Source organism: Typha angustifolia, chromosome 12, assembly GCF_048772165.1.
Source record: "Typha angustifolia cultivar Huaian chromosome 12, ASM4877216v1, whole genome shotgun sequence".
NCBI lineage: Eukaryota > Viridiplantae > Streptophyta > Magnoliopsida > Poales > Typhaceae > Typha > Typha angustifolia.
Genome location: NC_133250.1, coordinates 10,385,205 through 10,519,604, shown reverse-complemented (window position 1 = coordinate 10,519,604; position 134,400 = coordinate 10,385,205). Strand labels below are relative to the sequence as shown.

The 134,400-nt window shown below is 37.0% G+C and overlaps 25 protein-coding genes across 35 annotated transcripts in view; 10 read left to right on the top strand and 15 right to left on the bottom strand.

The window, feature by feature from the left end:
* The first annotated feature begins 165 nt into the window (after positions 1–165).
* Positions 166–1,241, top strand: LOC140772050 (uncharacterized). The gene has a single exon (XM_073113936.1). It carries the CDS (start codon positions 373–375, stop codon positions 1,075–1,077), a length of 705 nt encoding a protein of 234 aa, XP_072970037.1. The 5' UTR covers positions 166–372; the 3' UTR covers positions 1,078–1,241.
* A 1,728-nt stretch (positions 1,242–2,969) lies between these two features.
* Positions 2,970–5,568, top strand: LOC140772448 (uncharacterized). The gene is made up of 2 exons (XM_073114522.1): positions 2,970–4,081; positions 5,131–5,568. The coding sequence occupies exons 1-2, from the start codon at positions 3,056–3,058 to the stop codon at positions 5,290–5,292; spliced, it is 1,188 nt and encodes a 395-aa protein (XP_072970623.1). The 5' UTR covers positions 2,970–3,055; the 3' UTR covers positions 5,293–5,568.
* A 338-nt stretch (positions 5,569–5,906) lies between these two features.
* Positions 5,907–19,666, bottom strand: LOC140771720 (putative DNA ligase 4). Of its 2 annotated transcripts, none has more exons than XM_073113347.1 (27): positions 19,215–19,666; positions 18,509–18,600; positions 18,174–18,259; positions 17,932–18,068; positions 17,650–17,724; positions 16,904–16,995; positions 16,610–16,681; positions 16,085–16,164; positions 15,962–15,999; positions 15,860–15,866; positions 14,924–15,079; positions 13,930–14,005; positions 13,084–13,208; positions 12,951–12,985; positions 12,574–12,632; positions 12,088–12,171; positions 11,511–11,603; positions 11,381–11,429; positions 11,082–11,169; positions 9,979–10,182; positions 9,613–9,738; positions 9,447–9,546; positions 9,264–9,369; positions 8,575–8,705; positions 8,289–8,447; positions 7,793–7,948; positions 5,907–6,766 (listed from the first exon to the last, which is right to left on the bottom strand). In XM_073113347.1, exons 1-27 carry the CDS (start codon positions 19,548–19,550, stop codon positions 6,136–6,138), a joined length of 3,393 nt encoding a protein of 1,130 aa, XP_072969448.1. In that variant the 5' UTR covers positions 19,551–19,666; the 3' UTR covers positions 5,907–6,135. The 2 variants fall into 2 exon arrangements, with proteins under 2 accessions (XP_072969448.1, XP_072969449.1); XM_073113348.1 differs by having other exon boundaries at positions 8,575–8,660.
* Positions 19,667–19,908: 242 nt separating this feature from the next.
* On the top strand, positions 19,909–23,838 carry LOC140772713 (uncharacterized). The gene is made up of 9 exons (XM_073114913.1): positions 19,909–20,366; positions 20,736–20,939; positions 21,106–21,208; positions 21,299–21,378; positions 21,489–21,566; positions 21,787–21,878; positions 22,496–22,607; positions 22,743–22,868; positions 23,478–23,838. The coding sequence occupies exons 1-9, from the start codon at positions 20,082–20,084 to the stop codon at positions 23,598–23,600; spliced, it is 1,203 nt and encodes a 400-aa protein (XP_072971014.1). The 5' UTR covers positions 19,909–20,081; the 3' UTR covers positions 23,601–23,838.
* A 1,348-nt stretch (positions 23,839–25,186) lies between these two features.
* LOC140771943 (F-box/kelch-repeat protein At1g51550) lies at positions 25,187–28,667 on the top strand. Its single transcript, XM_073113792.1, has 2 exons — positions 25,187–25,846; positions 27,431–28,667. The coding sequence occupies exons 1-2, from the start codon at positions 25,417–25,419 to the stop codon at positions 28,387–28,389; spliced, it is 1,389 nt and encodes a 462-aa protein (XP_072969893.1). The 5' UTR covers positions 25,187–25,416; the 3' UTR covers positions 28,390–28,667.
* Positions 28,668–30,497: 1,830 nt separating this feature from the next.
* Positions 30,498–35,647, bottom strand: LOC140772188 (uncharacterized membrane protein At1g16860-like). Its single transcript, XM_073114120.1, has 5 exons — positions 35,393–35,647; positions 32,389–33,335; positions 31,676–31,831; positions 31,279–31,490; positions 30,498–31,006 (listed from the first exon to the last, which is right to left on the bottom strand). Exons 2-5 carry the CDS (start codon positions 33,277–33,279, stop codon positions 30,814–30,816), a joined length of 1,452 nt encoding a protein of 483 aa, XP_072970221.1. The 5' UTR covers positions 33,280–33,335; positions 35,393–35,647; the 3' UTR covers positions 30,498–30,813.
* A 5,267-nt stretch (positions 35,648–40,914) lies between these two features.
* On the bottom strand, positions 40,915–43,986 carry LOC140771640 (uncharacterized). Its single transcript, XM_073113209.1, has 3 exons — positions 43,559–43,986; positions 41,673–41,766; positions 40,915–41,203 (listed from the first exon to the last, which is right to left on the bottom strand). Exons 1-2 carry the CDS (start codon positions 43,962–43,964, stop codon positions 41,696–41,698), a joined length of 477 nt encoding a protein of 158 aa, XP_072969310.1. The 5' UTR covers positions 43,965–43,986; the 3' UTR covers positions 40,915–41,203; positions 41,673–41,695.
* A 776-nt stretch (positions 43,987–44,762) lies between these two features.
* LOC140772131 (diphthamide biosynthesis protein 3) lies at positions 44,763–46,597 on the top strand. Its single transcript, XM_073114042.1, has 2 exons — positions 44,763–45,088; positions 46,244–46,597. Exon 1 carries the CDS (start codon positions 44,834–44,836, stop codon positions 45,077–45,079), a length of 246 nt encoding a protein of 81 aa, XP_072970143.1. The 5' UTR covers positions 44,763–44,833; the 3' UTR covers positions 45,080–45,088; positions 46,244–46,597.
* A 1,946-nt stretch (positions 46,598–48,543) lies between these two features.
* LOC140772595 (uncharacterized) lies at positions 48,544–52,550 on the top strand. 2 transcript variants are annotated; one of them, XM_073114740.1, is made up of 5 exons: positions 48,544–48,691; positions 49,465–49,688; positions 51,285–51,515; positions 51,740–51,873; positions 52,191–52,550. In XM_073114740.1, exons 1-5 carry the CDS (start codon positions 48,608–48,610, stop codon positions 52,385–52,387), a joined length of 870 nt encoding a protein of 289 aa, XP_072970841.1. In that variant the 5' UTR covers positions 48,544–48,607; the 3' UTR covers positions 52,388–52,550. The 2 variants fall into 2 exon arrangements, with proteins under 2 accessions (XP_072970841.1, XP_072970842.1); XM_073114741.1 differs by having other exon boundaries at positions 49,474–49,688; positions 52,191–52,546.
* A 702-nt stretch (positions 52,551–53,252) lies between these two features.
* LOC140771817 (putative RNA methyltransferase At5g10620) lies at positions 53,253–56,138 on the bottom strand. Of its 3 annotated transcripts, none has more exons than XR_012106219.1 (8): positions 56,025–56,138; positions 55,903–55,934; positions 55,514–55,656; positions 54,832–54,898; positions 54,615–54,692; positions 54,244–54,389; positions 53,645–53,821; positions 53,253–53,446 (listed from the first exon to the last, which is right to left on the bottom strand). XR_012106219.1 is itself a non-coding variant. In XM_073113569.1 (7 exons), the coding sequence occupies exons 1-7, from the start codon at positions 56,095–56,097 to the stop codon at positions 53,782–53,784; spliced, it is 579 nt and encodes a 192-aa protein (XP_072969670.1). In that variant the 5' UTR covers positions 56,098–56,138; the 3' UTR covers positions 53,253–53,781. The 3 variants fall into 3 exon arrangements, 1 of the variants encoding a protein (XP_072969670.1); XR_012106220.1 differs by having other exon boundaries at positions 53,684–53,821; XM_073113569.1 differs by having other exon boundaries at positions 53,253–53,821.
* Positions 56,139–57,069: 931 nt separating this feature from the next.
* Positions 57,070–58,949, bottom strand: LOC140771816 (probable plastid-lipid-associated protein 8, chloroplastic). Its single transcript, XM_073113568.1, has 4 exons — positions 58,724–58,949; positions 58,278–58,401; positions 57,760–57,939; positions 57,070–57,448 (listed from the first exon to the last, which is right to left on the bottom strand). The coding sequence occupies exons 1-4, from the start codon at positions 58,919–58,921 to the stop codon at positions 57,258–57,260; spliced, it is 693 nt and encodes a 230-aa protein (XP_072969669.1). The 5' UTR covers positions 58,922–58,949; the 3' UTR covers positions 57,070–57,257.
* A 241-nt stretch (positions 58,950–59,190) lies between these two features.
* LOC140771815 (glycosyltransferase BC10-like) lies at positions 59,191–65,173 on the bottom strand. Its single transcript, XM_073113567.1, has 11 exons — positions 64,882–65,173; positions 63,653–64,166; positions 63,018–63,116; positions 62,308–62,408; positions 62,155–62,226; positions 61,772–61,862; positions 61,196–61,276; positions 60,335–60,394; positions 60,117–60,239; positions 59,976–60,014; positions 59,191–59,548 (listed from the first exon to the last, which is right to left on the bottom strand). The coding sequence occupies exons 2-11, from the start codon at positions 63,995–63,997 to the stop codon at positions 59,420–59,422; spliced, it is 1,140 nt and encodes a 379-aa protein (XP_072969668.1). The 5' UTR covers positions 63,998–64,166; positions 64,882–65,173; the 3' UTR covers positions 59,191–59,419.
* A 656-nt stretch (positions 65,174–65,829) lies between these two features.
* Positions 65,830–73,867, top strand: LOC140771798 (pumilio homolog 5-like). The gene is made up of 10 exons (XM_073113498.1): positions 65,830–65,993; positions 66,639–67,315; positions 67,756–69,179; positions 69,274–69,415; positions 69,524–69,631; positions 70,212–70,424; positions 70,524–70,634; positions 70,963–71,157; positions 71,753–71,924; positions 73,652–73,867. Exons 2-10 carry the CDS (start codon positions 66,668–66,670, stop codon positions 73,672–73,674), a joined length of 3,036 nt encoding a protein of 1,011 aa, XP_072969599.1. The 5' UTR covers positions 65,830–65,993; positions 66,639–66,667; the 3' UTR covers positions 73,675–73,867.
* Positions 73,868–75,903: 2,036 nt separating this feature from the next.
* On the top strand, positions 75,904–78,598 carry LOC140771958 (reticulon-like protein B23). The gene is made up of 4 exons (XM_073113811.1): positions 75,904–76,185; positions 77,031–77,172; positions 77,718–77,787; positions 78,130–78,598. Exons 1-4 carry the CDS (start codon positions 75,986–75,988, stop codon positions 78,243–78,245), a joined length of 528 nt encoding a protein of 175 aa, XP_072969912.1. The 5' UTR covers positions 75,904–75,985; the 3' UTR covers positions 78,246–78,598.
* A 914-nt stretch (positions 78,599–79,512) lies between these two features.
* Positions 79,513–81,758, bottom strand: LOC140772144 (cation transporter HKT1;1-like). Its single transcript, XM_073114062.1, has 3 exons — positions 80,251–81,758; positions 79,947–80,171; positions 79,513–79,845 (listed from the first exon to the last, which is right to left on the bottom strand). The coding sequence occupies exons 1-3, from the start codon at positions 81,546–81,548 to the stop codon at positions 79,647–79,649; spliced, it is 1,722 nt and encodes a 573-aa protein (XP_072970163.1). The 5' UTR covers positions 81,549–81,758; the 3' UTR covers positions 79,513–79,646.
* A 377-nt stretch (positions 81,759–82,135) lies between these two features.
* On the bottom strand, positions 82,136–86,039 carry LOC140772145 (probable cation transporter HKT1;4). The gene is made up of 3 exons (XM_073114063.1): positions 84,810–86,039; positions 83,540–83,767; positions 82,136–82,834 (listed from the first exon to the last, which is right to left on the bottom strand). Exons 1-3 carry the CDS (start codon positions 85,955–85,957, stop codon positions 82,636–82,638), a joined length of 1,575 nt encoding a protein of 524 aa, XP_072970164.1. The 5' UTR covers positions 85,958–86,039; the 3' UTR covers positions 82,136–82,635.
* A 2,917-nt stretch (positions 86,040–88,956) lies between these two features.
* LOC140772401 (cation transporter HKT1;5-like) lies at positions 88,957–91,198 on the bottom strand. The gene is made up of 3 exons (XM_073114457.1): positions 90,032–91,198; positions 89,430–89,645; positions 88,957–89,308 (listed from the first exon to the last, which is right to left on the bottom strand). The coding sequence occupies exons 1-3, from the start codon at positions 91,177–91,179 to the stop codon at positions 89,104–89,106; spliced, it is 1,569 nt and encodes a 522-aa protein (XP_072970558.1). The 5' UTR covers positions 91,180–91,198; the 3' UTR covers positions 88,957–89,103.
* A 4,825-nt stretch (positions 91,199–96,023) lies between these two features.
* LOC140771721 (galacturonokinase) lies at positions 96,024–103,555 on the bottom strand. Its single transcript, XM_073113349.1, has 15 exons — positions 103,421–103,555; positions 103,238–103,322; positions 103,001–103,114; positions 102,729–102,800; positions 102,277–102,320; positions 101,799–101,907; positions 100,776–100,841; positions 100,509–100,588; positions 99,659–99,758; positions 99,000–99,175; positions 98,492–98,532; positions 98,379–98,407; positions 97,101–97,170; positions 96,872–96,961; positions 96,024–96,489 (listed from the first exon to the last, which is right to left on the bottom strand). Exons 2-15 carry the CDS (start codon positions 103,286–103,288, stop codon positions 96,230–96,232), a joined length of 1,302 nt encoding a protein of 433 aa, XP_072969450.1. The 5' UTR covers positions 103,289–103,322; positions 103,421–103,555; the 3' UTR covers positions 96,024–96,229.
* Positions 103,556–103,994: 439 nt separating this feature from the next.
* LOC140771723 (protein SMALL AUXIN UP-REGULATED RNA 51-like) lies at positions 103,995–108,381 on the top strand. Of its 5 annotated transcripts, none has more exons than XM_073113355.1 (4): positions 103,995–107,441; positions 107,518–107,641; positions 107,764–107,970; positions 108,073–108,381. In XM_073113355.1, exon 1 carries the CDS (start codon positions 105,873–105,875, stop codon positions 106,344–106,346), a length of 474 nt encoding a protein of 157 aa, XP_072969456.1. In that variant the 5' UTR covers positions 103,995–105,872; the 3' UTR covers positions 106,347–107,441; positions 107,518–107,641; positions 107,764–107,970; positions 108,073–108,381. The 5 variants fall into 5 exon arrangements, with proteins under 5 accessions (XP_072969456.1, XP_072969457.1, XP_072969455.1 ...); XM_073113356.1 differs by having other exon boundaries at positions 107,518–107,680; XM_073113357.1 differs by having other exon boundaries at positions 107,026–107,441; positions 107,518–107,668.
* Positions 108,382–108,524: 143 nt separating this feature from the next.
* Positions 108,525–112,806, bottom strand: LOC140771722 (ethanolamine-phosphate cytidylyltransferase-like). Of its 2 annotated transcripts, none has more exons than XM_073113351.1 (10): positions 112,652–112,806; positions 111,863–112,263; positions 111,493–111,728; positions 111,040–111,218; positions 110,625–110,696; positions 110,037–110,104; positions 109,737–109,854; positions 109,323–109,382; positions 109,087–109,209; positions 108,525–108,928 (listed from the first exon to the last, which is right to left on the bottom strand). In XM_073113351.1, exons 2-10 carry the CDS (start codon positions 112,225–112,227, stop codon positions 108,857–108,859), a joined length of 1,293 nt encoding a protein of 430 aa, XP_072969452.1. In that variant the 5' UTR covers positions 112,228–112,263; positions 112,652–112,806; the 3' UTR covers positions 108,525–108,856. The 2 variants fall into 2 exon arrangements, with proteins under 2 accessions (XP_072969452.1, XP_072969453.1); XM_073113352.1 differs by having other exon boundaries at positions 111,863–112,308; positions 112,652–112,798.
* A 2,094-nt stretch (positions 112,807–114,900) lies between these two features.
* On the top strand, positions 114,901–121,334 carry LOC140771688 (nuclear pore complex protein NUP88). Its single transcript, XM_073113295.1, has 9 exons — positions 114,901–115,350; positions 116,321–116,472; positions 117,185–117,307; positions 117,530–117,674; positions 118,284–118,345; positions 118,641–118,857; positions 119,505–120,422; positions 120,567–120,816; positions 120,911–121,334. The coding sequence occupies exons 1-9, from the start codon at positions 114,937–114,939 to the stop codon at positions 121,147–121,149; spliced, it is 2,520 nt and encodes an 839-aa protein (XP_072969396.1). The 5' UTR covers positions 114,901–114,936; the 3' UTR covers positions 121,150–121,334.
* A 16-nt stretch (positions 121,335–121,350) lies between these two features.
* On the bottom strand, positions 121,351–123,323 carry LOC140771689 (cytochrome P450 CYP73A100-like). The gene is made up of 3 exons (XM_073113296.1): positions 122,452–123,323; positions 122,211–122,341; positions 121,351–122,114 (listed from the first exon to the last, which is right to left on the bottom strand). Exons 1-3 carry the CDS (start codon positions 123,279–123,281, stop codon positions 121,510–121,512), a joined length of 1,566 nt encoding a protein of 521 aa, XP_072969397.1. The 5' UTR covers positions 123,282–123,323; the 3' UTR covers positions 121,351–121,509.
* A 138-nt stretch (positions 123,324–123,461) lies between these two features.
* LOC140771690 (probable nucleoredoxin 3) lies at positions 123,462–126,876 on the bottom strand. Of its 2 annotated transcripts, none has more exons than XM_073113297.1 (4): positions 126,539–126,876; positions 125,826–125,931; positions 124,950–125,429; positions 123,462–124,556 (listed from the first exon to the last, which is right to left on the bottom strand). In XM_073113297.1, exons 2-4 carry the CDS (start codon positions 125,904–125,906, stop codon positions 123,972–123,974), a joined length of 1,146 nt encoding a protein of 381 aa, XP_072969398.1. In that variant the 5' UTR covers positions 125,907–125,931; positions 126,539–126,876; the 3' UTR covers positions 123,462–123,971. The 2 variants fall into 2 exon arrangements, with proteins under 2 accessions (XP_072969398.1, XP_072969399.1); XM_073113298.1 differs by lacking the exon at positions 126,539–126,876 and adding an exon at positions 126,083–126,101.
* Positions 126,877–127,290: 414 nt separating this feature from the next.
* Positions 127,291–129,995, bottom strand: LOC140772151 (iron-sulfur assembly protein IscA-like 2, mitochondrial). The gene is made up of 4 exons (XM_073114071.1): positions 129,788–129,995; positions 128,849–128,979; positions 128,653–128,761; positions 127,291–127,600 (listed from the first exon to the last, which is right to left on the bottom strand). Exons 1-4 carry the CDS (start codon positions 129,941–129,943, stop codon positions 127,538–127,540), a joined length of 459 nt encoding a protein of 152 aa, XP_072970172.1. The 5' UTR covers positions 129,944–129,995; the 3' UTR covers positions 127,291–127,537.
* Positions 129,996–130,900: 905 nt separating this feature from the next.
* Positions 130,901–134,400, bottom strand: part of LOC140772691 (probable serine/threonine-protein kinase PBL17) — a 4,106-nt gene continuing 606 nt past the window's right edge. The window contains exons 2-6 of the mRNA XM_073114880.1: positions 133,873–134,204; positions 132,607–132,742; positions 132,114–132,250; positions 131,860–131,983; positions 130,901–131,608 (exon numbers count right to left, since the gene is read on the bottom strand). Of these exons, the coding sequence (XP_072970981.1) occupies positions 131,004–131,608; positions 131,860–131,983; positions 132,114–132,250; positions 132,607–132,742; positions 133,873–134,204 (1,334 nt within the window). The 3' untranslated portion in view covers positions 130,901–131,003. The remainder of the gene's footprint in view (positions 131,609–131,859; positions 131,984–132,113; positions 132,251–132,606; positions 132,743–133,872; positions 134,205–134,400) is intronic.

Here is a 134,400-nt window from a genome sequence, read left to right as displayed (position 1 = left end):
GGAATGCTCTACGACCACATCCCCTCTTTGCCACCATTAATTTATTCACTAATGCCCTCTTATTAGCCGTAAATTATTAACCTCTTGTCCTGTTTTGCAAGTAAGCCCAAACCTTTAATATAATTTCTCGCAACTTTATATTATATATACCCACCGTGGAACTGGAACCTTGTCTCCCTTTCATCGCTTTGCTGCTCCCAGTTTCCATTGAAAGTCGCTCCCGGTTTGGTCGATACCGACGCCGTATTCAGCTCTGATCTCCGTTGTTCCTCTCCCTCTCTCTCTCTCTCTCTCTCTCTCTCTCTCTCTATATATATATATATATATATATATAAGGCGAGGAGGGAGGGACTTAGGGTTAGGGTTCCGGTGATGGGGTTGCGGAGGTGCGAGCTCTGCGAGGCGGAGGCGGCGGTGTACTGCGAGCCCGACGCCGCGTTTCTCTGCTGGGCCTGCGACGCCACCGTACACGGGGCCAACTTCCTCGTCGCGCGGCACGTGCGCCGCGTCGCATGCGGCGCGTGCCGATCCGTCGAATTTGGACGCCGGATCTCCGGGGCCGGGGCCTGCGCCGCTGATCCGGTCCGATCCGTCTGCCGCGCGTGCGATCCGGACGCGGAGGCTTCATCCTCGTCGAGCTCGTGCGTCTCCGCCGCCGAGTCCGCTGCCAAGGCCCCGGCGGAGGGGAGGAGGTCTGGTCGTCGGCGCAGCTCCGGATGGCGGCGGAGGGTGGCGGTGGACTCGAAGGCGGAGGCGATCCTCGAGATGTGGAGCCGGAGGATGGGGCTGCACGCCTCGCGCGCGTGCGCGGAGGCGGCGATGCACGTGCTCGGCGCGTGCGACGGGGAGCTCTCTTGCGTCCCCCTCCGGGTCGCCCTCGCCGGCGCGCTCTGGCTCGCCGTCAAGCTCCGCAACGGCGGCGGCGAACGCGCGCGGGATGCAGCTCTCCTCCGTCGTTTGGAAGCGTGCTCCGGCGTGCCGGGGAGGATCGTCATCGCCGCCGCGGGCCGGATCGCACGTGCGAGAACCGGTTCCGACGAGGCGGGGGAGGAGGAGGGCTGGGCCGAGTCTTCGTAGGCGAACCGGTTCGTCTCTCGCACGTGCGGTGGCTTTCGGCTGCGTCTTTGAGGAGAGAGAATATATCTTTTATTTTTATTTTTATTTATTTTCCCAGGTTTCATAACGCTAATATATGATGAATGATAATGATTCTCCATAAGAATGGGACATTAAGATATCAATTATACGCTCATGATTTTTATGTTTGGTTTGGTGTGTAATTAGTTAATTAGTAATTAGTGATGCATGAATTAGTTGTGGGACAGGTCAATTATTGCTCCCAAGAATCTAAATCTTGTGGTTATCTTTGCATTTAGCATGAACTAATAAGGTTGGTGTGCAGAGAATATATTTAGTCGGATAGAATATTGAAAATATCACATGAAGTGACTAAAAGTCTTGAGAGTTTTGGATTCTCATGTGAAGAACAAGGCACATTGTATTTGACCAATGAAGCTTGTACTGGTGGACATGGTCTTACATATATAAAGAATTTTATGTCTTACGGCCAAAATTTGAGATATTATTCTATATACTATTTTGTGGCTAAGATTTAGCATTTAACCAATGCTATTATCTAATAAATTGGCTTCAGCAATGAGATAAGCTTAAGTTGGTCGGAGCGACTTATATTGTATAAGGCTTTTCAAATTCAAATTTCAGCGGCATTAGTATTCAGCGGAACACTATTAAATTCTCATACTCTTTCAGTAAAAATGATACACATAGTTAAAATTTTATCTAATTAATTAAATTCAGTTTTGTACGGTTTAAAAAAAATATTTATAGAATATACGACACGTATCCAAATAATATCAAATCTCGACAATCTCTAGATCTACAACTTTTATATTCACGACTTCTTCAGATTCGGAATATATCAATGACAAAACAAAAGCTTAATCTAAAAGATATTCGGAGAAGATAAGAAATTCTAGTTTAGTTGGTTTGTTAGAGTTTCACATTGTTTTAGGACTTATTGGCTAACCTCTATAAATATGTAGATGGCACCCAACATTATATTGCTATTGGATTTTTGATTTTTTGCTTCTTATCTTCTCTTCACCATCCTTCCACCTCTATAGTTAGTAAGGTTCCTCCTCGCTTCTAATCTCCCTGTTGAGCCACCCATCTCGACCACTTCGTTCCTTCTGTCTACTTTCCTTAATCACTTCCACAATCCACCCTCATCTCTATACCCATTCATAACCCTAACATCCATTTTATCCATCATCACCCACGTTATTTTGTATTTTTATCTCTGCTACAATTCGAATCTGCAAAGGGCGTAAATATGAAAGTTGTAGATTAGGAAGATACAAATCCAACCCAATTGGTTTCGTAATTTTCTAATTACCGAAAAATATCTGACGATTGCACGGAATGCTTCCTACAATAAGGAATTGTTCCGTAGTCGATCTTTTAGTTCTAGATCCCATTAATTTGGTATCCTAACTTTAACAAATTAGTATTAGAGCCTATAAAAAATAATAAAAAAATAAATTAGGCTTTAAAATTGTATTTCTTGAATATCATATTAATTAGACTTATTGCCGCTGGCACTATGTTTGATCTGTTAGCTCCAATTATTTTAGGGTTGTTACTCATAATTTATAAAATAAAATTAAAAAAGAAGCCACTGAGATAATTGTCAAATAGTTAAAACGGCTTATGGTGCATCATAGCATGAGTGATCCCGGGTTCAAACCTCAGTGACACTGTTGAGTTCTTATTTATCTCTCCAAAAAAATGAAAAAGAAAAGAAGAATGCGTTATGGATTGCTAAATAGGTTTAGGATTGACACAATAGAATGAGGCCTAAGGCCCATATAGTATTAACTCAAACCCGGCATCTCAGGGAGGGCAATTCCTCATCGATTACTTCTCAAAAGGGCTAAATTGAGGTACTTCGTCGTCGACTTCTACACGAAATTCCCGACCCAAATACAAACCCGAGACCGACCTAATCCTCTCTCTTTCTCTCTCTCTCTCTCTCATGGATTCTTTGTTAGCCAACTACGCCTCCGACGACGACGAAGATGGAGGACCCAAGGCCGATAAGGATGACTCCATCCCTCCACCAAAACCCTCCTTCTCTCTTCCCCCTCCTAAGTCTTCCTCCTCTTCCTTCTTCTCCTCCCTCCCCAAACCTAAATCCCTCTCTTCTCCCGGTCCACCAAAGCCTCCTCCCTTCGAATCAGATCAAGCGATTTCGATCCAAGCAGGAAAACCCACCGAGGATGTCCCTTCTTCGAACCCACCCAAGCCCCAAGGTCCTGTCTTTTCCTCTCTTCCCCGGCCCAAAACCTCCTCCTCCTCCTCCTCTTCGTCTTCCTTCTTCTCTTCTCTGCCGCCTCCCAAATCGGAAGAGCCTGCGGTTTCTAAGAAGGTCGTGCGCTTTACGCCCCCTCTGCACCCGTCTCTGCTGAAAAGAAAGGATTTTGACGACGACGATGAAGAGGAGGAGGAGAAAGAGAGGAAACCCATCAAGGTTTCGTCCTCTTTTGCCCCCAAAAACCTGTCTTCGATGCTTCCCGCGCCGAAGAACTCGCTTTGCTTAGCGCCTTCAGTGACCTCTGCCGCCTCGCGGAGATCAACTGTGGATGCCGAATTGCCGGCGGTCAATGCAGAAGTGGTCAGACCTGAGCCAGAAGGAACCGGTTTCGAGAGCTACCAGAGTTACGACGGTAGCTGGGTCGGCGCATCGGTGGAAGCTGGAGTCGAGGGGATGGTAGATTCGAGCTTAGCAAGCAACAGTGATCCCTCTGGTTGGATCCCAAGTTATGGTACGGATGCTTCTGCATGGGCTCCAGATTATGGTAGTTATGAGGGCAATTGGTCTGATGGATCGGTTGCAATAGGAGCACCGGAAATTCCGGATGTGACAAGTATACTGGGAAAGAGAGGGAAAAACATCCCTGCTGCGCAGATTCTGGAGGTGAAGCAGGATGAATTGATGAAGAATAGACCAAGGGAGGGTCAGACTAAAATGACAGGAATAGCATTTGGACCATCTTATCAGGTTTATATTTCGTACTGTTATATCTTTTTCAGTGATCATCTTTGTCTATTATGTTGCTTATCATGCGAATTTAGATCGACCTTATTATTCGTATAACCTAATTAAATTTCAGTAAAAGAAACCTTTAGCTGAATGTTGTGGATACAGGAGAAAGAGAATTGAGCACATTTCCTGCTCTTGTAACCCTTGCTTGGTAGATGAGCTCCCTCCACTACTAAGAATTGGAATATCAATTGTACTTGTTTAAAGATGTGAGAACATGCTTCAAATGCAAATTTAAAGTGAGGATTATTATTCTTAACTTTGTCCTGGTTATTCTGTCTAAGCAACCTGCAAGTATGCCGAAGAGATAAGGTTTCTTGTTCGACATCCATGCTTGGCACATATTGATACTTACATAATAGCAGCATCTTTTAACCATTACCCAAAAGTCACAAGTGTTGCCACTGTTTAAATCAATAGGTGAGAAATATCTTTTAATGGAACCCTAGATCTAGGGCCAAATATGTCTTGGTTTTTCACATGCTTAGCCACCTTTGACTTTGTTAGGCAAGTTCTAACCCAGAACTTTTCTTGCCGTTGAATCTAACACATATTTAGATTGGTATCATCAAGTTGTCAATGGTACAAGTACCCAAGCCGACAAGATAAATAAGAAGTTGGGGGTATGTTGTGAGAAATGAACAAGAAGTTAACATGACTGCGTTTGGTTTGACAAACAATGTGACTAAATAGGCTGAATAAAGGTAAAAGATGTATGCACACATACATGACTCAACTAGTTGATTGCTTAGTTGTTACTGTTGTTGTTGTTGTTGTTGTTGTAGGTACTGCATAATTTTCATATATATGCCTACATCATATTAGAAACTCTGAGATGAGTTATGACTTTGTGAAGTTGAAAAAATCTTTCATATGTGTTTTGTAGAAGTTCTGTTGTCATTTATGATTTTGCAGTTACATTCTCCTATATTTTGATGTGCTGTCTATACATGATATCATCAATATTTGCCCTGCCCTTATTGTTTAACTAAAATTTTCTTGTGTAGCCTATTTCTTCAGCCAAGGGAAAGCCCTCAAAGCTGCATAAAAGAAAACATCAGATTGGCTCTTTGTTCTTTGACATGAGGCAGAAGGAGATGGAACTAGCAGAGCGACGCTCTAAGGGCCTCCTGACTAAGTCGGAGACGCAAGCCAAGTACGGTTGGTGAGCTTTGTTGTAACATTAGGGGCATCTTATCCCCTTGGAAGCAAAGTTTGGGGAGGGAAAGTTTTACTTTACTCTGTTTACGATCGACATCTCATGGAAGCCTTGATTTGCTTATATGCATTATGTGAAAGGTATACCTCCATTGTTTCACGCAATGGGAATCTAATGTCTTTGTTAACTTTTGGAGAGCATTTTTCTCATGTTTTGTGCACGATCTGCTTGTAACTTACTATTCTAGTGTTTGCAGCACATTTAATATAATAAAGCCTTTAGATAAGCCTTTCTGTTTGCCTGATGTTGCTCCCATCAGAGAGGTTGGCACCTAATTCTGGAGGGGGTGCATTAATTGCTCTCTTCTTTTGCTCTTAAAAAGTGAGGATATTACTATACATGATCAATCTTTGGCAACAGAAAAGAAGCTAAAAAGATGTCAATCTTTGACACCATTATGAACTATAGACAATCAAACAACTGAACAAGATAAAAAATGTTACATATGTGCCCCCTAAATTTGGTATCTGTATATATAAAAGATAAAAATGATTCCATTTTGTGTGTACCTCCAAAAGTTTAACGTGAGGAAGTCTGCACATAAATAGAGACGAGTACAAAATATCACAGGCAACTAATTTCTACAATACTTTGCAAGAGGCAGTTCATTTTACCAAGTAGATTCTTTGTCTTACACCAAAAACTAGAACAATGTCATCAGATAAAAAGAAGCTATTTCTATAGTGAACTCTGCAACAGCTTGAGCTATGTGCAACCACTCCTTACAAGTACAAAATCTGAGATAACTCATCTTATTGTACACAAACTGTGAAGTCTATTATTGGAGTGAAAGTCACCAATCTTTTAAGAGCTCGCCTGCAACATCTTTATAACTAACTTTTTTCTTCACTGGGTTAGGATTGGGATCCGGCAGTAGCTTCTTGCCTTCAGAGGCGGAAGTCCCATGTTCAATTTTTCTCTGGCTAAGGCTTGGGATCATATCTAGTAGCATTGCATGCAATGGATCAACCATTTGTTCCAACTTCTCACCTGGCCTACTGGTTCCTACATCAGCATGTGTCCTATCAGACCTTTCTTCAATTCTACTTTCTGGATCATTTCGGTTTTGATTAGAGCCAGTTGAATCTATATCTTCAGATCCTTCTTGAAACTTGATAAATTTGACATCTGCAAGCGGTTCTTGATTTTTGTTATCCCCGTCTTCCTCCATCTTAGAAGCAGAATCTTCCCTTGATACCAAAGGATCTCTTCGGCTAGAGTCGCCCAAGGAATCACTTTCTTCTGGTTCATCTTGATCTATTTTTGCAGGTCGATTCCTTCTTCGAGGTCTTGGACCTGCTTTGATATTTCTCGAGCTAGTAGGTGTTGTTCTTCCTCTTTTCCTCTTTCCACCTATATCAAGTAATCGTGGAAATTTATGGTCTTTCGAGGCACTTGTATCAACAGGAGGCTCGGCTTCATCCCTGTCAAAGGAAAGAGAAGCAAAAAAATGCAAAACCAATCAAGGATGAAGAACTTGAAGCAAAAAGCACATCCACATAATTGGAATAGAGACAAGTGTATTGTTTAACTAAACACATGCCTAGTTGTATAACTATATATTTATCTACAAAATGGATATGTACTTGCAAGAATAGTATTATCTGTGTTACGATCTGAGCATGTGAATTGAATCAGTCGAGTCTAATTAATCTAATTTGCTTATTGTCTTTAATTTTGAATTAAAATCGATAATCCGTATGTGGCCAATTCATTAGGACTCTACTCCTATAAATAAAAGTAGTCGTAGATTAATTATCATCGTGGAATGGTCATTGAGTTAAATTAATTTAGATCATTCTTATTTTCCTAAGAGTAGATCGTATCCCTAGATCTATTCAAAGCTTTCAAACCTTAGTCATCATTCTCCATCACGAGTCACCCTACTTTATCGCTATTCATCACCATCCTTGGCCGTTCACCACCCTTGATGACTGTGGCAATGTTGGATAATTACTAATCTATTTAGATTTGACCTTTCTTCACTGTTTTATTTTTAACTTTTCACTCCGATGTCTGATTGACGTGAAACCAAAGCCCTTAGGTCCATAACTCGTGAAGCTACCACCTATAAAAATCTTATAATTTTTTTACCTCTAGATCGGTCCAGATTTGATTCGTAACAATCTGTATAGAACTATTATTACTTGTTAATTACATAATCTACACAGTTTTTAAGGTCAGTCTTAACTGACCTATCTTTATTTGCCCATACATAATAGATTTGGGTCCCCTTCAACTAATGGCAGCTGTACAAGTTTTGTGCACTTCGGGCCTACTCCCACATGTCATGTATTTTTTCTCCAAGATTATTATAACAGTAAATCTGGTATCATGTAGTATATCCACATATTTTATCCAAGCCAAACATATGATTCATTCAAAACATGACTTAAAAATATTGACAAGTACTCTTCACTCTAAAAACGCACAAAATATTCAATCGTTACCTGCTTTCCACCCTTATTTCTTCTAATGTATCTGGTTTCAGATCATAAGCATCTTCAGGCAACTTCTTGCACTTCTCTAATGAATCCTCCAGCCACTTGTTCTTCACAACATGTAAACTTTTATAATGTAGAAGGTGCCTCTGTGTAGATGGAAAACTGCAGAATAAACAGCATAACACTTATAATGAATCTGTGAGTTGTCAATCAATTTAAATAAATATACTCCAAGCATCTTTGAAACTCCGATACATTTTATACTGCATTTTATAGAAGGAACTACAGTTCAACAACGCTTAGCAGGTAAAAGTTTAAACCCTCAACTATAAAGGCATCGTGTAGCCATGACATCCATCTCCAAATATATGGTTTCCAAACTCCATTTAATCTCCTTACACATCCAAGCCAATGTAAAGCATTGACACATTTATAGAAAAAGGAAGAAGTAGCTCTTATGTGTGAGACTGCATATAATCTTTTCAATATTCTAAATTCTTACCTATTATATATTTCATCAAAATTATGTGCTTCCGTGGTTGAACATACAACCAAATGAGTAGCAGGCTGAAGACTGCTGCAAACTTCACCACCATGCATGGTTAAATCAAGTTTCATCCTCTTCAGTGCAAGATCCAATATCACACTGTGATCCTCATTTCTTCAAAACAAAATTTCAATAACTGTGTAAAGAGCTTTGAACGTGGAAGTATGACTCCTGTTCACACTTCAAAAGTATTGAACCTCTAAAAGAGTAGAAATGAAACAAAAGTGGAAGTGAGACTCACACTAGAGGCATTCCTTTATAGAAATAGATGGAACAACCCTGAAAGAAGCACAATCGTTCCTCTGGACAATACTTCTTCCTGTAGTACTGTATCATATTGCCATTTTTCACTTCAGTCATATTGTTAAATATCTGAACAAATCAAACAAAATTAAAATTGATCAGTATACATTGGGTATGTCCTACAAAATGCAAGAAGACCCTTAGCTTCCAAGTTGTAATTCACTGTGCTGTTCTGTTACTCTACTTTTCAGGTGACATTTTCTAGCAGTATATAGGTTAACCTTTTCCAGCTGAAATACCATTTAACTCATAAAATAAAAGCTCTTTGACAAGATCACTGGTAAAGTTCATGAATATTCAGCATGTCATTTATAGGTCTACGCCAATTGATATTAGATGAACTTATAAATGGAGATGCCTTTGCTGAGTGCCACAAGCGTGACTGAGGCTTTCAAGTTTCAAGACTGAAGCTTCTATTCTGCCATATTCTAGTGAAGCCACCATTCACCTGCAGCACCTACTGATTACTGTATCCACATAAGGTGCTGATCACTCAATATTTACCATCAAACAATTCCTTAAGGGCTGTTTAGTGGTCAAATATATTATTTGTATATTTAATATTGAACAAATATTCTTTTATGATACCATAGGAGATTGAACACTTCCAGTCACGAGCTTGCACACCTGTTTGAGGTCTGTGATATCAATGTCCCAGAAATAGTAATCAGAGAATGCATCAATCTCTTCCTGGAGTTTATGCTTTGTCGCATCAGCAAGAAAAAGGAAGTACCTACAATTACAAAAGAATATCCAAAAGTTCAAAATACACTAAAACATTCTAAAATACAAGTCGGATTCAATACTAACTTCGGTTGCAAGTGCAATAGACATTTCTGTTTGCAACAATCCAAGATCCAAGAATAGTGAATTATATCACCATGACGCATGGCTGCCTGGTACTTGATTCCTATCAATCCAAATTAAGCATGTATCAGACATATATTTGACATATCATATCTGAACAGCAGAGTACCTTTCTTCTCAGCTGCTATACAGTGAGTGACCGAGTCATTAAGATTCATCGAGAAAGTTCCTCCATTCTCCGCCACCAATTTATGAAAGAAATCCAAAGAATATGATGGAGGAATGTTGACAAAATCTAAGTGAGTCAAGGAAGTGGTTCTTTTCCAAATCTAATCAATTATAACACTCCATGCTGTAAGAAATCTAATGGTTGGATTTATAACATTTTATTTTCAAACGATGCACAAATTTTTTTTACTTCAGACGACAAACCTGAGAATTACTAGCAGGCACTGAAATATTACCTTCCTTATAATACACAAAAATGCAATTTGCAGAGGAATCACAACAGTCAAAGCAAGAGCTCAGAGGATACAAAACATCATATTCGAAAAAATTAAGGTCTCTTCCTTAACATCAGAGATGTCAGTCTGCACAAAATGCGAAGGGACCACAGAAACATTCTTCTTCTCTCCCTTCTTTGTCGGTTTTATATGCTTCGAAATGTGGTCCTGCAAAATTGCATGATCTGTTCCCTTGTGTGTGTTACCGTTGCTTGATTGTACTATGTCCACAAATGCTGACATTGTTAAAAAAGAAAAAGCAGATCAATATAAATGACAGGTGGATATCAACAAAATAGACAGAAAAACCTGATAAGAATATCATTCTGGGTATGTCAAAAGAAAATATAGAAAAGAGGATGAGAACATATGAGAGCGTCACTTAGTGCAACAGTCATAGGTTGAAGTAATGCAAACCACCTCTTCAATAATGAGGGTAAAGATGATCACGTTTACCCTTCCTATCCCACATAGGATGGAGCCTTCTTTTAAAACAAAAACAAGAAGGAAAAGATTGAATTTCAAACTCAGACATTATTGCATTTTGCGCTGATGAAGTATCTTATTATATCTTTACGTTCTCCACCAGTCACATCATTCTCTAGACGGCTGACAGCACACCTTAAAAATGTGTAGATTCTCTTGGAAGCATTTTCAATTATTGAGCTGAACTCTTGCAAAGCCCTTTTCTGGGCCAAAAGCTTAATTTATGGCCAGATTTAACCACCTAATCAGCTTGTTTATGCACTCCTGTCATTTCAGTTTCCTGTATATATGATCCAGTATCCGTAGCTTCCATACCATGTAATAAGCATGAATAAGTGGATATCATTTCACTAGCCTACAGTATGTACCAACAACAAGATATTACATAAAGCAGTCAAGTGGAAAATATGCACCTTCACATCTAAAGAGCCAAAAGAACTAATCTACAACCAGTAGAATAGTAATAATAAAGTTTCAGAAGAAACCTCCTATTTCTACCTCCTGTCTAATTGTTTATTTCGTAAAGTGTGTCGAATGATACATTTGGAGAGGACTTGGACTTCAGAATATACTTATCTTAGAGAACAAAAATGGGTTCTGCTTAAGAAAAAGATTGAATTAATAGGCCATTTAGAATTTTAAAACTTACCCCGCACATTGAGGCACTCATACCACGGTTTGTCATATCTCACACGGTTAATACGGGGGAATCTCAAACTGTATGGGGCAGCAAACACCTTAACGAACAAAAGCCACCATAAGAAGTGTATAAAAACATGAGAGAATAGCAGAAAAAAAATTGATCAAGCTGCTTGCAACAAAAACAATTTCTGCAAAAACAACTATTCTACTATGAAAAAGTTGTAAGAGGATGTTTTGACAGAATGAAAACGTAAACCATTAGTAGAAGCAGGCAAGGTCCATCCAAATAAAAATAGAAAGATTTACCTCTGACTTGATTGTTCGGATATCACTAGTTATGGATATTATAACGGATCTGTAGTTGGAAAATAAACTGATTAAACGTTACAAGAACTTAAATCTCCAATCAATGAGAGGAGGTTTTAAGAATGCCAACTTATCAGGGCTCTCGATCCAAACATCTGGTCTCTCCTTTGAATTATTTGTTACTTCGTAGAAGCGTGGTGCTTTTCTTGGGTTATCATTTTTCCTGGATAAGAGGAAGATTAACAAAAGAAAAAGGTAGAAACCCAGACACTGTATAATCTTGAGTGCCCAACAACTTCTGGTTTGTGAAGTTCAGATCTTATGTTTTGATGGCCATAACAGATTCCCACAAAATAGCAATAAGCAAGTCGAAACAACATTTTCAAAAGAATAGAAGAAAAGGCAAAACTCTCAAAATCACCATTTAGCCAAAATAGAACCTGGAATTAACTTGTCCTCATCAGAAGATCAAATTAATACCTATTCAGTCAAGCTACTTAAGGAAAACCTGGAACATTTATCTCAAGAAGATAGAGTAGATAAAAAGGTAAAGTAGATATATTACATCAGAAATCAACACTATTCGAAGAAGGAAAATATATTGATCAGAACTCAAAACTGGAAAAGAACTGAAAGTATGAATAATAAATTTTAGCACATCGATATGAGACCAGAAAATGAGTAATACCATGATGTCACATAGGTACCTGAAATAGGGTTTCAATTTTGTAATCAGCGCATCAAGCTCCTCATCAGAGAGGCCAGTGCCAACTCGACAAAATGAAACAAATCTAAGCAAAAAAAATTGCATCAAAACATTGTTAAACAAAATTTGACAAGGTTTTACAAAAAGATCTGATAGACAATAAACTAACTTCTGTGTCAAAATTTAACGGTGTATAATGTAAAAAAGATTGTAAGGCATCGTACTAATACAAAACGACAACAAATTCTTCTTGATGTTCACTTTATGGTTTTAGTAAACTATATATCAACCAATAGATTACACCTCAGACAATTATAAGAGACCTGAACAAGCTAATCACATCACTTGGACTAACCACGAAACATACTAGTAAACCTACAACTTTCATGAGCTAATTTATAAGTCCAAGGATCCAAAAATGTGAACAGAATGATGGCATGAACTATGCAAAGCTAGTTATAAATGCAAAGAAGGATTTCTTATTCACCTTTTTGGGTAATTAGTAGAATCTGAATGCTCTGCAAGACCCACTAAGAATTGAGCTACCTGCAAATAAGTTGAAGAAATAGAAAGAAGATCTGCATGATTACGTTCATAAGACCAAGCAAAGGCTAAATAGAAAATATGAATGCATATACAAGCGTATGCATCTGCAAGTATACGCATCTCTGGGCAAATAGGAACTAGGAAGTTGGTAACCATAATCCACATGGTCAACTACCTACTAATTTTCCAAAGAATCACCTAGGAGCAGTTAGAAGGCCCCTATTTTCTTGCATCATAAAGTCATTCTAGCCGTACTAGGTTTGATTAACCAAACCATTAAGTAAAGAAATATAGTTAAACGAGAGCATAAAACTCCACCTCTCCTCCATGACGACCAGATCCAAAGTATCCTCCTGATGACAAAGAGTGAGTCAACTTTTACTGAATTAAATAGTCTCTTTTCCTCAAGAAAAAAAATGCAGAATAAACTGAGGGAGGGGCGTAAGCTTACCTATAATAAGGACATCAAGATCAGAACCAGCATGTATATAGTCAGGTTTCAACTTCAGCCACTTTCCGCCACGATCACTAGGTTCCCATTTCGAACCAAGATCCTTCAACACAATTCCCTCATCCCTACAGAGTATATAGAAATCAGAAAACCTGAGTGCATGCAACAAAATTGAAATTAATGTCCCCTCCCCCCCCCCAAAAAAAAAAGTAAAAGATGACGGACTAGAAAAGGGAAATATAAGATTGACATTTCGGTCATCAGTGCTTTACACTCAGCATGCTTATGTGTTATTGTTATTTTAGATGAAGTCATCAAACCAGCTTCAGTTCCAGCAGAGAAAGTTAGCACAAATTTGAATTGCTCCAAATAATTTGTGATAGAAAGTTTCAAATCCATAAATTTTCATATTATTTGGACCCAAACCTGTTTACAGACAATTTGTAAGGGGAAAAGATTTTTTTTTAGTGACAAACAATTAAAAGATCCAACGGGAAAGGGGCATATGATGAATGTATCCCCATGATTCAAGTATTTGGTTCTGACTTCAACATTAAGTCACCTAACTGTCGATCGCGAACCCAGCTGAAGTTAAATGTGGGACTCTCAGGTTACACCACATCCAAGTATCCAACCCATTTATGAGAATCTTCATCCCTTACTCATTTACTTTGGCACACTCAGATAAACTCTTTAGAAGGTTCCAATTCCTAATCAGCGTACCAAGTTTAGCATATGCTAAAATGAAAATATTATACTACAGAAATCTAAACTAAAAAGCAATTTTACAACTGCTCAGACTTGATCATAATTAACAGGGGAAAAAAATATAATGAGTTTTATCACCTATTCTCAATAGTTTCCTTGAAAAATCTCTCAACATCTTCCAGATTATATGCAACAATGGACCAGCTTGGTTCTCCTGAAAATTTAAGAGTGCTTATCAAGTGCAACCATCATAAGGCTTACAACACAAGCGTGTATCACCAATGAAGATTTATGTGGCACAACAAGTTACATGTAATAAGTACATAAGATCCGCAAAAAGAAAAAAAAAAGGAATTGTTGCCTTTATGAGATGTCCAAACATTAAAGAAGAATCCATTTGCATCTACATAAAGTTGTTATTGGGAACAAGTTATGGGCTGTTAGGCTTCCAACTATATATGAATACGTCAACGAACTCCCTTACGGTTCTCTCAAGGTGGAAGGTAACCTAAAAATATTTTTTGGGCAGCTTCACTAGCAAGTACCTACTACATTCAGCAGAAGGATGAAATTTCATGGCATTACCTGTAAATTTGCTATAAGTAGATGATGGAGGTTACCAGCACTGGCCCTAACAGAAGTTGTAATACACTAGTTTTAAAAAAAAAAAATTAATTCAAAGACACAGTTGTCTCAAGTATCCTAAATGAAAAAAGCTGCAAGAACATTACACATGCTCATTGCGTTTTAACAAACCAGGTTATCAGGTCCACACAATTTGGATGACAGACTATGCTAAAATGTATATCTTTCTCTTTCTTCGGCAAAGAAACCTTATAGTCCAATATGAAAAATTAACATAAAAGGGCAATGCTTCTACAGCATAGACTACATTGCCAGATAAAATATATTAAGAGGTCATGATTAGAAGGTCCAAGTTCAGCTTGTAAAACATTTTCAAAGACATAAAAAAGCAGGTGAGTACATACAGAGAATCATGAACTTCAACATGCAAGCCGGAAACAATACTTATACATATACATCATATACCACTATGTATATACAGTATGCTGCTTAACATTCTGATACTTAATATTACAGAAACAGGGAAATAGTGAGTTTTATCACTCACCTGGTGGACGATGGTCATTAAGACCCCCATTAGGAATCAAAATCTCTAGCTGACCTTTCAAAGGTTTGATAACCTTTTGCAGGAGTTCATGTCGTTCCGCCAAGCTCTGATGAATAACACTAGTATCTCCAGCATAAAGAATATCAAAAGCAACATCTATATTTTTATGTCAAGTTAAACTAAGTAATATAAAAAATCTAAATATGTCTTATCAAAAGCAACATTCTTGTATATCTTATCCCAAACCAAACAAACTGATAACAAAGAGCAAGTCTATCATAGAGTTCTTTTCAAAATCATTTTATTATGCATATAGTGATTAGCAACAATAGAAGCTGCAAATGAAGATTATAAAATATCATTAGAACATCATAGAAAACAGATCAAATGGCATTATGTCATTAACAGCTCAAAGCTTGAGAGTTCAAATATCTCATCAGAACATACGCAAATAGCTCAGACCACAAAATTTCGCGACTCTTTCTAGATGAACAAAGGCTCTTGCTAGCAACATTCAACCGAAAAGAAAAGAACAAGAAATTAAAAACCAGATGATATGTCCACCATATGTATTCAAAATTGTACAAGTCTTGTTGCAAAGGTTCTATTGGTGATACTAATTTTTCATATCAATTCAAATAACAATCACTGCCAGAATCTTACAACATCCTTTTCCATATAAGACATGAGTCAGACAAAAGTCGACAAGTAAATGATGAAGACAGGTAAAAGAAACTCGATATCAGGAGATTAACAATATGAAAATAGCCTGGAGACCTTGATTAAACTTCATAACCAACAAAGATTTAGAGACTCATCATTTGAAGTTCTCGAAGACCTTGTGGAACTAAATATTTATTCCATACCAATATCCCCCTACTGAGGGATTAAAAAACTAGGTGACTCCAGATAATTCAGACTTCAGGGTAAGGATACAGCACAACTGCAAGTACAAAAGACAAAACTGAAGTAAGATGAAACTTGTTAATAATATTGACCGCAAAACAAATCTTAAGCATATATTTCTCAGGTAAGAACCTGGCGATCAGTCTCCAGTCCTTCCCTCGCTGCCTTCGCTGCCAAAAGAATTTAATTGGTGACTATTTCAGGAAAACTAACTATAAGTTACATGATTATAGTTTATATTAATTATCAAAAGACCTATTTCCTGGTTTGAACCAAATTCTGCAAAATGATTGGTAGATCTATCCCAAACAAGCATTTCTCCATCCAATATGCACCTGAACAGCATCAAAATCTACTTGAAAGAAGGAACATGGACATATATAACGCACCACAACTCAAGTAAAAACAGTTTCAGGTTGAACTCCTAAAGAGATGACATCAATCCAATATAGTAAGGTTATGAACAAACAAGACGACTTATTCAGTATGATAACTCCTAAACCTGATCAGAGTACAATACAATCTCAACTAAGTGTGGCATTTTTGAAATGAATTTCAGTTATAAATAATTAACTAAATTGATAATAAGGCTTGAAAAGAAACAAAAAGAAAAAATGGACCTTAGAATGATGCAATTAATACATAAATATTAAACAATCTGAAATATAAAACACACTGTCCAAGTCTTTGGTTGTAAGGCCATCATAAAAGTCTTGCAAAAACTGAGTTAAGTGAACCAGTTAGTATACTTCACTTCCATATAAGATTACAAGCAAGTACCTGTCAACCAAGACATTTTGCAGAATTATCTTCGACATACCAGGTGCATATTCAGGATGATCAAGAAAGTTCCTGATGGATGAGAAGAGATGAGATATTTTGACTCAAAAGCAGATACATTTAGGCTTTCAGAGTAAAAATTCTGAAAAAGAAAATCCTAAAACATTAAGGACTCATAGTGGAGCATGCAGTATAAACCATTTTATGCTACAGGACATGTTTTAAGAAATCCAATAAACCAGTAGTTGGGAGAACATTGAACTAGATGTTCGCTGGGAATCTAATCAGACTTGCCGTGAGAAAAAATGAATCTCTTCTCCATTCTTATGAATTTGAATGCGATCACCATCAAATTTGCATTCAACAACCACCTGCTTTCCATGAAGCTAGACAATACAAAAAATTGAGGAAAGTTAGTATGAAGAGATTTATATTGTCCCTAAAGAATTTAGTAAAATAAGCATGGGATTGGTACTGTCCTAAAGATTCAATTATTTCACAATTTGAAAAGCATGTGGAAATGCATGTTCCAGGACTAATGTAAGCATATAAAATGGCAATCGAAACCACTAAGCCATTTTTGCTATATCCATTTCTTTCAGTATGCAATGGATGCCTAAGAAAGTTGCCAAATAGTATCTGTGGTGCTTATCAAGGTCATCATGTTGAATTTCTCAGGTTGATAGCTGATTCCAGATAGTTTTTTCTAACACCAGACCATCTAGTTATCCAGGAAAGTGCAGAGCAGTGAAGGAAGCTCTCATCAATGGAGGGCCTAAGCAAGACAAGATGCATGTTGCCCTATGCTCATCTATGAAGAGGTTTCTTTTTTAAAAACAATTTCATTGCTATCATGCCTTTCTGGTGGTAAACAAAAAAGACCTCCCTTTATAAAAGATTCCTCCCAGCTAATCCTCTCCTGATGATCTTAAGGAGATTAGCATACTAAACAATTACCAACTTTCGGTAACGATATGATAGTTAATACTTAAGTACTTAAAAGAAAAACAAACCCATTGAGAGGCAAGAACAAAGTTTACCTTCTTCCATGCTGTTGAAGCATCACTGACCCTCATAGCTAGCTGAGGTCTGACAGCTTTTCCCACTTCTATATCCTGTTAATAGAATGGCCAAATGGTAAAGTATTCTAAAATATGATTCTAAAAGGAGAGCCAAATCACATAATAAATTATCTTTTCTCTGTATGAGATTGACATAGGATAACAGAATTTTGTCTCCTGAATTTAGAAACAGCATTTATCAAATATCTGAATGTTTTATCCAAAACTGACATACATTAATCATTGACAGCCTCAAATTACCTGACGATTATGTCTTTGACTTCGATCTTTCAACTTCTCACAAACTAATTTAAGGTCACAAGTAACATTAAACAGATCTTCAGCATCAGGATGAAATTCATGGAATATGCTCTTCTCGCTAAGACCCAACTTTAGATCTATGAAAACCAATTAAGATTATATTATACTTGAAAAATTAATGCAACAGATTTTCAAACAAAGGAAAGGAGAGAAAGCAAGTGAACAGAATGTTAGGAAAGAACCTTTGAGAATGATCATCAGAATCCATTTCATTTCCAAGGCATTTGTTTTCTTAATAAGACCAGCAAGTATAGAAGCCTTTGTTGCCCTATGAAGATCAGGAAAAGAAAGAATACATTTACATTTATATATAAGAAATGAAGTAAGAACAAGGGCAACAGCCATCTTGTGATGCTTCAAGTCCATTTAAGTCAGCAGCTGTAGTTTAAAGTGAAATAGTGACTTTGTAAAGGAAATAGGCCTATAGTTTACATAAGGAAATAGTGACTTTGCAAGTTGAAACAATATCAAGTACCAGAGTTGGAGATTCCAATTAACGATGCCCATAAACTTCTACCTATTTTCCGCTGCGGCCAGCTGATCGAGTGCATCATTCAGCTCCTTGATTGTTAGTCCACCTGAAGCCATTCCTTGTCTGCGTTGAAGCACCTGACCGGCATTAAAAGGATATTCTTCAAATTCCACCCCTTACTGTTTTAAAGCTCAATTATAGTAACCGAGTGCATGTAATGGAATTTTCTTTAATAACGACAAAGACCAGACATTTTGGCAAAATTTAGACAAATCAAGCTAAAATCCAGCAAGCACTGAAAATGGTAAAATGGATTTTCTGCAAGAAAAAAAAAACGGACAATTTGCCACAAAACTTTAATCAACTCAGACTAATAGATGAGCAAGCAATGAAATAATAATGGGCGGCGCGTTTCAAAAACGAAAAAAATAAATATCAAACAATTTGCCAAATTTTAGCCAAAGAAGGTTGAAAACCGACCAAATCAAAATGGCGTAATATGTGTCTCCCTCTAGAATGAACAAGGTCAAACCTTTCACCGTATTCCCAGCCAAAAAAAACCCAAACGAGAAATTGAATACTCCACTAAACTCTCCCAAAATTTATGAAAAGCGAGTAATGAGAGAGACCGTCTAATGGATTTGCTTCAATGCCGACCAAGATCAAACATTTTCCCATATTTCCAAACAAAATTGCAAAAGAAATAGCAATTTGGTACTCCACCAAACTCCCAAAGAAGAACCAAACTGACCTCGGCAGCCACAAGGGCAAAATTTCCAGCATTCGCTCCGACACGAGAGCCCCCCCTGCGCCAATTGACGAGGCGGAGGGCGTCCGGAGAGTCCTTGGCGAGGCCGAGGGCGTCGACGAGGCAGGTGGCGAGGACGGATTCCTTGAGGCCGTAGGAAGCGCGCTCGCGGTCGAGGGACGGAAGCACGAGGCGGATTGCGCTGAAGAATTCCTGGCCAGTGTAGACCCGGTCGAGGAATGTTCGCAGGCGCTTCCGCTTCTTGGCGGCGGACCGGTCCCGGAGCATCGCCTGGAACATGCTCACCAGGAGCCCGAATCGGACCGTCGCGTCCGTCATCTCGACGTTGAGATAACTCGCTTTCTCTCTATCTATCGCTCAAAAAAGACCCTCGTTTTCTTTCAGTCTTTGCTGGTTCTTAAGCGGTGGGAGGTGAGAACTGTCGTCCCGTCGGAAGGAAGACTCCTTCGAAAGTTTGCATATAAGACCCTGTGTTTTTATACTTATTTTTTGAACCTTGTCTTTTCTCTATTTGTAAATCACTACTTCTCTTTTCTTTATTTGCAAATCACTCCTTATCTTTTCCATAGAGGTTTTATCTAACTATTTAAATGTTGACAAATTAGTCCCCCTTTCAACTCTAATTCCAAAGGCAAACCCCGTTCTCTACAAAGACAACGACTTTATTTAGGATTTCGACATGGAGAAGGAAAGGACTGCTTTAACCCAAGCTTTGTCTGGCTTTCCCTCTAAATCTCCTGCAAATCTTCATTAAATCTATATAAAACCTATCCAAAATATATATAGACAGAGAGCTCACCCCAACCCCACCACCATCTTTTGCAATTTTTTCTAGGGTTTCTTTCCTCCATGGAATCTCTCTCCACCTCCACCTCCACTTTCTCTTCTAAACTCGTCGAATCTTCCCTCTCCCACCAGTCCTCGATCTCTTCTCTCCGCAAGATCCCAACTTGTCCAATTGGTTGCCCTAGATACCACGAAAAGGTCGGGTCTTTGAAGGTATCTAGGCTTCTGAGTTGCAATGCAAGGTTGAGAGCACTCTCTCGAGATGTTTCAGGCAGTAGCGAGGGAGATGAGGGCGCGTTTGTGAATGGGTTTGAGTTGATTCCGGACTTGGATTCGTCTTTATTGGAGGTATGTATTCGATTTTTTTTTCTTTTTTAATGATGTACGAATCGTGAGGTGATTTTGGTCTTCGATTGGAGAGACACCAATTTTGAACGAACTGATGATAACTTATTGTTTCATCTAATGTAAGAACCATGAAAGATCTTATCTTTATCAGAAATGTCCTTTTAATCAAATTAAACGAGTGCTATCGATCCATATATTCTCAAACTTGGCTCATTCGGTTTTTGTTTCTTTTCTAAATACTTCTAGTAATCAATACATCTTTGTCATCTTTTGTAGCTAAGGAATAACATGTTAAGGCTTTCGTTCATTTTTCCGCTAAAACAACAAAATCTAATCTATTTTTGTTTTTTTTCTTTATATTTGTTTTAGAGTGACATGATCGTAAATGGTATCAATAAAATTGGCATTACTGAATTTCCAAAAGAGGAGGTGAGATTAAGTGTTGATGGTGGCAGAACTAATGAATCTAGAGCAGGCCTTTTCCGAACACCTATTTCTGGTGGTGTCCAAAGTGCAACCTCCACTCACGATTTGCCTCCACCTGCTTTGGCTGTTCGGAATCTAATGGAGCAGGTATCCTGTATCTAAAACAGATGAAATGGGTTTCATCATTGTCACCGTATTTCTTTTTTCTTCTTTGTCTTCCAGATGTCTCCATGTTTTCATGCTAATCACTGCCTTTTAATTCTACTGTTTGTTTTGTATATTTCTGGTTACGAACTTTTCTCCATTAATCAAGGCTAGGTTTGGTCATCTGTCCACTATAATGTCAAGGATGCATCACCATCGTGAAGGATACCCCTTTGGTTCATTAGTTGATTTTGCAGCTGATCCTATTGGCCGTAAGTAAGATTTGTTATTTTCAATACACACTGAATATGTACTCTAAGTCAGTCAGGCATGGTTTTTATTTATTTCTCCAACTATTGTAGACCCAATTTTTTCATTCTCTCCGCTAGCAATCCACACACGAAATCTATTGGGTGATCCGAGATCTACGCTTGTTGTTCAGGTGGTCAATACTTTTCCCCTACAATTGGTTGTTATTATTACTCCTATCTGTGCTTGTTCTGTTGGGAATCTGAGATATTATTTTGTGCTGAGTTCTTCTTATGCTGACAGATACCTGGATGGAGTGGTCTATCAAATGCACGTGTTACAATATTTGGTGATATCGTCCCAATCCCAGCTGATTTCCAGGTGCTTCTCTAGTTATACTAGCTTTACCTAGTGGCATAGTTTGTTTGTTTTTTTCCATCTGATGATTTACTACTTTTTAGTGCTCTAGTTAGAAGCAAAGTTTGGTTCTTAGTTTAACCTATAGTTATGCCTCCAGTTTTAATCCTACATATCATTTGTGAGTTTTTTTGATAAATTTTTGTTCATTTACTGGAAGTATAATAAATTGCTCCTGGTTCAGGAATGGGGCCGTCAGCAGTATAAAGCCAAACACCAGCAGTGGGCATCCCAAAAATGGGGCAATTTTCACTATTACAGGATGCAGAGTATTAGGTTTGTCTACCTTCTCGAGAGTTTAATCTGCATTGCGACATCACATCAAGTTTTGTTATCTACGGTCCCCATCATATGATTATTTAATAGATAATTAGACAGTTAATGAGAACTTCTGCCATTACTAATTCTGTTGGAGCAATATTTGATGAAGGTTAGTATTGTAGACATATATTTATTATATGTACTTGTATATTTGCATGGGCCATGAATTTTTGTGAACATTACCTTGTTCCCCTTCTTGTTCAGGGCACTAAATCTAGTATAGGAGATTTCTACTCTCCCTCTGGTGTGGATGGGTGTGGGTGGGTGGGTGTAATAAGAAATATGAAAATAAAGGCTCTCTTTTGCACTTAAAACTTGGGGAAAACATTGATTGATTCATAGGTGCAGACCACTTAGATTTATTTAATTCGATAAATAGATAGACATAAGGGTAATCATTCTAAGAAAGCGTACTGTATGAGGATGACACATTCCTTAGGACTCCAATCTTTTGAGCAGAAATGCCTAATGGAGCTCATTTTTAGCTCCTCACTTGAATTTTTATTAAAATTATCATGGAAAACGAAAAATGTTGTATAAATGTGATGAACACTCTCTTGTATAATCACCAGTGACATATATTTCATGGGTGGGTTCGGCACTGTTGCATGGGTTGATGTGAAAGAGTATGAGGCCACTCAACCTGATAGGATTACTGTTGATGGTGGAGAACAAAATTTGAAGGTGAGCTTTGTTATACTAAATCTTTTGCCATTTTGCTCTTCTATTGGATGCGCTAGTAGAACTGCAAATTCAAATGTTGTTGTTTCACTAAGTGGTAACAGAATTCATTTCTTTGTGATTTTAACTTTTGAAAAGGAACTGAATGCTATGTTCTCAAAGTCGCTGAAAGAAATTTTATCCACTGAAGAAGAGATAGATGATGCAGCTTTCATATCAATAGATAGCAAGGGCACTGATATCCGTGTCAGGCAAGGGACACAGGTATCTTCTTGGCTAAACTGCTGATCCTCAATTTCTTAACTTTTATTTAATTAAGGCCTTATTTTACTATCCTTTAATTATATTTGAAGTTCCACATATAATCAACTTATTTGCTTATATCTTGCATAAATTTCTGAAAGAACATCATGACCTCTGCAACAAGTATGGTAAGATTGGGCAAATAACAGCTAACACCATGTTGATAATACCTAAATTTTGATGAAAAAAAGGAAAGAACTACAAAAACAATAAAAATAAACTATCCACTAATAAATATCACAAAAAATGTGTTTGGATTTTGTCTAAGTTAATGGTTGGGTTCTTTTTACATTCTCGAATCTTCTTCTCTTGATAATCTGAGGATCTATCTATCCCTAATGAACATCAATAATTACGTTTTCCTTTTCTTATGTTTTCTACTGATAGACCATTTATGCATATCTGTTCTATAAATATGCACAATGTTTTCTTGTTCGAATGTGCTAATGCTGTCTGTTTACATGCTACACAAATCTAATGAAACTCTCTGGAGTTTTTATTCTGAAGAATTTGTGCATATACTATATTCTTTAGTTCTTGTTGTGGCTCATCTTTTGTTTTCTAATGCAGTTTCATATCCAAAGGCTGTCTTTTGAAGTAGAACATGGAGTTCGGACTCTGGAGGAAGCCAAGGTGGCACTGCAGAAGATAATTAATAAAGGTTGCAGGTCAAAATCACATAGCAGGACTTGATTTTTGCAGCTCTCTTCTTAGTTAGCTGCTAAGAGAATACATATCAGTTCTACTTATCAGAACTGGCAGATCTCAATTCCCTTCCTTTTTTTTTTCTTCTTAAGAATAGATGTGAGCCCTCAAATAAGCGGCAAGCATTGAAGATATCTTTGTTGGTCTTTTGAGTTTATGTGGGACTTTGAACTGAAGACATATTGGTTACTGTAACTCTTAGCTGGTAGTAGATTATATTTTACCAGTGCAATAGCTGATTTTAGTGTACAGCGACTGGTGTCGCTTGGAAATGTCAGAACTCTGCTCTGTAACATCTTTATAGTTAGTTTAACCACAGGCTTCAGAGCATGCCAAAAGTGGATCTGTTGCACTTCCTGTATGTTTCTTTGGCAAAATTCACCGCTTACTCATCCATATCAACTTTCTTCTTTGTGATATGCCTTGTAAAAGTTTATGGTCTTTAATAAGATCCTCTAATTCTTTGAGCAGCCTAGAGTTAACTTCTTCGCCGTTTCTTTCTCGGATATTTGATCTTGTATATATGAAAAAAAACAGCAAGACATTTGTTTCAGAAGACTAGCTATCACCTTTTAATATATGGATTGCATCAGTGTAGGCAGATCACTAACCTCAATCTGCAGTAAAAGTTTTTCTTCTGATGAGAAGAAAATTTAGCATCAGATTTAGAACATCTGCTACAATGTTGATTCTTGTGTATGAAATCAATAATTACTGCCAAAAACTAATGGCATCTAGTATGAAGCCAGTAAATCATGAGAACTAATGAAAGTTGTGTGTGCCAAAGACATCAGAAACAACCAGTGAAGAACACTGAATGCTCTGATTGCTGAGAAGCCAAATTGCAGATGCAAATAACTTGAAAAGATAGACTTCAGCACTGTCTATTGTCTCTTAGCTATTTAATTGGCCTGCATGTACTATTTGTCTTTTTTATCACAACCTGACAAACATTTTTAGTGGCTAATTCGCTTGATCAAAGCTCATGATCTTTGCTTTTGATAGCAACTCTCTCTCTCTCTCTTGATAGTAGAGACCATTACGTTACCACTTGAATTCTTGTCTGAAACAGGTAGGTACATCAAAGCTCTGACTTTTCTTTTTCAATTTGATTTAATACTATTTTAATAAATTTTATTTTATTATCTATTTCAGTGTCTTTAAAACCATTGTCATTCCTGCTTGAACGTGTATGTATGTATGGCATAATTTAATTAACTGTCTAATAATTTAGTACTACTGATCAAGATTGCACACAATTCACCAACTCCATCCAATTTTGTGCATTTTTACCTTTATTATTGCTAGTTATACCTCTATATTTTATTTAGTGAATTTGAAAATTAAATAAATAATAAATAAAGTAGTGCAAATGATAGGATGAGATTATTTACGATTTACCTTCGATTCGTCGCGTAGGTGGGGAAGCCTTTGAAATCATGCCACTTGTCGACTTCTAATCTTGATAAAAGAAATATAAATTTAGACACATCTCTGTCTCCAAATCCCATGTAATCTAAGTATCTGATCTTTCTTTCCCAATCCTTATCTCCTTTTGCCCTAAAATCGAGCACTGGTATAACAACGGCGAAATTGAAAAATATCAAAACCTCTGTCAATTTCTCCTTCCTATTGGTTGACCATCTCCTTAATTCCCCCAATCTGCCATTCACCTTAAAATTACCTGTTTGCCCTCGCCTCCCCAAGCCCAGCTCTTTGCCTTTCGTCTTGGTTCGTTTATTCTTCGCTTCCTCCGTTGAAGCCCACACCCACCCCCCCAAGAGCTTGGAGAGAACACCGTCCCATGGCTACGAACCCGGAGAGCCCACCTCCTTCTTCTCCCTCCTCTTCATCGCGCCACTACTCGAGCATAACCCACGTGGACTGCGACCATATCATCTCGATCCTCCACCTCCTGCCTCCGGATTCCATACTCTCTTTTTCCATGACCTGCAAGAGGTTTAGATCGCTGGGATCGTCGAATAACCTGTGGGAAGCCATTTGCAGAAGGGATTGGGGCAGTGGTACGGTTGATGCATTGGTGGGCACCTTGGCGCCCCACGAGAAGACGGGATTGTATTGGAAGAGGCTTTACCGGCGAGTTTCCCAGTTGGGTTCTCTTTCTTGCCGTAGGATTTCTAGTAAAGATGGCTTCTTTCCTACTCCAAGGGCCTCTCACTCCCTCAATTTCGTCGATGATTGGATTGTTCTCTTCGGCGGGGGATGCGAAGGAGGTTAGATTACCTCTCTATTCAGTGATCAGCTTCATAATTTGCTCACTTTAGGGCTGTTTCACTTGTTCCTTTTGGTTTTGATTGATTCATGGGTTCTAATAGTTACATTTTTTTTTTGTTCGACATTAATTGCAATTCCCCTGATAAAGGATTCTCTTTTGATTAAGTTGAAGTTAGTATACCTTTACTTTACTAAAGGGATTCCCCTGCTGCCAATTCCGTTCCTTTACTACTGTCGAAGGTCTTTGATGCCATTTCTGCTAAAGATGAAATATTGAGGTACAAAGCTACTTATGGAGATTAGATGAATTCGGTTGACCATTAGATTAGCCAAAATTAGATCTGGTCTTTTTGTTTTTGTTCTTCTCTTTTGATGATTAGTAATACCCATCAAGGATGCAGTTGACAGGAGAAGGATAGTTCAAACATTGATGAGGTTAGTTTTACATCATAATACTGTTGGAAAACTTAACTTCCTTTCTTTTCGTGCATTTATTGCCCATGGGTATGCTATTTATTTTCTGTTAGCCTAGTAGAATGTTTGAAGCACTGGGTGCGCCTCAAATGTATCTCACCTACACGAGATTGTTTGGAAAGCAAAAAATGTTATAAAAGAGTAATAGATACTAGCACCAGGTTAGGAATTTATTTTCCAAAATTTCTTTCCCTTGCTATTGATAATTTGAGGAAACATCATTAAGGTTGTTCTCCTGATGTGCTGTCATGCACCCAATGTGTATCTGAGACTCAGATGGAATTTGAACAGCTGGTATTATTGTGAGACATTTTTTTTCATTTAATTTGACGTTGCTGTACAAGCACTTGTTTATCAATATTTGTTCTCCAGAAGGAACCATGCTGTTATTATCTTAGCAGAGACTCTGAAAAAGTACGCAGCATGGAGCTGCTACAAAATGTAAAAACTTCTGCAAGAACAGAACTTCTTGTGCCGCAAGGCATGTTCCTAGGTCTGATTATAATGAAGACAGATATGGATATCCTCCTACCTTTTATCTGTTATATGGAATCAATTAATGAATATCAACCTAAGTTTAAGAGGCTCTGTGGGACAATGAAGTAGAAGTTCATGACTAGTTATTAGTTTGATGCCAACCTTTCAGGAGTTTGTGCCATAATGTGCCATATTCTCTTTCTCTGCTAAGGCAACTCTATGGAAGGGAGTGATATTCGTGATGCAGGTAAGCTTGTTTGCGGTCTTATTTGTCTAATAAATTTCTCAATCCCAGTTGATAGAAATCTCAAGTAAATTTATTGATCAATCATAGGCATAGATCCTTGTGGAATGCTTATTTTCTACATGATGATGTACCAGATATAGCAACCAATGTCGAGTTATCTGCCTTTAATTTTCAAATACTGAATCTTGACATTAGTACACCTCAATAAGATATGTCCTCTTTAGTCCACAACTGGCAGTGAAGAGATTTCTTGTCTTCAGCTTCATGCACTAGGTGGAGTCTTTCCCATCTTTTAATAAGTTGGAAACATTTCAAGGATAATTATCTCCACCTTGTCAAAATTCAAACCTTCTTATAGTCTGACACTCCCCCTTGTCCTATTTAGGCCGCCATCTGGATGATACTTGGGTGGCATATATTGGAAATGGATTCAGCAGGGTACTAAGTTGGCAGCAGGTGAATTCAGGCATGCCAAGTGGGCGTTTTGGTCAGAGCTGCATCCTAGTAGGTGACTCTCTAGTCCTCTTCGGTGGTATTAACGATAGTGGAGTCCGTCTAAATGACACATGGATTGGCCAAGTAATTCGCGAAGGTCCATTTGAGATCAAGGTCTTGTGGAGATTACTAGAGGTAGGTCAATCTGCACCTCCTCCTCGTGGAGCCCATGCTGCCTGCTGTGTTGGAGACAGGATCATGGTGATCCATGGTGGGATTGGACTGTACGGCCTTCGACTTAGTGATACATGGCTTCTGGATCTGTCAGATGGCCTTAAATCTGGTAGATGGCACAAGATAGAGAATTCACGCGCATCACCTCCGCCTCGCTCAGGCCACACATTGACATGGATTGGACAGGCACGCGTGGTTCTATTTGGTGGAAGGGGTTCAGGTTATGAGGTGCTCAATGATGTTTGGTTCTTCGATGTTGGTGGCATCTACCCTGAATGGAAAGAGCTCAAGTGTGAGCTATCTAGTGTACTGGGTGAAATGCCCTTTCCTCGGGTTGGTCACTCTGCAACTCCCATACTCGGAGGCAAAGTTCTTATATATGGTGGTGAGGATTCACATAGGCACCGGAAGGATGACTTCTGGGTATTGGATGTGCCTTCTCTACTGAGTTTTCAATCAGGCTCCAGAAAATCACTACAGAAAATGTGGAAGAAGCTAGTAATTGAAGGTCAATGCCCAAATTATAGGTCCTTCCATGGGGCATGCACAGACCGCTCTGGGCGCTACATCTATGTTTTTGGAGGAATGGTGGATGGTCTTATTTATCCAGCAGAAGCCTATGATTTGAGGTTTGATGGGGAACTTTATCAAATGGAGCTCATGCTGCAATCATAGGAGTGTGATGAAAATATGGAATCTCCTGTATACAATGAAAAATCAATCTGTTAACGTTGTTGTATAGCTACCAGCTCATCATGATGTATAGCTCTTTATCAGCATCTGCGATCTGATAATGAACACAATTTTTAAAATAAATGGAAGATGCAGCTGAGTAGAACTTGTTCCATTACATGCACATATCTAGCAGAGATGTACACTATAATTTTATGTCTGATTTTATAATGGTTTAGCCTTTGGTTGCATAAATCATATCAGGTAAACTTTTGATGATGCCAATTTGTATTATTCCTCTGTGAAACAGTAAAATTATGACCTCAGCTTTTGTTAAGATTCTGAACAAGTTCTATCCAGGTGGTGAGGTTGCAGAAAGACATACCTTCCATGCTTTGAGTCTCTTCTTATGGACATCATCTCATCTTTTGTCTTCATCAACATCATAATAATCGCAGTCATTGATTGTTCTTCTTGGCCCCTTCGGTTGCACATAGTGAGATGAAAAATCCTAGGTTGGTGACCGATTCTGATATAATTTTACGGCGTGGACCACACTCCATGAATTAAGCAATAATTCATCTGAGCCACCTGTGAGTAAGTTTCTTATGAAAAGTTAGCATTACTGCATTGCAACAATGAAGAGCCAAACTGTAGATATGGATTTCTTAAGATTTGGTGAGCAGTAATTATATCTGTTCTTGTCCAAGTGTACTGATGCATTTAAAGTGATGCATATAGAGCATGGGAAATCATCTGTGGTTGGTGGTATGCTTGGCTGCATTCATGTAGAAGCATGTGCACCTTCATGCATTATGCTGGGGACCATACAGTTTATATCTCATTGTGGTCCTATGATAAGCCATTGTCATATCAATTTCCTTCTGCTCCATTCAGGAATTATTGTCTGGTTCTTGCAGTTTGAATCAGTATGGGCCCCTGACTTCTTGGGACCCAAAACAAGATGATCTCCTCCTTGAGTCCAATTTGCCATGGCATGCCACCTTCAAGGAGGGATACTGGATATTGGATTCTATTTTCCTCCTCATCTGATGGTAAAACTGGCAAGTATCAATTATTACATCTCAATCTAGTGAGCCTTTTCTGATGATGCCATCACTGAGTCAATAGCCCATTTTGGCATTCTTTCCATTCATATTTCATACGCATGAAAAGGGTGGATTTCTTTTCTATTTCTTAGTCAAGCTACTTGTGCAGTGAATAGAAAATGTGTGACAATGAAAAAGTAGCAGAAAGACAGGCACTCCAGCAACCAACTCCATCCTTGTCAGAACAACCACTACCCAGAGTCCCAGATCCAAGTGGTAGGATCTTTGTAGAGTATTATTTCTCATTTGTCACATGTGGTACTACAAAGGATAGAAAATAGGAGGAAGAGTCAATAAAAAAAGATCGAAATATTTGAGAATTTCTGATCAAACAAAAGCTAACAAGAGGTGCTAAATAGTAGTAAAAAATAAACTAACAGTCATCAAGGTTTAAAGGAATCAAAATATATTAGCACATCAAAATCTATCAATAACATTAGTTGATATACTATGTTAAAAAAAAAAAAAAAAAAGATTTCAGCACACTAGAATTTCTACAAATATAATGAGTTAAGAAAAAAAAAACAGCATCTGCTCTGCTCCAAGTAGTTTAATTCTCCTAGATTAGATTAGAAGTGGAATACTTATGGTTACTTCCTTTGGTAGAAGAACTGACAAATTATGTGATATTTTTCACCTTATATCAGAAGTGAATAACATTTTTCTCTCCGAAAAAATAAATTACATGAAAACAGTAATTCGTCCAAATTAGTTTCTCCCAACTGAAGAACAAGATACCTCTGGAACATCTAATTGGCATTTGGCGACAGTTTGGTGGAGTATGGAGAACAAAGAATTCACTCAAAAGCAGAGAAGCCATTACTTAAGGTGGAGAACAAATTAAAATACCTCCTTATATAGTTATAAGGCAGCAAAACAAATAACAAGACTGTAGTTTGTGTTCACATACATTTCATCAAGCTAATCAGGTGATGGATCACCACAATGAGGAGTCAAATATACTCAGAATGAGAAAACAGACGGTTGCGAGAGTCACAAACATATATCAAACCCAATATTACAAAAAGTAATTCCGAATATAATCTAAACATAGACTCAATCCACTATTTCCCTTACATACATGATGTCCTCTACTGATCACGCCATCCTTGTTACAGAAGTATTCAAGCGTAATGAACAAAAAAGAAAAAGGGAAAGCGCATAAGACTGCACAATCAAACCCACAGTAAGTACCACATCGATCTTATACTCGCTCAAAGCTCACCATCATTTTCACACTTCTCTAATGCACCACCAACCAAGAAATAATTCCGACGTTGCAATTTAACCAACATTTCAGGATCAACTTCCATATACACTACACTGGTATGACATCATTATTCGAAGTGTCTTCACATCTCAAGACAATCCCTTCGAGGCTCGCCGGGAGTATGCATTTGGCCCATTGGCAGCCTGTGGAGAAAGACTCTGATGGAGGGACTATCATCAACACATTGTCATTCCTCCGGACAACTCCCATAACACTAACAGTGCTGCCCTCTTTAATATACCTGCAGGAGGAAATGCATTTGCTCAAATACAGAAAGAGGGGGTTTCATTCTCCACCAAGTAATTAAATTATTAATTTCTTTAATAGAAGATAAAATATTTTAAAAGTATACTTCAAAGCAAGATGTCTAATAGAGTAGGCCAAAAAACAAGGTGCCTAATAACAAAAGATTTCAAATAATAACTCCTATACTTGGATATTAAGCAGAGTACTTCAAGTGATTTCATGAAATGCTAATTCATGATGGATAGAAAACAAATAAGCTCCCGTTACCCTTCTTTCAGGCGCATCACGCGATCATCACTAGAAAGATTCCTCTCCTGCAACCACCTAAGGAAGTCGGGGGACATATCCTTGTTGTCAGGGTTGACGTCCACAACAATTGATTCATCAACATATGGGGTTACCCTAGCACCATAGCCAGTTTTCACCAATGCTCTTAACCCAGATTGAAAGTCAGAGATGTAAAAGTCAACCACATGACGCTGCCAAAGTATTAGATATTATAACATAGAAGTCAGATCATGATCATAATAACAATAACTGAGATCCTAGAAGAATTTTGCAATGAAGACAAAATCCAAGAGTTCAAATACATATGTGATATGGGCTCTTTGAATCACAAATTACTTTATCCACGATATAACTTAATTGATGATAGTCAGCTCACCTCCATTGACCTTAGTCCCCATGTAAAGCGACGGTGCTGGGAATTAGCAGCTTTGGAGTCCCAGCCTCTGTATTCATATAAGCTAGTAGATGTGTAGACACATCTAGGAACCTTTTGAAATGAGGACTCAAGGGGAAAATTACCGCATGTAACAACCTGTGAGAAAAGTATACCATCATCTCTTGCATTATAAATGGCAACAAATAACATAGATTCGCATGGACTGTCAAGTGATCAATCTAAGACATATGAAGGGCCATCTACTTTTAAGATCAAAACAATATGATAAATGTAAGGATGGAGTTCTCAAAAGTGAAAACAATATGCCATGTAGTTTATAGATCAAAGCAATAAAAGAAGAGAAAGTGGGAGTATTGTTCATTTGTTCTGCATGCTAAGATTGATAATGATAGGTGTTCTCAGGGTCCTCGTAAGCATTTGTGCGGGGAGTTGGAAAACACAGGGAATGAGAGTAATTTATGTGAATTTAATTATCAATGAAGTAAAACACTCTTGCAGACTTTTTCACAATCAGATCCTATCTAGCAATATGGTTTCTAATGATATATGAAAATGAAAAAAAAACGGTATAATGCACGGCAAACATAAGTATAGTCAAGCAGATAGGAATAAACTACAAAATTAGGAGCAGATTGAATCTAGAATATGCTGCTTATTCTATTAACTATAACCATCTTCAATAGATCACATACCCCAGAAACCTTTACATATTGTCCGTCTTTAGCAGTTCTGAGCTCTGCATCAGGATAGTGACTGATAAACCCTATAATTGCTCTCCTTCCCCAGCAGGTATTCCAAATGAAAAGTGCAGCAACTGCTCCAAATATAACCACAACGACAATAAGAAGAATGGCGTTGTGAACTGCACCGAGGATGAATCCACCTGCAATGAACCCCATCACGAAAAGTAGAATCACAGACCAGAGTATTGGCTTTGGGAGGCTTCCTTTGAATGAATAATCATCCTCCTGGCTGAGATTCGTGACAGCTTGATTATGAGCAAAGGAAGTACTGTGAAGCTTCATAGATCCAGTAGAATCCAGAGGGCCAGAAATTTTTCGAGGGGCGCCAGATGAATTCAGCGGCCCAGAGGAAATTGGCCCAGATGTAATGAGCCCTGTAGTAGGAAGTATTGGTGGAAGAGGCCCAGAATTTTGGCGAGCCATTGGGGTCACTCCTCCAGATTGGGGGCCAGACGATTTCTTACCTGATTCCCCATGTCTGTTAAGCGGTCCAGAATTGGATTTCTGTCTATTTGACCCTCCAGAAACTGGAACTCCAGATGAAAGAGAACCAGAGTAGCTGGACCGGCCAACAGTATTAGCCAGGATAGGTCCAGAGTTGGAAGCGGCACCTCCAAATGATGTGTTTCTTGAAGGAGCATTAGCAAGAGGTCCAGATTTCCGTGACTTCTCCACATGAAGATCAAACATCTTTCCAAGTTCCCCTGATTTCTTGATATCTCCGCCAGTGTATGGCATGGCAGTGGAGCTCATTGTTGGAGGCTTCTCCTTCGGCTGCTCAGGCCGGCCTGAGACATACAGGCCATTGCTGAGCTGATGTGATGGGAATCTGGAACCCATCAAGTTTGATCAACTGAGTCCGGTAGACCTTGGCAACCCAAGTTGCAAACTTTCCACTACAATCCATAGGGATTACATATTAGCTCTGATATACAAAGGGGGTGGGGCATCATTAATGAGCAAAATCTTTCAACCAAACCTACTATATCCACTACTTCTTGAAAGAACTTGGCAAACAGATACTAGAAACCTTGTCAGAGCATGATTACATGTCTATGCAGGCACTTAAATGTGCAGATAACAGTCTAATGAAATAGAATAAAGCAGCAAAGAACTTATTGCCATAATGTGTCTTTTTTGCAGAGAATCCAGCAGATATCTGATAACATCAATATACATCATTAATGTTCAAGTACTAGAGAAGTACGAGTTTGTATTGTCCATAAAGATTCAAATTCTGTCACTAGTTACAAGGACGTCCTCCCACCTTACCCAAGCTTTGGCAATAAACTAACAACAACAAATGTAACATGCTTAAATAACTCAGAAAAGCTATTTGCAAAAGAAGAATGGTTCTTTCTCTAGAAGATGGAATAGAATCAGAAGATTAACAATTTGAAAGCATAAACCTTCAAGCTGAGAACCATCCATCTTTGCGCTAGTTCCATTATACTTCCAAATTTCATTTTCATATTTCTCTTACATCCATGGGTCCATACATCTCGATCGGAAGTAATTCACAATGGTACTTTCTACATTAAGACTAAAATATGGTATCTAATGATGTCCTAGAAACATCCTAGAAACATCACATCTCTAAGATGGTTTACTCTTGAGCTGGACAACAAAATTAAATTGATAAAATTAGATAACTGGTCACCTTTGGTTTCTAACTTGCATAGTACATATGGACTCATACTCATTGAAGCAATTGAATTACCTCCATTCAAAGAAAATAATACGAAAAAAAATTGCAAATCAACCAATGGGAAGAAGTACTTCAGATGGCCAATTGAAAGTTAATAGTGTAAATTGAGAACGACAGATAGTCATATTAATATTTCAATTCTATTGAAATCAGGCAGAGTCAATGGCCCAGAAACCCTGAAAATCGTGCAGAATTGCGGGGAACTGATTGTGTCTAGACACTCATGCCAAACCTTGAGAAAAGTCTCACTTAATAATCTTTAGATTGGTCATAGTCAGGTAAAAATTTCTATCAGAAACCAAATTAAAAAATAAGCGGAAATGACCACACTAAAACCCCACCCTTTTGATATAGTTAGGAGAATCTTGACATTTTCAACATCGAGAAATCAACTGGAAAAGCAGGTCCCACTTAGCAAAACATGACTGCTTGTCAGTTTGCAGAACATCCATTCAAAACACCACAACCAGATCAAGAGCAGAGAAGATTCAAGGGAATGAGAGAAAAAGGTGCCAGAATTAGATCTCAGGTAGAAGTCTAATTCTCTGCAAATACTGCAGAATGTTACTGATAAGAACATCTCCCATAACCAAGAAATCAAAAGGCAGAATCCATATATCATCTTCTGGGACATGTCGACGCACAGCAAAATTCACAAAATAGACCAAAATTGGCACCAAAATATTTGCGAAAAAGTGCTCCAATTCAAAGCCCAGATCTGCAGTTTTTAGAACAAGAACTAATGAACCTCGTTTTTCTTAATTTTTAAGTGTAAGCTCTCGTAAGAGTTACATGAGCCCGCACCGTTGCAGATCTACTCAAATTCCCTTAGCAATTAAAATCCATTTGGACTGGATAGTATACCAAAAGTGTAAACTTGGAAGACGCCCACAAATTTGAAAAAGAATCCACTAAAAAGATTAAATTTCTCCAAAGAAACACGAAATTACACAAAAAGAGATTGAAACCCACATAAACCCTGCCTTTCCCAGACTGGAGAAAAGACCAAACCGGCATTCCCATTCCTCCATCAGAAGAAACCCCAAAGACCAGATCAATGCTCTGGAAACCGGCCCAAGTCAGAAATCGCTCCTCTTTCCGCTACCCAGATCTCAAACAAGCAACAAGAGAAAACCCCACATTCCCATTGCTCAGATTAGAGGCCCCAACGACCCTAGATCCCCAAAACCCCACGAAGAAGAGCTCAAAACCAGCGAACAAAAAAAAAAATCCCTTCTTTCTTACCTGAAATTTCCAATAGCAGCGGAAAAGATCGAGGGGTTTGGAAGTTTACGCCGATCGAAAGGGACAAAGTGATGGACTCGAGCTGCTATCTATCGCCATCGTCGTCCGAGAGAGAGAGAGAGAGAGAGAGAGAGAAAAAAGAGGACTTTTCTTTTTCCTCCTCTTCTACTGTTTGTGGTATCTCTTCGCCTCCAAAGAAGCAGAAAGAGAGAAATATATTTGACAAGAAAATTAAAAATAATTTTATTTTTTTTTAATTAAAAAAAAAAAGGAAGAAGAAGAAGAAGAAGAAGAAGAGAAAAAGGTGGACGCACACCTTCCAGCTCCCTCCACCCCCCCACTTAGCTCATGCACTGTACTTATTAGTAAATGACTAAAATACCCCTACTTTTCAAATTTCAAATTTTCTTTTTTCTTTTTTCAAATTTCTATTCACTCTTAAATGTTAAACTCTTTTATAAATTATATTTACTCTGTTATACAAAAGCTAACATTTAATGTGAAGAACTTTACAATAAAGAAGCTTGAAAATATTTTTTATTATCAGCTATGATATTATTCTTAGACTTCCAAATAAGAGTAATATTTTATAGTCAACAGTAATTCTTGCCATGTAAATATTATTTCCTAATTTTTAAAGATTTGGCAGTCTTAAGAAAAACTTTTAAGGAATCCTTCACACAGTAGTAGTATGATTTTGTCTAACCAAATTACACTCTCCAACTCATTAGATTCTATGTCAGTCACCACTGGAATTTAGACCCAAAATAGTCGGATATAAAATCAAGCTCTTTTTTAATCCCTTATTTTCTTTATTATATCCCAAAGATTCCAACTGTCACAATCTCGGTGCTAGATGTGAACCATTGATTGCGGCCCAAGAAGAAAAATAAAAAAAATTAATATTAATTTTTCTATTAAAATTAATCAAATATTATAGCTATCTAAGACAAACATGTATATGTCTACTGTTTTGTTAGATTTTTAAAATATAATAAAATAAAATAATTTGGAAAAAAAATGTTATTTAATATTTTATGGATGTGACAAAAATGTCCCCCTGTACTTTAGCAAATCATGGGGTTTTGGGTGTGAATACTGCACACTGCTTTTGGATGTGAAGTCTCCATCACCATCACCACCATGGCTAACAACATCAACATGTAGATAGAGAGAGAGAGAGAGGGGAGGGTAATGAGATTCACCAAACAGCAGTATGGTTGTTCCAAGATGCCATTGGGTTGGGAAGGGTGAGTGCTAAGATCACATGGTTGTCTAATTGAGAGAGAGAGAGAGAGAGAGAGAGAGAGTGGGCCACCCTTAATCCCCTCATGCCTTTGGTTTGCATGCCAACACCTATTTTGGCATCACTCATCAACTAGGGCCCCCCAACACTCTTTCACAAACAAAAGATTATCTTTAATAATAATAATAATAATAATTCTTTGGATTAATTATATTTATACGCTATGAATTGTCACCATTATAAATATATTAAATGCTTCTTTGCTAAGTTTTTGTTATATTTAACATCTATAAAATTGTTATATGCGAGTCGTGTAGAGAAAAAGAGAGAATTTTTAATTTAGTAAAATGTTTTTATCTTCTTTGGAGGATGTTATGATTCTTTTTAGCTTTTTTTTTTTAAAGATATATTTTTAATAGTTTGTAGAATATAAATATGATTATATTTAATCTATTTTAATACTAAAAACCTCAGTTTTAGAGGATGTTTTTGGATCACAATTGCATGTTGGTTGATTGAAGTGTGCATGGATGAGTAGTGTCCCTTTCACTGATTTCTCCTCTCCAAATATAGCACTTTTGTCCAAAAAAGAAGAGCAAAACAGGGACTAAGTTGAAGGCCTATCCTGCAAAAGTCTCAAATCTTATTCACATCAAACATGGACACCAAAGCTGTGTGGAAAAGTAGAGGCTCAAGAGCTTCTCTTATCAAATGTTAGTATTAAGTAATGGTAACCACTTTTTTATGATTAGAATTTGGTTGATCATAAATTAGCAAGTAAAACTTATTTAAAAAAAATAATCAACTCATTATTAATCCTCTAAATAGGTCGATGTGCCGAAATAAAATAAATGAGAGAGTATGCGAGAAAAACGAGCAATAGTTTAGATGATCTAAGTGTAATTAATTAAAAAGAATTTTACTAACTTTTTGAACAAATAAATATCAAATGGGTCAAATATGAAATGAATAATATCAGATCATGCACATGAACACAGTTAGATTGGCATTTTACTTTGTTACTTGTTTCATTATCACACCTAGACCAACAAACAACTTGGTCCAAAGATCTAGTCTTGTCTTATACCATCAGACAAATTGGTGCAATTTGGTCAATGAGGCTAAGCAACTCATTAGATGTAACAAAAAGGAAAAAAAAAAAAAATTGGTTTGATGAACTGGACTAGTGGCATTGTCATTACATGGTCCACATCCATAGAGTATAATTTTCCACAAAGGCAAGTTTGGGCTGTCACATAATTTAAATTTAAAAATGCAAGATAGGGAGTAGTATTCTAGCTCATAAATACTTTATACCATAAATAAAGTAACTATTGTAACCACATATATTTGGATTGGATCACTAATTTATTTTTGGTGGCATATTGACTAATGATGATAGTTGAGTTAAATTAAATTCAGAGTGTGTCTTGATAATTTTCTTTTAATAAAGTTGGTGCTTAATTTTATTTAAAAATATAATCAAAATGTATGGTGTTATTTGTACTTTTCTCTATTATTAGAAGTGATTGAAGAATATAATATATAGAGAGGGTTTTATGAGGGGAATAGTCCTGTGAATAGGAATATTAGGTGAGAACCCAATGGCAGTTGCCAACTTTATTGCATTATAATGCTTGCACTGAGGTCATTAATAAACAAATCAAGTACGCTTACGTGCATTAATGCAGGATTAAATGTTTTAAATAAGAAGGGACACGTTAACACAATGATAGCAAGGACAAGTGTTTAGGTTAGTGATGTGAAGTAAGTTTGAGTAGCATTATTATTTTTCATGGAGTAGGGCCATGCTATGGAGTCGTTTTCTCGTATTAAAAGAATTAATTAATACCTGCTTAATTAGAATGAGCTGAGCTCACCAATGATGCCATTTGCAAGAATATCTAATAATGCCTGAGTTAGTAAGCATACACATAAATGCTACAACAACAAAAATTCATCTAAGTAGTTAATCAACACAGACAAACTTGGTGCATAGTTCAAATAAAGCACAATCAAATTTGAAAGGAGTTTAAAAATGGCGTAATTATCGTCGTAATTATCGGTTGTTGCCGACAGAACTCGAGAAATGTAAGCAGGTTAAAAGTCTACAAAGAAATATTTTGGAATCAAAACATAACAATGACTGTTAGAAGATTTGGCAGGAAATATTCACAGGTGAAACATTGTGCAAATGTGAAATGAAATCTTGGCAATGACACAGCTGAGGTTAAATAAGCACTGTTGTTGTATAAATCACTTTCTCTATTGAAGATTATATATGAAGAAGTATTCAGATCTTGCTACACAAAACAAGCCAAGTATGCGATAAATCAGTAAGCACAAAGCATTTACTCCTATTCATGATAAATAAATGGCAAGAGGAGATCACACGAATAGTGAATTCAATTGATTTCTGCAGTCGGTAGAAGAAATAGAGGAGTTGTTGACGATCCTTTATGTCTTGAACCATCCACATAAAAATTCTCCAATCCTGATAAGAAAGCAATGCAATTTGAGTGAGATCCAACTGGAAAAAATAATATAGAACAACATACTGTTTACTTGATTCATTTTCTTAATGAAGGAGTACCTTCTAATCCTCTTTAGCAGTTATATAAACAAAAAAGAAAATGAAATCAAGGATACTCTTTGAAGATATACAACAAAAGGTTACTGGAGTTTTATCTAAAGATTGACAAGTATGATGGCACAGCATGCTAATAAAGAAAGGAGAGAAAGTAAAAGTACAATAATGGTTACTTTGTATCCACTTGGTTTAACATACTTGCAGATTACACTACCACTCTACCAGTCAAGCATTAGCCCTAGCAGGCATTGGCGAATCGCCATTACCATTCTTCTATATGGAGCGTCGTAACCTTGTCATTGTTCAATTTTTCCAAATTCAAATTGATTATACATTCATCTAGAATCTCTCTTGTGCCACCACCTGAATTGTGACATAACTATCTGTTTGGACTAATGTGCTCAAGCTCCTTGCTGGTAGAAACACACACCATTCTCCCTTGATTATATATATAGATATCAAAAGCATAAGGATTACCAACCACTTTCATTTAGTATTAAGTTATTATTTTCCTTGCCTCCCATGATTTTTGAACTTTGTAGCAAAAACCAACTGTAGCATAATGAACTAACAGATCTAACCACCAGAAAGAACAAAAGGAAAGGTGGACAATTCAGCTGGAAAAAGAAAACTAGCTATCACATGCCAAACTCATCCAAGTATTTTTCGCTAATTCTCATTTGGACATAAACTCTGTTTTCACTGTGAAATTGTTGTGCGAATTGGTATATTATGTCTATTTTCATAATTGCATCAACATGACAATCTCTCAGCACGCGTACTGATAAACACTTCAGAAGATTCCCAAGTTCACGCAGTACACGAAACTCTCGAAAAGAATAACTTGCACGCTATTCAATTTGGAAGATCCATTACAAAAACCTGTTCCACAGTTATTTTTTATTTCATAAACCTATTCAAGCTTTGGAGTACACTTCAGTTGTAAACAAACTGGCAAGCAATTGAAACAATATAACAGCCCCAGTTATTTTCCAATTCATAAAATTGTTGAAATATACTTGATTGATTTAACTAGCCATGTTGAGAAAGGAAATTCCCACGGAGAGCTTTAACCTTCTAAGATATAAAACTATCATTCTATCAATGCATAGAGAAACAATATATAAATATATATATATATTTTTTCCCAAGTAGCAAATTGTTAACAACGGCAAACCACATCAGGGTTTCGACGGTACCTGATAAGGGGGATCGACGATTAGGATCAGTGATGGCCGGCGGCGGCATGCTGCTGGTGCTCGTGGTGGCGGCGCTCCTCGGGTAGGGCGACGAGGTAGGAGAAGACCATGACTGAGCTCGTCTCGATGTACTCGACAATGTAGCTGGGAGGTCCCTCACCTTCGTCACCTTGAGTACGTTGTAGCAGGAACTTAGCGCCATGAGTGCCGCTTCCGAGATCCGACGAAACCCTAAAGCTCTCTGTTTGATTGGAAATAGAGGCATCCGATACGATTGAGGGAGATGACCGGAAATTATTAATTGCGGCCTCCCTTATAAGTAATAAGTTGTTCTTCACGATGAGAAAGAAAAAACACGTTTTTATTCTAAATTAGTCTTTTATTTACACAATAATTCCCTATCAGAGTAAGTCATTATATATTTGAGGCAAGAGACATGAAGTCAACTGTCATAGCTCAAAAGTAGTTGACCAAAGAAGCAAGCATATGCAGATTACTAATCTATCTTAGTACTGACATGGTTCTGTGAAATACTACACTGGAATACATTATGAGAAGGGGATAGATGGCATTACATTAGAAAAAACTTATATAAGAAAATTAAATTACATCAGCACTTGCTTCTTTTTCTTCATCTTCTTCTCTTCTCTTCTCCTCTCCTCTTTTTCTTTTATTTTCTTTTTAATAGCTGCTAAAGCATCGAGATTCCTCCCCAGCTATGTACAGCTTTCACGAACCCAAAGGCCTGGCACTTCCAAACGGAATGGTGGCAGAGCCTGTTCATCAGAGACAAACAGTTCAATACTCCTGGCTAAGTAGGTAAAGCATAACTGCTTAATTGTTATGGAATTATGATGATAGCAATCCGGGTATGGATTGGTGTGCACTCTAACAGTGCAATTTTTATATACGTTCTTTGCTTTTTCTCAGTAATCATGCAACAAGTTACAAACCTAAATTGTCCATCAGTACTGGTGCTGAATCCACACTTAGGAGAGAAAAATACGAAAGAACTATATGAAGGGCGAATAAGCAGTTACGATTTATCTCAATAGCCACAGCTGAAGCTTACTTCTATCATGGCATCAACTCTCTCACCTGCTCGCAAATACTAACATATTGATATGCATGCTCAGTTGCTATCTAGATCTTATCTAGGCAAAGCATATGTCTAAACCTCCAAATACCTCATAATAAAGATGCAGATAAAGACTATTCCTTCAGAGATGCAGCATAAGGACTTACGGATTGTCAAGTCAAATAACCAGTTAACTTTCTTCATCATCAGTTTGGGCTGTAACCTTTTTCGGCCTCCTCTTCACAGGATGTGGAGACCCGCCTATTAGTCAAATGAGCAAGTAATGAGCCAGCAAAGCAGAAAATAAAGGAACAAAATCATCTATTTTGTCATTCATCCATAAGCTGAAAGTCATTAAAAATCAAGACGAGCAATGGTCTGAAACTTAAACAGACTCAGTTCACTACTAGACGTGAACAACCAATCATGATGCTGCTATAGAAAGGAGGGAAACACACACACACACACACACATGAAAATTATAGTTCTTTTTGACTTGGAGTTATATCTGTTGCATAACTAGAAATCATAATTTAAATGTTAAGCCAAAGATCTCATGACCGCTGCTTCTTGACATTACAATCAGCACCATCACTATCCTACTAAGCAAAATTTTTTGCTGCATAATCGAGAAACAAAAGAAAGAAATCTGTATTTCTGTATGGCAGAACCAAAGCTTACCAATACAGATCATGTGATTCTTCAATTTAAATATACATGCTCTAGGACTACAGGATTTGTTTTCCCATACACTGTTTTCCATTACCATTTATCTGCTATTAAGAGAATAGAACTGAGTGGCTGCATCTGCCATGTTGTAAATATACATGCTCTAGATGTTGATGCTTTATGGGGTTAATGTGTGGCTTCTGATGCTAACGACTTTGAGGTGGTGACAACTAGGAATAATTGTCTTATCATGTTCCTCAGAAGTATCAGTTACAACATGGCAAAAATTGAAGAACATTGGAAATGGCTTTCACTCAATAGTAAAGTTCCTTGAGCTGAAACCATTCGATCACCTGCACTTGAGTCTGATACTCTATGACCCACTCAATATAGCAAAACCAATTACCAACTACACTGGAAGTCTCATGAGACAGTTAAATTGATGATCATTTTGTGTTTGATGTCATTCATGGCAGAATAACTTGAGTCCATCTGTCCTCGTGAGCATGTGGTAATAGATTCTCCTGCTAATGCTGAGTTTACTTTTGAGATCCCGACACCTGACTGCAATTCTATGACATTCTTTTTGAAACCTGAAGAAGGGACTACTGCATTCAAGAAGTTTCAGATATGCTTTTGAAACAGCTTGAGATGTCTTGGGAGCTTGTTGATCTAGTGTTTGTAGTGATGCTCAAGAGGCATTACGAGGTGTCATTGTTCTTCTTGCAATAATTGTTTAGGCTCTCCTTAGACTGAATCACTTATTTATGGCATTTTGAGTAGCTCTGGTGGAATCTTGAGCTGCTTTTTATGGTGGTGAAAAGGTTGTAGGAAACCACGTTGTATCCGGCTCTTTTTAACTGATAATAAATTTCTGAGCATGTATATTTAAAACATGGCATCAACGTCTAGAAACTCATAGTTCCAAAGGCCCCATTAACGCACTGAGAAAATTTCATAAACTGCTGCCAATCTAAAATGATTATGCATGACAAGAAACGTAAATATACCAAAATTATTAGCTTCTTTACTTAGTTGTGATTTGCGCTCAGGTTAGTAAGAAGTAATATTTCAGGACATGGAACTAAACATATCTTGTTCATCATGGTAACAATCAAAGCATTCAAAGTAAAAAGATAAGAGAAAAAAACTCGCATCAGAAGAAAAAGGAACATCATGATGTTCTTACAAGCCAAGCTAATTAAATATCCACAAAATCGATATAGATACAATGATTATGTAAGTAAAGCAAATGGCTAACTAATCAGCAAAAAAATATATATATATCTGCATCAAAATTCAATCTTTTTTTCTCACGGAGTAAACACAACTTTGGGACAAAATACATCAACCAACCCAAAAGATCTAAGATCAGAAATATCACCTTCCAGAAAATAAGACGCTGAGGGCCACCCGCGCACGGTAGTGAAAGCCAGCTCCTCCTCCTCCGTCATGGGATTCGCCATCCTACTCACGAGCTCCGCGAATCCCAAGGGCCGCCTCCTTGGCGGGACCCAGTAGGACGCGCCGGGGACAAAGGGCAGCCAGTCAGGCGCGGATCGCCGCACAATTATCCCATGGATAGCTTCCTCGAGTAGCCGCATCCCAAGGACCTCCACCTCCGCAGCCACCGATGAAGACGAGGGATCCCGCTCGACCTCGATCTCGATAAGCTCTAGGTTCTCCGGGAAGCTCGAGCGGGTGCGGCGGGAGAGCAGGGAGAATGGAGAAGGGGTTAGGGCTAGAGTTTTTGATTCGCGGGTTAGGGTTTGAGAGAGGAGACGAGCCATGGTAGGGAGGGAGGGAGGGAGGGAGAAGGATGGCGAAAAGTCGAGAGAGCGCGAGAGAGACGAGGGCCGGGGAATTTATTAAATTGGGTTTTCCCGGTAACGGTAAGATCCGATAACCCGATATGTTTGTTAGGTTTGGTAATAACAACTATGGGCCGTGGGCTGGGTGGGCCCATGGTTTTGCTAATAAAATTACAATATTGAGTCTCATTATTTATTCTTTATAAATAATCTTTTAGGGTTTAGTTTTCCTCAAAAGAGACTAACATTGTCAAAAGTTAAAGCAATATTAATCACCATAATTTTATAATATTCATAGAATATTATCTTGACGAAATATTCCCTAACCTGATATTGTTTAGCCGAGTTAAAAAGCAAGCCTCTAATTGAAAATAATGATATAAAATGTTTAATTTAAAGGTTTATTACTTATTAGGGTATTTTTGTATTGCAAACCATATGCAATTTTTTCATATAAAATGCAGAGAATATTATCCCAATAATTACAGATCTCCTGAAATAATAATAATCAGGAAAAATGCAAGAAATTTTTATTTTATTTTTCCATTTTTCAACTCTTCATGCACTAATACTTTGGGCCAGAATGGACCCTACTTAGCCTCACCCATCCTGCAAGGCCTAAAGAGTTGTCGGGTCGGATATAGATCCGCCCGGAACCGATACGCTAATATACGAATACGGAGTTGACCCGAAATAACTTAGATCCGATCACCGCTTTTGCCCTTCTCTGATTAATATTCTACATTTCTCTTGTATATATATCCTCCTCTAAAATTCACCTCTTTTACGTGCTCTCTCCGCGGCGGCGATCGAATTTGAGGGAGAGGAGAGAATCGAGGAAGGAGACGATGTCGTACGACGAGGTGGAGATTGAGGACATGGAGTGGAGTGAGGAACTCCAGGCCTTCACGTACCCTTGCCCCTGCGGGGACCTCTTCCAGATCACGAAGGAGGACCTCCGCGCCGGGGAGGAGATTGCCCGGTGCCCCTCTTGCTCCCTCTTCATTACCGTCGTCTACAACCCTGAGGACTTCGCCGATAAGAAGCCGCCTCTCCAGAAGAAGCCCTCGCCCCGGCCCATCGCGGTCGCCTGAAGCGATCTGGTTAGGGCTTTGATTTCCCTCTCTCTGTCGTGCTGCTGTTGATTGTTTTGGTTACGAGTGGGGATTTCTCTTCTTAAAAGATGGATTGTGTGTGTGTGTTTTGGGCCTTTGATCTGATAAAGTTTGCTCTCTCTCTTTCAATGTATGATTATAATCTGGGTCTTTTATTTATTAATTACGACTGTTGTTATGCGTAGTTTGTGATGGTTAGAATTATTTTCGACTTGTTTTGTTCTATTAGTGCTTCTTAACTGAAATGCCTATTTTTAGTTTTTCTATGTAATGCGTAGGGTTAGGATTAATAAGTTGTTGAAACTTCTAAGCAGGACAAACTTCTCCTAAGAGTTAGGCATGGTCAGTTTCTTTTGAAACTTCTTCATCCATGACATAGTAGTTATGAGATATTGAGATATAATTATGACAGTAGAATCATAGTTTCAGTAGCTTATTTCATGTGCAAGTAGGGCATAATATGTTGACCATTGTACAGGAGTAGGAGAGTCCTTATTCTCATTAACCTGCACTATAATTCCTGTTGTGAGGTAAATTATTTGCATTTCTGTCTGACTGTTTGATGTTATCTGTTGGATCTGAAACCACTCTCACATATCCACATCGTGAAGAAGATGAGTATTGATTATTATTTATTATTAGTCTCAATCCTTGTCCCTTTCATCTTTATGCAAGGTTTTCCACTGATCAACCACATCTTGAATTTTTAAATGGGATGATGATATAATCTGGTGTGTAGAACACATTTAGTCTGTGACTCTGAGGGAGAAAAAAAGGATGTTCATTTCCATCATAAAGATATACTCACTCTGATCTGAATTTGGAATGGAGACATCTATAGTTGAAACAAACAAATTTTTATATCTGCTTCTTCTTTATAAAATACTTGGTGTACCTTTGTAAATGAGACTTGATAAAAGAGAGAATGTAGGAAAGAGTTGAAACCATTTTGATCATAAGGAGACGACTGATACCATGAGATATTGGTTGCCAAAATAATTTATATCCTTGAACCTTTTGCATCGCAGTAATACTGAGGAGGACAAAATAGAGAAAAAGTGTATGCTTTCATGCACTTCAAGCTTATCGCTTCTGAACATGTGACGGAATATATCTCTGAAACTGACCAATCTATTGTTGCAGGATGGAGCTAACTGTCAACTGCATGTGGCTTGTGCTGAATATGGTGCAGACATGCTGGTTTTCAACTTAAGACGGTTGCGAAATCTTAACTGCAGAAGTTTCAAATGGAATTCATCTAATAACAAATTATTCCACTTATGTTTTCTTATACAGAGGAATGTACACTAGGAAAGAGTCATTTTGTAGATGATATTCATATTCTCAATTGTCTTTGAGAAATCTTAGTAGTGTCTTGAGAAATTTTTGCTTTATTCTCTTTTGTTGCATTGTGAGTTTTTCTTTTGATCATGTAATAGTTACAGCTTATTGTCAGTAGTTTGCCCCATGTTTATGGTAGAGTTCACAATTTTGCAACTCTCAAGAATTGTTACCTTTCATTTGGTTGTTATGTTAACTTGCGCTTTGTATTAGCAGACATGGTCTTGTTGCGTCTTATTATTGCTCTCCAAATATCAGCTTGATTGGTTAGGAGACTTTTTGGAGAAGACAAAAGAATAGAAGGAAATGAGCAAACTCGTGGCAATGTTACAAAGTTGATTCCTGCACTTCATTGTATTATAGTATTATTCCCAATAATTGATGGTTAATTCAGTTTGTCAGCTAGAATTCATTTCAAGATAACTGAAGGCTAATCTAGTCTTCCTATTTTGTGGATTTCTCCAATGCATAATCTACCAAATTTGTAGCATTGCTATTCTTGCATTTTTCTTCTTCATGTCTATCCAGTGCAGTCATCCTTGTTTGGAATGCCTAGAGAGCATGCCAGTGCAGAAGACTGAAAACTTGCCCTGTCTTGTTCAGTTGTTCCTTGTTTATATTTTGACAGCAATCTATGTGAATATTATCAGGGAAGAGGTCTATTATACAATGGAAAACCTCTTCTCTACATCCAAATGTGGTGCAAGGTCTCCTTTGATCTCTATGCTTTCTAATTTTTGATATCTTAAGAAGAGGGCTGACACTAGTATAAGCTATTACATTATTTAGTTTAATACCAATATAAGGAGTAATAATTATATATTAAGACATAAAGTTGATATTTAAATAGTGAAGAATTATAAATTTGTGTTGAGGATTGATGACTTAAAATACTTTATATCTCTAATAACTATATACTGTGGGTAATATAAAGTTACAAGTCCACGTTGTGACAAAATAACTTTGCACTCTTTATATAAAATAATTACGTACTAGATAAAGAGGCACCGCAGGCTATAAGCTCACCCTACAACATAATACGGGGTTATAAGTTTGCACTTAATATAAAATAATCACTAAAGAAAATAAATAGGCATTGCGGATTAATACAGGATTATAAGTTCACATTGCGGTGTAATGCGAAGTTATCAACTGATACTATAATGTATTGTGAGGTTATAAGCCCACATTGTAAAAAAAGTGTGCAGGGTTAATATATTTTATTTTTATTTTTACAGAATTTACTAGTTCGGAAAAAAAAAATCTCAACTATAGGCGAGATGACTAATATTAAAAGAAGAGATAGATGAGAGAGAAAATCAAAGTTGTAGCTAAGATTATCGATATTTAATAGAAGAGATAGTGGATAGAGAGAATCTCGACGATGTGTAATCAAATATTATCTAATCTAGAGGTAAAGTAGTAATTATAAATTATTATAGATTATTATTAAATTAAATTTTAAAAGTTGTATGTAATAAGATGAGAGAGAATGGTGAATTACTATACCAGATTTAGAATAAGATAAGATGTTATTTAGTTACTACACCGGAATAAGAAGGCTTATTTTAGAATAAATTTATTGATGAGCAAATAAATATAAATAATCTATCAATCAAAGTGATGAGAAATAAAATTATACTAGGGTTTTTTCTCAATGCTTTAAATAATAGAATTCTACTAATTGAGCAGTGATTCCATATTAAGAATAATTTTTATTTATTGAGAAATTAAATGGTATATAAGATATTTTACATATGTAGATAACCAATTAAAAAAATTAAAATTTAAGTATTTTCATATTGCTATCTTTAAAAGAAAGAGTATCAACTTCTATCAATTTATTGTTATTTTTATTTTTTTATTAAAAAATAAATAGTTAAGTCTTATAATTTAGAAAGTGATTAGTACTTTTAATTTATAAGATCCGCACTTCTGATAAGTTTTATTTAATATTATTTAGTTTTAATTAAAAGAGAGAAATTAATAATTATTATTGAATCATTTTACCAACGTAAAAATAATTTGTTTCTCTAAAGGCTTTAAATTCCAGGGTATTTATTTTCCGGTATTTTCCTTTTTATCGTCTTAGTAGAGAGTTATTGTTACATAACATCGGGCTACTCCGGTCTCTCCCAATTGACCAAAGCTTCCCCCACTACGCTAATGGCGGAAGAAACCCAAACCCACCCCTCGAAACCCTCTCAGCCAGATCCGACGGGTCCCGGCTATGCAATTGGGACATCTCAGGTGAGTTTCCACCTATTAACTCCCTCCGATTCTCTTGCCATATTATCGAATTCGCTCTATTCGCCCGCTGTGATTTGATCTCGTTTAATCGTTTTCTGGGTTTTTTTTGGGGAATTCGAAAGATCAAATCTTTTTTCGTTTTTTTGTTGTTAATTCTACTAGGTTTTGATAAGTTTCAAGAAAATTTGATGGTTTTCCTCATTAGTGCATTTCGGTGGTTTGATTTGGTTCTTGTAAGATGATATTTTAGGTGATTGGGACTTAAAGGTCAGGGGCTTTTGGGTTGTACTATTGAGTTTGATTCTTGGACTTGTTTTTGTGTGCTTTAGACGTTTATGATGAAACGAGGTGGCTTCCATATGTTCTAATATGCTTCCTGGAGTGCAAAGTGGGTATATTTGCAGGGCCGAATAGAAACGCATTTTGGAACCGAAAAAAAGAAGAAGTTTGAGCCTCACCTGATTTGTTTCTCATACTTTCCTTTAAATCTTTTCTTTTTTATTTTTATTTTTTTTATTTCCTTCATTTTGTTTTGAATGTTTATATCTTGGTATGTTTTTGTTTCTGTGCTTAAGTTGTTTTTTTATTTTCTTTCTAATTTCTCATCAGAAGTATTTGCTCTATGACATTAGAACTACAACTCTTCCTTTTTGTTGTTAGAAAAGTTAAATGAACTAGAAAGATGTTGCAAGTTTCAAGAAAATGGTGAAAGTGTCAAATGTTCTTAAGAAATCTCTCAGGGCCTCTATGGTTTGATCTCTGATATATAGTAGGTAATGCAGGTGATGAATATGTCAGGTTTCCAGCAGTCTCAGAATGCTGCTTGCTCCATGTTCCCCATTATCTACCCTCCAATCTTTCCGGGAATGGTTCTTCAAAACCCAGAAGAGCATGAGCAGGGTCCAGGAATTTATGCCATTCCATGTAATCCGTACATGGGACCGATGTCCGGCTATCCTCCAAATACTCTTATTCCTCTGACTTATAAGATTCCCACGTAAGTTTTCATTTTCAATTTTATGAATTTTGATTGTTTCACTTTGTTTCTGTTTCTTAGGTAGGTTGGATTTAGTCCGTGGAAAATCTTTGATACAGTGTTCCACGTATAGACAACATTTTGTGAGGAAAAGGCATGACCATCTTCGTGATTGAAGATTAATTTCTAAGATATTGGTATCATATCTCAAGGAAAGGTCAAAGTTGGATGGTGTTGAAAATATTTTAGCTTGTCATAAGATAAGTGCTGGTCTTGGCTGTTTATTTAGGGTCTTCAGTAGAGAAACACGATAAGATTTTTACTGAGGGTCCTGGAAAAATGGTGGTTTAAAGGAATGGCTTGTTATCCATGAGAGTGAATTGCTGCTCTCGTCTACACCATGAAATTTTGAGTAAGAGTGGCAAGAGGAAAACATTCTTTTTGTTGTTTTAACTTTCTAAGTACTAGAAGTTTCTTTGGTTCCTTGATATCGTTCTTTTTAACTAGTATCTTTGGGAAGGTGACAGCTACCAATATGTTGAACAAAAGGATTCTTGATTAAACTTGATTGTTCTTACTGCTTTGTTTTTGTTTGAATAGAATTCTAGATATATATACATGTGTTCAAGAAGTTCTAGATTTAAGTACAAGCAATATGCTAAAAGGCAGTTGCGATATCCAGGCCCTCAGGGGCCTCCGGGCACATTTGTTTCTTCCTATATCATAAAAGAGGTTCTCTTTCTATGTCTAGAAGCTTATGAAAGAATATACAAGCAAAATAGATCTGTCACATGCAGGAGCTACATTGGAGGTGATATTGGATCTTGCAGTTTCCAATAGGAATGAAAAGGAAATATGAATGTCACCAACTTTTATATGACAGGTGGATGTAAATGTTTTATGTACTAGTGACTAAGACGTTATCGGTTGATTATGCAAAGTGTGTTCTATCTAAAGATTCAAATAGAACTTTGACAATTCTTTTAGCCTTTTTTTGGAATATAATCTTTTTAGGCTTCATGAAAACTTGGCCTATCAGTCCATATTGTCTTCTTAGGTGCATTGATCTCTTTTTGTGTCATCTTCTTGACCATTGCCATGAACCTTTTCTGTAAAATATAGACCTTTTGGAATATGGGTAGCTATCAGCAATAAAACTGATATTGCAATGCTTGCAAAATCGATAGTCAATGTTGAGGTTAGGGAACTTTGATGCGATTTTCCATAGAATGATTAAGTTCTTAGTTATTTATACCAAAAATGTGGTCAGCCCTTATAAAATTGACATTTGTGAAGAAAATCTTTATGATTTATGTGTATGTCTTGTAGATTCTAGATGCCTGGGGAGTCATTTTGGTTTAATCTGTTTATTCTTCATTTTCTTGAAATTTATTTTGTCTGATTGATTGAATAAATGATTGGTAACAAATTGAAATGTTCCAGATATTTCTACATAAAATTATTTCCCCTAGGAATACAACACCTAGTGAATATTGTCCTGCACATTTGAAATTTCCCAGTTTTATTTAATAGAAGCATGCCGATAGATGTGATACAAGGTGATCATTTTCTGCATCTCTTTCTTAGTTCCTACCTTTTTTTTCTTTTAAAATTCAGTAGGGAAAGTTCTGGAGGAGTGGCTGGTGAAGGGCAGGGGCAGGGGCAGGTGCAGGAGGCAAGGCAGCAACATGGTCCTCCAAGACAAGTAATTGTGAGGAGATTCCAGTTTGCATTTCAGCTGGACCTGGGACTGATCATAAAGTTGGCAGCTATAGTTTTTCTGCTCAGCCAGGAAGGATCAAACCAAAAACTAATCCTTCTCGTGATGTTTGCCATGCTGGTTTATTTGTGAGCAAAACCTTTTTTATTGATTCATTTCAGTTAGATTAGATTTGGTTTGCTAAAACTATGGACACACACATGGATGCACAATGCTAGTACTACTAATTTGAGTAAATCCGTAGCTTATTTGTTTCTCTGAAACAGCCAGTTTTCTACTGTATTAACATTGCTTATTCTTGCGTCTGCCACTTTCTGTTTTTCACGCCCTTTTGTCCTACCTCATTTCACAGATATCAGACTGGTGCCCTTGCTCCACTTTTAAGATTGATTCGGCGAGCAGGAGCCCCTCCTCCACAGCAACCTCCTGTTCGGATAGAGAACCACCCTCCGGTTGCCCCTAATAATGGGAATGATCCACGACCAGGTATCACTATCTTTAGAATGTTTCCATGTAGCAACTAGTATATATTGGGCATTGTCTACTACTATATTACAATAATAGCGATACTTTTCGTGGGATCAATCATATGGATGAGCCATTTTTAAACTGTGCTGCTGCCATCTGTTATAGGCTCACACATGCCATCATATGCTAGATATAACTTATCTATGTTAATATTTATCTTATTGTACTCAAATTTTCTCATTACCACACAGGCCTTGCACCATGTTTCACAAATTAAACACCATGATAAATTATATTATCAGTTCTTACTGACAATGACACCGAATCATTTGCAGAGGAAAATCCTGTAGCCGAGAACCAAGATCAAAACCAGGCTAGAGAAAATCAGGAACAACCAGAAGCCCCTGACGAGAACCATGCAGGACCAGTGGGAGGGAATGGAATTAATTGGTGGGGCATTGTAAAAGAGATCCAGGTGTTTATTGTTGGGTTCGTGACATCTCTTCTTCCGGGATTCCAACACCAAGATTAGGTTTCCTCTTCATAAGCTATGGTTGGCAATCCCAAGCATTGTAACCGTTTACCATAACATACAAATGATAAACCGATAAAGGAATTGAGTCTAATAACAGTGTTGATTTTTTCCCGACAAATGTGGAGTTATATTGATTTCTTTTGGCTACTCGTTCTCTTTAATTCGGCTCACACTACCATTAGCTAAAAATCTTTTGTTTTGATGCATCCTTGTGTATTAAGTCTTTGTAAGTGTTACTCTGCATTCCTTCTCTGTGGAGACTGTTTAGCCAGTATAAACTGCAATGGTGTAAACCTAGTAATTATTTTTTTCTCTGAGAAACAGGGATAAGATTTGAACCTAGTAATGTTGGGGAAGCATATAAAGAAAGTAGGGGGTTTGAAGGTCAAAAGGATTCTAGGAATATAGCTATTTACATACTATTTTATCATTTATTGTGTTAAATATCTTGAATATCAAGGTTTAGGTTTAAAAATAATGAATCCACCTATATATATATAACATTTATTCAGATAATAATATCCAAATTAACAATTTAACCAATGCTTTGAGAACCCGTCTACGAGAAATACTAAATTTCCCTGTAAACAAATGTCTAAACTATTGCACAAATTTGGAGATTTGTCTTTCAGATTTTGAACTAAGGTTATTTTAAAACAAAAGGCAGAGCTTTCCACTATGCTCTTGCCCTAAGAAATGCTCCTCAGAAGGGGAAAAAAAAGAAGATTCTTTTGGTGTCAAAAGAGATCCCATCATGGCTACACTCAGTATCCTACCATCCTCACTGTCCTCACTGCATCTTATCAGCTCAGCATTTGCGTGGAGACATGAAAGAAATAGCATTCATCCAAAGAATATCTAATTGGAAGTAATTATCATATCATAAGCAGACATTCTTGACAAAAGACACTTTGATTTGTTGGAATAGTGATATATTGCTGCATGCCTCTGCTTCTCTGGATGATTGGAACAAGCTACAGGCAGGCAGGCAGGAATCAGGACCAAGTAAATATGTCATATACAACGAGATTTGGTTATCATAGCAGAGTTCTCATCCTGCATGAAAATTGAAAAAGAAAAATTAAGTTAATATTTGATAGGATGATTCTTTAGCTACTTTCTATGCATTTTATCATGATTGAATTTTGACAGTAAAAAGGACCGACTGCATTAAAATGATATGATGGTAAAATATTTCACTTGTAAGGTTCCAATTCCACAAGACGGTACATTTGAAGGGTGGAGAAATAATACCCCAAGCAGTGTCAAGTTCTCTGCCACAAAACGTGATACCTGTGAAGCTAGCAAATGAGGAAGGACGATGGGCTAGCCGTGAAACTTGAACTTGGATGTGTCTGAAACTTATAACAAGAAGACTGTCATAAGCTGTATCAGTGATGGTACTTTTGCCCTTTAATTATAGTCCATGCCCTGTAAAAATATGTAAAGAACTTTGATGATCCACTTATGGTAGGACTAAAGAGTGACACACAAGATGAAGTTCCTGCTAAGAAACTCTATCACAGAATGGTCATAGATAAAACGCTTTATCTCATCATATTAGCTACTGGTACAATTGAAGATATTGAAAGAAATTGTAGCATATTCATGCTTCAGCTGCCATCCCAAGAGCTGGCTTTTTAGTAGCTACATACAAGATTAAGCTGACAGAAATTAATTTCATTAGTTACATACATTTAGTATGGTTCCTACATGGAGTTGCAGGTCCTATTCCATACAACATTCTGCACAACAAGATGCAACAATTTTCTATACTTTTTTTTTTCACGACAAATATGATGTTCACATAGGTATAAACCAAACTTGCAAATCTAGATAAATATGCATCATACCTATAAAGTTGCTCCAGTAGGACTACTAAAGCAACCTGGTGGTTCAAAACCATAGATGACAGTCTAATTGTCACATCAGCACGCTCACGCACTTGCGATCCATGACCATATGGACCACCGATACAAAATGTAATCCTTGATGATCCCTAAAAATTTCAGTGTCACATGAGAGACTGATAGCAGACAAGATCACTTCAGGTCTAACAATGTATAAGCAATTAGGAAATACAAATGTAAGGAAAAAAAGGACAATACTGAATATGTCATATATCATGTGAATAAAATTTGATTTTTAAGTTTTTAACGGTTTCATTGTAAGCATCTAGAGATATTTAATGCATAGTAGCATTAAATCAAAGATGAGTACATACAGTGCTCCCAGCATCTCCTACCAAATCAGCCATTTGCTCAGATACAATATCTTTTCCGTTCTCATCCAACATAACAACCTAAGAAAACATATTCAGAATAAAAGAGATGAGTGAATTTGAGCAAACTGGAAGAGCTACCTGCAATTAATCTACATGCAGAGAGATGAAGATATGATGTGTAATGTTAAATCGCAATGAAGAGGCTGTGAGATAATACCAAGTCTTCAGGCTTGATCTGTTGCATCATAACCGTGTCCTCTGCTTCAATCTGGGCCTTCACATCACTGCTTCAAACACCAAAACATCAAAAATAGTGACATGGTCATTTTTTTGTTAAGTAAGTTGGCTTCTATTCAGCTTATCATTGACAAGTTAAACCAACCAAGTGTTTCACTGTTTGGCCTGGAGACATTTTCTGAAAATACTGTTTTGGGTGTCAAATATATGTAGATGATTTGCACCAAAAAGGCAAGAACACACTTTATTTTTAATTTTTGCATGATAGGCCTATTCTACTATTTTCTTCCTACATTGCCCTTGACCCATATGAAAAAGAGAGTCGTACAGGTTATTTATTAGCTGCAACAAATGTATCTTACACTCGATTGGACATATTGGTTTTCTATAATAATATAAACTTTTCTTTTCTCTAAAATGAACAATTGATTACATATGTAAGTACTCTATATTAATTAAAAATTCTCTTTTTCTTCGTCCAAAGTCCAAACAAAGAGGAAAATATAATGTTTACGTAATACATTCAAAGTGATTACTTTTATAGTTTGCAGTTATTACTTTTGTAGTTCGTGGTTATTACTTTTTGGAGTTCATAGTTATTACTTTTTACAGTTTTGGTATAAGATTCACAAAGAAAGCGACGAACAAGAATAAAGTCCTACCTTGTAATTTTTGGATTAGATCTGATAAGAATGTCCTCAATGCTGCAATAGTACTTGATCTTCTCCTTGTACTCTTCAACTAGGAGTTGAATCCCTTGCGACCTCTTCTTCCCAACTGTTAGAATGCGCATAGGTATCGATCTCTACAACATGATCGAGTGCTTTTAGATTAATTTAAATATTTTTCCAAACAAACCTAATTTACATAGGTCAGTTGATATATTACTAACCAAGATTGAATTTTTACTAAAGATAAAGCTCCCATTGACTAAAATTTAGCTAATTTCTAGTTGGGTGATAAAATTAGAGTCAGATTTGAAGAACCCAGAATGGATAGTGTGTGAAAAATCAAATAAATTCGTTAGAAATAAGAGAAAAGTTTAGCTTACGATGGATTGGCCCGAGTATTTGGATCTTCTATCTGCAAAAAGGAAATGAAAAAGGCGATGGGTTTAGAGATTTCGACTGGAGCGAGAAATAAGCGAAGTGGAGGAGGCGAGTGAATCTTCACCCAGAGACGGAGGAGCTGCGGCTTTCTTGTTGAGAGAGAGATGGGCGTCGCAGTGGCACCATGAGAGCGCCATGGAGAGAGAGAGAGAGAGAGAGAGAGAGAGAGAGAGAGAGAGAGAGATTTTTCATTTAACGCATGTTTACGCCATTTTACACTTTACACCCTGCCTTTTCACTATATTTAATTCGACCTTTACTTATTTTTCCATTAACACATGCAAAAACACTGGATAGGTTTAGCTGCAAAACTCGGTTAATCTACTCTCATTTCTTAATCTTAACTACGGTATCCTAAATTCTAATTTGATTATAAACAGAGTTAGTAGTGTTATTATTGCTTTTAAAATAGAATAAGAAGAGGATTTAGAAGATATTTTATATTAAGTGAGCAAATTAGTTTTAGCCTGCGAGGAAAGAGACTTTAATGTCAAATTAGTAGTTTACTTTGCTGTTATACTGGTTTAACTAGGAGGAAATAAGATGACACTAACATGATTTTAGTATAAAATAATATTAGCTTACAAAATTATATTAGCAGAGAACTATAACCTTATTTAAACCCAAGCGGGTGTTATATTAAAATTTCAGATAATAAATAATAAAAGATAGACTAATAAAATAGTGCTTAGTGATTTTTTATTAGAGGAATTTTAGGTAATTATAGGTAGTATCTTAAGTGATGAGTTTTGCAAGAAAATAGTATGATTAGAGTTATCCAATTAATTCTTTGGATTAAAGTGAAAAACAGGATGTAAACATAATAAACATATAATATAGGGTGGTAAATGAAACACCGTTCCAATTCATAGTTGATCCTCACACTCCCAACTTGCGATAAAGCCGGCGACGCACCACCTCATCCTGCCGTCTTTGGGATACGGTCAGACTCGGCCAGTGGGAGCATTGCGTCGCCGAGTTCATTGTGGAGCATGTTTGCTTTAATTTTCGCGCGGATTCCATTCAGAGGAAGAAACTAATCATGCACAAAAGACGTCGTGGATCAAAGCTTCAGCAAACTACCTCTGCTTGTGTCTTTAAACAGTATATCCAAATCCATATAAAAGAGGAGGTATTCCATTATGCAGCATGAATTCTAGAACTTTCACACCATCGATGCACTCACCAGATGAAGCATTCCTTCAGACAAGAATAAGTTACAGATACGTGGAAAGCATACAACATGGCACACGCTCTTCGACCTCAAAACGACGAGCAGTATAAGCAGTATAAGCTATCATCCTCGTCTTAGGAACACGAAAAGAGAACCTCTTGAACCTTTGCCTAATCTGATTCTCTCATCAACGTATGTGATCTCCAGCTTAACCTCACTCTCGCCGCCATACTGGAACCCCAGTGATCCAATCTTCAATTCAGGAGGTTCAAATATGACCTGAATCCATTTGTCGTCGAGTACTTTCAGTTTACCTGCATAAGCCATCAACAACTCCAGTTCAGCTAATAGCACAAATATTCGCACCGTTAGCAGCTATTCAATTGTGAAATCCAAATCAAGCTTGATGATGTACTAGCTTGATTAGCCCCTGATATGGAAACTAAAAAAGTTTGATGATAATGTACTAACAATCTGAAACCTTTAAATAGTTTTCTATATACACATCATGCATCTTTATGTACCAGTGAATAAGATTTGTAACCACTCAGAGGTGACAGAGAAGAACAAACAAGTAGTGGAATAGCAGAAAAGTCTCTCTGCCTATGAATTTACAAAAGGTTACCTTTCAAGGATACTTCGCCGTTGAGGAATCCAAAGACAGAGAAGGCGACTTTGTTTCTTACAGAGTCTGGGGCTTCGACAACCTGAATCATTTCATTTGCTTTAAAGATAAGGCGGCCAAGGGCACTGCGATAGCCTCCTCCAGGTGATGTGGGCACCGAACAATATATGACATCCCAGTCTGTAGATATACGATGCAAAAATGACGGAAAAAGTGAAAGAAAGCTAAATAAAATGGCTCTCAAGTTCTGACAAAAATTTAAAAAACAAGAACAAGTTTCAGCAAAGCTACAATATAGTATGTGAAACAGCTTTGAGGCAAGTAAGTTCTATCTTCACTAATTTTATCGCAAAAGGAGCGCCATTGCTACTCCATTGTTACGCAACCAAAAGTGAACATGATGTGATTCTTTAACTATAAGATGATTCTTACTCAATAAAAAACAATAGTACTTCTACAAGAGCAATAAGAGATGAACACTTAGGAGCATCATTTGAAAGCATTAACCTGGAATTTACCTCCAAATATAAGAGGGCACTTAACCGGTTCATTCACACAGTAGTTTGCCAATTGAAGTGCTACATCAGCTACCTCTTTGTGTCCATCCTTGGAAAGCAAAACACCTCCATCAGTTCCCTTCACCTATGGGTGGATCAACAGCAATGAGCTTAAAAAAAGGAGAAAAAAACAAAATCTATCAACTAACTAACGAAATAAGCATTTCCGAGGTTTAGGGGGCCTATATGGAAATGATCAACAGATTGTCTAGGTTGAATTATCCCTATTTATAATTCAACATTATATATATATCTTTTCAATAAAGAACCAAAAATTACACCGGATGGAGCGTTCTTTTCTATAATTTAAAAAAAAAAGTGAAAAGAGAGGGTGTAAATTGGTATAAACACATAACGCAGGTGCAAAAATGAAAGAAAAAAATCCAGTAAAGAGGAAAAGGCGACACCTTTGAGAGAATCGAAGACACGAGGTCGTCGGGAGCCCTGAGCGCCGGCTCCGCCGCGAGCGAGGCACGGACGGCCGAGAGCCTGCAGCGGTGGGATCGGAGTGAAATGGACGGCGGATGCGAGGCCTTGCGGAGGGAGGTGAGGGCTTGGGGCTTGGGGTTGGGAGAGAAGAGGGAGAGGGAGGAAGAAGATGCCATTTTTTGGGTGGCTTTTTAGATTTTCTTTATTTTTGTCACTTTATTTTTTCCTGGTTAAATTTACGTTTAATTCTGGGCCGGCAAAAATTGGATTTTAGATTTCCTACCAATAGGATTCTGCTTACTAGATTTTCGTGGGGCCCACTCTGATGCCAAAAACAATATGGCACTCCATGGATGAGCTGAAAGATATTTGAGTGAGAATATTAAAGCAAGCATATAAATAGTATATAAATTTTATATTGCAAAGGTTAATAGGTGACAATAGTTCATTGTCTTTGCTGACTAATGTGATTACTCCATGCTTCTTATGTTTGATCTTCCTCAAAGTTCGTGCAAAACTTCTTTTCTTTTACAACGTATAGTTTTACACAAATAGGAACACAAAATAATTACTGAAGATTTCCTTCCAAGGAAAACAAAAACAGAAACAAAAAAGACTGGAAGATTGTAGGTTGGATATCGACGGCGGGGACTCGAAGAAGTAGTATGGATAACTCAACTAGCAGTGTAATTGGAGAATAAGTACATCAAATTATCAAGAGCTTCAGGATAAAATTTCCTGGCAAATAAATAGCATGGTCTCTTCATCCCATTCCATAGACAAGGTGCCTGCATCACCACTCTCTGCGGCAAATGCACAAAGAAAGACAGAATCATTTTCAAATATCGACAAAAATGCCTCATTTTTTTTTTTACTAATTAAAACTTGTTCTGGTCTGAAAGTCCTTATTAATTGTTCCATAAGCACTTCTCCAAGATCATATGTATCAAGACCCTAGGATGAGTTTTTCTTTTATATGATGTATATCAAAGTCAAAATAATTGAGAAATTTCATCCTAAAACACATGAAGAATGAAAGGCGTTGATCGAAGAGTTCTGCAAAATAGCAGGCAACACTTAAAAAAATGTATACCTTTATTTATCCATTGTAGTTTCACTGATAGTCAATTTCAACTAGAATAGAAGCGGTTGTTCCAGGCAAAGAGTAAATATAACTGCCACTAATATAAGAGGGCAAGAATGGCATATAAGAGGGAAAGTGAAGCTTACTTTTTTATTGCTTGTAACATGGAAACTCTCATCGATAGACTGCAATAACATCCACATCAAAAATCAGTAGTACAACTTCACGTGATGGAGAATGCTAAAACTCAGAAATTTATAGTGGAAGATAGGAAAAGTAAAACATACCGTTATATTCTTCAAGAGTTCATATGTGACATCCTTAGCGCGATAAGCTTTCGGATGCCACTTTCCTTCAGACCAATCAACATGTGTCACTGACCAATTGGCAATTCCAGTTGGATCAACCATCTGAAGGATGCACATGTAAGCTAATGAAATTGCGAGGCATGTGAAACAAACAAAGCAGAGTAATGTCCAAGCTACAAAAGATCTTAAGTGCTGACATGGAAAAGTGTTGGCAAATAGTGCTCATCGGCATAGCAGTTACGTCTTTCCATTCCTGCCTGTGTAACAAAATGTCAAGCAGCATCACTCATTTGTCATACAGTTAACCATTTTCATTCAAAATATTCAGGTTCTGCATGCAAAGATGGAGAGTAACTAAGCCTTACATGTGAAACATCTACCAGAGTGTGGTGAACTGGCAAACAAGGGACCCTCACTCTCACAGATAATGAAGGTAATCAAGGTATATATCTATTGGGTACATTCAAAACATGAAAATTGTAGAGGCTAACTTGATATAAGTGATGTTAACTGACTGGCCTTGCATGCTAACTGCACATGAAAAGGAACAGTGACACTAATGGAAGATTAAATACAGTCGAAGTAACTTGTAGGCAACAAGCTGTATATTACTTTACCATACTAATGTTTAGCTAGACTTAAAAAATTCTGCAGTTACAGCAGACAAGCAATAATATAGCAGGAGGAAGTTTTGAGCTGTACCTTTTGTTTCTATGTTCCATCGACCTTTTTTAGTTTTCTTTTTGAGTGAGCTTGTTTGAGAGCTAAAACTTATTCTCAGGAAAACTATGAAGATGGATACCAAAAGAAGTAAAGTTGTTTTCTCCCTCCAGTTCATTATGGAAATTTCCACTTTATGGAGATCCATTTCAGGAGTTGAACACATAGTATAGACTATATGGTTCAAGGATGTAGAATTATATCCCATTTTATCTCTTCTAATGCAGCTTTTGACCACTAAGACCTAGTTGTTTACTTCTTTTGGAAGATAAAATTTGACTTCTCTAGGTTTAAGAAAATGTAAAATTTGTTTGTAGAAAAGATATTGATATATTTACCTTGCAATAAAGCTTGAACTTGGTGTAATAAAGACTGTCTGCCAGAATCAGCAAAGCATGTTGCCTCTTGACTGAGAACCACTGCAAAATTACATAACTTGAATAGTGTGCATATGAAACTATTGTGCCAGGTATAGAAAAGGAACACAGAAAGAGCCTGACAAAGAAGACTCCGGAGAAGCTTCTAATTAGCAAAATGGCATGTTTTTCTCTCACTAAGGAAAAGCCTTGTCATTTTAATATGGCCTAAGCAATATGCAACTTTGAGGAAGTTCCTAAATTAGCAATATGCAACTTTTTTCTCATTAAGAAACAACAAAAGCCTTATATCGTTTTAAGATGGCCTAAACATGGAGAAACATATATACAAGAAGAAAGTTGTACAAATAGTGCAAAGGATAAAGCATATTCTTCTCTCATGAATGTCATAGATTATTAAAGAATGTACCATGTAACCACAGTATGGATATCCTACTAGGTGATCCTTTACAGCTTTAACATGATGCAGGACAGTCTTTCTTAGCTAGATAATTGTAACCATTCCATAAACTTCTAGGGAAAAAGCTGACTATTTACCTGCGCACCCTTTCTGAAATCCACCTCTGCAATCTCAGGCAGCATTTGACGAGAGTACCTTCCATTTCCATGTGGTCCAGGATCCTGAAAACTGACAAAAAAAGACCACAAGATCAACAAGAAGAAAATGATTAGTATCTAATCAATGAGTTGAAGACTGTAAAATAGGCAAAGAGAATACATTTTGATATTATTAAAGGCCACACAGATGATTGGTGGAATTTAATGTATTTATGAGAACTTGCAAGTGCAGTAAACAAACTCCAAAATTTGTTGAATGACATCAAAAACATATTCCATGACTTAAGTAATAGAGATCCTCAAAACAAAGAGCCTTGAATAATAGAGAAAAAAGAAGCAAATCTAACTTCTACTGATCTTACCAGTCAATAAAGCTGATATTCGTACCCATCAGGTAATCATACACATAGTTGAAATTATGCAGCGGAATACAACTGTCATACAAACAGATAAAGTTAGTACAATGTGTAAATCAAGAAAAAAAAAACTGCAACAATATCAGATTCACTATGCACCTGTCAGAGAGCAACACAAAATGCTGATTGTCACTGTCTTGGAGTGCATTTGCCAACAGCCTCTTCTCTGCATCAACCATAGAAATTTTTCCCCAGGTCACCTGCATAATAACAGTTCTATTCCAATAATAACTTCTCACAAGTATTGACCATGCTTAAAATATAATAAACATGATCAACTGCTAGAATTTGATGATCTTATGCAAAAATTCTCTCATGCAAATGCTTGTGAGTGTGCCATCTATTACAAATAAAACATTCTGTTACTTTATAGAATTTCAAAACTAGATAGAATCTTGAGAACATGCAATGAATCAATAACTACTATGTCATTTTCTCACCAAACTTGCAAATGGCAATATGCAGATCTACCAACTCAGATAGCATGATTAACCACAGGGATTTAGAAAGTATTGAAGAAGAATTACAAAACTAAAATCTGCAATAAACCCTGCAACAAAGGATCATCTTATTGGATTAATAGTTTAAAGAGAGGAACCGATCATACTGTAATTTTACTTCACTATTGCAATAATCGCCAACCAGACCAAGAACTGTCATGTTGAATGAATAAAATATACTTCTGCAGCATGAAGACTTAACTAAAGCATTGACAATAAAGTATCCATGAACAAGCAACAGAATATCCGCGCTCATATTCTTCATATGTTATCTTTAAAAATAGAGTAACTTATCTACAAGCATAGTACCTTCTCACTGCGAATGTCATGGCCAACAAATAAAGGACTAACATGGACAGGCTTTTCCCTTGATGCATGTACATATATGGAGAAAAAGTCTTCGTGGCCCTGCAAAATAAATAACAAAGCATGCCAATAGGTAAAAAGATTAGATGAGCATGTTCATGCTTTCTTTCAGAGAATTTTCATGAACTACTGAGCTCAGGAGTGCAGCACAAGGAGCAATTATCTTTTATAGTGCAAAGAGAAAGAGTCTTCCATGCAAGCTCTACTCTTATATGTGAACTATCTATTATTTTAGGCACACGAGCAACTATACCAAAACTCAGTCTTTTGATATCCCTCAACTTATCATGGCATGAATAGGTTATCAATAGTAGCACTATGATATGTCCCTCAATGCCAACTAAAAATATCATAAAGTCACTAAATTTTTTTCTGATTTCATCTAAGGGGTATAACAGCTGTAACAGTGTATTCTATACTTCTATGTATGACCCACTAGTTTCATTTCATATCTGAGTGAAAGATAGCATTTCCACTTGCTAAAGTCTAGGCAACTAATAAGTGCCTTATAAGTACATATTATCTAAAGAGAGCTCAAGCACAGAAAAGAAAATTAAAGGGCAGATTTAACCCCTTACCAAAAAAAATTTCTCCCACAATCTCTCAAAGGGTAATGAACCCAGAGTCAAGAACAGGAAAGCAATTTTTGCATTCTTTGATGGAACTGATGGCATTGTGAGAATTTCTCTAATGACAACATGAGAGGCAATCTCGTCATCAGTGAGTTCTCGTAAAGGTACCACAGGAAGCCAGTACTTAAAAGGACTGCAAACACTTGAAGCAAAAAAGTAGCAATCTGGATTACGCCGAGAAGGATAGACATAAGCACCCAGTAGTGTGACACAGACCAAAGATATTGCGATAATTATCCACGTAGGTCTTCTTGAAGTGGGCCTTTGGCGTGGTGGCGACATGATTGTCATATCATTATTTGCCTAGCTGTGACGCCTTAAGATTCATCTCCTTATCCTCATCACAAAAGACTCAGCTACATTGTTCCCTTAATCAGCTTGGCCAAAGACTTCTAACATTAAAACATGGATAGAACTCACTGAGAAAAGGCTGCAGGTGTTATACACTGTATTAATCAATCTGTAACAACAGAATAAAAAAAATCCATTGATCAGATATCAAGTACTGAAAACTGTCTTTTCTTTATCTAGGAGGAAAGTAACAAAGAGGTTAGGTAATAATGTAGCAAGTTACAAGGTTATGAAAGTATCAGAGTAACTTACAGCCAACCCTTTTAAATAAATGGACACTTAAATATTTTAATGAATAAATGAATAAACAAACAGGTATGAACAAATAAATACTACCATCCGAGCCAAAATATGCATGTCCAAGAAAATTCACCACCTACAAGCAAAATGGCTCCTTTCCAATGTAGGTGATCAACTTTAAAACGCTTAATCAAATAAGAATAGACAGACAAGAAAGAACTATCAGCAGATGATTAAATTAATCCCTGCGCGAGTCATCAATTCTTCTGAATAAACTCTGTACTAATAAAAGGTCCATTCTAACCCGAAACCACCACTCAAAATTACGAACCCGTAAGCCGCTGTTTCTTTAATAAACTCTATCGCTCAAAATTCCAGCAAAAGTTCAGTTAATGTCAGATAACAAAGATAAACAAAAATTGACAAAAATGTCGCACCTTAAAAAAAAAACCATCTTTTTACCATGGATCACATCCAACAAAAAGTTAACCACAACAAAAGATTGCCAAAAACTAAGTATGCATAATTTCCATAAAATAACCATTCGATCGCATCAAAGTGCGGTGGAGAAAGAAAAGCATCACCTTTAAGAGCTGAGCGATCCAAGATGATTGGAGCTGTGCAAGATCACCTAGGGCAGGAGTCGAGGGGAGAGATATCTAAGCAAACGAACACATAAAACCTCTCTCTCACTTACTCTCTCTCTCTCTCTCTCTGGTGAAGAAGGAAGAGTATTCGAGAAGAGAGAGGAATAGTATGATTGCTTTACTAATGTATTTGTTAATAAGTTTCTTTGCGCGCTATCTCTAGTCTCTACTTCGCTTTGCTTTTGCTTCGCTTCGCTTTGACTCTTCTTTATCTTTATTCCACGCTTCTCACTCTCTTCCAATGAGAGACAGAGAGAGAGAGAGAGAGAGAGTGCGTGTTTTGAATGTTTAGGTGGCTTGTTGGTATTTGGTGAGGCTTTGAGGGGATTACTGGTAATTATGGAACCCGTTTATCCACCGGGTCGGATCCTCGTTAGTGGACCCGAATGGCCTGACCATATCCGACCCGTTAGCTCTCCTTTCGTGAAGCTGTTGGGTTCTCTTTTTGTCCACCTTGTTATCTGGCAGCTAAAGATAAGTCGATAGTTTCAAATCCGGAAAATATTACCTGCAGACGATCCTATCAGGAGTTTTTTTTTTAATTATTATTTTATTATTTAAAGTCTGGCCAATTTTATTTTTATTTTTATTTTTATTTTTATTTTTATCACTTCTGTAATTAATTTGAAATTTAGTTAAACCACTTCTAAGAGTTTTCACATATAATTTTATATACAACTCATTGAAAGGAATTCGACGGTAATTCACGTATTTTAGTATTTTTTTTTTAAGTTTTAAAAATAAGATAAGAGGTGTATAAAAAAAGTTTGAGAGGGTAGTTTGGTGAAAAACTCGGGCACGTAGGGGTATCGCAGTCATTTCGTCTCCCGGGAAGCGGAAATTTCTTAAAGCCCGGCAATTGAGGGTTTTAGAAGCGACATCTCGGGCTTCGAGCTCCGGAGCGAAGACCTCTTCTCCCTTCTTCTTTTCTCTTCTCTTCTCTTCTCTCGAAGAAAAAAAAGAGAGGAAAAGAGTTCCAAGAGACAACTGTTCGTCGATCCAATTGCTGTTTCTGAGAGGTCGTGTTCCATCTCGATGCTCTAAAGCAGGTGAGGGTTCCTCTATTTCACTTCCCACTTGGTTTCATTCCCTTCCCCGATCTTATGTTAGGGTTTGGGAATCGGTCCCGGTTCTTCGACGCTTTCGGGGCTGTTAAAGTTTGTTGAGTTGTTCTTTCTGTTGAATTTCGAGTTGGAATGCTTTTGTGGGTGGAGTGATCGTTCTTTCTGCGGTGCTGTCTTGGTTTCCGGAGTTTGGTGGATGAATTTGGATAAGGAAGAGTTTTAATTGACTGCGAGTTGGGAATTTTGAATTTATGGTTTGAAAGTTGTAAACTTTTTCTCTGTTTGATCGTATTGTTTGGTAGTTTTATTGATCCTCGTTGTCTTTCCTTTATCCTGTTGTGTTTCTTTGGTCTAGTTGCTAATTGTATTACTAAAAAGTGAGAATTTCAGACCTGAGAGTTACTTGTGGCGTTCGTGCCCTATTTCAAGTGGGGTATTGTTGCTCCTCTGTGAAACTGGAGAATTACACTTTTGTGGGTTTATTTCATTTATCTGTTCTCAATAGAAACTTATGCTGTGATGGCCCTTTCTGGACTGAAATTATAATCTTTAGTGATGAAATTCAATAAAGTTGCATTATCAAGTTCTTTTTCAGCAAATCTTTAAAACTCACATTTTATATGATAACAGTTCAATGAAGTAAAAACCACCTGAAACAGATGGCAACAGAGAGTCCATTAAGGTTAACAGAAAGAAGCGGCTCTGGCAACTGGCCAGTGGATAAAGGCATTGCAGCATTTGCTTCATCCACTGGCAATTTAGTGGCTGAAGATTTGGGGTTGCTTTTAAAAGGGCAAAGGTATCATGGAAGCAGAAACATAACTGGTCCTAGTCGCAGTGGAAGTGCACCTCCTAGCATGGAAGGTTCTCGTGCAGCATTTAATATCTTCAGAGGTCAAGGAACCTCTGGCTTGGATGCTAACTTAGAAAATGTAGGCAATGCATTTGAAAGCTGCGAGTCTGAAGAGCAACTTCGTGCCCACCCAGCTTATTTAGCATATTACTGTGCAAATGTGAATCTAAATCCTAGACTTCCTCCACCCCTGATCTCACGGGAGAATCGACATCTCATCGGCCATATTGGTGGTTCTGGTGAGAATTGGAGAGTGCCCTCCTTTGATGACAGCAGCAGGTTATCCTTGTTCCTCGCACGACCTGCCCTTGCAACTCACAAGGAAGAATCTGAAGATGATAAGTCACCTAGAATGGAAACAGTTGATTGGACTGAAAAGAATGCTGAGTCTGTATCTGGAGAATCTACATCCTCTTTGCCAGCTTCTCATAGAAGTCTTATGAATCTGATGCAGGTAATTGACTTTCTCCACTTTGCTATTGTTTCTTTATGTTACTTCTGTAATTTTGCTTGTCCATGCCTCCTTTATGATACTTTCTGAAATATCTGTCTTCTTTCTATTTGATTTCACAAGTTGCATATTCACTATAACTAGGACATTGGAAAAGCTTCTGCAATATATTGTATTGGGCAAATAGTTGCATATTCTTCTTTGTTTTGATTTCTACCAAAACCTTATCTTTTTGTCAGCTTGCTAGCGCTGGTCATTAGGAATGGTTAATCCAGACATAGAATACTATATATATATACACACACACACACACATTACATATATTTGTTGGCTTTGTAATGACATATGGTTCTTAGTGGAGAATATTTTGCAATAAGGGTGCAACTATTTCTTATCAGAAAGAAAAGCCAGTCATCTTAGTTTCTGAGTTATGTTGTCTTCAGGAAGATTTGCCCAGGACTCCATCTCTATACAATAATCAGTCTCATCTTGGAGGCGACAGTGCAATAGGTCAATCAGCTGGTTCAGATGCTTGTGTTAGCATTCTACATGATTCTCCAACTAACATGACTAGTCCAAGGACAAAAACATCTTCAACTGGTGTTCAAGATCAAACTCCTATATCAGGTGTACAGTTAATGTTGGATGATAATCTTCCTACTATGCCATTCCCATGTTCAACATCCTCTGACAGAACTGTCAGTCTGCACAGAGGCCTAAGAGCAGAATCAAGTATTAATGGTAACAACATGAACAATGAGGTTTTTCTAGATACTGAGGTTAGCTTATCTCCGTGTATTGAAAATGAAATGAAGAGTTTACGGCTAGCTGATACTGACAAGAGAAGTCAACATTTACGACAGCAGGCTCAAGAGGTTGTCTTGCAAACTCCTGGTGCATCATCTCTTGCACAGCTTGGTCCATCTCAAGGGATGCACCTTCCTCACAATGCAAACCACCTTTCTCATGGCCTTCCGAAGTTATCTACTGTTGATGTACAACCTGTATTACAGCCAACTGGCATTACACCACCTCTGTTTGCCAGTGCAACAACTTATGGGAACACCTACTACCCTAATTTTCAGATTTCTAACTTATTGCCTCAGCAGTTCAGCATGGGTGGGTATGCTGTGAACACCTCATTGATGCCAACACTTATACCTGGCTATCCTCCCCAAAATGCTATGCCAATCCATTTTGACAGTTCTCTCAACACAAACTTTAATCTTAGAGCACCTGGAGTTTCTGCTGCAGGAACTATGTCTTATGGAGCTGATTTTCAGCATTTATACAAGAATTATGGACAGCTTGGGATAGCAATTCGTCCACCTTTTCCTGATCATTCTTTTATGCCTTACTTCCAGCATCCTACTCTAGATGCATATGTAGGTGCAGATCAGTATGATGTGTCTCCTAGACTGAATGCTATTGGAGTTCCACCAGGTAATTATGATCCACAGAAAGGACCTTTTCCCACAGCCTATTTACCTAGTCAGATGCCTCCGGTTCTGAGAAGTGGTAGTATCAACTCTCCCATTGGCAGAAAAGTTGCAGATGTTAATCCAAATTATTATGGGAGGAATCCAAACATTGGAGATCTGATACAATATCCAACTTCTCCACTGGGAAGTCCATCATATCAAGGTTTCCCAGTCACTGGAGCAGGCTTTTCAGGAAAAAGAAACGAGAACATGAGAGTCCAGCTCAGCCCTGGAAGAACAGTAGGTTCTTTTTCTGGTTGGCAAGGACCAAGAGGGCGTGAGAAGGCTGAAGAACCAAAGCCATGCTCTTTTCTTGAAGAGTTAAAATCCAACAAAGGTCGCAGATATGAGCTGTCAGATATTACTGGACGTGTCGTGGAATTCAGGCAAGTTTTATGTACTCTTCTGATTAACCTTAACCATTGAAACAGAATTCGAATATTGGAAAGTTACTTCCTCATTTGTTTCTTTTGGCTTCAGTGCTGACCAACATGGGAGTCGATTTATACAGCAAAAATTAGAAACATGTAGTGCTGAAGACAAGGCATCTGTTTTTAAAGAAGTTCTTCCACAAGCTTCCTCATTGATGACCGATGTTTTTGGAAACTATGTCATTCAAAAGGTAAAAGTATTTCTCAGTGCATGACATTTTTATAAAAAAAATTCTGTAGAAATTGTGGAAATGTTAGTCATTTTGTTAATTTGTGTTGAAGATTTCCTTTCCCTGCAGTTCTTTGAGCATGGAAATCCTGATCAGAGAAAGGAACTTGCTGATAAGCTTTCTGGCCATATCTTGTCTCTCAGCCTTCAGATGTACGGATGTCGTGTGATTCAGAAGGTTTGCATCATCTTTTCCTGTCATGTCTGCATTTGGTTTTCTGGAATCAAAAGATACAACATTAGTTTTGATGTACATAGCTGTTACTGTTTCACAGAAATTTTTTGTGATACTCTTCCTTGACAGTCCAACAGCTTTTGATAAGCCATAGTTCCTGTTTATGATTCAATATGCATTCTACTTTGCCACTGCCTTGTATTAGAAGTTCCTGTTAATACGCTTTTCATGTGGTGTAGTTCTTAAATGGTGAATACATTTTTTATTCGTCATAATTCTTATTACTGCACAGGAACTTTAATTGCTTCTACAGGCTATTACCCCTCGTTTCTCCTTGCTGTGGAATTAAGATAGGTTGAGTTGAGACAAGGGAGTAAGAAGGGCAATTGCATGTGTACTTTTAATATGTAGTTCACGGGGAAGTTCACAGGCTAATGGTGTTTGAACTTTCTTGTTGTGGGTTCTTCACTTACCATGAGTGTGAATGATTTCTGTTATATTCTTCTTCATTTTATGTACAAATAGAATATCCTTGGGTTGTTCATCATGTTATCTGACATTTCTTCTTTTCTGCTCCTGGTAGGCACTTGAAGTTATTGAGCTTGATCAGAAAACTCAGCTTGTCCAAGAACTAGATGGACATGTTATGCGATGCGTGCGTGACCAAAATGGGAATCATGTTATACAGAAGTGTATCGAGTGTATTCCGACAGAGAAAATTGATTTCATAATTTCTGCCTTACATGGCCAGGTTGCGACATTATCTACACATCCGTATGGTTGCCGAGTGATTCAGGTAGGAATGTCAGCACAAAATGAGAATTTTCTTTGATCATAACACTTTGTGTATATCCTGAAGTTCCTTTTCTTATCCTCTTGCTATTACTTAATATAGAGAGTGCTGGAGCATTGTACAGATGAAATGCAAAGTCAGTGTATTGTAGATGAGATCTTGCAATCAGTGTGCCTTCTTGCAGAAGATCAGTATGGCAATTATGTTATACAGGTAAATTTTTTAACCTTTCCCTGTCAAAATATGTTTTTCATCAGAATAGTTGTCTTATAAATCTGTTGAGGATTTTTTTTTAATGAATGTGATGCTAAGTAGTAATTACACAAACAACGCATGTATATCAGGTGTATGTGTATGTGTATATATTCTAAGTGAGTATTTTGTTTCATCCATTGAGCTGACAGATTATCTAGCCTTACGATTTGGTTCTTGGATCTGCCTTGGCATTATTGAAAAGCTTCCTCTCTTTTTCTCATGATGGGAGAGAATAGTTTGACCTTCAAAACTTGAGTCATTTTTGACATGATTTTGTTTTTTGCAGCATGTATTGGAGAGGGGAATGGCACAAAAAAGGACTCAACTTATTAGCAAATTAGCTGGTCACGTTGTACAGATGAGCCAGCATAAATATGCATCCAATGTTATTGAGAAGTGTTTAGAATATGGTAATATTGCAGAACGGAAGCTCTTAATTGAGGAAATATTAGGACAGACTGAAGGAAATGATAATTTGCTGGTATGATGGAAATGCTGCATCTGAATTTTCTTTCTGTGTTCAGTTTTTGGCTTAGCAACTATTCCCCTTGTTCTTGTTTTTATCTTTCTCTTTTGTTGGCTAATTTATTGGGCGACCAAACTATTTGACACAAGTGGTTCCCTATCATAAGACGAATCATTTGAGTTCTACAAAGATTGCAATAACCAAGTAGTTGAGATATGCTTTTAGTATTACTGAATTTTCAAAAATGCTGGTTCAGTTACATGGAAGGTAGAGTTTCCACAATTTATATGCTGACCTGAGAGATTATAAGGGTGTATCATGCTTAGTAGTGAACTTACCAAGATGTCAAGATTTGACTGTAGGCAGCAGTAAGCCTAATCATGGGACACATGCCAAGGTCAACTATTCAAGTGCACAACATGAGTATTTATTTCTTTTTTGGCTTGGGAGAGAAGTAGGGCCACAGTTTATTGTTTAAGAAGTATATTTTATTTGTAACATTATCGATGTCTATTCTTTTCATGAAATCACTGTGCATTGTTTGTTTCATGTATATTTCACCATGTTCTGTTTTAATAGTTTGTTTTTTCTCTTTGAATTTATCTGCCAGGTAATGATGAAGGATCAGTTTGCAAACTATGTGGTTCAGAAAATTCTTGATACCTGTGTTAACGAACAGCGTGATTTATTGCTTAGCCGAATCAAAGTTCATCTACTAGCCTTGAAGAAATATACTTATGGGAAACATATTGCTGCTCGGGTTGAACAACTATGTGGTGAAGGTGTGAATCTCTTGCTTGTGACACAATGAATTTGTAGTATTTTTACAAAATAAATTTTATTCTGTTTAATTGGCATTTAATAATTATTGCCATCTTCTTTACCCTTTCCTAATACATTCTAGATCAGGTTTTGCAAAGTTGCATTACCAACCTCAAGGCCTTTTCGTTTAACGAAGTTTAGCAATCCCACTACATGCATACCTGGAAGAGCTAGTCTTAGATCTAGGTGTCTCAAAATAAACGAGCGGCTTGAGCTTGACTCGGCCCGGCTTAAGTTGAGCATACCCTGAGCTTATTTTTAAGGTTCGATTTGAATTTCGAGCCGAGTCTGAGTTGGAGCCGGCTCGCTCAGGCTCGGCTCGAAATGCTCGTTTACACCTGTGGTACTACGTATAGCATTTGGAGAGAGGAGGCAAAAGGGCACAAATGGTTTCAAAGCATATCTTCTTGTTTCTCTGTAACCGATGAATAAAGAAATAAACTCCTTCCTTCTCTCCTCTTTGTTGTAATTAATGCCTTTTTTGTTTCTTTTGGCTCTTTTCTATCTCCCTCTCATCTTCTCATAAATGAATTACTTACCAAACAATCTCTCGTCTGTTACTCTCTCCCTCTTTTTCTCTATGAGACCTTATCGATCTCCTCTCCATCACTTCAATCAAAGTCCCCCTCGACAAGAACGCCCCCTTAATGGTCATCCCTTGCCCTTCTCTTCCTCGCCCTCCTCCTCCATTGACCGGCTCCTCCGACCTCTTCCAGCGGCCTCCTCCTACGCCTCATCTTCCTCCTTTTACCTCCTCATCCGGCCTCCTTGTCCTCCATCGGTAAGCTGTTGCCGTCTCCTCCTCTTCATTAGTCTCCTCCTCATCAAGCCCGGGCTTTGCTCGGGCTCAGCTCAGGCTCATTTTTTGTCATATAAATTTTGAAAGGGAGAAACCTTACACACACACACACACACACACACACAGAGACACACCCTTGAAGTTTTTAACTCGTAAGCTATTCAGGATTTACTAATTATATCATATGAAGCTGGAACACCAAGTTCCGTGGTTTATCATATGGAAAAGTTTTATTAACGCTATATCTAACCTAGCAAACTGATTTTGAGCTCATGTCCGAACCGACAAAAATAGTATCACATCACATAAACCTGGTTACTCCAAGAGTCATAACATGTCATTTGTTAAAAGGGCAAAATCCTACTTAAATGAAACCACGTCAAAGTTTATACTTGATGTCTTCTATCTGGATATTTTCTTGATAATATCTGTTGACCTCTGAAGTAATTATTCTTTACTTAGACATTTGTTAGAACAATCTACTTAAGCTCATCTTATGGTCTTATGCCCTCGTACTTTTTAGTTTTTGCATCATTTTCCTGTAAGTTGGACTTAGTCACGGATTCATCTTATAGTATTACCGATAAGTAAATTATGAACATATTAACCCTTTTAACTACCTTGATTGGTGAATAGCTGTATACTTTTATTCTTCCGCTGGCATGGTTTATGTGGGATAAGTTTTCTTGGTTTTGATCATCATGTTCAGTTCTTTTCATTTTTATATAATTTTTATAAGAACCGTGAGTTTTTCAGAAAGCTTTCCCACGTTTTCATATGGATAGACCATTTTAGAGGATGGAATATGTAAAATCCAGGAAGTTGAACATTCCATATCCTTAGATAATCATTTTAGTTTTCTAATGTTCAATATATGCCTCTTAACAGAAAGTCAAGTCTCTGATTCGTGAAATGCCGAGCAAAAACGTGGACCATTTAGCTTTCTCCAAAATCAAAGTGGTTGGGCTTTCTAAGGGGTTGGCACCTGGTAGTGTTTCATGGTTAATTGTAAATCTCTTCAGGATGTACATGACAGGGCTCATGCAGGTACCTTATCACTGTAAAGTTAGATTAGTTTCCTATATTGTATTATCTAGCCTAAAATGGTGTTATGCTTATTTATAGAAATCCTTGAGCAGAAAGTATGTGCCCCAGTGATTTGGCTTTCTGATCCTTTAAACTCATTTATAAATCTGATTTGGCTGATAATGGAAGCTCTTTGCTTCCGCTTGTTACCTCATGAAGCAGTTGATTGAATGTTTATATACTTATACTCTACTCATGTTTAATTTTATCCGAGCAAATAAAACTTCTGAATGGCTTGGCAACCCTATCGGGATCTAGGCAGGTAGATGTATTAGCAGAACCTTCAGTGTGATGCTATGATATTTTTGGTGATACTATATATCACTTCTACCATTTTTCTTTTCTTTTCCTTTCTTTTGTGTTGATGACACAAATGAATCTCGAGGAGAATCATAACATATATAACAAATATGAGATGGTGATGCTTATGAACAGGTGGGCTAAGATACAAGTACTATATGCTCTCAGATGTCATTTTTGGTGCCTCAAGAAGCCAAAGGATATCTGTGTATTTGGTTTTAATGGTGAATTTGGTGATCTTACTCTTATCTGTGTCATTTTTGCCGTCTCCTCTAAGGTTAGAATTTTCCTCTGGTTGACATTATCTCGACAGACTACATTCTTGACATAAACCTTTGTTAGGAAGACTTTATTGGCCATCATCCTTTGCACAATGCCCCATAGGAGTTAGTTAAGCCCATCTTCTTGGAATGTGACTTTATTCTACCCATTTGTGAGTCATTTCTCTTTTCAAAGTTGGCCGTCCAGTTTGGGCTGACGTCTCGGGTAATTATCTTTTACTTCTACCCATCTCCCATCTTGCAAAAATTTGGAGTGAGCACTGTGTGCATTCTTTTCACTTTAATGTAATTGAGTTATTACTCTCTTTGAGACTCTTTTCTCAAAGTTAAAAAGGAAAAAGATTTGGCTCTCTTGTTTGAGGTTTTAACCAGATTAGCATTCTCTCAATTTTATTATCATAATGGATCGCATCCTAAATTTAATATCAAGAGGAGTTTATTTAAATATAATTAAAGGTAAAATATTAAACTTATCAATGTTTCAATTTAAGGAAATAACGTCGTATGATAAAAAAAAAACATAGAAAAAATTAAGGCGGGCAGTTTATAAACATAAACAAGTAAAATATTAAACTTATCAATATTTCATGGAAGCTAATTAAAAATAAAGTTAGTTGCCCAAATAAATATAAATAAATTACTGATAATTATAGCAGTTTATTTTATTAACTTTCGATCATAGATGTTGAATGATTAATATTTTCATTTAAAAGTAAAACGCTAATTTTATCAGCGTTCTAATTTTATAACATAAAGTTCGGAAGAGTGTTGGTCAAAAATTATTCTTATCCTAGTTCCAGGCTATTAAAGTCTCTAAACCGTCCATTAATTGATGCTACTTTCAGTGGTGCACCATCCTTCTTTGTTTTATATTTCTTTTCTGCTGCCCAATCCTTTTTCAATATTTTATACTTCCCTTTTCTTTTATCTCCACTTTTGATGCCCAGTTTCGGCAACCTTTTCTTTTATTATTATTACCAGAAGCTACAACCAAAGAAAGGTCGAAATGTTTACTTTTTATTTAAAAATAAAATAAAATAAATTTAGATAAAATATTATTTAATTACTGAATAAGATAAAAAAATTTAAACTCGAAGCAAATAAAATCCAAAAGACAGGATGAATAGGTTGTGATATTGCTCTTAACATGTTTTTTCTTAAAAAAAAATATTTATTTAAAAAATTCTCTATATTAATATTTAATTAAAAAATGATTTTCTTATCTATTAAAAATAAGAAGCAATAGATTCTAACAGTATATATAAGAGAAATTTGCATCTAATCAGATTAAAATCCACCTTCACATTGTGATCTACAAAAATTTGATAAAATATTGGGTGGGATTTGCAAATTTAAAAATTTACTCTAGGTTGCAAATACTTGAAAATAAATTAGGGCGTTAAATGCAAAGAGGTTATTAGTTATTTATTACGTACTAACGAAGTCGGCGCTCCGACTATTCTGCTGCAGTATTCTTAGTCAAAGTGGACGACTTCTTCAATGGAATTAGGGTTGGTTTTAGATTCTTGAAGGCGGAGGAGGAAGAGGAGGAGAGATGGAGGAAGATGGGGCCAGCGAGGGTCCTAGAGCGGTGGAGGTAGGTCGGCCGGCGGTGGTTCTTGTGTGCGGTAGCCTGGTGTACTACCACTGCGCATATCGGGAGTCGAGCTTCCTCTCCCTCACCGCCGACGTCCTCATCGTCCTCCTCTGCTCACTCGCCATCTTAGGCATGCTCTTCCGCCAGATGAGCATCTCGTACGCATCTTTCTTTTCTCGATCGCGTCAGTCTTTGCTTCTTTCTTTTGGTGATCCAGTTGCTTCCGATCTGACCTTTATTTCTGTAGATTTCCTCTTTTGTCTTATTCGAGTCGGTTCTTTCTTAAGCTTTGTGTGAGAAAGTTGGCTTGTTATGATCTTATTCTTGAGAAAAATGAGAGGTCTGTGACGGAAATTTTAAAATGGAGCGTTTTTAGGGTTTTATTTGGTTTATCTATGTGGCGTTGCGAAGTACACAATTTCTAATGGCTGATATTTGAGGGAGGGAGAGGGGCAATAAGAGCTTCAACTTGCATTTTTTTTTTTTTTTTTTTTTGAACCTCGGCTTTGGACAGACTCATCTTAGTGGTTTGTGTTGATCGGATGAGTTAGTAAATGAGTCCTAAGCCTAGTGAAAAAGAGAAATCTTTTTTATAGGATATAATTTAATCAACATGTTGAATTATACAAGTTCTCATCTATTTAGATTTAGGTGCTTGAATTTTGGGAATTCTTGCATTTTATATCAAAATAATGTAATTTTATCAGTATAATTGTTCAAATATCATTAATTTGCATCTAGTTGTCTAATACCTTTATGTGCCTACTATGTCAATAATTTATGATACCTTCTTCAAACATACCTTGAATTACATTATTGTATTAAGCTGTTTTACCCTCAATATTTCTAGCTATTTCATCTGTATAGTCCTTATCTTCAATTTTATTCATATTTCCTATGGCATACTTTGTGGTTTGCAGCATTTTGGTTATGTTTTTTGGGTTGATATTCTTCTTTTTTTTCTGAGATAATTATTTATGCCTAGTTTTTTCTATAAATATAGAGTGCCTGTGGATCCTCTTGAATGGCAAATATCTCAAGACACTGCAAATAGTATTGCTGCTTGCTTGGCTAACACAATTGGAGCTGCAGAGTCTGTCTTACGAGTTGCTGCAACAGGGCATGACAAGAGGCTGTTCTTTAAAGTAATTCTCCTACAATACTGTTACTCTAACCTTTGGCTTTAGTTCACGTATGAAAGTTTATTTGAATGCCCCTTCTCACTTTATGTCTGGTGAACTGGATGCTTATCTAGAAGTTAGTTTTAAGCATGTTCATCTTTAAGTCTCCTTCACTATACAGCATCCATTTATCCAAAAGCCTTTTTTCACTGGATTCCCTTTTGACATTCATATCAATTGTTGTTATATGATCTCATTTCCTTTTACTGGAAAGAGTACGGTATGTGCACTTGAAGGATTATCTTATGGCTATTGAGTAATTACATTTTTGAATAAAATGGATTTTTATGTAACTTTAGAGGCAAAAACAAAATTTTTGGTAAAGGAACTTCATTTCATTGAGTTTTTAAATTGTATCTCTTCAAGATTCTTGCTTCTCTTTGTTGGTAGATCCAGTGGTGCAACCAATAGATGAGAAGCTATGTTGGTCCTTTCCCCTTTCCTTGTATGTTAAAATTTAAAAGCAATATGCATCTCATATAGACTTCATTTTGCTGTTAATCTTGCAGGTGGTTGTTATTTTGTACCTCCTGTCAGCTCTGGGACGAGTAGCTTCAGGTGCTACAATTGCTTATGCCGGTAAAGACTTATCATCTTTATTTAGATATGTATATCTGTATATGGTGAAATTATGCTATAAATGGTGTTTGAACACTCAAAATCCTATCTATCTATTCTCAGTTGGTTTTCCAAATTTTCCCACTCCAGAAGTTCTTCATTTACAATTCCTGGCACCAGTGAGCTTGCAATGGCATTTTAATGCACCGTCAGTATATGTATTATCAGTAACCTCAACATGCAAAATTATCTAACATGGCATGTTAAAGATGATCTCTGATTTCTAAATGGCATTTACTCTGGCTATGGTTGACCAAGGAAACAAATTTGTGATTCTCACTTATTTCTCGGTATCTTGAACAGGATTATGCTTGTTTTCTGTGTATGTACTTGCGCAGAGCTCTCCGCTAATTGACAGGTGCAATTCGCGATTTTTCGTAAGAAGAGATTATATTGCCGGAGTCCAGGATTCCATGTAAATTGTACATTTACTTGGACGACCACTGTTTTCTTGTGTTTTGGTTTCTGAAAGACTACTTATTGGTTTGGATGTGTGATCTCAACGTATTGCTGAGCGGCATGCAATGTTGCTGGGTTACCATGATGTGTTTTTTGACATTTTCCTGAGAAGAAAGTCCAGAGGCTCAAAAATGTAAATACTGATAAGGTAGTATGTGAACCATAGATTCATAAATTTATATATTGTGAAAGTGGAACTTTCCCTTATATTTCACTGTTTAATCTTTTGTGGAGATGTACTACTGTACATGGATACTTTGTATGCTATTCCTACTTTCAAGAACATATTCACTATCATCTCCTTTGCTTTTGATTGTAAACTGTCACACTTAGCTTGTGAATATCCAGGTGAACAACTCTGCTCCTTCGCCTCCTTGTGATTTTACTCTGAACTGTGCAAAGCCGAAATGTGAAGTAAATCCTGATTACTGTCAATAAAATATGAAGTGGACTTCTAAATGCAGAAGGGGCATCAATTTTTAGAGCCAGATATTATTGATTAATGTGATGTCTTTTTTTAAGTGTTAAATAGTAATTGATAAATATAAAAATGTTGGATAAAAGAGGAGATGAGAGAGATGTATCACTATACTAATATAGATCTAAGTGATTGTTTACTTGAAATATTAGTATAAAAAATGTTATATTAGAATAAGGCTATTTTTATTTCACAAGTGAACTTGTATCATATATTCTGCTTTTATTGGTATTAATATTTTACTATATAAATATTTATTATTAACTCTTATATCCTACTTTTAATACCTCAAAAATATTTTGATGTAGATAGAGCTAACGAAAAGTATGTTAATTTTTTATTAACTAATAGAACAATCTCTATTTACGGGACGAATAACAAATAGAATATTTGGAGAGTAAGGTTAAGGTGTGAATGATGATAAAGGGAAAAGTTTGGGTGTTATATGACAAATTTCGTGGAGGTACACGTACAGAGAGATTCCAAGACGCAACGAATCAGACCGCCTGTAGGGGTAGTTTAGTAAATCCCGTGCACGATGAGAGCCACTACCGTGTTGACCGAAAGGATCTATTATCGAGAAAACGACCTTTCTAGTGACCGCCACTTTTACGTGGCGCTCTTCGAATCCCTCCACGTCACCGGACGCTCCTGCCACGCGTCACCTGCTCATATATTTCTTCTTTTTTGATAATTTCTCCAGCGCAATATTTAGGTGAAGATATAGAGACATTAATTTACAAGAAAAAGAAAAAGAAAAAGAAAAATTGCTCTTCTTGATCAGACAAGGATGAGTAGAGAATTACATTTTAATTTTTCTTTATTTTTTTTTTAAAAAGAAAAAGAAAAAGGATCATCCTCTTCTCATGTGATGATAATTAATCTAGCCGAACTTCCAAGCTTTTCCTCTCTCAGTATTGAATCTCCTGAGTCTTCCAGCAAACATGACCAAGATCATGATCACCTTCCCTTCGTCACTCCATCTCCCCACAAACCCATATGAAGCATCCTTGCAGGAGCTGTCTGGTTGCAGTAACCTCTTGCAGCTGTATCCATACGAGAATCCCACGTTCCCATATCCACTGCAATGGAGACATATATATATATTATATGTATAATTCCATGCATACTGAGACAATAAAAACCCTTTTAATATATACAAAGAGATGGCCTTGGAATTTACCTGATCACTTCGAAGACTATGCTGAAAACGTTGAAGTTTAACGGGTCTGCCGATATTGCCTTCCTCTCGCTAATGCAGATCAGCATGATGAAGATCACCAAATAGGCAAGCTCGGAGAAGATCAAATTCTTCCATATAATTCTCGTTTTGCTCTTCTCTTTCTCGGCTGACGCAGGTTGCTCGTCGCCGTTAACCGGCAGAAATGAGAAGTAGGAAGGAAGGTACCTGCGATATAAGCTCATCGACTAAGATACTGATAGTTTAATTACCAATCGTCGCGAGGACTAGAGAAGAGATTACTGACATCATGACGACGAATAGCACCGAGATTGCCGGGGAAATGGTGGAGATATCGACAACCGATTCACCGGCGTGCCTTGAATTGACTGTCTGAAACAGAGATGCTGCTAGTTTCTGGTAGGAGCTCATCCCCTGCAACGCCTGTGAGTTCCACTCCAGAGAGCAAAACAGCACCATTTGCACCGCAATAAACCCGAAGACCGTGAGAACCATGTAAATGGATTCGACGTAGGTGTACAGATGCTTGTATCCGACGGCCCGAGGATGGCGAAGAATGAAACCGAATTCTTCTCTTGCAGACGTCTTGTGCAAGACCCATATGCTCAATCGCAATAATGGGGGGAATAGCGTGTTGCCTGCTAGGATCTGAGGAACAACCAGCAAGAGCAGCGCGGAGTTCTTGTTAAAGATGGCCATGTTCTCGTTCGCCGGCGTGAAGCCGCAGTTGACGAATGAGGAGACTGCGGTGAAGATGGAGAACAGGGGAATTTGGATCCCCTTACTCTTTACGACATCTCTGGCATCTTGTACAAGGCAAAGATAGAGTGATGTAATTGCGCAGCTGATGATAATCCCTGCTGTGAGATAGCCGGCCATGACATAGCCCAGCATTGTCAGAGCACTGTACTTGAGATCCTTTCTGCCGGCGATCTGGATTTCAGACCAAGTTACGGCTGATATACTTGTTTTGGTATCCTTTTTATCATTAATGTTGGTGGAAGTAGGAGGGGATTCTATGTCCATGATGACCAACTCCACACTTTTCTTGGTCGAATCTTCCTTCTCTGATCTCTTGAGTCTGGCCTTCTTGAACTGAAGGCAGAGGATTGAGGTGAAGATCTCCCCGCCGACCGCCATCAGAAGAATCAGGACACAGAGCTGGCGGCTGGAGAGATGTTCCATCTCGACGGTCGCCATGCTTGAAACGGTTAACGAGGAGACGGCGGTGAAGAACAAGTCCAAGTCCTCAGGACGGCTAGTTGCATCATCTCTCGGATTCAGAACTTTCAGAGCTAGAAAGCCCAGGACGGAGACCAAGATGAAGTAAACAAGCTGAACTATGAAAGCATTGCTATAGAAGAGGATGAACTCGAGGCAGCGTCCCAGATAATCTGTTGCAGATCTGGCAAATGAGGATAGTTTGGTGGATATAGATGCGAGGAGACGTCGAAAGTTCTTCCCGACAATCCAGAAGACATCAGATCTGGCAAATTTGGCGAAAGAAGGTAGTTTTCTTGATATAGATGCCTGTGTATGCTGGAAATTGCCCATGGAAATGCTTAAAGTATTCATCATGTTCATGAAACTGTTTGCCTGCTCCAGCTCACAAGGAATTGGAACAACCTGGACATTGTCTGCATGAAATTGAATACATCTGTGGAAAACTAGCCATTTGCTTGAGAGCACTGTCCTACTTCAGGTTTGCTTCTGAATTCCTCCAAATTTATAGCATCAAAAGGTGGGTGGTATAGTAAGATAAGATTTAGGAAGATGTGGTTCATTTGGGTAGAAGTTCTTGGTTGATTTATTCTGACAGCGATGCTGCGACACTTCACATCGTATGAAGTAGAAAGAATATCAGACTCCCTGCTATTAATTCTCTCTACTAATTCAACATGTTCTCTTGGAACAGTCTGACAGGCAAATAATGCATTAAGAATACATGCTAGGAAGAATGAGTGGCCATCTACGCGTAGATACAGTGTTTTCATCCATCACTTTCTTCAAAAATCTTCTCCTTTTTCTCTGTTTATCTTTTCATTCCTATATATATATATATATATATATTCAGATTTGCTCTAGTTGGTATGGTCAATATAGTGCAGCAAGAACTATGTTCCGATGCTAGTGCTGTGAGTTAGTTGATTCCAGCATCAACACACTAAAATTTGGCACAAGATCTCCTCTAATCTTTATGTTCAAAAGTTCTGGAATTTTATTGTGCTCTCTTCAACATCATCACATCAACACTTGCATTCGCCATCTCGCTTTTCTAGCAATACCAAATTTGTGGTGTAAAATAAAAACAATAAACTGCTTGCTTATGAGATAAATTCAGAGGAATTAATGTTGTTCCATGCATCTCCCCAATTCTAATATGTCCTATGTACTCATATTTCACCTTAGTTTTCTTTTCATTTTTTTTCCCCACTTGTCTATGTAATTCCTCAGGCAATAGATAGATAGTAACACATAGGTGACAAAAAGACAAAACACCTTGGACATAGTCCCCACCTTGATGTAATTCTCTATCTAAGAGTGGTAACAAGAGGGTTCCCCTCTACATTTCAAGATCTAGGCTCTTGTCAATGTGAACTAAACTTTAATGGGTCCACTCCCATTTTTGTACAAATTTTGCTCATCAAGGCCAATATTGGATTGTTGTTAATTAACTAAGATTCCAAGCAGCACCACCACCCATGCTATATTTCTTAAGCCTTCCAAAGAACATGACAAAGATGAGAATAATCTTTCCTTTGCTGCTCCATCTACCCGCAAAGCCATACCATGCATCTCTGCAAAACTTATCCTGGTTCAGTTGCCTGCTGCAGCTGTAGCCTGTGGAGAACCCCACATTTCCATATGCACTGCAATTTTTTCGCAACATGCGTTAGGGCCCATAAGCATAATTGATCAATGAATTATTTGATCAACATTATCTTTTTACTTTGTTCTTCTTTAAAAGAAAAGAAAAAAAAATATAATTATCTTATTACACGATGTGTTTCAACATTATCTACTTCAAGCACGATATTTTCGTTTCGTTCGTTAGAAAACACCCTGAGTTAAAAATAAACCTAGCACATTCAGAAAACACATAATATCTTATTCTTATTCTTCTTTTTATATTATATTTTCTTCGAAAGAAAACCTTAAATCCTGAATGATTGTAGGGTTTGATTTGGGTCCTACTTATCTATCTGTTGCTTAACAACAGCCAGGGAAAGGAAAGTGATATTTTGACAAGGTAACCTTCAAGTTAAGTTTGTGAACTATCTATGCCCTCTCACTTGTTATTATTTTATTTGACCAGCTTAATTATGTGGCAGATTCCCATTAGCTATCAAAACCTATTATGTCTTCTTAAGTATCAGAAATCAATAACCTTACAGCATGAGATACTGTTCTGATTTCATGGCAGTGAGAAATATGTGCCTCTTTCGAGGCCACAGAAATAATGTGGCTAAGAAGTCATTGATTAATTAGTATGTGGACTTCATAATCTACTGTTCCTTCTTCTTAGTTGCATTAAATTTCCTCCTCTTAGTTATGGTTGAGACAAAAAGACTTGCCTGATTACTTCAATGATTATGTTGAAGACGCTGAAATTTAGGGAATCTTCTCTGAGTTTATCCTTCTCAGTGATGCAGATGAGGATGACAAAGATGGCCAAGTAGGAGAGCTGAGAGAGGAGAGCACTCCTCATCAAACTTATGCCTCTCTTTCCTACAGAGTGGTCTCTTGGACTACTACTCTTCTCTTCTTCAAAGGGCATAAATGTTGTATAAGGAGGTAGATACCTGAAACAAGAAGACAAATAAATAATATTTATATGGTAATTTAATCTTCGACGTTCTCTATCAGCTTAAGCTTTTTTTAGAAAAAAAAAATACACGTGATTTTTATACGTGTGACATCCAACATCATTTATTGTAGATCTAACATAGCCACCATTTTCCAACCAATCATAGGATTCTCGAAATTGTGGTTGTAGATGCCCACGCCCATCAAACTCTTGGACGAGACGCAAGTTCCCGGATGCTGCACATAGAAGAACAAATTCGACGCGTAGAACCCGTGGAACGATGAATAATTCCCGGTCTAAGGATGCAAAAGAAATCAAAAGATGTTTCCTTTGCCAAAAAAAGACTGTTTGGTTCCAAAGAGAGGAGCCATGGAGAAGTGATTCACTTCTACCCTTTGCGGCACGCCGGCGGCGGGAGGCGGCGGGATCGTGTGCAGGCCCGACCGCATGAATCCCCGACATCGGTGGTGCAACTAATACCTAAAAGCAGACAGGTAGAGACTGGAAGGACAGTTCCTAGTGGTCGACAAGGCATGTGGAAGGAGAATATTGAGTGGAGGGAGATCCGGTGAAAGAGAGGAGTGGTTTGATTGATTGGGTTTTTGAATGCATTATTTGTTTGTGGTCCGCTGTATCTTCAATGCAATTGTTGAAACGAAACCTCAAGTTGCAGTGTCAAAATACTAATCAAATATTCCATCAACTTAATAATGGCTTCAATCATATACATGATTGATTGCTGCTCAGCACCAAAGAACCGTAATCCAATTCCCCTACGGCTAGTTTATGTATGTGAATGGAATTCTATGATTGGAAAAATAAATCATTATGTAAGCCACTCCATTTTGGTGGCCCAAATTTATCTTCGTACTATGTGATACTCTTTTATTCCAAAATAAGGCCCGACTTAGGTCAGAAGTCACGACCCGACCCGATCCGACCCAGGATTTAACCTAACTCTCCTCCTGGATTAGGAATTGATGATCTAACAAATTAAGTAATAAATCTATTAATTCAAGAGAGAGAGAAAGACTCACATCATGAGGACAAAGAGAACCAGGATGGCAGAATTGAGCAGTGATAGGTCTAGAGTAGATTCACCAGTGTGCCTTGCGTTAACTGCTACAAATAGCGAGTTGATAACCTTCTGGTACGAACTCAACCCCTGCAACGCCTTGGAATTCCACTCCATCGCACAAGTGAGCAACATGGAGCCCATCAACAGCACTCCAATGGTGAAAGCCAGCAGGATGGAATGCATGCATGAGAGCAAGTGATAGTATCCGATCTCTCTGGAATTCTTCATAATGTATTCGAATTCCACTCTCCCAGTAACTCTCCTCATCACCCATATCACCAATCTTAAGCACGAGGGGTACAGAGTGTTGCCAAGTAGAGCTTGAGGGATGATGAGCAGCAGGAGGCCGGAGTTCTTCTTGAACACCATCATATTCTCGTTCGTAGGAATAAATCCGCAGCTCGAGAAGGATGACACCGTCGTGAAGACGGCGAACATCGGCGCTTGGATCCCTTTCTCCATTAGCACACTTCTGGCACTTGATACAAGATAAATGTATGCAAAGATTGATATCGAGCCAGCCACCTGAATCACTGCCATATAGCCCAGAATGACATAGGCTAAGTATGTCACTGCATTATATTTCAATTTCTTCGTGCTTGCAACGTCGAAATCGATTGTATCAAGATGCGAAACCGCAACCGATTGCAGCTCGATATGCTCCTGAGATTCGAGTTCGACTTCTTGCTGGTCACTCGTAGGTAGCCTTGGCTTCCTGAATTGGAGGCCAAGCAAAGAAGTGAAGACTTCTCCACCTATCAGCATAAGAATGATGAGTACCCGATGCTGAGAAGGAGAGAAGACCTCCATCTCCACAGTAGACATGCTAGAGACCGTCGCCGCCGACACAGCGGTGAAGAAGACGTCGAGAATTTTAGGATTCTCTGAAGACACTGGTTTCAGTGGCAACGATTTGAGGACTAGAAATCCGAGAGACGAGATTGAGAGGAAGTAGATGGTATGGACGCATAGTGGATTCGAATGCGCAACAACGTATCGATACATAGATGCTAAGTTGCATTCAAGAGATTTGCGTAGCCGCGCAAATTGATCGGTGAATATTTCATAACGAGTGAATGCTACTGAAAGAGAATAGAGGCATGCCATTGAGATCAAAGAAAGAAAAATGAAATTTGGTTTAAGTGATCAAAAAATTTGATCACCTTGGAAAGGAGAGGCGTGAGCTCTTGTGTTTATATAGAGGGAGAGAGAAAGAGTGAGTGAGTGAGAGAACCATGAACTATATTCTAATCCAACTTGATGAGATGATGTAATTATATGCCTTCAAATTCTTCCTTTTTCTTGCATAAAGTTGGTATAATTCCATTTCAATGAACCAAAAAAGAAATTTGTAGATTACTTTTTAGTCCAAAGTTAACAATGCAAACGTACGAATCAATATAATTTGTCAGTACTTCTTCATCACAAATAAAAGTACATAGTTTAATATATTTTTATAGAGATAATTAAGCCTATTCACATTCTAATTAATTAACAGCTGATTAATAATTGCAATGTAATAAGAGTCGAGTAAACCACCGCATCAATTGAAATTGGGCCCAATCTCACCTGAGTAAATTGTTCTTTGCCTCCCCAAGAAAACCAAATTTAAAGATACGAAGAATCTTTCAAATAATTGTGAATAGTATCCTCCACATATAATGAGAGCAAGATCTTCTGTGGATGTTTTTTACTCCAATCTTTCTCACTTAAGATTGAGAATTTTTTCACTTTATGGTAATTAACCCGGAGAGTATTCTCCTTCCAAATCGATTGCTTACACTAAATTTAGTTGCATACTTGCACGTAAGAGTGAAAACGAATCTCATACAGATCGGATAGTATTTAATTTAAAATTTATATTTTTTGTTTGCCTACCGATTGAGATACATAACTAATCTTAGATGCAAATCAAAGTTTAAACAAATTATAACATTTGTTTTGAAAAACTAACTTATTTTGCACATATAAATCTCTACAAACAATATAAAACATATCATTACTAACAACATCAGTAAGCAAACTAAAACTATAAATAATTCAAAAAAATATGTTAATATCCGATATTTGTATAAAAATTATATCCAACCTATATTTCTATCCGCATTTAAGTTTTTTACTCCTATCCAAATTTATTCCATATTATTTTAAAAAAAAACTTATTTATATTCAAATCGGATAAAAAGTTTCTCTCAAATTTAATCCAAATCTAACGAGACAGCGAGTCCGATCAGAATTAATCCGACCAGTTTTCACCCCCTACTTTGCATCACATCGAGGATAAAAAAATTTCCATCACTTTCTCAACCATGCCGAGAATTTCCTCGCAATAACGAAAAATTCATGATTCGAATAGCAAAATCACGACAAAGAAAGTACTAACGAAAATGCCCACTTAATTAGTTGAAGGTACTAGATACGGCTAGAATATTTATATATAGAGAGAGATAAAATATTCTTCGCCTCCCATCCTAAATTGTTCTAAAACAGTAGGAAGGTTCAAGGAGAAGGAACTCCATACATGGGGAATTAAAAGGATTTTAATTCATACTTTTGGGCCTCTTCTATGAGACAGAAAAAATTACTAAGTAAATTTTGAGTTAAATTATTATAAAAATACTAAATTACCTGATTTATATGAAGTTAGTTATATAATTGGGCTAATGAGAACAAGAGTTGGTACTTAGCTATTTGACTCTCTTATCATATTCTATAATATAAGGCAAGTTCATCATCATAAGTATATTTATATATATATATATATATATTCCAATGTTCCTGTTGTGTGGAATTTTGATACTTACTAGATTCTAATATATACACAATAATTAAGGATGCCTTTGACGAATCATTTGATCAATTTGAAAGGCAGGCCCATGAATTATTGTTATCAAGTTTGCTTGGAGGTATATTATATTCTGACATTGACTACCATCTAAATACTTATAATGTCGTATTTAATCCCAAGAAAAATATAAAAATATTCTTACCTAACATATCAAAGGGCATTTTAGTAAATTTCTTTAATATTTTATAGGGGTCAGAATGCAAATAGCTCAAAGGAGAGGTAATCACGAAAACACTAAACTACAAGGTGTTATCTGAAAAAATCCCTAAATTATTGGAGCGAAGTCAACGTGCAATTTAATGGCGAGAAGAGCTTCCAGTGATGTGATAATCTACCGATGCAAAGTACCAATAATACTATTAACTTATAATCATTTGAGAGGAAGAAAATGGATGATGATGATGATAATAATAAGATAACTTTCACTATGCATTGCATTATTATGATCCAAGGCTACAATAATTGAGATAAAGCTTCTAGAATTAGTTAAAATAGGATTAGAATTTGAGTAAAATTCTACTACCGTACTTAATTTTTTCTCTCATCTTCTTAATAATATATAGGTAGATATATATATATTTATATTTATTTTCTAACATGGTAAAAAGATTCCTATAGATGATGTAGGCCATGAATATCTTTGCATTAGCATATTCTTGCAACGTGGTTTGGCTCTTATATCACATTCTGTCGCCATCTACATCTAATTTATTGCCCAACAACTATGTTGAATAATTTGCAAACTTGCACGAATACTTTAATTGAAAATGGCCATGTGGCAATTATGGGCCAGTTATTTTTACCTATCTATCTATATAAAATTAATTATATTTTATCTTTCTTCATTTTCCTACCGTTGGTTCTATTTATATCGCTTTACCTCTTTATTATATTTAAATTAAAATTATTATTTTTTAAAAATAATTTTGGATGATAAAATTATATGTCCATTTAATATCTTTGTCATCTGAAGATTAATCGGTATTATTTTATATATATTAAAAATTTTATTTAATTAAAATAATATAATTATAAAGAGATAAAGTGATAGAAGTAAATTTATATTAGAAGAACTATAACTTCTGATATATATATATATATAAAAGAATGTAGTGGTTATTAATTAGATCATATAGAAAACTAATTAATCTTTCTAAGAAATATTAAACCACTATGTTGGTTGATGGAATAGAACTAACCACCTCATTGGTCAGCCAATAATTTCTCATTATTTTTAATAAAATATAGTGCTTTTAAGTTATGATTTTATCACTTGCTTGCTTATGATATATTTATATTCTGCACATTGGTAGCATTTCCGAGTAGACTTTCTCAAATACCTCTGTAGGTATATAGAATTGACACATGCTTAATTTACATGCTAGCTAGCAGCTAATTTAGGTAATTAGGTTAGTTTCCATGCTTTGCCACCTCCCATGTTAAACTTCTTGAGCCTCCCAAAGAGCATGACTGCAATGAGAGTGAGCTTCCCCTTTCTACTCCATTTCCCTACTAATCCAATCCATAAATCTTTACAATGTTTATCCCCCATCACCGTCAGCTGCCGCTCGCAGCTGTAGCCGGTCGAGAATCCGACACCCCCGTATGCACTGGAAGAAATTCATTCATGGAATTATTAGTATAATAGAATATTAAAAAAAAAAGCGTGGAACCAAGGGATATTATGATCATATTTTATCAGCTTAAGCTTTTAGAGAAGATTAGACGCACCTAATAACTTCGACGATTATATTTAGCACATTGAAGTTTAGGGGATCTTCTGAGAGCTGATCTCTCTCTGTGATGCAGATGATGATGACGAAGATGACTAAATAGGAGAGCTGTGAAAGAAATAGGTCTTGCAAGATTCCCCTCCTCTGTTTTCCGTCTCTCTGAGTCGCATGATCCTCATCAAACGGCAGAAAAGAGGTGTATGATGGTAGATACCTGAAACCAAATATAAAAAAATATATATATATCGTTAAGATTTGTGTCAGTGTATATACATATATGCATGCATGGGCTGGGTTTCAATAGAAAGCTAAGTTTAAAATAAATCCCACTAACATCACCATCGCAATCATTTGGAGATTAATGGTGTCCAGTTTTTATATTAAGCCCAGGACTCTAACCGGCCATATGTATCATTTAGTATGTATAATTTACACCCCTTATATTTTGCTTGTATTCTATAAAATATGCATTATATAGATAGTGTCCCCTCGTGTATATACACAACTTTATCAGAGAATATTTAAGGTATTCAGGGGTGGGTACGTAGAATTAATTATAAGTAAGTCAAAGAAGAAGAAGAAGAATACTAGACTACTTACATCATCACCACATACAACACCAAGGTTGCCTTAGAAAGAGTGGAGATGTCGACGATGGATTCTCCGGCGTGGCGCGTGTTCACCGACATGAAGAGCGCACCGACGAGCTTCCGGTAAGGGCTCATATCATCCAACCCCACAGAATTCCACTCCATGCACAGGAACAGTACGAACTGAGCTACTACAAATCCAACCACAGTGAGAGCCAAGAGCAGCGAATGCAACCCAGGGAGCAAATGCTCATAACCAATATTCTCTCCGTGATCCGAAAGTATGCCGTCGTACTCGACCTTCTTCGTGACCCGCCCCAGGACCCAGATCACCGACCGCAAGAACGTCGGAAACATGGTGTTCCCGGCGAGGACCTGCGATACGACGATCAGAAGAAGGCCGGAGCAGTTCTTGAACACGATCATGCTCTCATTGGTCGGCAGGAAGCCGCAGTTTGAGAAGGAGGAGACGGTGGCGAAGAAGGCGAAAGTGTTTGCTTGAATTCCTTTGCTCTCGAGGACTTGCCTCGCACTTGGAATTAAGGTTAGGTATAGTGAGATGAGAGTGTAGCCAACCATATGGACTAGTAAGAGATAGCCTAACACGACATAGCTCAACTGCCTCACACAACTGTACTTCCAGTCTGATTTCCCTACCTCTAGTTGGTCTGTGACATGATGATCACTAGTTACAATTAGGTCCTTAGAAGTGAGTTCTAGGGCTACACTACTACTACTACTACTACTACTACTACTACTACTACTACTACTGTGTGATGATACTAATTCCTTCTTGGATCTTATCCTCATCAAGTGTAGGCCAAGCATGGAGATGAATACCTCCCCTCCTAGTAGCATCAAAATGGTTAGTACTACAAGTTGAGAGTTGGAGAACACCTCCATCTCTATAGTGTTCATGCTTGCAACCATGTTGGCTGACGACGACATGAAAAGGAGGTCCAAATCTGGGGGGCGTTCGGACGCACTTCTGGTCGGTAGTAGTTTTAGAACAAGGAAACCGACGGCGGAAATGGAGGTGAAGTAAAAGAGTTGAATCCAGAAGGGGTTTGAGTGAAAGAGTAAGAAGTGATAGATGGAGTTTATGGTTAATGAACTATAAGGGAGGTGGAATTTTTTTATCACTTCCATTTTTTGCATGATCAAAGTTGCATAGAAGATGAAAGGCTTCAAGGTGCTTGCTACAAGAGAATGGGAGGGGGTATTTATAGGGGATTCAAAGTGTTAACATATGCATGGAGCTATATATTCTATTCTGGTAGCAAATTAATTGAGAGAAAGAGGCCAGAAGAAGAAGTGGGAGATAAGGAGGATTGGCTATCACATATAGTATCATGTCATTGTCAGGTGACTAAAATAATAGGGTTATGAATTCATGTCAAATGGATGGGCAACCTCTATAACAACAATACCAAGAAGCTCCATTCAAAGTAAAGATGCATAATATTAGACATAATAATGGTACTTGTTCATGACTGGTAACTGTATAAAGATCGAATCTTGGAGAAAATAATGATTAACATAGAAATAGGGTACCTCTTAGCTAATTAGAGAGAGAGAGAGAGAGAGAGAGAGAGAGAGAGAGAGAGAGAGAGAGATCTTACATGTTATTGTCATCCTTTAAAGTAAAAGTCAGCATTTTTTTTTATATGGGAAGAATGATCTTGAACAAAGATATATGGGAAGAATGATCTTGCAATTAATTTTATTTCTAAATATAAAACAAAAGTGGGAGCGTAGGGACAATTCATTCAAATGCTGGTTAATTGCTATCCACTAGAAGAACTACAGCTTTTTAGGTTCCAATTTGGAAGCAAAGCAAATGGCACTAGAAATTAAACATTAGCAAAGTCCAAATCAATGCCTGCACTCAAGTCCTTAACTAATGGAAGCTTAAAAAGGAAGCAAATTGCAATAAACTAATTCCTTGAATGCCAATTAGATGATCAGTATATAATTGGGCCTAACACCAGAGCAGTGCCTTTCACAGGTTGAATCGAATTTTCTTTTCACAGGTTGAAATTTTGATTCACTATAAATACTCCCAAGTGGTTGACTCTTGATAGCAAGAGATATACTATATACTCCATGAACTTAAAATACTCATTCGGGCTTCCCACCTTCCCATACATCATAGTGCAAGAAAGAAGTGAATTGACCACCACTTCTTTTTCCTCACCTATGATCATGGATGCCTCATTTTTAGTACAGAATTCTAAAAGAGATCCCACTTTCTCGTTTGTAGTACATAATGTCGATATATACTGAAACCTTCTTTTCTTTTTATTGTTTTGGGATTCAATGCAAACATCTTTCTACTTAAACGTGGTTCTAGAGTAGATTAGGAGGACTCTTAGTTTTAGTTTTCTATTTTTTTTTTTTTTTTTTTTGGTGGGAATCCGAGATTTACTGCATGGCTATCTAAATGTTATGTAAAACTTTATTTTGTAGTCTTACTTATTTGCAATACTAATGCTAGCCTTTTTCAATATATAACTAATAACTAGGCCGACAATTCTAAAAAAATAAAACATAATAACATATATCTACATACACACATTAATGCTCATATAACAACCTCATCTAGTAACTAACTATGTATATGAGATACTGGATTTGACCCAAAAAACCTCCAAATTTTAAGTAGTAGCTAATTGGATCCTACAAATGAAGTTTGACTAAGTTAGGTAATGTTGCACCATGCAATAAACATTGAGTTGCTTGAAACAAATATTGGTTTTTCATAGGATAATATTTTTAAAATCAGGGGAAAGCAAATTAACAAGATGCATGAATTCATTTCACTGACTTGAAAGGTGGTGAACTTGTAGTGCTAAGTCAACTAACACAAGGTTTAATTTGTTTCATTTATCACAACTTTATATCCTATTAGGAGTGCTCATCACTTTCAAATTAAAGTTACTATTAGTCCTCAAAATTGCTAAAATTAGTCCCTTATCATAAAGGAAATTAAAATAATGATATAGATAGAAGTGGCAACAGACCATGGTGCATGCTAGCATATGCTCCTCCTTTAGAGGAGATACTGTTGGAATTGTGAATAAAGAGCAAAATCCAACATCATGGCCATGGTACTGTTATTTTATTTATTTATTTATTTTTCTCAAATAGTGCAGCACTTGGAACATGTTAATTTCTAGCCTTTTCCTAAGCTTTGATGCTTTCTCCCTAACCCTACAAGGGGAACTCTTAATTATACCTAGACTTGGGACCATTGAGCTAAGGTTTCCCTCCTATTTGCACCGTTAATTTTGTCGTCTTCTCTAAGAGCTTAAGTTGATAGAGAATTAGTCATCGACTGCTCTATAAGCTTCGGACAATAAAGAACGCCTCTATAAGAACAGTAGTTTTGATCTTTTATTCTAAGACCCACTTCCCACTAATTAAGATGGTTCCAAGTTAAGATTTTTCCAACAGTAAATTAGGACTGTGTAATAGCAAAATGGTCATTAAATTAGTACAAGTTAATTTTAAGAGCATAAGCCAATAGTAAAACTTCTTCTACCTATTCTTAAATTTAAAAAAAAATACCATACTTATGCATGGAAGTTTTATATAATTGGTAAATTGATCAAAATACGATGAGTTTGTAAAAGTGTTTAGAAATCTATACATCCTATCTACTCCTCATCTTGTGGATCCGTCTAAAGAGTCAAAGAGACAGTATTATCAACCTCAAAGATGGAGGAGTTAGAGCAAGATATTTATAAGCATCTTGTAACTACTACAACAACAAGAGTTACTCTAGCTCTAGAGATTTTTCTGCATAAGATGTCTTGTACCTGCGATTGCTTGACTTATTTTTTATTATTCTGCATTGGTATATTTCTATATCCTGTGGTAGGCTAGTTTCCTCTTTTTTTTAAGAAAAAATAATAAGATTTATAGGCTATATCTATCAGAAGAGATTTGGATGTATTGCAATATACTTATTCTGATAGTTATGTACTTCATCGATCACTTGGAAGAAAAGAATACAAGACTTACCATTAATATTTGCTAAAGCATAAGCATAAGTTTGCTTAGCTAGTGTTTGCTTATCTTTATCTTTCCAGTTTATTCCCATATTCCACTCTAGTGATTTGTGCCTTTTCTTTTTCTTTTGGGTAGATTTTGTCCTCTGGAATTACTCTCGAACTTCTTCTTCTTCTTTTTTAATGTAAACGAATGGCTGACCTTCCTCCTTTGATTAAGAGGAGTACCTTACTAGAATCATGTTAAATTGATTGGAATGCTGAAGCTAATTAAAAATATCAGGATGATAAGGCACCATATTCTTCTCATTGGTACTCAAAAAAGGAATGGAAGATAAAAAGAGATGCCTTCAAAGCTTCAGATGCATTCTAGTCAAATTGCTCCTGAGTTAATTGGAGGAGTTCAATTCAATAGATAATAAAATTTGTTGCCTTTCCGTAAAACATTCCTCACAATTCATTAGTGGTGCTTGTGGAAAGGATTCATTTCACACCCTATTTATCCATGTTTTTCTGTGATTTAAACAGAAAAAATAAAAGTAAAAATCTCTTTTAAAAAAAAAGTTTAAATGAAGTCATTTTTGGTAGGCAATGAAGTCACTTCTTTAATTTTTATTTTCTACAGTAAAACATTAGAAAGTGTTGGGTTTATTTAGCCAAGTTGGTTTGGGCTAGCCCCATGAGGTGACTCACTTGGCCAATAATTAATTGAGTGAGACTTTTGTTAAGGTGTATTTTTTTTGCTCATGCCACTTAGTGAAAAAGAAGACAAGAGAAAATGAGGTTTTTTTCTACATACAACAAGGGTTTGCAACTAGATATTTTTTGGTTGGGATCAAAGGCACAAGGATTTTCTTCTTCACATCTACAAACTTCAAGAAGGTTTGGGTTTCTCTATTGGAGATGTTATCTAAACTTGTTAACTTGAAGCTAGGGTTATTGGTTTCTTGTGGATGGCATACTTGTGACTTTAAGAGACTTGTTGTGGTGATACCAATTCTCTTAATAGTGGATTCAAATTCATGCTCCGTGAATTTTTCCCTTTGAGAAGGGTTTTACACATAAACATGGTGTTCTAGCTTTCTTTGGTGCTTGGTGTTGTTAATTGCATATGTTTCTTAATTGGCATCGCTTTCATTGTCATAGATCTCTTGGGTGGGAAAGAGAGCTCCTTTCCAACAGAAAGTAGAATAGTTTCTGAAAGCGATTACTTTTTTTTAATTCACTTTTAAGCTATCAAAAACTCTCCCCTAAGAGAAATCCGCATTAAATTGACATATCTCTATGGTCTCAAGCTTTAAGGAAATTATAAGTAGGAGAGATAAGTGAGAAGATAAATATTGGGCAACCGACTATTTACTAGAACCTACCAGAATGTATAAATGGGAAGCCAACTTCCTGGGAATAAACTTTTGGGTGCTTCATAAGTGGGTGAAGCACTTTGTACTTGATCTACCTCCCAAGCCTAGTGATTCGATTTGAGATTAGAAGCGTGCATGGATTAATTGATGGAGGCCTCCAATATCAACACGGCCACACACATATAATATACATATATATATATATATATATATATTAGGAACTGTTAATGGTGTACTTAATATGTTTAGATTAGTATATCATTTGTCTTTACTAGCCTGTCCAATTGCTCGATGACGTGTCAACACGGGAGTAAACCGAGGCATTCTTTTTAAATGTCCATCTATGTGAGCTATTGCTCAACTCCACATCGAGAAAAAGATCTCTAAATATAGAATGGCCCAGCCAAGCAGGCATTGACACGTGAGCAGAGAATATTTAGGGAAGGTCTACATCGAGCAATAAGGGAGGGAGGGAGGGAGGAAATGTGTGTGCGCGCGCATGATCACAGTATCTGTTTAGCAATTGGCCACTCACTTTCCACCGAGAATATCTTGCATTTTTTCGAAATGTTAATTAAGATTTTGGAAGATGAAGATTGTGTTGGTGTGATGTATATTAGATGATTGAAGAGGATGAGAAGGCATAAGGATTTTAATGAGAGAATAGAAGATAAGGATCTGAAGATGGTGATGTCTAATGAATGAAACTATCTTTACAAGAGATAAATAGATTAATACGAATTGTAATAAAAAAAAAATAGAACTGAGGACTAAGGAGGCTTCTTCTTTTGCTTTCTTCATCAGCAGCAATTGATAGCCAGAAAGGGAAGCGCTTCAAGTATAAGTTGGCATTATAACACGAGCAGAATCGCCTGGTTCACAGATCAACACTCGCTTGTCTGGTGGGATCTGGGACACCAAGTGGGGCTGAACCTTCTCATACTCCTCCCTGACAAATGCTGCAGCTTCCTCAGCAAGACTATCGTCGACGATTGCGAGACAGCACCCCCTGAATCCAGCACCGCTGAATCGAGCACCAAAAACACCGGGAGCCTTTAGAAGGATTTCGTAGAGCTGTATCATCTCCTTACTCCCTATACATTGCATGCCAGAGAGAGAGAGAGAGGGGAAAGCAAAATATTTAGGAAAAAATTAGCCTTCGATTAACATAGACATTAGAAAAACTAGAGCAAATTTCTAACTTCAAATATGATGAGAATGAATTGCAGATATTATCGAAAAAAAGGCTCGATTTAAGTGAAACCAAGTTATATGAGATGAATTCTCTGATATTTCTCATGCCATTATCATTTATTTTAAATGTAAACCAACTAGTCTTTGTCTCTATTTTTATATATTGCAACTTCATTCTCATAATAAATTTGAAATATCCTTCCTCAAATCTGCAAGACTGATTAATAGAAAAAAAAAATGCCATTAAAGCAATGTATTTTAAATAGTTCAACATAGAAGTACCGCATTCATATTTGTCAATAGAACTGCGACCAGAAGCTGATATTAGCTGTCCAAGATATACAAGATTTCCATTACCCCATGCATCACGTCCTGAAAATGACAGCAGCATGATTAGCACTGCTAGAATGAAAGAGGTACATGCTTAAAAAGATAAAGATAAATATGAAAAGCTAAATTAGAGATAAAACAACACCAAATCACGAGCATCATACAGACAGGGACAAGCAACCTTTTGCAACACGCTTAGTTTCAGAGAAGTAATGCTCAGCTCTTTTAGCCAGGTTCCCTTCCAATTTACCCTGCAAGAAGTTTAAAGTAAAAATGAAGGGGGAGATTCAAGGATTACGTAAGAAATTAAGAAGAATATAAAATCCTCTAAAATTCCTATTCATTAAAGATGAAGGAAGTCATTTGGTTATTTGGCTAAAAATGAAGGGGGAGATTCAAGAATTACAAAAGAAATTAAGAAGAATATAATATCCTCTCAAATTCCAATTCATTAAAGATGAAGGAAGTCATTCGGTTATTTGACTTACATTTCCTTATGTAATCACCATGAAATATGTTATAACCTTTTCTCTGTTACCTGTTCCATTTCAAGTCAATGGGAACTTCTTTAGAATTTCTTAAGGCCTCATTTACTTTCGGATTCCATAATATATTTTTTGTTTTAAAAAATACCATCTTTATTATAGGAATCATTATTCTTATATTTACTTGTATACTAAAATAATGATGTAATTATTTACCTTTGATATGATATAAAGTGAACGAAAAAATGATGTTTTATCTTTTATAAAATTACCATAAATGCTCTTTAATTTAATATAAAGTACATTGATGGAATAGATATCAAGGGTAAATTAGTAATTGAGCTTATATGTGATATAAGATGTAATTTTAAAAAATAGTGTTTATGTTCTAGAATAGAGTTATTACAATATTTAGTTATTATTTTGGAATAAGAAGTATATTCCAAAATATTAAAAAAAAAGTTATTCATTTTAATTTAGTATTTGATAGGCATGTTGACCTAGCTCTTTCATCAGAACATGAAGTGTAGAACAGCAGTATTACAGCAATTAAAATGATGATTGGCCATATATTGCAGTCTAATGCAGTTTTTGTTCTCTTTGGAATAATGAATTCATGTTCAAGTTAGCACAAATAAATAGCTCACATCCTTTTGCAAATTAAAGCTTGGCTCCAGTACTTAAGCTATGTGGTGTTTACATTACCAGATGTTTGTGTGAATTGTGAAAGATTACAAGCATTGGGCTGCAGAATTAGTGAGCTCAACAAATTGTACTAATTGTACACTATTTTGATAAGGTGTATCTGTGTGCACCTAATTGTGAAGGCATGAATATTCTGAAAAAAAAAAAAAAAAGATGTATTGGTAGAAGATGCATTACTTCTGTGACTTCCATAACTAGCAGGAAGAATCTGGCCAACTTACACTACATAAAAATAAAAATAAAAATCAAAGAAGATCATCATGAAATACCTTATGAGCCTCAAATGAACTTGGATCAACTGTTACAACAAATAAAACAAGGTGGTCAAGCTCGCAACAAAACCACAGTTTAATTATCATATATACCAACATCTCATACATACCATTACAAAGTAGAGGCTCCAGATCTCCATGACCTGAAGCACTGCAGATTCAAAAAGGAATAACCAAAGAGAAGGACAGGATAATTAGGAAAATCATAAGATAAAAAGTGTTCCCTATATTTGAAAGAGAGAGAATAGTGTTCCTTAAGAATGATAAAACGTGATGTTGACTACTACAGATTAGAATGACCAATTAAAAGGACATGATTCTTGTCCTCTAAATTAAGTTCTTTAATTCTTCAACTAAAACATTTCCTGGAGTAGCATATACCAGTAAATTGCTCATACATCAGAATACCAATTAGAACAATGACAATGCCGATAAAGACAAAAGTTAGCCAACAAACAGAATTAGTAGCAGAAGAACCAACTTGCAATATGATATATCATGTTATTAGTTATAGACAAATATAACTCTAATACTAATTAATAAACATACATGCACCATCATATACATTGTGAAATGTGAATAATGTAAATCTTTTTTCATTTAAGTATATAGACTTACGATAAAAGGGCACGAGCAGCCTCTTTACACTCAGAAACTCGGGTGTTATACCCACGCTTCTTTGGTAGGTTATGCTGAAGTCCTGAAAAAGCGAGTAGAATTTTGAATGTTACTTGTCCTGTAGTTTGTTGCCCTTTCTTCAACTCCGAGAAATAGATGTAGGAGGGAGTTACAGTCTGTTCAGCCAAGACAATTGTCACGAGAAAGTATTCTGGCATATAATATTGTAGAATCTTTAATAAAAATAAAAAATTTAACAGGTTCAATTCATTGAACATGCAAAACCAGTATATGTAGAGAAATTTGACTTTTGTGAAGAGCTTGAAAGGATAGAGACCAAACTGATGAACTGACTAAGTGTTTACTGTTTAGCTTCCCACAAATAATGAATAACATCTGCAATGTGAATGAGGTTAAAAGAAAAAAATTTCATTCATCATCATAGTCATCAGTGTTGACCGGCATGGTTAGCATGTACTTTGGTGGTTACTACAAGCACCAATATATAGTATTTCAAATTTCAACTGGTTATGCTACCAAATGGAGCCACATTTTAGAAGACAACATAACTAAAATGGGAAAACACTAAAGCTTATGAACAAGTAAAGAAATGAATGATTATAATGTACACGTTTGCAGAACAACAGTGGAACTATTACCTTGCAGTCCATGAAGGTAAGATAACCATACTGCGAGAGCAAAATGGCTGATGGATCCAGAATACCATTTTCGAGACCCAAATACTTGTTCTCAATTAGCCTGAAATAACAGAAAGATTGGTAAGACCATAGAATGCCATCGACTTGACAATGACAGTGTTTGAGGGTGTTATTAACCAGTGATTTACTGATTCAACAGTAAATCCTGTCTCTATATCAAACTTTTACTCTTTTCCACTTAGATTTACAAATTTATTAAAAGTTGTAATAGAGGATTCAACTACATAATACTTCCACCACTACTGCCAAAGAGATACTATATAGAGATGCCGATAACAAGATGCTGTCAACTGAGTCATTCCACATGATTGTACCGAAACATGAGAATCTATTAGTTGCTCACTAAAGATTATTTAAGTTTCTAGTTGACATTACAAAAATTCAAAATATTTAGAATAAGTTCTTCTTAAACCCCCTTGAACTATCAATTTTTTTTTTGTATATATCTTCTGAACTAAGAAAATTCTTAGTTTAAGAAATCCAGATAGTTACTTTTTGTCTTAGTTCAAATGATCTATGTAAATTTAAAAAAAAAAAGCTCATGGAGGGATATATAAAAAATGGTGATAGTTTGGGTAATCTAAGTTGAATTATCCCAAATATTTATTAGGAAAACAAATCTTCAGTCAACTACCAAGGGAAAAAGAGAAATTGATATGTATATATAGAAACTATTAAATTACTTCAGCTGACCAGATAAATATATCGAAGGCAAGAAAATCTAGTAGATACTTTGGTACTACACTTCCTCTTGATACTAGCAGAACCACATACACATGCATGAACTTACCTATCCAAATTGATATTATCCAAGGGAGTTTTTGAAATATTGTTTGCATTTTCCAAAGCCAACAGATAAGCAATGCCAACCTGTTAATGAAACAGCTATTAGAACTCAGAAAGTACACAAGTGATAAATATAGTCAAGTATGACTACGTAGAAATAGCAAATGAATCTTATAATGTAAACAATAAAACATAATGGGAACTTCAATCGCATGCGAAGAAGAACACAGAGATTCATTGGTCTTAAACATTTATAACATGTTAAGCTTACAGCTGCTGATGAGCTAAGCCCGGAACTGTCAAGCCCCTCCACCCCGCAAATGAAGCCAACAATACCCTACAGGATTTGTAATCCAAGAGAAAATGGTTAGACTTCTCATATTATGAAACTGCCTCCTGGAAATAAACCAAAGTTACAAGGTGAAACACTAAGCCAACTTACTGCATTACTTTATTAGGGCTAGAAACAAACTAAATATAGTTTACCTTCTTACTTCTTAGAAATTGAAAAGAAAAAACCAATACTTCACTCAAAAGGCAGAGCTATGTTGTCGTACACAAAGTAGTTGTAATTTTTACATCATTCAATTACATATCTCTTCATGCAGTTCTTCAAAAAAGCACCATGTTAATGACTTAATTCAAATATACACCATAAAATGCAGATGTAAATACAGCATCGAGATGTCTCTGAGAGTTAAAAACTGGAAAGCATAGATAGCATATATATATATATATATATATATATATATATATATATATATATATATATATATATATATATATATATATATATATACTGATATTTGTGCATATAGCCTAGCAGAAATTAATCTGGGCAAAGGAACCAATTAATATATTACACCTAAAGATTTGTTATGCTCTGTTCCCGTGATAAATCTGCACTCTTGTTATCAGCGGTCTGCTTAGGTTCATGCTATTGCCATGGCCAAAAGCATATTTACAAGTTCAATCCTTCACGTAATCAATTATATCCAAGATAAGGTCTGCAAACATCATATTTCTATCATTTAAGTATGGTGAACTGCAACTAAGGAACTCAGAAAGGTATTAATGATGCACAACAAGGGGGTACAAAGGAGAAGTTCAATCTTTCACTTAATCAATTAAATCAAGAAGTACAATTTCAAACAACATGTTTGGGAAGAACAAATTCAGGGAAAATACTAGCAATCATTAACTATCATATTGGGTCTGGAAGTGAATTGCAACTTATAAACTAAGACAGATAAAAGGGACACGCAACATGTCATAAAAGAACAAGTTCTCTAACCTTTTTGAGATCATATCCTTCACTTTGCAATGCATAAAGAGCGCCTCTGGCATAACTTTCCCAGCTAATCTTTTCAGGATTCTGTATTGGGCATTGCAAGTCACGAGTGCTACATAATAAGACAATGGAAATGTTACTTAATGTTTCAATATAAAATAAACAAAACTTCACACATAAGTTTAATGGCATTCTAGAACACCAGAGTAAAGAATAAGAATAAGTAGTCCTTTTCAAGCATTAACTTCATTGCAACTATGATGACAAGGGAGATCCGACAAGCATTAAGATGGCACCAATGGATAGAGGGGGTTAAAGTAAAGATGTCCATGTTTATTAAAGATTCTCTTGATGGATACTTTAGTTTTGCTCATCTGATAGCAGTATCTGCTTGCCTTTAGAGTGCAAAATGACTGCTTCTTTCATACTTATAATATAGTGTTGTAATGCCTACTAAGAGAAGATTGTAAAGGTGTCTTACCTAAATCTTACAACTCCTTGAAATTGTCTAGACTGCAGTAAAACCTGCAAGAAAGATATTAGCATTAACCTTGGCATTAAAACAATAATGTGAGACAATAAGAAGTTAAGAATCAGCTTTTCATGGTATAAATCTATTCAAATCCTTGAGAATGTTAGGTTTCCAATCAACAACCAAACAAACAGATTTCGTAGAGAGTGATAGGTTAAATGGCATGGTCTGAAACAAATGAACATGACAGTGAATTAAAGCATTGGCATAACCATGAATAGGAAGCCCAGTTTACAATAATTCATTATTTCACAGTAAGAAGTTATATAAACTATTATAAATTTATTTCAACGTCATATTCCAATTTTGACTTTCAATCTTCTACTGACGGACTAATGCAGCCTGTCGTGCCAAGCAAGTGAAATCAATTCTCATAAGCATGAGAATAAAGATCCTCCTACCTCAGCATCATCAGAAGGAACAAACCCCAGCAGCACTCCATAATTAATAGTCATAGCCGTAACAACTCCACCCTGTACAACAGTAGCAGAAGTGAGGAGGATAACTACATTAGACATTCCGAATTATTTTAAGCAACAAGATCAACAATGGAGAAATAAACTACTGTATCCTTTATTTTTTTTTAAAAAAAAATTATCCTCAACACTAGCCTTGCAAGAACTAATAAACAATTCTCCTTAAATCTTTGACTCGAGGAGAGCCGCAAGCTAACCTGGTGATCAATGTGCGCTCCCAGAGGACAGATTCTGTACGGGCACGCGACCACCCTCACATCCCTCGCCTCCCGCCCGCTCATCTCGGCCACCTTTTTCCTCACCGCACCAAGCTAAGACCAGTTCGAAACGAAGCAAACCGAACACCGCCGATTAAAGAACCGCCATTGCCGGTGAATCCAAATCGGAAACCCAAGAAATCCCGAAACAATTAGTGGGAAGATCGAAGCCGTTACCTCCACCTCCGAAGGCCACGAGGAACCCCTCGCGTCGCGCGAAACCACCATTGATGAGCTCTCTTCCGCTCTGTGATCTATCGATCTGAATTCGAGGAGAGAGAGAGAGAGAGAGAGAGAGAGAGAGTAAGCGAAGGTAAATTGTAGCTCATTATATAGTTACCTTCGAGAGAGAAACATAACCGTGTGATGGAGTCCAACAACAAAGGGATGCACCGATCGGACGGTTAGGAGGAGCTTCCGGAAAATTGGAGAGGGATCGGCTGCAAGTGGACAAATACGGAACAGAGACGGTGGGAAAATCGCTGTTTGGTATTATATGAACAATAGGGGAACATCTGGTGGAGTGAATCAGGAGCGGTTGGTGCGAGATCATGTGGTTGTTGTTGCCATCGGGTGACGGTCGACGTGTCAACTTCTGATAGGTCATAGCTTATTGGTGAAGGTTACTTAGAACTCACGCGCATGTTCTTATTTTTTGCGGTTGGGGGAGGGAGCATCTCAATTCTCACATGAATGATTTGGTATGAAATCAAACTCAAACTTTGTTTCTTTTTAACTAAATGAGTAAATAATAAGAAAACTATCCTTCAATAAGCCAAAGTAAAAGAGAAATTTGAGACATTCTCAATAATAATAATAATAATAATCCGTCGGTGTTAATGGGCTGGCCCGTGATGATAATAAAGTATGACAGAGGCCCAATATAAAAACCGAAGAAAGAGAGAGTTACTAGCATGAAGAAAGGTAGGTAGAAAGAATCTATAGGAGGAAAAATGTCAAAGTATTTTGTGGTTAAAAAGCAAATTATATTGCAAAAGATTGTTGTAATGTACCTACTCATATATATATATATATATGATCATGTGAGATTTCCAAGTCAAGTGGGTAAACTTTTTTTTAAATTTCTAGTACATACTTCACATGAAGAGAGTTCTAAGTGGTTCCATTTGATTCTTTTGTTGCTTGGAGAATTAACTCAACTTAATTGCAAACTTTTGGTACTTTGAGGCCCAGATAATTGCTTCTTTGACTCCAACCACATGCAGTCAAGATGAACCCTGAGAGACACTCAATACTTTGGATTAAAATACAAATGCTATTCCCTGAGGCATGTGCATTTCCTCGGATCCAAATCAAAACAAAGATAATATCCTGAAAACTAGCATTTGGGGAAGATAAAAACAGGGGTGGGGGGGAAGTGTAGGCTTTTGACTGACATCAACTAAAATAACTGTCAGGTTTAGCAGCCATAAAGTCCAAAGCTATGACAGTGTTTCAGAAGTTAGAAGTGATCTGAAGAGCATCCAATGATCAGCACATACTGCATCAATATAAATAACTCTTACCATTTTCACAGAAATAAAAGCACAAGAAGTACTTCACATGATCTTATATACTACTTGCATGTACTAATATTATTAGTTCCTGGTAGAGATTAAGATAGTCTATCACAAATCTCACCTGCAACTCATTGTTAAGTCCATATGTCTTCTTGTTCAATGCATCACTTGGAGGTCTAAATTTATGTCTGCAGTAATAGTACTTCAGCACACTGAATTTGGCTCCTCTGATTAAGATGCAAACATATTCAGATCTACAAGGACAGTGTGCTGAAACAAACATGTGATCAGAACTTTTTTCTTTTAAAAAAAACAGTTCTGATCTAAGATTTAATTTCAAGTTATCAGAAGAAACCCAATATATTGAGTTCACTGATACAACAAACCAAATGATCAACTTTAACAATTATATTGCTTCTACTTATAGTATTGCACCATGATGGATGTATTTAAAGTTGCAAGATGACGAAACTACCGATACTCAGATCTGAACATTATATGGAAATAAAGTTTTTAAGTCAAAGTTGCTCAACCACCAAATGATTAGGATAGCATGGTGGGCATTAGAGTCATTCTAGTTAAGATAATAAATGTACAAATGACTCATAATTAAGAGACTTTCACATGCAGATCTGCTGCTCTATTACCTGCCATGTTCTCCTAAGCAGCTAAATCCAAATAAACTATATCTTAAAGAGTAATTGGATCATATACCAGAACTTGTAACATACTTGTTACAAAATATTATTCATGGATCACATGGTAGGAGAGTGAATAAAGAGTTAGCATTCAAAGATGAGAGATAGGTTCAAATTTCAATAAATTGACCAAAGGACTTGTAGTACTACCTCCAATATGTGAATAAGTCCAGAAGTTAGCTTTCTCCTAAAAGCCACAGAATCCAAGAGAGGCTAAGTTATTAAATAATGATCCTACCCAATTCAAATTATGTATGAAAATATGGGCCTTTTTCATAGAATTACTTTACTCTTATGGGGAAGAAGATTTGTCCTTCTTGGTACATTTGCAAATGGTCTCTCTTTCATCTTCAGAAAAAAAAAAAAAAGATTCAAAAAATTATTAAGAAACAACTGATCAGTTAGATTCCTGAAACAGTTAAGGAGAAACCCAAGTAAAAAAGTACAAAAAATAATATAATAACAACTATGAACAGTATGATTAAATTAAAAAAAGTCATACCAACTTGTTTAAATTGCCATCTAAAGCCATTACAACCACAAGCACCACCACAAGATCATAGTTCCCTTTCTCCCTAACCAAGCAAGAGATCCATGGACTCCAAGAAGCCCAACAAGATCACTGAGATAGTCAGGCTTCAGCAGATGCTGAAGAAGTGGAAGAAGCTCTCTGTTACACCCAAGACTAGCAGCAGCACTAACAGTAGCAGCAGCAGCAGCAAAGGCATGAAGTTCCTTAAAAGAACTCTGTCATTCACCGACACCTCTGCTGCAGCGCTCTCCGGCGATGTCCCAAAAGGATACCTCGCCGTCTGCGTCGGGGAGGAGATGCAGAGGTTTGTCATCCCCACAGAGTACTTGGGTCACAGAGCTTTTCAAGCTCTACTCAGAGAAGCAGAGGAGGAGTTTGGATTTCAACAAGAAGGAGTTTTGAGGATTCCTTGTGAGGTCTCTGTGTTCGAGAGCATACTGAAGGTGGTGGAGAAGGGGAAGGATGGGTTCTGCTACTGTTCCTCTGAGGCTGAGCTTGCTCAGTCTCACCACCCACCAAAGCCAATGTGCAGATGAGAACAAGTAGTTGATGGAGAGGGATGATCTTTGTTTGTATCTCCCCCCTGATCTTTGTCTGAGATCTTTCAGTTTGGTTTCTTCTTTTTCAAGAGAGACGGCAATGCAGGTTTTGTTTGTTTCCAATGTTATATGAATTTCTAGAGGAATTTCTCTCTCTCTCTCTCTCTCTCTCTCCCTTTTCCTTCTATTTCTTCAAATCTTTTGGGAAAGTTTTGATCAATGATACTAAGAACTTGTTTCTGATCAGTGCTTGAGAAGGAAAAATTATGGACAGTGTTATTTATTCATGGAGGCAAATCAACTTCGTAGTAATATCATTTCTTTGGTTGTATATTAATAATAATAAAATTTATATTTTTTATATTCTAACGTTAACATTCGTTCTCATTTTTGAACTGAGATATGAACTTAAAGAATGAATTTGACTTAAATAGATAGAAGTTCTACTTTCTTTTTTAATGACAGATAAAAAGGAGATATCTAAGTTTATCCGGAAGTTTTTATCTCCTCCTTGCCAACTTCTTAATCATATCGTCACTTTTGGTCAATAGAAAAGGATTCAAACTTTCTAACAATGAAGCATTCACTAGCCTAATAAGTTGGAGACCCAGTTATTATATATTCATAGTCAATATAGTTGCCATGTGATGCGAAAAAAAAAAAACTTCCTACGGACATCTAACTAATCCAACATGAGATCCAGTCCAATCACACCCCTCCGATCTATAAGATTGGACGATTCGGATTCGATTGGAGAGCATCTCCCGGATTCTTCTTATCAAGAAGAAGGGAAAAACTAAGAACAAAACTTAGACGAGTGGCTCTAAGAGATAGGTTCTTGAGACTTGGCCGTAAGTCTAGCGTCAGGGACTTGTCGTTCTATCCGTTTGACTTTTTTCTGCTCCGGACCGTTGACATCCATCCACAAAGAGCCTGGGCTTTCTCAGAATTTGAAACGGAGGATTGGAACTTCTGGAGTTGTAAGATCCCTTGGAGATGGCAAAGATTCTTGGAGTCAACACGAAGAGGAAAGAGCTAGAAGTGGCGCATGACCTCTCTCACCTCTCTCAACAAAAGAAGATCAAAGGAGTGGTACTTCTTATCTCTCCAACAATTCTTCCATAGATATAACCTTTTTTCCGCTTCCTTTGATGGTTTCTCTCACAAGGATGCTGGGTTGACTTTGCTGACGGGAAGAGAAGGAGAAGAAGAAGATCCATCACTCGTCTTTCTTTCTCAGCAGCAAGAAGTCGAGGCGGTGACGGCCAAAACACTGCCTCATGAAGTAAAGAGTATGCTCGTCCAGTGCACTCTAAATGGTTACTTCTCATGTATTAACTTATACACAATTACATCTGCAAGACCTTTGCAATCTCTAAGGCACAAATCCTTGAACTTATATGTTTGCTGCTAGGAAATTATGATCCCGTAGTCGCAGAGGAAGTGACGATGGATGAAGCCCCCTGGGTGCAATACCAGGGCCTTGACAGTACCCAAAGGATCGAAGAAAGCCAATCTCTAGATGAGGCGATGGTCATGGAGGTAGAAGAAGAAAAAGAAGAAGAAATGGAAGTTGAAGAGCAGAGAAACCAATGGCAAGAACCTGCTATCATTTGGTCAGGTGATGAAGAAGAATAAATTTCCGCTCATTTCCCTGTAATTTTGAGCAAAATATTGCAACATTTCTCTTACTCTTATATTCCACTGTTTGAATGATGTACAGGATTTTTCTAAGGATCAGTTTGCTGGGTGAGAAGCCACTCTTGTATAATTCCAGGTTTTGGAAGCATATTCCTCCATCACCAGCTTTGAAACTAATCTCTCCTTCCCTCACTTGTATAATTAATATGCCCTTCATGATCCTGTTCTCAGATATATTAATGCTGTGAATAGATTTGTTAGAATCAGACTGCTGAGTTTGAGAATATTGATACCCTTTTGTACACAGGTAGTATTCCATGTCAAATTAGAGATGAACAGAAAAATTGTAATTCTGATTGGAAATGCTTAAACTATCTTTTTCTGATGACAATATTTGTCTAAGATATCAAATTACTGTAGAAATGCTTAATATTTGTTACAAAATAAAAATACATCAGCTAGTGTCTTCATAGATTTCAGGGTTTAACTATTGTCATTCTATATTAATTAGTACAAATATAAATTATCTCAAGATTAGAAGAGAAATTTGAATTATCTACTGACATTGAGATTCACAATTAGTAACAAAATTCACCAAGAAGACTTGTAGAAAAAAAATATAGAAAACAAATAGGCGCCTTTTTCTCCAAAGTCGCCTCACACCATGAAATACCTCCAACTAACCACTGCAAATAGGCTCTAAACTTCCTATATGGAAAAGATTTATCTTCTCTGAGAAAGGGGAAGCGTCTTGATGAGTATACTTTCATCAGACAAATGTGCATGCTTAATCACTGATCTCCTTTTAGCGTGTGAACCATGGCTATAGAAGTTGTCAAGACATTGAAAGTTGAATTCGTCCAGAATCAATCTCCTACGACAAACTTCTTCTCTGTGTAATATCTGTCTTCACTTTTTTTCTTTTTCAAGTTTCTACTCTGTTTGAATTAAAGTTAGGTTGTAAGTAAAACAAAGAAAAAGTAATTTGAGCAGAAACTGAGGCAATGTAAGTGATTGTTTAAGATCAGAGTCATTCAAATGTAGAAGTGATTGTTGTACAGAATATGGTGACAGATATGCAAGAGTGATACAGTACCTTGTAAGCTTCATAATTATCGATGATTCTCCTCGCTACTGACATTGAAGTGATATCTCTTGGGCTCGTGATTGTTTGGAAAATTCCCATGCTCTTGGGAGTGGCATAAGGGTCGGTGTCACACTGCGATAAATAGGTCATTCTTTTTTGAGTAGAAGTTCAGAGAAAAGAAAAGGCAATTGCTGGAGAAAAATCTAAATCTAAACCCTTTCTTTGACCAAGAAAAAAAGACTTACTTTACATGTGCTCTCATCCACTGTTCCATGAACAACCAATGATATGTTGAATGTAGTGATCTGCACATTTTGTAAGGAATGAGAACAGAAAAATAGCAACACTGGGTTATCTTCTATCCCTTGCCATGAGAAGAATAAAATACTGGAATCTAAGCATTATGCAAAACACTGGAACTGGACATAATGAAAGAAACTATCCTCATCTTCTCTCATGCTTTCTTATAGAGAGGAAATATTTGGGTGTGTTTTATCCGGTATGAGTCGGCTAGTTTCACAAATATAAGAAGATGAAGCTGATTTAGGGTTTTTGGGATAGACTAGGTGATGAGATAGTTAAGGTGCAACATTTTGATTGTTCTTCGATGTAAAGTAAGAGATTTAATATGCAGCAGCTAAGATGACAGTTTGGCATACCATATCTTTTGAAACTTCCCAAGGTGCACCAATTATGACTTCATCAACATAGCGGCAAGCAAGCACACTAAGACTACGCTCATGGAGGTGCATGATAGGATGACAGCCTCTCCTCTCACTGCATAAGATATTTGGGTGAAAGATATAATTAACACATATTCTCACAAAAAGCAGGTAGAAGCAGAATTCTATCAATAATATTACTGTCAGAGATTATGACAAATTTTGGATAATATATTTTTATCTTCTTTAAATATATATGATAATATATGCTGTCTAAAGATAATCCTTTCTAAGTACCTCACAGTTTGGTCATTGTGAACTCCTACAAGTAGAAAGTCACCAAGTTGCCTAGCATTTCTGAGTATCTGTACATGAGAGTAAGATCAAGCTTCTGTCAAACAGATGGAGTAAGAAAAGCAAACAAAGAAAAGAAATATATTGAACAAAAAGGGCTAAGTGCTGGAAAGGAATAAGTAGAGTGGCAAAGCAAATGGAATATCATGTCCAAGTTAGATGGTTAAATGATAATTTCTGAATGGAACATGGCAGATCTCTGCAATTATAGAGTTAGTGTATGGGTTGTATACTTGCATCATAAATGCTTCTGCAACTGCTATCAGTTAGCTGTCCAGTGTGAAGGCGGAGAAATGCAAAGCTCTAATTTGTGCGGTTCTCAAGAGATTGCAGGAGGCATATAGTAAAGGACGGAATAGTAAAACCCCTTATGTCAGGATAAAAAGGACATACAGTTATTTATGATTAATTGAGCTCATCCGAAATCAATCAAATTTCAAAGATTTATCAGCACTATCTTCTTATCAGCTATAGGGTCTTTCTAGTTACTTGAACATGAATGATCAAATTTCGAAGTTCATGAATGTATACCTCGACATGGCCAGCATGGAAAAGGTCAAAAGCTCCATCTATGTACACAATACGAGCACCTGGTAGAGGTCCCTGCACACAATGTATTACATTGTAGATTGATTCAGATAATCATTACAATAAAGTTAATGACAAGATCATTAAAATATCAGGTGCTCAAATTGGTGTAGTGTCTACCTAGTCTGATATCAATAATTTAATTATCACTTTCCCTGTTTTGCAGAGAAAGGGTTAAATCATACTTTTGGTTGTTGGAAAGCTTATACATGTATAAAAACATACTACTAAAACATCTTTTATGCAAGCTTAATGCATGTCAAAACTTCTAACGCACTTCAGATGATAATATAATTATACTGAACAATCAGAAGTGCAGAAGAAAGTATTTTTCTGAGGAGAACTTCAAGGATCTTACCTTTCCGTTTGAGAATTGCACAATCCGGCGAGATGTGGGAAGAAAATGAGATAATTGAGTTTTAACAGAATTGCAGGTTTCAGCTTGAATCTTCTCATCAGAAAGCCCTTGTTTGATGTCAGGAGAATTGTTGTTGGTCTTATCAGCACTTAGATTCCTCAATGAAGATAGTATTCTACCTATGTATAAGGAATTGCAGTAAGGTTTAATGAGAAAACAAATCTTTTTGACACACTGAAAATTACGATATTAATTAGTAGAAATAGAAAATGTTGTGAAGTGGTAGTTTATTTCATTGAACATCAATTGAAGTTAATTGGAACTTACTATCTACTGCAAAGTAGTAGAAGAAGCTTTTTATAAGAAAGAAAAGTGTAGTGTATCATATAGAAAACAATAATGATAATAGAAATATTATTATTTTTTAAACATAAGAGGGTTATACCATCCTACCAACTATATCAGTGCTTGAAACACCTTCTGTGCGCTTGATTTGCTTATAACGTCCTGCCTTTTTTGCCAACGCATAAGCATCTGACCCATCTGGTAGTAGGCAAGGATCATCTCCATGAATAATATAGTCGATCCTATACTTATTAAAAAGAGTATACATAAATTCTTCAGTAATTTCATAAGGAGCATTTGTGATGACTTCATCCACCCACTTTAGCCCACTGACAAGGATCAACCTAGCAAAAGATTGTCATTTGATTTAGAGTACTAGAACGAGCAAACCCTAAAAGGTAAGAGAGAAAACGAGTTACTTCTTTACTATCTAAATTAGGAAGTCAGTCAATCTAAGGGGATCACATTGCTGGTGTACCTCTCCTCCATGGATAAAACAGGAGGTCCCTTATTCGCCACGATCTCCTCATCGCTAACAACTCCCACCACCAACTCATCTCCCAATGATTTGGCCTGTCGCAAAGCATTTGCATGGCCATAATGCATAAGATCAAAGCAACCATCCATGTATACTCTCACTGGCCTCTTCCTGCTTCTGTTCTTGTAAAAGAGCCCCATATGTGGCCAAAAGTAAGGGAAGAAGGGAGCGCCGATTCCTCCAAAATAGCCAGTCGACAAGAAAAGTATGGCAGCGGTGATCATGATTCCTCCAAGCCCAAACAATTGAGGATAGTATACGCCATCCCAGATCCAGTGATTGCTTTCAAATTCCATCGAACCCATTTTTTATATGCGGGGACCAAGCCCCAAAACTTGCTTCTGCACAAAACCGATTTAAGGTTTCAAATGACTGAATCAAACGCTCTGGATTTTCAAAAAAAATTCCAGTTGTCAAAAAGCTACATTATGCCTGTTCATGATTTAAAAAGATAAAAAATAAAAAGCATTCATGAGCTCAGATAGAAATTGCCCAACAGTTGCTCAGAACGGCGAGAAACAAGACGAGGTGAAAAGAGATCTGATCCTCCAATAAAAAGATCCAATCTATCTAGACAAACAAGCAGGTAGAACCAATAAAGTTTGCGTTGTGGTATCATATCCGTATCTGAATACCGCATTCGAAACTCTATTCAACCTCAAAACCAATCTAGAAAACTATCAAACGGTCAAAAGAACGCAAAATAAGACATGGGTATTGTAGACGAACCGGTACTATATCGAGATCTCCGATCAAAATCTCTCCTTGGTCTTCGTTTAAGCGGAGATCTTTGCTTTCCTCCTCCTCCTCCCCCCCTTTCTTTATTTCGGAGCTTCACAAACCGGAGGCGTGGGATGACCTCCACCACCTCGTTCTCCACTCTTGGCTTTCTGGCACAATTAATAACGTGATCCCTGGGGGCCACGTCCCACGTGAGTGGACCATCCGAGAAGTCCACGTCAGCTCGTGGACTACGTCGTATCCGTTGATTTGGTGTCCAACGGCGCTGATTGGGTGGCCGAGCTGTATGGAATCGGTTCAGCTGTCTCTTTCTGATTCGAGAGGAGAGCGGGCCTTTGTTGGTGTTCGGGATTCTAGAATCACTTTGCTCACACGTTGCTGGTAAATATGGGATAGCGTGCCCAATAACTATCCTACTTATCGGCTATTTCTCGGATAAATGACCTGTATCTTGTTCGTTTGTTGCTACTTTTATCCGCGGCTGTGAATAAGAATAAGGGGTGGGATAGCAGAGCATCTAAACGTGTATAACGTCTCCGTCGATCCACTATTCACCGATATCTTTTCCTGCAACCAACCAAACTTAGCTGTACAGTAGTACTACGCAGAAGAGGACGTGGTAAGAGATTTTTCTTTTTCTTTTTAAGGAGAAAAAGAAAGTTTATAAATTAACCTTGCCATTACAAAAATCTCCGCTAGATGGGAGAGCAAAATTTACACAAAAGTTTAGGAATATATCAAAGCTCCAACCATTGTTAGCAAGTCAATCAAGTAATTTTATAATTATTGAAGTTATTAGTTAAATTTTTTTGATATTACTTATAATGAGTCGATGGATCGATGATGCTTTTGGCTGCCTCTCAAAAATTAATTAGAATGATAGAATTAGTTTCGAACCGTAATTTTAATAATGACTGTTGACTTGTAAGGCCAACATCTATTATCCGCAAAAATAGGGCTACAATTAGCTTGTCAAATTATGTAACTATTCCCATCAACTTCTTTTCAATTAAAAAATAAGTCATTGTTGTTAACCGTTAACCAATCTTGTGGGAATGGTCATTATCGAACAGGGATTATGGTAGAGGCCGGTTTCATATGTCCGACAAATAACTAAGCATGATATTAATTGATTAAGGATATAATACAAAGACAAACTTTTTCAAGCTCTCTCTAATTGTTGAAGTGAGCACTATTTATGTATTTTCATATATGCCAAAATAATACCAACATTATAACCCTAGGCTATTTCATATTCCAGCAATCCGTCACCCTAATTGATCCAAAGCCATTGAACATCTATTCTCAAAATTGAGATTAATGACTAGAGAATTTTTCACAAAATCTTAGAGAGTGGTAGCCACTATGCACTAAAAGAAATAGATAGTCAATAATCCATAATTTAGTCCATCCCTCCTATCTATGAGTTTGAACGACTAGGGCACGAGTGAAGTGATACCCAGATTTAGAGGAAGCATAACTCGAGGGTTGTAACTTCTAGATCCAGTAATCATCAAAATCATGTAACGGAATACTAATACTTGGAATAAATTAAGACAGTTCATAGCTAAAACATGTGGCATGCTTATATTTCTTCGGTTGATAAAAGGATTAGAGACATTAGAAACAAAGTCCCTCGGACTTGTAGCAATATAAGTCAACCGTCGATCCAAGGGAATATACTCAATCTTAAGTCTTTCAAATTTCAATAAATTTGCTATTGCAGATTATCTTAATAAGACCTCCACTAAGATTTTCCATTGCTGTCGAAAAGTATTAATTACACTTACAGACTACTAAACTCATGTATATATTATTTTATAGATTTTTTTTATTTATCTCTATTCAAATGTTTATCCCTCGGTGAAAAGTTAGAAAACTATCACAATGTCACTGAAACACATCAAATAACCATCTTTAGAGTATTTAAAATTAATCATGTGAAAGTCAAGTGATATTTCTTTTCAATAAAAGCACAAATTAAAGAAGCATTGCGAAGGTTTTACTTAATTAAAATAACTAATATGTCATAGAAGATACATGAAAGGGTTTATGTGAAAATGGGTACTAGTTTATAAATTTAAGTGTAATTATCCTAAAACAATTAAGTTATCACCAACAACCGCAACTTGTGCGATTAATAACTCATGTAGGGGGTTATTTGAAAAATAAAACCGGGCCGGACATTTTAGCCCGATCCGACCCGATAAGATACATTTTGACTGCAATGTGGGTAGCTGAATACTGACCTAGTAGAATTGCTTCCTTCTCCGATGACGATACTGGCGGCGCCGCCGCCGCCGTCTTCTCCACCACCGTCGGACTACCACTCCCCTCCTCCTCCTTCCTTGTCTCCACTCATTCTCTCTTCCAGGGAAAGAAAGAAAAACCCTCTCGAGTGGGTTCCTCTCCCGAAGCACCCCGTCTTCGCCAACCGAAGTCCGAACCTTAACCTTAGCCCTAAAGCTCTTCCTTCTTCTCCTTCTGGTTTCCGGAGCCAAATCGGCGGTGGAGGAGATGGCAGTAGCAACTTGGCGGCGTGGGACCCCTCCGCGTCCCGCTTCTACCTGTGGGACCCGAACTCCCGCTGCGTCCACCGTCTGTCCCTTCGGTTTCGTGACCTCGGCGCCGACTCTTCCTCTTCTTCGCCGGATGACGTCGTCGTCGAGGCCGCCGTCCCCTCCGAGGTCGGTCGATTACTTCCCTTTTAGAAAAGAAATATATTTTCTTTTCCCATTCCTCCCTTTTTTTTCTGTGACATTACGATTTCTCGTTTCTCTTGCCAGTAATTAGGGCATCGCTAAATATAGTTAGCCATTTCAGCTTGACTATGAAACTCTCATAGAAGAACATTATGGATTTATAGTCTATTGAAGCACTTCTTTTGAGATATGTAAAATGCCTAGGATACAAGGGAAGCGCATTTTCAATTGCATATTTTAATTGTATGTTTTTTCTGACAAAAGGCAAACTCCCTGTTCGTTGAATTTACATTAAATATAATATTTTAATTGTATGTTAAGAGGGGCAATCTTATAGATATGATTCGAATGCAGTATGCACACAATGCAGGCATAGTCCATGAGTTGACTAACTAGGTTTTAGTTATTCATGTGATGTTCCCTCAAATTTTAAGAAGACATTAAAAGCTTTGGTTATGTGCTATCCTTATGCTGGGATTTAGCAAGATTGTTTTAGATATATATTGGTTCACATAGAGATTGTCTATCCGTCGAATTCATCTCAAGAAGATAATGAAGTATGGAAGATGCTTTTGAGTGAAGCGCAGTCACATTTGACACTTTATCTCCTTTCTAGTCCATTCTCTACAATTTGCTTGTCTAGGCAGGGATCCGATATTTTTTGAGTCCTTATATAAGGAAGGGAACCAATGAAGCCATGCATCATTATTTGCATACTGTTAAAAGATTAGCTCATGTGATTCTTTTGGAACTTTTAATAGTACCTAAACCAATTAATCTGTTAGATTCAAAATACAGTTTCATGTTTACTTAGCAGTTGGCATGCTTTCCAAGCAAGAACTGTTTTACCTAATGACTTGAATTGTAGTCTGTGTTAAAATCAACTTCTTATTTTTTTTTTTCTGCTGAAAACCTTTTAACTGGTAGTCTCATACCAATGTGTCTTATTATGCAGAAATTGATGCCAGATATTCAACTCCCCTCCCCTGTCCGTCATGTTTCACTCAATTTAGACGGGTCATCTTTACTTCTTGCTGGATCTGATAGTCTAAGTCTCATCTACATATATGAAAGGACTTCTGCAACTGGTGACACAATTATTTGCAGGTTTATTTGGAGTTAGTATATCATTATTCATTTCAGTCTTCTATTTTTTTTAAATTGGGTTGTCCTTTGCCAGATTTTTCTGGCATTGAATCTATATATCAATTTATTTAATGAAACAAAATTGATGCAAATAAAATTGGAAGCATACTATTTATTAAATTGTAATGTAGTCTTGCTTCTTTAATAGTGTCCACATGTATCACAGCCTGACAGGTTGCCTCTTATGTTAAAAGCATTTATTTCTCCACTTATGATGCTCTATAAGTGGATATTTCAGATATTGGTTGTGTCATATATCAACAGTTTAGTAGTGGGTAAGGTGAGATATGACCTCTACAAATGAAGTCATGAAATTTGCAGATATTCTTATTAGCAAAGTAAATAACATTCTACTTGGTACTGACTCCATTTGTGTAGTTTTTTGTCTTTTTACTCAAGGAACTGTTTCTTCTATTTTTCATAAGATCAATTGGTAAAAATATTTCAATTGGCACTGATATAAAAGTCTTCACCTGTATTAAAGATGCGAACTTTTTCTTTACTAAGAAAATTAATTTTTTGGCTTTGAGGATTATTAAACTAATAAACATCATTCAAGGCTAAAATGATTTTACATTGTTTTTATTTTCACCTCTTCCCTTTTTCTCTTATACTAACCATCTTCATACTGATTTGGGTTGTTAAAGGGCTCATAAATGTAAAATTCTATCAGGACTGTTCCAGTTGCTTCCAAAGTGTTAGCTGGTCAAAACAATGGTTTGCAAACTTTACAAACACTGTGGCACCCTTTTAGTAGTAGTCATTTGGGAGTTTTGACATCAGATTCAGTTTTCAGGTATGTCTTCAAATTTTGAACTACAAGGAGAAGGAAATACATATATTTTATACCATGTTTTATAACATCAAATGGTACAAATTACAAAATAGATCTTATCATTACGTTAGTCACACTTCTCATCCAGTGATATAATGTAGACTTGAACCTTATTTTTCTCACACTGTTGATTAGGTCATTTGCATTTTTCACCTTATAAAATTGCAAAATTATGTTGTGCAGACTATATGATTTATCGTCTGATCGAGAGCGACCTGAGCAGGAATATTATCTACAGCCAGTCCAACCTGGAAGATGCCAGAATGCTGCATCGATCTGCCCAGTGGCATTTTCGTATGGAAGCCATCATTTGTGGGATAGATTTTCTGTGGGTATTAGTATTTTCCTATGTTAAAGGTCATTTCATCTGGTATATTATGCTCATTTTTGTGTTGGTGAACTCATATTGCATATATATACACAGTGCCTCTGCACTGGTTGTTTCTTTGTTGGTTTGAATTAACTCTAGTAATTAAATAATACTTTATGTTCCCATAGAGTACGCTGTTGCCTGTTAATGTTAGATACTTACTCGTGGTATGGTGTTTAAAACCTGTGCTCAGTATGTAGATAACATAACAAAACAATTATGTCAAATCTGAGGCTACAGTGCAAGGTTCAATTTTGTGATTTTGATTTTTTTGATAACCATATATACATTTTGTTTTCTCCTATAAGGCCTATTAATCTGCCCTTCTTCATAGACATGGTTTTGCTTCTCCCTTTTGCTCTGTTCCAATGCCTTCTCTTCATTTATCTAAACACTTCTCTTTAAGCATAGGAAATCGGTACCCTGCTTAGGGGGAGCTCATGCACTGGGATGCCCTTCTAGGATTCTCTTTTAATACAAACTCTTGCTTAATTTTGTGAATTGTAATGACTAAACCTATTATATCTATTCTAATATTTTATAATCAATGTTCTTTTTGGTCTGCAGGTTTTTATCTTATTCAGTGATGGTTCAGTCTACATTCTCTGTCCAGTTGTTCCTTTTGGAAGGTACATTTCTATTTGATCTGGTTCTGTTTCCTTTGTTGTTACACTGTTTCTATCTGCTGTCCAAATATTTGGGTGCTACGTATTCTTACTGGAAGATGGCATTTCAACTTGTTACATAAAAAGTAGGTGAAAATAGAAACATTTTTAGGAGGAGAAAAATTAGTCTTGTAGTATTACTGTTATCTATTATAGGAGACCTCCACTCTTAGAATTGGATCGCAGATAGCAGTTTCTTATTCAGTAGCCTGCTTATATTCTAATTCATTCGAAGAATTATGGTTATTTTCTGGTGCAGCCTCTTTAATAGTAGATATATCCAGGATATATATGAAGATCTTAATGCATTTGGATTGAAGTCAACAAGTCCAAGAATTATTAGCAACTCACGTATGGCCATTGCTTGGTTAGAAGCAACATTTCCCGAGGTAGCAGATCAATCAACCGAAGGGCGGAGTGTAGCAATATCAAGAGCTCATCCTTATTCCCCAGTAGACGCATCGCTTTCTTTACAGGCATGCTTGCTGCATCTCTCTTTATCATATGTGCAAAATTTTGTTGCCTCTGCGAAGCACATTGTGATTGATTTTATTTGTAAAGTGTACTTATATTCTTCTGTAGTAATGTGCAAGTCTGCAATATAATTTGTCTTGTTTGACAGCATTAATAAGCCACTTCTGAAGTTCTTATAATTACTGATTGTCAAACTTAATTAAGGAAGTATTTGAAGAGAGTAGATTGCACAAGGTTATTGAGGCAAAACATTCAGTGAATTGCTCACTGTGATCACCTATGTATTAGATGGTATAATGCTTCTTTCTTAATGTTTATTTGAAGATATTCTACCTTATATATTAACTTTGAATTTTCAATTCAGATATTAGTTTTTTAAGCCAAATATCTGTATCTGTGTGGTTGTTGTTATAGATCAGCAACAAAAGGGTATACTCATGAAGGTCAGAACATAGTAGTGTATCTTGATTTGGGTTAATTTAAAGATACTTTATCAGATATCTTAACTTTTAGGTTTTCCCTCATTAGCTTTCATCTGACTAAAGTATATCTCAGGGCTGACCAATTTATTCATTTCTCTTTTAGTTTTACCTTAATGAGATTTAACATTAATCAACTTCTATAATGGACAAGGTGTGCAATAATACAGGGACCTCTCTGTAGAGTCTGCCGCAAGGACGAAAATAATGTGTCTGAAGGCCAGAGCAGTGATGGCTGTAAAGGCAGATCTGTGAGTTTTCTTTATAGCTCTATTGGCAAAGATTCAGTTCTTGTTACAGCCTGGAGCAGTGGGCAGATCCAGATTGATGCTCTAGCTGATGAAATACAACCCCAGTGGAGCATTGGTATTTCCCCCCACCTTGATGTTGATTCACTTGGCCATATAAAGGGCGTTGCAATGATTTGCGAGTCAAACTCCCAGGATCTTTCTACTTCGAAACTCCATCATCCTCTCAATATTGGATCAAATATGAGCACTGGTGCAGATACAGTTTTGTTTGAACATTCACCTCCTTTGCTAAGGCTAGCTATTGTGGACCTGGCGCTGCCTGATCATAATTGCATGTTATCGTTGTTTCATGATCCTCTTGTCTCGGAGAGATTTTACTGTGTTCATGGTGGGGGAATTGACGTAGTAACTTTGCACTTTCTCCCATTCTCAGATGCAAACACAGCTGCAAAACCGCCTTCTGTGCATCCTATTCTCACTGCAGCCAATGATGAATCCTGCTCTCCATTTCTGTGTGGTTTTCTTACAATAGCCGATTCATATGGTCATTTGCAGGTAGTCGGAGTGACGTTCTCATATGAGTGTATTCAACTGGAAATGAAGGGTTGGAAAGAACCACTACCCTTTCATTATGAGATTGATGATAAATCTGTTTATGATACAAAAGCCACAATTCCTGAATTTATAAGTAAAGAGCTTCTTGCTGGCCCCAAAGTCATAACACTTCCCGCTTCAACAAGCCTTCGATCTGTGACTGCTGACTCCATTGAAGGCCGGTCAACTCTTCATCACTATATCAAGCTTTTCCATGAGAACTATGTAGAGTATGCACATAAGGTAATAACAGATTGAGCATTTCCATTTTATTGTTTTTATTTCGTAATGTTACCTGGTTTGCTTGCACAGTGTATAGTGGATCAGCTTCAGTTATCTAACCGGAACCCTTTCTTCTCCGTTGTTGGTTTGACACTGCTTGCCTAGGTCTACATTGAGCTCAAAGAACATGCAGGATATCTAAAAACAGTGATCGACGACCAACAGAAACGCTTGCACGCAACAAAGCAGTTGCTTAAAGAATTCAATGCCAAAGATCAAGTCATAGAGGGCAGAATAGATCGTGCCTTCAAGGTATATGAGCTTTTAGAGAAGCGTTTACAAAGTTTCAAAACATTGCCTGCGGCAAACAAGAAACCATTGTCAAGAGCAGAGCGTGAATTCAAGGCCCAACTCGGTATGCAAGATCTTCCTTTTATGTAGTTTAAGCTTTGGACTTAAAAGTTTATTTGAGTCACAAATTTAACATTCGATTCTTGAAAACAATGCAGATAGGTTTGCAGATGTTGAGTTAGATGCCCTGCACATGTCTATTGAAGCCTTGAAAGCAAGGATGAGAAGACACAGTCAGCCATCGCCAGCACAGCCGCCATCAAGGGGAAGAAACTACGTTCCAGAGGCTCAGATGTCAACATTAAAGATGTCGCTGGAAAGGCTGTCGATTCTAAACGAAGAGAACACCCAGAAGCTAAATCTCATTGAACATGAATTGAATGTCCAGGGGAAATAGCAATCTCAAGCTCTTGTGAGGTGCAGAAAAATGTCAGCTTTTTTTTTTCTTCTCATGGCCATTTGTAGAACCATAACCCTTTATCTCATATGCACATTAATATGTATAACGGCTCGTTCTTTGTACGACCTAATTTTATCTTGAATCCCTGATTAAATCACAAAAAAGTCTTGATGTATACCCTAGATATGAATCTCTACATGCAAAACAAGACTTTCTTCATTTGTTTGATAGAATTACACAATTCAATTTGTTTTATCTTTCCTATCAAAATACATTTGTTTACTCGTCACAAACAATATCATCCTTATTTCACACAGCTGCTACTAATCAATGGCAAGAATATAAAGCATGAGTTCTTCACTTCTCTACTGGCCGGAAAAACACCACAGAGTGCTTAGCAATGTGCAAGCTGAACTGCCCACCCTTCTCTTCCACATCCACCTTCTCCGCCCCTGGCGGCGGCCGCATCTGAAAGCTCGTCACGAGCTTCCCGATGACGATCCCCAGAATCGGCATCGCCAATATGATCCCCGGGCAGCTCCGTCGGCCCATGCCGAACGGCAAAAACCTAAAGTCGACCTTACCGCCGACCGCCGCCTCTACCGCCCCCTCCTCTTCTAAGAACCTCTCCGGCCTGAACTCCTCTGGCTTATTCCACCACTCGGGGTTATTCGCGAGCCACCATGCATTCACCACCACCTTGGACTCCTCGGGGATCGTGTAGCCGCCGAGCTTGGCCTCCGCAAGGTTCATGTGGGGGACCAACAAGGGGATGGGAGTGTGCAGCCTCAGTGTCTCCTTTATAACGGCTTGCAAGTAAGGAAGCTTTTGCAAATTCGACTCGGTCACCGTCTCGCCGTGGAGGACATCAGCGAGCTCACGGCGGAGCTTGTCTTGGACCCGGGGGTGGTTCACGAGCTCTGCGATAGCCCACTCCATCGACCACAAGGTGGTTTCAATAGCTACATAAGATCAGAGCAAGCTAAATTAGACAAAATTCTTTATTATACCACCCCCCGAAAAAGAAAGTAGGACAAAACTAGAAGAACTTTGTCTACCTGCGACGTTGATGTTCTCCACGATGTATGTCACGTTGTCCGCCGTGATTTCTCCCTTCTTCTCAGCCTCTAGTATGTGGTCTATTGCGCAGTTGGGGTTGTGTTTGCTCCCATTTGCAGCCATAATACTCCTGATTAAAGAAATGGATTTATCTTCTTTTTAGCGAAAATGCGTGTCAAAATTTTAAATTTTTTTGAAAGAAAAAGAAGAAAGAATACGTGCGTATGTACGTAATCTTACCTTCTCTTATCCACGTAGTAGTTGTTGAAGAAAGCCAGCCTCTTGTTCTGCAAGTCTCTGCATTTATTCAGATAACCCCTCAAGAAGGGCCTGAGAATAGGAATAAACTCCCCATAGTTATACTCAAAGCTCTGCGCCAATCGACTCCTCTCCGAGTTAAACCTGGTAGCCTCCAAGAAGAGAGGATCGCTCGTCGACTCAAACTTGGCGTCAAACATCATCCTGTACATGATGTTGTACAGCATCAGCTGCAACCTCCTCCGCACCACCACTCCCACTCCCGCCTCATCCCCCCGCAGATCCTCGACGACGAGATCCATCTCCTCCTCCCACATCCCCTTGTGCTGCTGCACCACCTTGTTCGTGAAGAACGGCAGCGTCATGATCCGCCGCATCTTGCGCCAGTGGTCGCCGTACGCCGTGAATACCATGTCCTGCCCGTTCCCAGTGAAGATGTCGAAGACGACGTTCCTTGGCCGCGACCCGAACTCCACCCCCTGTGTGTGCAACACCTCGGTGGCGAGCTTCGGGTCGGAGACGACCACCAGGTTTCTTGCCCCCAGTTTGAGGAGGAACACGTCGCCATACTTGTGGGCCAAGTCGGCGAGGAACCTATGGCTCAGGTCATTGCCGACTTGGAGCCAATTCCCAAAGACTGGAATGGAGAGAGGGCCAGGAGGGCTGTTGGGTCTTCTCTTGGTGCTGGACAGGAGGAGGAGGGGGAGGAGGAAGAGGAGGAGAGAAAGGTACAAGGATTTTGATAGAAGGGTGATCAAGCTTATGGAGAGGAGAGTGGAGAACAGCGCTAGTTTCTTCAAGGAGATGGCCATATTCAATTAAATCTTCTTCGATTAATTGTTATGGAGGGAATGAGGAGATTTCTACATATATATACAAATTTATACAGCTTTATTATGAAAACCAAGTCAAACGTACTACTCGGTTTTGGTTGGTGTAGACTAAAAGGATTGGTGGAATAGGTCTTTTGCAATTAGTATTTACCTACCTAAGAGTCACATCACTAAGTTCGGCATAGTTGTTTTTGGGATGAGTCAGATGTTCATACTTGGTGGAAAGGCAAGGGTTTGGTTGGCAGCTTTCTGCCAATTAATTTATTAATTTCTTTCTTTTCTAACATTTAGCATATTTGTGCAGAATAGACACTTAGAGGATTTATGATTTCTATATGAAGACAGACAATAATTTGTTTCCCTTTTCTACAGAGTGGGAGGTGAATGTGATGTTTGAAGTTGTCATTCTCATGGTGGTGGGAGAGGGTTGGTGAAAGGTTGGCGTTTAAAATGTTTGACCTTGTACAAGTCCAAGCATAACCTACTTCAATTGTCACAAAAATCATGTGGTTGGCTGGCATCATGATCATGAGATAGTGCTGAATTAGATGCATTCTTTGTAGTATATATCAGTAATGGGTTAGGTCCTGAAAGAAGAACATTCATAGTTGAACCATTCTTTTGTGGCAATGATTTGTTCAGCACCACCAACTGAAGTTGAGTGCAAATTTACTGCTTGATTCCTTCAACACAAGAGGGATGGAGGTCAAAGTCACATAGATCACAAGAGAAGACCCAGTGCCTCCCTTGGCTCCTGCACGCATCACAGACATAAGCCTTAGCAATGTCTAACTTCAGCTCATGAACATGTCTAGGATCCTTCACTTGATTTGGAAGTCCCTCTCCTTCTTTTTGCAATGCTGCTTCTACCTCAGCAGCTCTTGATTCAGTGAATGGGAATGCCACAGAACCGTATTTTGCGATAACCGCTCGCCCGTCGGTCGTCACCGCCTTCCCGTCCGGCCCGATAATTACGAGCGTCGGAATTCCGTTTACGTTGAAGATTCTACTAAGATCATGTCTAGTCCTGTCAGTGTAGGGAATTGCTAACCATGGCATCTCATCAAGGCTTGATCTGAATTCATCCTCGTCGCGGTCTGCTGAAACAAAAATTATTTCCAAGATTCGGTTTTCGCAGATCCTTAGCTCGTTGTATGCATCTTTAAGCGTCGTCATAAAACTGCGGCACGGCGGGCACCAACGAGCTCCAAAGTAGAGGCCTATTGTTCTTCCAACAAGATCAGATATGAGAACCTATACATATGAATGAAACAAAGGAATTAATGAATTAGCACAAGATAAGAGTAGTAGCTATGAATTAGAACAGATTGCTTTCCTAGTAGTGATGCCAAATGTTGGTGACTTTTATCTCTTTTTTCATCAGAACTGTTTAGAATATGGTCTTCAGAATGATAGGTAAGTTGAACATAATTCCATCAAACCTCAGTCAACCAAATTTCAATAAATAATATGCCATCATATGGTGGTCATTCCTATCCCACTGCTTATTTCTCTATAAAGTTTCAGTCAGTTAAGTGATACTAAGATGAACTGATAAATTACATGTAAACAGTTTAGCTATGAATTCTTGGAAAAATCCATAATTAGCAAGAGCAATATAAGAACTTCAATAATTAATAAGGTCACCTTTGTGCCATCTCTGGAGATCAAATAGTCTCTTTCTTCTCTCCCAAGAAGCTCTTCTAGTTTTCCCCCTTGGCGCTTGGCCTCATCCATAGCCTCCAACTCTTTCCTTCTCTTAGCACCAAAGGGGTATGCATCAGCTCTATAGTCTTCAACCAACTTAACTGCATCTTCCTCAATATCCATCCCATGGGATGCCAAAGGAATGAGAGAAGGAAGGCGTTCGATATGGAATTTACTACATAGTCTTCTCTTAACATCGACGTCGAATGGCACCGCGAGCCACGGGATACTCTTGAAGTGATCCGTAAAGCTATTGTCGTCATGATCAAGTGAAACGAGAACAATCTCAAAATTCTTCTGCATGGTCTTCAGGGTGGTGTAGAGATGGACTAATTGCGGTGTGAAGTTGCGGCAGGGGCGACACCAGTTGGCTGAGAAGAAGAGGCAGGTGGTCTTCCCTTCAATGCATGACAAAGGCACCTGTTTGCATATCATCAAAAAGGAAATGCCTTTTAAGGCCGGCCTCTCTTAGAAATCTTCATGCATCTTGAAGTTTTCAGTTTCTCATGTACAGCCCTCTATTATCAGTTCAATTGTAATTGAATTCAATTGCCTTTACCGAGTTATGAGATTAGAAAAAGAAAACTTGCATTATCTAATCAGAACACCTATCTCTGACATATGTAAATCAATTCAAAAACAACAACTTATTATCTGAAATTGCACTGAAGAACAACATATAGCAGAAACTACTCTGAGAGATTTGAGTAAACCAAAGTTTCTAAAAGCGAAAACTTATTAGTATTTTGGGTAAAACATAAGGAAATTATACTATAATTCATACTAATTAGTGCTGGAATCATAAGTTCCCATCACCTGCCCTTCATGAGAGAGAAGGAATTCAACCCCTGCTGACTTCAACATTGATATCTGTGTCTCTCCTTCCTTCACTGCCATCTTTTCGTCTCCTCTCCTATTTCTCCTGGGCAACAAGAGAAGCAATGAATTGTGAAAGGATCAAGGTTAGAAGCTTAGCATCTAATTTGTCCACTAGATAAAGTATATTCTACTGATACTATTCCCAAGGATAGTAAGGTTAGCACAGAAAATGGATAAAGATGAGAAAGTATTACTTTGCCAGCCGTGAATTGTTCTCATATGGGTGAAAGGATTAAGGTTAGCATCTCAGAAGGACAATCTTCCTAGATAATTTTGCATGCAGTTGTCAACTAGAAAAAGTATATTCTATTAATATTCTTCCTGAGACGTATAAGATTGAGCATAAAAAGGAACGGATAAAGATTGGGTAAAAAAAACATAAGATTGTAACGTGTTACAGAGAAGTACCCTTGATTGGCATATCGATAAGATTCTCCAACCAACATGGAGATTGGTAACCAGTTAATCACTAAAAAGGAATAGTTTGAGATAAGATTTTGAAAATTTTCTGATCAATATCTTGGAAAAAGGCTTCATCTTTTTAGTTATAACTGGTTACAAGAAGCGTATCTTCTTATACAACATAAGAAAAAGGATAATCTCTTTAAAAAAGAAAGAAAGAAGAAGATTGAGATGAAATAGACTCTTACCTTGATATTGTCTTAGCGTTCAATTTGGTGCTAGGGATCTTTGGTGTTGAATAAGAGGTTTACTGCTTTAGTGCATGTCCATGAATGCCACATATATCGTGCAACTATTGCATGGTGACACAGGGCAGCCGCCTTTGGCCTTGGACTCTCCAATCTCCATGATGGTCGGTGATGTTCCTTGCCATCGTTATCTCCCCTTGATTTCACAATTAAAACAAAGTTAACACTTTAATTTAGTGATTAGTTTGTTGAAGAAGAAACAGCAATGGCAGGCTTTAATGGAGAAAAGGAAACGTTATAACTCCATGCAGCTAATTGATGATTAGGGGTCGAAGAAGTAAAAAAGGGCTTTAATTTAATGAGATTTTTGTACTTTTTACAACAATTAATAAATAAATACGTGTTTATATAGCCCGTAATAAGAGGGCAAAAGAAGTAGAGAGATCATGTTTCCCACTGGCAATCATTCAGCCATAACAAGCATCCTCACAAGATCGAATGGTGATTTTATTAGGGATAATTTCAGACCGAATTATTATTATTATTATTTTTCCATATACTTTTTATATTATTATTTTTATTCATGTACACCTCAGAACTGAAAAATATATCTGTATATATTCTTTTGAACTAAGAAAAAAAACTATTTGAATCTCTAAGTTAAAAAGTATGTTAAAAAGTATGTGAAAAAGGGTAATAATTCAGAAAGTCTAAATAAAATTATTCCTATTTATTATACTGTAGACAAGATAAGAAGTTTAACTCTTTCAATATTTATTGCATCAGAACTATGCTATAAACAAAATTACAATTTCACAAGCAAGAATATGCACATCATTCTGACAATCTGATCCCTTAATATGATGTACCCCACATTTGACAAGAGTAATTTTAACATATCTAACTCAAAAACACTGCTAAAAGTTTGGATGTCAATAGCTGACAGCCAATAGCCCAATAGGTGCATTGGAATTGTTCATATCACTTAAAACTCCGCAGTTATTTGACCATGAACGAGCTTTTACAGCTGCATCCTCCAACTGCACTTGGATTTGTCACCACCTGCAATGAAGTACAATTTTGTTATAGCTTATGTATGCTGAAGAAAGCTCAAATAGAGACATATTTTGTTTGCATCCAGTGCCAAAAAGATACTGACCTCTTATTAGGAAAACAAAAACAAAAATTTATTGATACAGAAAAATAATAATTGTGTCTCAGACAAAATGCAGCAAATAGAGTAATAGACATGCCTAATCAAAGCACAGTGAGGTGTAACAGTTAAAATGAATCCATTTGAGAACAAGAACTTTTACAAATTGTAAGAAGTTAATTATTAAAACAGAATAGCATTTACTTGAGAAGTATTTGGTGAATTAAATTTAAAACGAACATAGAAATCTAGTGCTTTCTGTCATACTTGTTGGTATGAAACAACTTAGCTACACAAAATGCCATAAGCAACATCAGAGGGTTTTTTCATCAAAAAGGGATATAGTCCAAAGCGAGGATTGTTGCTTTTCCATTGTTTTAGATAGTAATTATGAGTCTGAAGGCAGCAATTACATTTATGGGCTTCCAAGGGTTGCTAAATGATTAACTAAAGCTTTTCCAGTTGCTTGTTCAAGATCCAAGACAGTCTGCACCTTGATTTGCTTCAGCCTTTAAGTCTCAATATGAGGTGCATTAGGGATATATATATATATTTGCTTTCCTATATCAACCCTAGATTAGAAATATGCCATAAAAACTGCTAAGTGACATCCATTTCAAATCATCCTCGACGAGGGCCTCAAATATATTGGCATTTATCTGTCAGTCCCACATCAAGGATCATTTACTTGGATATGGTTTTCAAGGGGCCAGGAAAATTAAGGCAGCAAACAATTTAAGCTCTATATCACCTTCTAGTCACCCTTGTCATGCAAGATGAATTCCAGTCAAGAGGACAACCGCTATTTTCGGTTGTTAATAGCACAATGATATCAAACATGAATTTATTAAAGCATTTCTAAATTATCTATATCACTATTACGTTTATAGTAAAGGAAAACATGACATGCAAAAGAATAGGGTCAAATACAAATGGAACAATGATTAAGAAAGAAACTGACCAGGAAAGCAGAACGGATCAGCTCTTCAACATAATCTACAGTAGCACCTTTCACAAAGTCATAGGAGATATTGTCCACCACCAACTTAACACCATCCTTCTCAAAAACTCTAGAAGCATTTCAAAAACAACTATGAGCAAAGAACAAGATGTCAAATGGAAAGGAACAATCAATTTCAATGGCAAAAGAAATGAACCTATCATCTGCAGTTTTTTTGTCATCCAGCAGAAAGACATACTGAAATCCAGAACATCCACCCGTTTCTACACTTAAACGAAGCATTTTTCCATCTGTAGACGACTCATTGGCATGCAACTCTTTCAATCTCTACAAATGCAAAACACACCAAAAGTCAGAATGGCATAAAGAACATATAATCTAACTTCAATAGCTTATGACTACTATAATCTCTACTATTGAAAGGATTCTCAGACAGGAAAACCTAAATAAGGACTTGTTACCACATAATTCCAAAAATATGATCCAGCTAAGCTGGCCATCACCAAAACACCAAAGTCCTCGAGGGAATTTGCATGTCAATCTTTGGAATATTTAATAGATGTTCATCTACTACAACGAGCAAATGGACACATGCTATTGAGATCCTTGATACAGAACTCCTTTTGGGGGATCTAAACAGCAAAAAAGAAGAAAAAAAAACCCTTAAATTCAAAAAGTTCCATTAGCAAAACCACCATGAACAAGGATCTATTAACAATTGAACCAAACTATCAACCTTTGCTTGCTCAGAGAGATGTCCGAGTTAAAACATCAACATGGTTAGTTTTGCTCAAATCTTTACCTTATTAATTGCAGCTTACCTTATGAAGGATGGCTAATTTCTAATGAATATCATAAATAACTACAATGATCACAAGAAAATCTAAGCATTATTTTCAAAATACCATGTCTATCTTCACCTATTCCAACAAAAAAACCACACCTTTCTCCGGTCTTCCTATCAAAAAATATATAAAAAAGGGCAACTTTTCACCAGAAATCACTTCAAATTTTTCTCGAGGTAGTTTCGACCTCCCATTTCCTTCGCTATCAAAAGATTATTATTTCAATTTCCCAAAAATAGGGGGAAAGAAATAACGAATTGATAGTAAAGGAAAGGAGAGAAAGGGTTTACTTGCACGCAGTTCTCCGTCATGTGAACGGCGTCGTCAGCGGCGGCGGGCTCGGACGGAGATGCCGCGACGGCGGAGCTGAGAAGCCTCGCGTTGCGTTCGATCCGTCCGCGAATTAACGGCGCCAGGCGAGAGATGACGGATCGCGACGTGGCCATCTCTCTCTCTCCCCCTCCCCTTCCTTTCTCTCGCAGATGCTGTTACAGTATTAATCACGGCCGATTTTAATGGAAAAACTATTTAGCTGAAAATTAAATTTACGTTTTACTCCCGACATGGTCAAGGGTAAAAGGGTAAAAGTACAAGCTTGCACACTGCTAGGGTACATTTAGGGTGCCCCAATAACAAATTAAAGAGGAAATATTTATTAAAATCCACTATATTTTGTTTTTTCTTTACAGGAATAACCCACCCTATTTATTTTGTTGAGCAACAAAATAAATATTAAGTTACAACTTACAATTAATTTTATCTTATTGGTAAATACTATCCAAATACCTTTCTCTCTCTCACTAATTATGTATAAGTGCCATAAATTTATGAAGGTACCACACTTTATAATTTGTATATCAAACAAAAGAAACTTTAAGTATTTACCACTAGATCTCTATATTTTGATTCTAATGCATAAAAACATCTTTATTAGTTGTTCTTACCAAGTAGTTATAATATAAATTAGTTAAATTAAGTACATATATAAAAATAACATTAATGTCTTTAAATATGATTATTAAAATTACGCATAAAATATGTTTTTTAAAGTTAAATATAAAAATAAAGGCAAAAAGGTGACCTTAATGACAATAGTTTTTGTTTCATTTTTTGTTACAAATTGCACATGGACAGCTTTAAAATATAAAGTAGATGGTCCTTACACACAGCAAGAGAATAGATAGTATAAGTAGGAAATAACAAGTAGATATGATGGAGTTTGAACTCATGATCAAAGTTCATCTTTAATACTGTGCTAGATGATTGTCTAAATCAAAAGGCTAAGCTAGTAATAGTTTATTTTGCGTCGCAATGTAAAGATCTATTCACGACTGCATATCCTAATCGCGTGCTTGAAATTATACAGAATCTTATCATAAACCAGAATAAGAATGTAGACACAATGACATCAAAAACTTCGCACTTAAAAGCCATCCAATATGACTGGAAAGGAGTAGCAACATGGAAGAAAAGCAAAAAAAAGAACGAATAAATAAAAGTTTGATGTTACACATATTTGATCTCATGGGCAGAAGCATTTGCATATCTACTACGAGTTGGCAATGGTGATTCTATATTGGTCACTTGAACATCAGAATCTGGTGAAGGAATGCAGAGATTAAAATCCACAGGTGGTTCACTTTTGCTTCTGCCATTTCCATACCTAGTTCTTTTGCTATGCACCTTTCTCATGTTTTCGCCATCATTAGCAATCGAATGCTTTTTCTCTATGTTGTCATCTCCAATTTCCTTCGGAACTTCGAAGAGAGTGATGACATTCCCACAGCTCTGGAACAGTATTTCAGGCAGGGTCTGTAAGCTCTGAAGTGTCTCAACAACCTGGCTCATGGTTGGCCTCCCTCTAGGGCTATAACTAAGGCACTTGTAAGCTAAGGCAGCAACCTCTGTCACAACTTTGGTAGAGTATTGTCCTTCCATTCTCATGTCTATAATCTTTAGCAACTTCCTTTGATGGATTAGGAGTGGCCTGGCCCACTCGACCAGGTTGCGTTCACGACTAGGCCGGCTTGTGTCCATTGCCCGTCTTCCGGTGAGCATCTCAAGGAGCACGACTCCATATCCATAAACATCGCTCCTGGCAGTTAAATGGCCTGTAGGAAATCAAAGTAACAGGTTTAACCTGGTGAGGTACTTGTGGAAATTGCAGATTTCTGCAAAGAGCTCATTACCAAATCAACATAGAAGAAAGCATGGAACAATCTGAGAAATAAAGGATGTTATGCACTATTTCTAAGCAACTTTGGATAGATCTAACAATATTTGGTTCTAAAAGCCAATATATATCATGCATTGGTATAAGTAACACAAGTACACAGCAAACTGATCTTTTTAGCAAACTGACCAGTCATCACATATTCCGGTGCAGCATATCCATAGGTTCCCATGACCCGAGTAGAAACATGGGTTTGGCCCTCCATAGGTCCATTCTTAGCAAGGCCGAAGTCTGAAAGCTTAGCATTGTACTCCTGTATGGTGAGGATAAACAGTGAACTGGAGTGAAAAGAAAAGGAAAAGGATGCACCAAATTGGGCAGATATTTTGGGTCAACTAAAGTTGTGACGTATAATAGATAACACTGTAGGTAGGAATACAAACCGCATCTAGCAATATATTCGATGTTTTAAAGTCCCGGTAAATAATGGATCTTTCAACTGCGTGAAGAAACGCAAGCCCTTTTGCAGCACCAATGGCAATCTTCATACGAGTAGACCAAGGCATTGTAAGACAAACCCCTGTTAACATACTAATAATGAGTTACAAGCAGTGTTAAAACTTCTATTTAACTATATCTCTTCAGGAATTGTACATGACTTAAGATGAAATTATCCCATAACAGTATTTTGGAAAGGACCGATGGCAACTTCTTTAAAAAAGGGTAAACAAGAATGATTAAGTTTCTTGGCAACTTTCCATTCTCTTACAAATTCATAGTAATTACTGTCTCTTAGCTATCAGTGGCAGTAATTCATCATAACAGTGACAGTTTTCTTTCAATAAATTCAAACTATTTTTCTGGATTATGGTAGTAGACTAGTAATTTTGTATTTATATCACAAAACATGGTAGAGTGACATGAACTGGAGCATACTTCGGAAAAGGTGCTTTTCGAGGCTTCCACAGGCCATGTACTCATAAACTAGCAGTCTGTGTGCACCTTCACAACAATAACCAATGAGTTTGACAAGATTTGGATGACTTAACTGCCCAAGATAGTTGACTTCCGCCTGAAAGAAGAGAAACAAGAAGGGGGAAATAATTACTGAGGTGCTTCTTTAGAAACTGTCGAGCATATAGCAATCTTTTACAACTTCATAGATATAAAAAGCAGTAGAAGATGTATTGCACCAATCGTCATGTTTCTTGAATATGTAGATTCTACTACTCACTGTCATGAAATTCAGAAAATATTCTCTCTCAATGTGAAATTATTTTATACCAACAATAAAGGGCTTTTGGGGTGATTCAGAGATGGAGATCTTCCTGAATACCAAGAAAAACTAATGGGAAGAATAATACCCTAGTACATCATGCAAAGCCATCATGTTTCACAGATTTGAAAAACCAATAAGAATTTAAAATATTACAAGACTAGGATCTATAACATGTACTTGAAGTATGCCTCAAACACAAATTTCAAGTACTTGAAGAGTTCAATGAGGTTAGAATTTAAAATTGCATTATTTTCTGCTCAACAATTTAGAACATCAAATGACAAGTCACTGTAAATTCTGTGAATAGTACATCTAGTAATGCCACAACTTTTCACAATGCCATGACAAAAACAAGCTATTTAATAATTAATAGAATCACAATAGGCAGAGTAAAGAAGTAGAAAACAGTGAATCCTCAAAAAAGTGCTCCACCATATCACTTTAATAGTGCTCTTGTATGATGCTGCTTCTTGTATAAAGGCTGAGTTTAAGATGATGCTTTTACTTCTATTTTCTGATGAGTGCGTTAAGCTGCAACTCCCAGATATTTCAACTTTCAACAATGACAGAGCAAGGACAACTAGGCAAATTAAGTAATCATATTACTAAAATAAGTTAACATTCTCGATATATTTTCTGCATAAACCAAGGTTGATTTCAATATATAAGAGTTGCTAACTTCCTCATTGGTGAGACTTATGAGCTATTACATGAAAAGAGAAACTTAAACAATTCTTTAAGTTACACATGGAAAATCTTGCCTTACTAGAGGAATATGACCACATTGTGTAAAAGATACCGGGTAAATTCTATGTGCCATATATTATATGGTGACATAGAAGAAGTTCAACATTGCTAAATAAAAGAGCAGATGTAATATAGGTTCAATCTAAGAAAAGAGTCCAAAGAAAAAAAAAATTTACCAGCCATTCTTTGTCCCCCTGAATGCCATCTTGATTTAGCTCTTTCACGGCAACTTGGGTGGAGATGAAACCTGGTCTAATATTCTCATCAATAAAACCTTCATAGACAACTCCAAATCCACCCTTTCCAAGAATTTGATCTGGCCGAAAGTTCTTGGTGGCTGCTCTTAATTCAGTATATGTGAAAATGTTGACATTTCCATAGCCGGCTGTTTGCCGCAAATCTTCTACATCCTTCAGCGGGGCCAAGACGCTGACCACAGATCTAGAACCAGATTTAGCCTTCTTCAGTGAGGAAGGACATGGTGGAGCATCAGCTTTCCTTGTTTCAACTGTAAGAATTTCACAAAGAAATCAGGATGGCATACTAGTTACTTCAGATTTACTATCTCTTACAAGGCCATGAAGTATCCAAAGAAAGACTTGATAACTCACACAACGGAAAGAGGTCATGTTGCAAGTTGTTTGAGTGAACGTGTTTAATTATTCAATTTCAAAACTTTTAGCAAATGTGGTTATCTGAATAAA

Bases quoted from the DNA above. Each gene is read 5' to 3' on its own strand.
- LOC140772050 (XM_073113936.1), top strand. From the start codon at position 373: ATGGGGTTGCGGAGGTGCGAGCTCTGCGAGGCGGAGGCGGCGGTGTAC.
- LOC140772448 (XM_073114522.1), top strand. From the start codon at position 3,056: ATGGATTCTTTGTTAGCCAACTACGCCTCCGACGACGACGAAGATGGA. The intron at 4,082-5,130 runs GTTTATATTTCG...TTTCTTGTGTAG, and splicing joins CATTTGGACCATCTTATCAG to CCTATTTCTTCAGCCAAGGG.
- LOC140771720 (XM_073113347.1), bottom strand. From the start codon at position 19,550: ATGACGGACGCGACGGTCCGATTCGGGCTCCTGGTGAGCATGTTCCAG. The intron at 17,725-17,931 runs GTAATTTGAGGC...TTCTATTAACAG, and splicing joins GTCAAAGACATAATCGTCAG to GATATAGAAGTGGGAAAAGC. The intron at 8,448-8,574 runs GTGAGTCTCACT...TTTGTTTTGAAG, and splicing joins TATAAAGGAATGCCTCTAGT to AAATGAGGATCACAGTGTGA.
- LOC140772713 (XM_073114913.1), top strand. From the start codon at position 20,082: ATGGAATCTCTCTCCACCTCCACCTCCACTTTCTCTTCTAAACTCGTC. The intron at 21,379-21,488 runs GTGGTCAATACT...TTATGCTGACAG, and splicing joins GATCTACGCTTGTTGTTCAG to ATACCTGGATGGAGTGGTCT. The intron at 22,608-22,742 runs GTGAGCTTTGTT...ACTTTTGAAAAG, and splicing joins GTGGAGAACAAAATTTGAAG to GAACTGAATGCTATGTTCTC.
- LOC140771943 (XM_073113792.1), top strand. From the start codon at position 25,417: ATGGCTACGAACCCGGAGAGCCCACCTCCTTCTTCTCCCTCCTCTTCA. The intron at 25,847-27,430 runs GTTAGATTACCT...TGTCCTATTTAG, and splicing joins CGGCGGGGGATGCGAAGGAG to GCCGCCATCTGGATGATACT.
- LOC140772188 (XM_073114120.1), bottom strand. From the start codon at position 33,279: ATGGGTTCCAGATTCCCATCACATCAGCTCAGCAATGGCCTGTATGTC. The intron at 31,832-32,388 runs GTATGTGATCTA...CTTTTCTCACAG, and splicing joins AATATGTAAAGGTTTCTGGG to GTTGTTACATGCGGTAATTT. The intron at 31,007-31,278 runs GTAACGGGAGCT...TTCCTCCTGCAG, and splicing joins GTGATGCGCCTGAAAGAAGG to GTATATTAAAGAGGGCAGCA.
- LOC140771640 (XM_073113209.1), bottom strand. From the start codon at position 43,964: ATGGCTCGTCTCCTCTCTCAAACCCTAACCCGCGAATCAAAAACTCTA. The intron at 41,767-43,558 runs GTGATATTTCTG...TTTGACTAATAG, and splicing joins AGCGTCTTATTTTCTGGAAG to GCGGGTCTCCACATCCTGTG.
- LOC140772131 (XM_073114042.1), top strand. From the start codon at position 44,834: ATGTCGTACGACGAGGTGGAGATTGAGGACATGGAGTGGAGTGAGGAA.
- LOC140772595 (XM_073114740.1), top strand. From the start codon at position 48,608: ATGGCGGAAGAAACCCAAACCCACCCCTCGAAACCCTCTCAGCCAGAT. The intron at 51,516-51,739 runs GTGAGCAAAACC...CTCATTTCACAG, and splicing joins TTTGCCATGCTGGTTTATTT to ATATCAGACTGGTGCCCTTG. The intron at 51,874-52,190 runs GTATCACTATCT...AATCATTTGCAG, and splicing joins TGGGAATGATCCACGACCAG to AGGAAAATCCTGTAGCCGAG.
- LOC140771817 (XM_073113569.1), bottom strand. From the start codon at position 56,097: ATGGCGCTCTCATGGTGCCACTGCGACGCCCATCTCTCTCTCAACAAG. The intron at 55,657-55,902 runs GTAAGCTAAACT...ATCATGTTGTAG, and splicing joins AATACTCGGGCCAATCCATC to AGATCGATACCTATGCGCAT. The intron at 54,693-54,831 runs GTATTATCTCAC...ATGTTTTCTTAG, and splicing joins AGATCAAGCCTGAAGACTTG to GTTGTTATGTTGGATGAGAA.
- LOC140771816 (XM_073113568.1), bottom strand. From the start codon at position 58,921: ATGGCATCTTCTTCCTCCCTCTCCCTCTTCTCTCCCAACCCCAAGCCC. The intron at 58,402-58,723 runs GTGTCGCCTTTT...ATCCACCCATAG, and splicing joins TGTCTTCGATTCTCTCAAAG to GTGAAGGGAACTGATGGAGG. The intron at 57,940-58,277 runs GTAAATTCCAGG...GTATATCTACAG, and splicing joins GTGCCCTCTTATATTTGGAG to ACTGGGATGTCATATATTGT.
- LOC140771815 (XM_073113567.1), bottom strand. From the start codon at position 63,997: ATGACAATCATGTCGCCACCACGCCAAAGGCCCACTTCAAGAAGACCT. The intron at 63,117-63,652 runs GTAAGGGGTTAA...TTTATTTTGCAG, and splicing joins TGTGGGAGAAATTTTTTTTG to GGCCACGAAGACTTTTTCTC. The intron at 61,277-61,771 runs GTAAATAGTCAG...GTAATTTTGCAG, and splicing joins ATTTCAGAAAGGGTGCGCAG to TGGTTCTCAGTCAAGAGGCA.
- LOC140771798 (XM_073113498.1), top strand. From the start codon at position 66,668: ATGGCAACAGAGAGTCCATTAAGGTTAACAGAAAGAAGCGGCTCTGGC. The intron at 69,180-69,273 runs GCAAGTTTTATG...TTTTGGCTTCAG, and splicing joins GGACGTGTCGTGGAATTCAG to TGCTGACCAACATGGGAGTC. The intron at 69,416-69,523 runs GTAAAAGTATTT...CTTTCCCTGCAG, and splicing joins GAAACTATGTCATTCAAAAG to TTCTTTGAGCATGGAAATCC.
- LOC140771958 (XM_073113811.1), top strand. From the start codon at position 75,986: ATGGAGGAAGATGGGGCCAGCGAGGGTCCTAGAGCGGTGGAGGTAGGT. The intron at 76,186-77,030 runs GTACGCATCTTT...CTATAAATATAG, and splicing joins TTCCGCCAGATGAGCATCTC to AGTGCCTGTGGATCCTCTTG. The intron at 77,173-77,717 runs GTAATTCTCCTA...TTAATCTTGCAG, and splicing joins ACAAGAGGCTGTTCTTTAAA to GTGGTTGTTATTTTGTACCT.
- LOC140772144 (XM_073114062.1), bottom strand. From the start codon at position 81,548: ATGAACATGATGAATACTTTAAGCATTTCCATGGGCAATTTCCAGCAT. The intron at 80,172-80,250 runs GTCAGTAATCTC...CTTATATCGCAG, and splicing joins GTGCTATTCGTCGTCATGAT to GTACCTTCCTTCCTACTTCT. The intron at 79,846-79,946 runs GTAAATTCCAAG...TCTCCATTGCAG, and splicing joins ATAGTCTTCGAAGTGATCAG to TGGATATGGGAACGTGGGAT.
- LOC140772145 (XM_073114063.1), bottom strand. From the start codon at position 85,957: ATGGCATGCCTCTATTCTCTTTCAGTAGCATTCACTCGTTATGAAATA. The intron at 83,768-84,809 runs GTGAGTCTTTCT...TTCTTGTTTCAG, and splicing joins GTTCTCTTTGTCCTCATGAT to GTATCTACCTCCTTATACAA. The intron at 82,835-83,539 runs GCAAGTCTTTTT...AAAAAATTGCAG, and splicing joins ATAATCATTGAAGTAATCAG to TGCATATGGAAATGTGGGGT.
- LOC140772401 (XM_073114457.1), bottom strand. From the start codon at position 91,179: ATGCAAAAAATGGAAGTGATAAAAAAATTCCACCTCCCTTATAGTTCA. The intron at 89,646-90,031 runs GTAAGTAGTCTA...ATTTGGTTTCAG, and splicing joins GTGTTGTATGTGGTGATGAT to GTATCTACCATCATACACCT. The intron at 89,309-89,429 runs GTGCGTCTAATC...AATTTCTTCCAG, and splicing joins ATAATCGTCGAAGTTATTAG to TGCATACGGGGGTGTCGGAT.
- LOC140771721 (XM_073113349.1), bottom strand. From the start codon at position 103,288: ATGGTGGTTTCGCGCGACGCGAGGGGTTCCTCGTGGCCTTCGGAGGTG. The intron at 101,908-102,276 runs GTAAGACACCTT...CTTATTATGTAG, and splicing joins CAAGGAGTTGTAAGATTTAG to CACTCGTGACTTGCAATGCC. The intron at 98,533-98,999 runs GTAAGTCTATAT...TTGAATCTGCAG, and splicing joins GCTGCTCGTGCCCTTTTATC to TGCTTCAGGTCATGGAGATC.
- LOC140771723 (XM_073113353.1), top strand. From the start codon at position 107,398: ATGACCTCTCTCACCTCTCTCAACAAAAGAAGATCAAAGGAGTGGTAC. The intron at 107,669-107,763 runs GTTACTTCTCAT...GTTTGCTGCTAG, and splicing joins CGTCCAGTGCACTCTAAATG to GAAATTATGATCCCGTAGTC.
- LOC140771722 (XM_073113351.1), bottom strand. From the start codon at position 112,227: ATGGGTTCGATGGAATTTGAAAGCAATCACTGGATCTGGGATGGCGTA. The intron at 110,697-111,039 runs GTAAGATCCTTG...CATTGTGTGCAG, and splicing joins TGCAATTCTCAAACGGAAAG to GGACCTCTACCAGGTGCTCG. The intron at 109,855-110,036 runs GTACTTAGAAAG...TATCTTATGCAG, and splicing joins CACAATGACCAAACTGTGAG to TGAGAGGAGAGGCTGTCATC.
- LOC140771688 (XM_073113295.1), top strand. From the start codon at position 114,937: ATGACGATACTGGCGGCGCCGCCGCCGCCGTCTTCTCCACCACCGTCG. The intron at 115,351-116,320 runs GTCGGTCGATTA...CTTATTATGCAG, and splicing joins AGGCCGCCGTCCCCTCCGAG to AAATTGATGCCAGATATTCA. The intron at 120,423-120,566 runs GTAATAACAGAT...CTGCTTGCCTAG, and splicing joins ATGTAGAGTATGCACATAAG to GTCTACATTGAGCTCAAAGA.
- LOC140771689 (XM_073113296.1), bottom strand. From the start codon at position 123,281: ATGGCCATCTCCTTGAAGAAACTAGCGCTGTTCTCCACTCTCCTCTCC. The intron at 122,342-122,451 runs GTAAGATTACGT...TTCTTTAATCAG, and splicing joins TACTACGTGGATAAGAGAAG to GAGTATTATGGCTGCAAATG. The intron at 122,115-122,210 runs GTAGACAAAGTT...GATCTTATGTAG, and splicing joins GGAGAACATCAACGTCGCAG to CTATTGAAACCACCTTGTGG.
- LOC140771690 (XM_073113297.1), bottom strand. From the start codon at position 125,906: ATGGCAGTGAAGGAAGGAGAGACACAGATATCAATGTTGAAGTCAGCA. The intron at 125,430-125,825 runs GTGATGGGAACT...ATATGCAAACAG, and splicing joins TTCTCTCTCATGAAGGGCAG to GTGCCTTTGTCATGCATTGA. The intron at 124,557-124,949 runs GTGACCTTATTA...TCATATGTATAG, and splicing joins TCTCCAGAGATGGCACAAAG to GTTCTCATATCTGATCTTGT.
- LOC140772151 (XM_073114071.1), bottom strand. From the start codon at position 129,943: ATGGCCACGTCGCGATCCGTCATCTCTCGCCTGGCGCCGTTAATTCGC. The intron at 128,980-129,787 runs GTAAACCCTTTC...TTGCATTTGTAG, and splicing joins TGACGGAGAACTGCGTGCAA to AGATTGAAAGAGTTGCATGC. The intron at 128,762-128,848 runs GTTCATTTCTTT...AAATGCTTCTAG, and splicing joins AAAAAAACTGCAGATGATAG to AGTTTTTGAGAAGGATGGTG.